Here is a 144,179-nt window from a genome sequence, read left to right as displayed (position 1 = left end):
TTCATAATCTTCTATTTGTTTCTTCATGGCATCTGTATCTTTCGTTCTCTCATCAATTTGTGCCATGCATATATTAATCTGACCAATTCCACTTTTATTTCAATGATCTCCTCTTTGAGCTCCTAGGAAAAAAATCATAGGTGATAGAACAAATTAGAAAAAAAACAAAATATACTAAAATATAAACCGCAAGTCCTAAACAAAAATGGAAAAAAAAAGAACATACATTATTAAATTATGAAAAAATAGTAGATAATATAAATATACCTTCAATATTGAAATAATTTCTTCATCAATTGAGCTACTTTTTGTCTTGTTACTCATCATTGAGGGGGGATTGTTTGCATCTATGTATATTCCTCTTTCAAGAATTACTGTGTCAGTAAACATACCATTAAGGTGTAATGACTCTTTTTCCGCACTAGATGGAGACAAACAAACATAATCAACCTATATACATAAAAATAAGAAAATCAATGAACAAAACAAAATTGTTAACAGTACAACAATTGAAATTAATTGAAGAACAATACTAAAAATATAAATATATATATGAATACGTACTTTTGATTTTTGGAAAACTTTAGACCAAATTGATCGGAGATTGTTCACTTTAGTTGACTTCCAATTTAAGATTCTAGGGATTTTTGAACTTACACGAGCGCCAAACAAAGATCCCAATGATGGAATAACCTCATAACCCCACACTTGGAAAGCCACAGGGAAGCCGCACAACTCATAATTGTTTTTTTGCAAATCCAAAACACTTGAAATACTCCTAATAGTTTCATTGAACGAACGACGACCCCATGGATAATTCTCAAAATTTTGTTCATCATCAACCAATTTCAAAAAAAAGTCATCAACAATCCTGTCACCTCTTTTACTTTCTAAAATATTTTGCACAATATGTACTTTAGCTATCTTAACGGCATCTTCGTCATCTATTTTTGAAGACATGAGAAGGTTTTTCAAGTCATTTCTTGAGATTGATGATTTCCCAGAGAAGTACTTTTCTATTAATCTATTGGGTTGAACACTATGATCAACATCAGTAGGAAGTTGGGAACAATTTAGACCGGTTATTAGAGCAAATTCTTCAATTCCAAACTTTGCTCTTTTCCCTCCAAAGTTCATTCGGATGCCTTGTCTACTAGAGCTACCCTCCTCGTGAAGAATTAGAGAATGAACAATCATGGAACAAAGTTTTAGGTTACTATTAATATCTAAGAGAAATCCCAAGCATGAATCCTTTAACTTTTCAAATTGAGCATCAGTTAGAGAATTCTCGATACAACGAAAATTGAGTTGATGATCTTGAAAATTAACTTTCATTTGATTCTTAGCAAAAATCAGCTTATTTGGATTTAAATTCTGCACATAAAAATAAAAAAAAATAGAAAACAAATAATTAAATCGAAAACATTATCTTCTTTTATTTTTTAAAGCAAAAAAAGAAACATATATAAACAATGTAAAATTACCTTGAAAACATTCAATTTTTTATGATAATAACCTGATTTCCTATTCTTCTTCGTGATACGAGCTTTCTTTGCCATATCTTACATAAAAAACAAGCAAAAGATATAAACAACATGTTATTAAAATAACACTTCCAGCTTTAAAATATATATATATAAAAAAAAAAAAAAGAACAAACAAAACACATAATATTGAAGACATTTTCATACATTTAATCATGGAATTTAATGTCCTATAAATATAATAATATTGAATCAAAATCGCATATTCTCAGGATTATACAAACTGCAATTTAGTTAAGACATTTTGTCAAACACTTACAAGGCATGAAAATCAATTCAACAAAAGAGAAATAAAATCCTTATTCTTAATACTATACAATTGAATTTCAGTTGAAGTATTTTTTCAAACAGATACAATGCATGATAATGAACTAAAATCAAAGCATTAAAATAATCATTATTGGATGCATGGATAAGTTAAGTGAAACAATGAATACATATATATATATATACAACAGAAAAAAAACAGAATATATTTTACAGTTACTTGCATCTATTAACATTGTTAAATTTTAATTTTCAGTTAAGATTCCAAAAAAAAAAAAACACAGAATAAATTTGCAAGAAAACATTGAAAATACCTTGTTAGAAGCTCAACTTCAGCTCAAAAATCCTCTAATAGCTTCGAATATGGACGATCAAAAAAAGAATGTTCAAACCAAAGCTATAAATGAAATGTTGAAAATGGAGAAGAAGATAATGAGTTTAGAGCTAAGAATGATTTGGGAAAACACTGAACTTGGGTTTGTGAAAACAATGAAAATATAATAATAATACAAATAAGTAAGGGGTTATAATACAACACACTTTGGGCATGGGAAGAATGTGCCGCGGGTTTTTGATCTAATCATCGCGCCGCGGCGCGCATAAAAAGGAAGGCTAGAGCCGCGGCGTGCCGATGGGTTAAAAATAAAGCAATTTTATGTAGCTGTGCGCCGCGGCTCGAAAATATATGGGCCGCGGCGCACAGTGAACACATATAACAAAATATATAATTTTTTTTTTTTTTTTGCCAATCACAACTTGGGGTCTAAATTTTTAACCAACAAAACAATATGTTTTAAATTTAAAGGGTGTTGGTTTAAATTTTAAACATAATGGTTAAAAAGACAATGTTTATGATATAAGCCTAAATGATTATAACTTAAACTTTGAGAATTAAATTTGGATGCCATTTAAGATTAGGGGTTTAAATTTTAAGGCAAGAAGTTCAAATTTCAAGCCTTTTGTTTAAATTCCAAACCTAGGGGTTTAAAGATACAAGGTTTACAATTTAAGCTTAAAAGGATAAAAAAAATTGTAAATTGTTGCCTAAATTTAAAACCATTAGGCTCATGTTTTAAGCCATCCAAGTCTTGTGGTTTAAATTTTCAGGCAAGTGGTTTAAATTTTAAGCCTTGTGGTAGACATTTAAATCTTAGTGGTTTAAATTTAAAATATTGTGGATTAAGTGGTATTAATTTATAATTAAGGCTTAATGGATAAAAATTTATCAAATTGTGGTTTAAATGCGATGCCATTTAGCTTTGGGGTTCAAAATTTGATGCCATTTGGTTTGGGGTTTAAATTTAAAAATTAGGGGTTTAAATTTAAAACATTTTGGTTACAGAGACTTGGATTGTAAATATAGCTTAATGGATAAAAATTTATAAATTATGGTTCAAAATTTGATTCCATTTAGCCTTGTAATTCAAAATTTGATGCATTTAGCCTTGTAGTTCAAAATTTTTAACCAATAGGTTTAAATCTAAAGTTAGGGGTTTAAATTTAAAGTTTAGGGGTTTAAATTTAAAAGGTTGTGGTTTAAAGAGATTTGGATTATAAATAGAGCTTACTGGATAAAAATTTATAAATTGTGATTTAAATGTGATGCCATTCAGCCTTGTGGTTCAAAATTTGATGCCAATTGGTTTATGGTTTAAATTTTTAGGCAAGTTGTTTAAATTTAAATCTTAGCGGTTTAAATTTAAAGCTCACTGGTTTAAACTTAAATCATTGTGGTTTAAAGAAACTTGAATTATTAAAAGAGGTTAATGAATGAAAATTATATACCATTTAGCCTTATGGTTCAAAATTTGATGCCATTTGGATTGTGGTTTTAAGGTTTAACTGCTTTTTTACCTTTTTGAATCTAAAATCGAAGCATGGTATTGTATGCTAGTAAATAACAAAATAGTTCAAATTCACTTCAAATTATTTTTCTTTCTTTCTTTCATTTTTTAGTAATTATCAAGCTTGAAGAAATTTTCTATTCTGAAATTGATTTGAAACCTTTATTCTGAATTGATATAAAGCTGAAGTGAAAGCAGATTATGGTACAACCACTTGAGCTTTTGGGATGCTAACAGCTAACTTGTATTAGGAAACTTGAAATCTGGGGTTGCAGGCATGGCATTTTTCAACATACTCCAGCATATCAGACCTAACTTGGAGCAGAATTTAGCTGTTTTGTCATGAGAGAACACCACACATATTGGACAAATGAGCTTCTCTGGCTATTCCAGTTCATATCATAATTATTAAATTCAGGTCATTACATTAGGTTCTGCCCTCCTAGGCATCTAAATTGAGAGGCCTAGGTTAGTTATAAAAAGTAAATAAAACAAATCATGTAAAAATGACCATAATTGCATTCATACAATTAACTAATGCTTGTCGTTTTCAAATGAAGTCGTTTTCAAAGGAATCTTCATGTGAAGAAGATGAGCTCATCATCTTCATGTGAAGAACTTCCTTTAGCCAAATGACTTCAGCAATAAGGGGAGATTCAACTCCTTTGAACACTTCTTTAGCACCCTCAATCAGCTCATCATCTTCATTCCTTGCTATCCAACCTATACCGAAACAGCCAACAAAATCAAACAAATCAGCATCAACAGTGATTTTGATTCTTCCTTGTCCTGCTTTAATTGATTGCACCAATTTATGAGATTCACTGAGACTACCAAACAGATCTATCTCAATCTTGTGTTGGGCAGTCTTCCAATAATCAAAATAAGCTCTAGCAGAAGCCAATATCTCCTCTGCTGTCATCCTTCTTTCCACGCACAGCACTTCATTTCTAGCTTTCCAAAATATCCAACAAACACATGCCAATCAAGCAAGAGTTATCCAACTTTTTATTGCTCTACACAGAAACTACCAAGCTAAGAACATCAGAACAAGTTGGCCCAAAAAACATCTGATAAAGCAACAGTAGATTGAAAAGATTAGCTTTCTAACATATAGTGCAGCCATTTAATGAAATACAAAACCAGATTGAATTCTTCTTTAGTCTAAATCTGCTGCATAGTCAGATTCAACAAAGCCAATCACACTTGATGCATCAGTTTGGGGACCAATATTGAACTTGTAGTAGAACAACTCTTTAAATATCTCATTAGCCACTTGACAGCTTTAAAAATGCTCAATTCCTAGATTACTCAAAAATCTTCTAAGAATACTAACCCCATGACATGATGCTTCCAACCATGCAGAAATGTATAAGGATATTTAAGAACAAGCATAAATGTATGGTTTTATTACAATTATATCTTTTTGGTCTGTAGAGAATTTCGTCACTGAGAATGTCAGGGTTTTTAATCTTTCATCTCTGTTTCATATATAAATGAAATCAGATAAAACCATACATTCAGAATAATTTGTTTTTGTTTTTTCTTAAATTAATCATTTCAACTCAAAAATTTTGCTGCTCCTACTACATATGCTGCAAGAGTTTCTGATCAACTTGCCTTTGTACAAATGTTTATACAAATTAGGTTATCTTGGGTATTGACAACTCCATCAAATATGGTAAATTATAACTTTAACTGTTTTGTTTTATAATTGTTAAAGCAGTGAACTACATCATATTGGGAGCTATATATTGGTATATACTTGATGTTGGTTTTGTCTTCATGATAATCCTATGATGCCTTTGGCCCAATCTGGTGAGGTTTGGATGCTGATAATCACTGCACTCTGGCCAAGAATGTGTCCCACAACTGCTGGGGTTGCTGTAGAGGATTTGTCTTGTTTACTGATACATTTGGTCTTTCAATCTTTGCTTGTGAAGGTTTTGGCAGTCAGATTCAACTCCCATGCTCGTAGATTTTTTAATGGCTTGTGGAATTGCTTTTTTATTCACTTAACAGATTGGGATTATTCAAGCCACAACAAACATGGTAAAGACATGCTCAAAACTCTTGACTTGAAAAAATTAACCATGGATTTGGTTTTGAATATAACTTGTTATTCATTACAGAGTGGATCATTAGTACCGATAAGTCTATACTCTTGGTATTGGGATTCATATTAAGTTTATGTAGGAATCTCAAAACTCTAATTAATCTTGAAACAAAAGGGTATAGTAGTACTACTAGATAAGAGAAAAAGAAAGTTGAAAATGAATTGGCCTAACAAGAGAAGTAAAATAATAACACAACATGTGAATAGGAAAAATCTCAGGGGTCTCTGGGAATTGATCTTTTTGGCAACTGATAAAAATAGAAAGAGAATTTTGGACCAACCGTTACTAGACAGTTAAAAAGGATATTTAAGAACAAGCATAAAATGTTCATATCATAAATATTAAAATTCAGGTCATTACATTAGCTTCTGCCCTCCTAGGCATCTAAAAGTAAGAGACCTACATTAGTTATAAAAAGTAAATAAAACAAATCAACGAGTTGACCAATAAACTAGTATGGGGGCTGCGGTGGATGTTGAGGATATGGAGGCTGGGAATCAAATGGTGGGAAAAGTGGTGGCTGCTGAAAGAAGATAGGATCTTGTAGATTTTGGTCCCAGCGCCCAAGCAAAGAGTTGACATGGGTAGTGTGATCCGCATCATATTGACTACGTTGGGCATAGTAATGCATCAAATGCGAATTTTGCCGATATATAAAATCATTTTGTTGAATGATATGAGAGTTTTGTTGAGCTAAGAACTGCATATATGGATCTGTAGGGGGAGTGATACGAACATGTGCATCCTCAGCCATAGGTTCAATCTCTTCTTCCTCATTCTCCTCTGGTATGGCACCTGCTAAATTAGCTCTTGCTAACCGTTTAACAGTTTGTTCACCATATGCATTCACCATAACAGCAGTAATAGTAGGAAGAGCCCTAACATGGAGGTCATCTATCCATGATGGAGTGTCAGCTTTTTGACACAACTTTGTAACAGTGGATGCATGTCCCAAACCTCCTGTTGTGCCTCCCCGTCCAAAACGTTTGAGGCTACTATTGATCACTTTGCCAATGTCAATTGTGTACCCCTCCATAATGGCATAAATAAGTAGTGCGCGCTCAACAGTAATAGAGGATACATGAGAAACTGGAAGAAGATTTGCACACACAAAATAAGTCCAAGCAGTGGCTTCTTTTGTCATATCTGCTTTCATCAAATGTCGAGGTTTCTCATTAGACATAACCCATTGAGAGCCTGGTTTACACAAGCGATTTATCACTGCACCAAAATCAATTTGTCCTTCTATAAATTTTACATACTCATCCTCCTCAGGATCTAAGGTAACCAACTTGAAAATACCATTTATAGTATTAATATCGAAAGGCACCCATTTTCCACGAACAAAACATTTATTTTTGCGGCACTCCGGAATATTAGCATAAAATTCTATTACCAATTGTTTTATTCCTCCATAAGGTACTTGAACTAAAGTCTTCCACCCCCTCTGCTCAATATTAACAAGAATACTATTGTAAATTGGATCATGCTTTAGCCTAGAATCGAATTCCATGCCTCGTTCACCCAATACTTTCTTTGCTCGCATACTATCAAATCTCTTCTCAGCTTCTTCACTAACAAACTTATCTGAGTTAAATTTTGGATTTTTATCCCTAGAAGTAGAAGCTTCAGTAGATACTGTTGACGCCGTTTTTCGTCAACAGATAAAAGAAGAGCACAAAAACAATGAATGACAATGACCAAACGAAATAAACAAATCAAACACACGATTTTTTACGTGGTTCAGCAGTTAAATCTGCCTAGTCCACGAGTCTCTGTTATTAATCTAAAGATTATCTCTGAAAAATTCTTTAGTATGAATTCTCCAGAGTTTTCTCTCAAGGATCAGAATTTCGGTCCTTTACAATGGTGCATGGCTTCTCTATTTATAGAGAAGGATGCAGAATACTATCCCACATATTTTGGGTAGTTACTCTTTTGTGAATAAAAATAAATGGCTTTAAATGCCTATAATCAGATAAAAAAGGAAACGTCCCTGAAGACCAGGAAACGCATAACTGATTAAATAATATCTCACGATTCTTGGGGATTTACATTAATAAATGAGGATTACATCTCATGTTTATAATACTTGTTGATATTCAAAGCGGCGATCGCGTATCTATAAGGCTCTTGCCTCCCAAGTTTCCCATCATTGCCCGAGCCAGTGACATCTCCCGAGCTAACGTGGCTTTCGAGATAGTACATCGAGCTCAAGACCCCTGCTCCGAAGTTGTTCCTGAAGATAAGGGTGCTCTCAGAGCTACCTTTCGAGATCGAGATCATTTCGAGGTCACGATACTCGAGGTCATGTATCGTACTTTGCAGGCTCGATTTACAACCCTAGAACATGCCCTAACCCTCACGAGACCATTTATTTCGAACTCAGCTTTCGAGGTCATATTTACTATAGCTCGAAATCTGGGTATAACATCTTGCCCCCTCAAAAGTATTTGTTCGAATCCTAAGAGAAGGAAACTTTTGAACTACTTCCTCTGGGAGACCGTACCGTCACACTCTTGAAAATGGACACGCGTCAGCCGGGTATTGCTCACTTTAGGCACTTGAGTACCTTGGAAACATGCCCACGATCGTCCGTCTGACAACTTTTCGGCGCCTTCTTGTCATTGATCCCCATCCGTTCGATCTAGTGAGGATTTCATTCGACGCTCCTGATTAATTTCATTTTTCCACCTATATATACAAGACCCCCCCCCCCCCCCCTCTTCATCTTCTTCTTCACGTTTGTTCATCGTAAGCAAGAAAAGAAAAACAACCAGAAAACCAGACTCTCCTAAGAAGTTTCTGTCCTGCGCATGTTTTCTCAACCCAAGAAACAAAGAAATCCTGGTCTGTTCGAGTCAGTGAGTTCTTTCTTGCAACCTCTTCTTCAGTCGACGATTTCTCTGCAATCACCATCACTGTGTAAGTATGACATTTCTGTTGTTTTTTTATACTGTTTTTGCTGTGTATACTAGTTTACGTTCTTAGCATAATAAGATAGGGGGTTTCGTTTCGATAGGCTTTCAAGTTTCCTAGACTTCCCCTGCTGGATTTCGCATCACTGGTTTATATCCAGTTTTAACGTTTGAGCAAAGTATCAATTTTCTGGGTTTTGAAAATTTTAGGCCATGTTTCTTGTCTAATAAGTTTTCGGGTAAAAACCCTTGTCCTTGACAAATGCACGAAAACCGAGAATGCCCTTCCTGGCTAACCGCCAACTTTCTTTCCCTTGAATTTCGGGATTTTCAAAAAATCTTCCACGCTCCTTTTCTCTCCCGTGGAACACACGCTCTGACTCTTTAGTAAGGGTCTCAATATTTAATTTCTTGTTCCTAAATCCCCGAGCTCATACCATCGAGCTCGTGATTCTTGCATGCATGGCCCTCACCATTTTTTCTTTCTCGTTAGATGTCACAGAATCTAGAAAGACGGTGGGGGTCATTGCGAGCCATCCCTTACGAGCCTAAATCTCCGAGCCCAGAATCACTGTTCGTCCGGAATCAGCGTCGGATACAAGAATACGAGCTTGCGCGCCAGCAAGAGGACACTCGAGCCCACTATCGCCGTCAGATAGACGAGGTCATTGAAAAGAAGAGAAGAGTTCTTCGGGAGGCCATCTATCCGGAGCCCAACCCAGGACCTAGGCCAATTCCCCTCGACCCTGCGTTAAAAGTCACGGTTGCATATCATCCAGGGGAACTCCAATTTTCTTTAATGGCGGAACCTTCGTCCTCGCAGCCTCGGAGAGAGATGTTCGAAGCCGAGCTCTACCAGAGCTCGGTTACCACCACCGACCAAATAACTGACATTTTGGCCCTCCATGGCCTTAGTTCGTTGGACACCCTGAAGTGTCGAGCTCCGGCTAGTCATGAACGGAGCTGTTTCGCCCCTGGGGGCCGCGACGTCAGTGTGAAATATTCGGCCTGGAGCCAGGAACATATAAGGGCAGGAGCTCTGCTGCCCTTGAAGTCCTTTTTCAGAGACTTCACTGATTTCGTTGGGTTGGCTCCATTCCAACTCAACACCAATTCATACAGGGTGCTGTCTGCCCTGAGGTCCTTGTTCCAAGAGCTGGGGTGGGAAGGACCTTCACCTCAAGAGATCTTATATCTCTTTTGTTTGAAAAGTAACCCCTCCCGAGCTCAGGGAGGAGATGGTTTTTATTATCTTTCGAGCTACCCCAAAGAGACGAAGATTTTTGAAGATCTTCCAAACCACCCTCCTGACTCCAAAAAGGCTTTTTTCTGGACAGACAGTTTGTCCCTGTCTCGACATCGATCGTTCAGGCGGATTCGTAAGTACTCTTGTTACTTTTTTTTTTTTTTTTGAGCTCGGAATTTTAGCCCTTAAGACCGTACTTAGCTGAAATGTGTTTCGCTTTTCAGCTAATTTTAAGCGTCCCTCCCCCACCAAGGCAATGGGGGAGCACAGAGAGGCCTTGCTCCGACTTCCTTATGGCAGGAGGTCTCTTTCGTATCTTCTTCAAGAGGGCAAGCTCCGAGCCTGTGGGTTGTTGGGAGAAGGCCAGTCAACCTCTGACTGGTCTAATAAAAAATATGAACGTTGGGAGGAGGTGCCCCTGCCTACAGGCGCCCTTCCTCCGAGGAGAGAGAGGAGGCCAACACTCCCAGTTCGTCTGAGGAGTCCGCGGTCTGGGAATGAGGCCAATGATGAAGCCTCAAGCTCAGACTCAGATGAAGGTAAAGTCCTCCCTAACTCGAGGATGTGGTCCCCCACACTACTAGAACACAGGCCCAATAGGTTAGTCTCGTGCCCACATGATAGATACCACTTCTACATATGGAGTTGGGTAGACGACTGTGTCCATAGGTTCGATAGTGGGCTCGGGAAATATGATGCCATGTACACCACGAACGAGGTGTGGAATGGGATAGCGGTGCAGTACGGGACCAATTACTATAGGGACCTCTCGAGGTTTTCCCCTACTTATAGGGAAGGCACTCCCCCTGCCTCCTCTGAAGATGGGGGAATTTCATGGTCCCCAAGCTCGAGCTCGGGGGAGAGTTCCAGTTAGGTTTCCTCCATATCACTCTATGTGTCTGATACCAAAATTACTTGCTGTAAATTTCTCTTTTACTGACTCAGTGTTGTGACTTGTGCAGGCGAGATGGACTCCGACCTCGACGCCCTTATCGACAATGCAGGCGCCAAGAGGAGCAAACGCCCCAGGGCAGGGTCGGTGAAGACTAGCCAGCCGGGGAAAGGCTCCAAGAGATCTAAGAAAACGCCTCCTCCTCCCCCGCCGGCTTCGAGCTCTGCTGCTACGTCGACTGGCCAGATCAGCGCCCCCACGACCTCACAGGCTGTCGTCTCTGTGGTGGCACCGGCCTCGCAGGCTGGTATCCCTGTCGTGGTCGAATCCCGACCTCCTGTGGCGGGTCAAAAGTCTTCTGCTCAGCTCGCCAAGAGACCTGCTTCTCGAGCTCAGAAGTTAACCATCTCCACCCATATGGACTCATATGTGGTGGATAACGCTGCCGGACCTCATGGATCTACGCTGATTTCGGATGTCATGTCCCGGATCGGCCAGAGCTACGGAAGTTTCGAGGCTCCTCAGTGGCAGTGCCTAACTGGCACCCGAGACCGCACTGTCCTGTACGAGAAGAGTATCAAGCACACTGCCGCGGTAAGTATCCTTCTATATTCCTTTTGCTTACATTCATACTGTCCTGAGGCTAATGGTGGTTTCTTCCTTTTTTCAGGCTCTTTCCTTCACTGCCCAGCTCAATTACGAGCTGAACAACGAGATCCACTCGAGCAAGACTCATGCTCAAGAGGAGAGGGACCTCCACCTTAGAGCGAACGACGATCTGAAGGCGGCGAATACTAAGCTCGAGGCAGTGGTTAAGGAGCGTGAGGAAATGGCCAAGGAGCTCGGAAAGCTGAAAACTGAACTCGAGGAGCAAAAGAAAGATAACATCCAGCTTCGGGAGTCCAACAAAAAGCTCGAAGAGGACAAGGCCGCCACCCTCGACTTCATAGAGGATGTCAAAGCTCGCCTTACTGCCGAGTACAAAGAAAAGAAGGAAAAGGCGGTCGACTCAGCCATGTACCGGATGTGGGCTTATAATGAAGAGCTGGACACCAGCTTCTTGGGTCCCCACGAGGCGCCGCTTCTTGAACGATGGAATGCCCGGCTCGAGAAGGAAGAGGCTGAACGGCTTGAGAAGGAGAAGGCTGAGCAGCTCGAGAAGGAAAAGGCTGCTCCGGGCACCGTTTCGGAGGAAGCTCAGGAGGATAGCCATGCTATTCGTCCTGAGGGGTCCGGTGCCACTGATGCTGAGAAGGCCAAGGAGACTCCTCTCTCTTGAATCTGACCTCGGGGAGATCAGTTATCGGGGCTGCGTCCCCTTATTTCTGTAACTATTTTAATATATGCCCACGGGGCTGATACAATTTCTTTTACCATTCTTTTATATGCTTTACATTGCTCGAAATATTTTGCATATTTTTAAATGGATGAACCGGTTATGTTTATTTATTCATACAAACATAGTTTGGACTTGGGCTCGAAATTCGATGCATTCATGCATAGTTTATTCGAATTATCCGCTTCCGACCTCGTTACTTATCAAGGTTGGATATTACTTTAACCACGAACTCGAAAGTACTTATATGGTATGTAATATGAATGATTTGGTTATCTTTTTAGTCACTTTTCCTCATCCTCAGTATTTTGCCTCCGAGGTTATGAGTTCGAAACTATTTTTCTTTAAGATATTCCAGCCTCGATCTCGACATATTTCGCAATAGGTTTAGGCTCCCATTTATCATCAATCGATAATTTGGCTGGTTTGTTCCAAACCTGTTGTGTTTGCACATCTGGTTAACTCCAAATGTTTTAGGTTCTTGATGGTCGGTTATATCCGATCTATCTAAGCTCGCGTATTTGGTTATATCCAAATACTTTGTTTTTGATAATTCGGTTATGTCCGAACTATCTAAGATCGCGTATTTGGTTACATCCAAATACTTTATGTTTTTGATAATTCGGTTATGTCCGAACTATCTAAATCGCGTACTTGGTTACATCCAAATACTTTATGTTTTTGATAATTCGGTTATGTCCGAACTATCTAAATCGCGTACTTGGTTACATCCAAATACTTTATATATATTTTTTATTTTTTAAGCTGGTGGTATGTATACCAATGATGCCCCCTTAATATCCTATGAGTGTGACCATAGGTTATTAAATTAAGGGAGATTGCAAAAATAAAAATACATTACATGTGAAACAAAGCAGACATTTTATTTGATGAAATTCAGAAACAAACAAACAAACAAACTAGTACAGATAGAAATTCATGGTTACAGGCAACACTTCCTACACTATTGATAATATGGTCTAAGGTGTTCGCCATTCCATGCTCGTGGTATCAGGCTCCCATCTAATCTCGCAAGTTTGTATACGCCAGGTCAGATGACTGATTCTATCTGGTATGGTCCTTCCCAGTTTGGCCCGAGCACTCCAGCTGCTGGATCTCGGGTTGCTAAGAATACGCGTCTCAAAATCAGGTCTCCCACTCCGAACTTTCGATCTCGAACCCTTTTATTGAAATATCTTGTGGTTCGTTGCTGGTAAGCAGCATTTCTCAGCTGAGCCTCTGCCTTTTTTTCTTCGATCAAGTCTAGGGTTTCTTCGAGCTGAGTGTGATTTGAATCCTGATCGTAAATTTGAGTTCGAATCGTTGGGATTTCGACCTCGATGGGCAACATTGCCTCGCATCCGTACGCTAGAGAGAATGGGGTATGTCCCGTTGATGTCCGAGCTGTAGTTCTATATCCCCAAAGGACTTGAGGTAATTCCTCGGGCCATCATCCCTTTGCCTCCTCCAACTTCTTCTTTAGAGAACTCTTGAGGGTTTTGTTAACGGCTTCGACCTGACCATTCGCTTGAGGGTGAGCCACTGATGAAAAACTATTTATTATACCGTTCTTGTCACAAAAGTTGGTGAATAAGTCGCAATCGAACTGGGTTCCGTTATCAGATACAATCTTTCTTGGTACTCCATATCGGCATATGATGTTCTTTACCACGAAATCAAGGATCTTTTTCGAAGTTATGGTCGCCAATGGTTCAGCCTCTGTCCATTTTGTGAAGTAATCAACGGCGACCACAGCATATTTTACTCCGCCTTTGCCAGTTGGGAGTGAGCCTATGAGGTCGATGCCCCATACCGCGAAAGGCCATGGGGATGTCAACATGGTCAGTTCGGAAGGTGGAGCTCGGGGTATTGTTGCGAATCTTTGGCATTTGTCGCACTTTTTCACGTAGTCGAAAGAGTCCGTTTTAATGGTTGGCCAGAAATATCCTTGGCGTACAATCTTCTTGGACAGGCTATGCCCCCCGGTATGATCTCCGCAGAACCCTTCATGCATTTCTTCAATGATCTTTTTAGCTTCGGGAGGCGTTACACATCTAAGCAGCGGCATGGAGTACCCTCTTCTGTATAACTTTCCATCCAGAATTGTGTAACGAGGAAGTTGATACATCAACCTTCGAGCTTGATTTCGATCTCTTGGAAGAATTCCATTTTCGAGATAATCAACTATTGGACTCATCCAGGTTGGTTCTGTTTCAATCATACACACATCTTCCTCATCTGGCTCAGTAATGCTTGGTGCTGATAGGTGTTCTACGGGTATAACATTCAGCTCTTCATTTTCGGCGGAAGTGGCGAGCCGAGCTAAGGCATCTGCATTTGAGTTTTGTTCTCGGGGAACCTGTTCGATTGCATAAAACTCGAAATACTCTAATGCGGATTTTGCCTTCGCCAGATAAGCTGCCATTCTTGTGCCACGAGCCTGGTATTCCCCCAAGATTTGATTAACCACGAGCTGGGAGTCTCTATAGCAATGTATAGCTTTGGCCTTGAGCTCTTTTGCTATTCGTAGTCCCGCAAGTAGAGCCTCGTATTCAACTTCATTATTAGATGCTTTGAAACCAAATCTTAAAGCAGAGTGAAATTTTCTCCCTGCAGGAGTGATCAGAATAACTCCTGCCCCCGCTCCATTTTCATTTGACGAGCCGTCGACGTAAAGTTTCCACAGCTCGTGGGCCGTGGTTATTACCTCGTCGTCGGCTATACCAGTGCACTCCACTATGAAGTCTGCCAAGGCTTGTGCCTTAATGGTCGTTCTTGGATGGTAAGTGATCTCGAACTGTCCGAGCTCAACAGCCCATTTAAGGAGCCGACCTGACACCTCTGGTTTAGACAGGACTTGCCTAAGTGGTTGATCTGTCAGTACATGGATGGGATGTGCTTGAAAGTAGGGGCGGAGCTTGCGAGATGAATGGATTAGGCTGAGGGCAAGCTTTTCCATCAATGGATATCTTGACTCTGCCCCCAGTAATCTTTTGCTAATGTAATAGACGGGTTTCTGCAATTTTTCTTCTTCTCGAACAAGAACCGCGCTTATCGCGTGTTCGGTAGTCGAGAGGTATAAGAACAATACTTCTCCCGTCTCAGGCTTCGATAGGATGGGCGGTTCAACTAAGTGCTTTTTGAGCTCCTGAAAGGCCAGCTCGCACTCCTCTGTCCATTCAAACTTCTTACTTCCTTTCAATAAGTTGAAGAATGGAAGGCCTCGATCCGTTGACTTCGAGATGAATTTGCTCAGGGCGGCCATCCTGCCTGTCAAGCTTTGGACATCATTATGCTTCCGAGGTGAAGGCATATCAATCAGGGCCTTTATTTTGTCGGGATTAGCCTCGATCCCTCGAGAGTTGACAATAAAGCCCAAAAAATTTCCCGAAGATACCCCAAAAGTGCACTTCTGAGGATTTAGCTTCATGTTGTATTTCCTGAGTACGCCAAAGCACTCTTCGAGATCATCAACATGGTTCTTGTTAAGTTGAGACTTTACAAGCATGTCATCAACATAAACTTCCATGTTGTTCCCTATTTTCTCTAAAAACATCATGTTTACGAGCCGCTGGTACGTGGCTCCAGCATTCTTGAGTCCGAATGGCATAACATTATAACAGTATAGCCCTTTATCTGTAATGAAGCTCGTATGTTCTTGGTCGGGGGCATGCATGGGAATCTGGTTATATCCAGAATAGGCATCCATGAACGACATCAGGCCATGCCCCGCCGTGGCATCCACGAGCTGGTCAATTCTTGGCAGCGGAAAACAGTCTTTTGGGCAGGACTTGTTGAGGTCTGAGTAATCAATGTAGGTTCTCCACGTCCCATTGGGCTTCGGGACCAACACTGGATTGGCTACCCAGTCAGGGTAAAAAGCGTCCCTAATGAAATTGTTTTCTTTCAGCCTGTCAACTTCCTCCTTTAGTGCTTTCTTTCTGTCTTCGTCCAGCTGTCTTCGCTTTTGTTGCTTCGGGGGAAAGCTTTTGTCTATATTCAATGCGTGGCTCGCTACATTCGGGCTTATCCCCACCATGTCTGAGTGTGACCATGCGAAGACATCCTGGTTTTTCTTCAGAAAGCAGATTAATTGCTATTTTGCCTCGTCTTGGAGGTGTTTTCCGACCTTCACCTTCTTTGAGGGATCAGCTGCCTCGAGCTGAACTTCTTCGAGTTCCTCCAAAGGTTGGAGGTCAACTTTTTCCTCGATCCTCGGATCGATCTCCTCGTCAATTTCTAAAACCGTGCCATCTTTATTTTGTATGATAACGAGTGCCTGAGCGCTCGTTTGTTTCTTTCCCCTCAAAGAAATGCTATAGCACTCCCTTCCTGCCAATTGATCTCCTTTTAAAGTCCCGACCCCGCTTGGGGTTGGGAACTTAAGGGCCAGGTGCCTCACAGATGACACTGCCCCCAGCCCGACCAGGGCGGGTCTCCCGAGCAGTACATTGTAGGCAGATGGTAACTCTACCACCACGAACTCCATCATCTTGGTCACTGAGACTGGATAGTCTCCCAAGGTCACGGGGAGTTCAATGGATCCCATACAAGCAGTCCCTTCTCCTGAAAAGCCATACAAAGTAGTTGCACCTGCCTTCAGGTCGCGAAGGGAGAGTCCCATTTTCTTGAGGGTCGCCTTATAAAGAATGTTGACTGAGCTCCCATTATCTATGAGAACTCGGCAGACTCTCTTGTTGGCAAGCTGAAGGGTAATAACCAATGGGTCATGATGAGGGAACTGAACATGAGATGCGTCCTCCTCAGTGGATGTTATCGGTTGCGTTTCAACCCTTTGGCTTTTTGGTGCCCTAGGTTCGGGTTCATAAGGAGACCCGTCCCCTGTCTTCAACTCGTTAATGTATCGCTTTTGAGCATTTCTGCCCCCTCCCGCAAGATGAGGCCCTCCCGAGATGGTTATTACATCCTCTCCATCAATCGGCGGGGGCCTGTCTTCTTCCCGAGATCGGAAGTTATTATTTTGTGTCGTCGAAGGCGTGGCTACTCTCTGACTCGCAGTAGTCTGTCCAGTACTCTGGTTTTTGACATACTGCCGGAAATAACCTCTCGAGATCAACCCCTCGATCTCGTCCTTCAGCTGTCGACATTCATCAGTGGTGTGTCCGGTGTCTCTATGGAACCGGCAATACTTACTGGAATCCCTTTTTGACTTTTGATTTCTCATTGGGTCCGGACGCCTGAAGGGGACCTGGTTTTCATTAGCCAGGTATATGTTTTCCCGAGACTCGTTGAGTTCGGTGTGTACTTTATATACGGAGAAATACCTTTCTCCTTTCTTTTTCTTTCCTCCATCAGCCTCGGGGTTATTTCCCTCGCTCTTTTTCCTCTTGGAGGGATTCTCCGAGGTAGGCTGTGGAGCTGCTTGGTCAGCCGAGGTTGAGGCGGAGTTAATGTTTATCGTTGTAGTTTCGGTCTGCGAGGTCGCCTTCAGCGTTGACCTCGCCTCCTCTACATTGACAAATCTCTGCGCCCGTCTGTTAAACTCGGTTATTGACCTCACCGGTTTCCCTTGCATGTCATCCCAAAGGGCACTTCCGGGTAAAACACCACTCGGATAACCATCAGGTGCCCATTGTCATCCACATCTCGAGCTCGGGCGACCTCTAGATTAAATCTTGTCAGATAGCTTTTCAGTGTTTCGCCCGGCTGTTGTCGGACGTTAGTCAAAATGGATGCCTCTGGTCTGACTCCCATCATAGCTCGGAACTGCTTCTTGAAGTCTCTAGACAACTGATCCCATGAAGTTATCGAGTGCCTCTTGTACTTTTCGAACCAACTCTTAGCAGGTCCGGCCAATGATGTTGGAAACAACATACACCTGAGCTCGTAACCCACGTTACTAGCTCTCATAATAGTGTTGAATGTACTCAGGTGACTGCATGGGTCGGTTTTTCCTTCAAACGCTGGGACGTGAGGAATTCGGAACCCTTGAGGAAACTGAGTGTTAGAAATATTGGGAGCAAACGGCTCGAGCTCCTCATCAGAGTCCTCGTATCGACCATTCCCTCGTTCATTCTTTAAAAGCCTAAAGGCTTTTTCAAGCTGATCAATCCTTTCTTGGACTGGGTCCTTAGGTGGTGTCTGGAATTGACAGTCATTGATCATGATCCCAGGCTCGCACCTCCGTGAGGGATCTCTACACCCATTTAGATGATTCCTTAGGTCCGGATTTGTCTGATCTCCCTTCCCCCTGCTCTGATTCAGATGATTCCGCAGGTCAGGACGGGTCTTGCGGCTTCCAGTATTTTTACGACCTCGGTCGCGTTTACTGACGGACCTGGTCTCTCCGGACTCGTCACTGGTGAAACTCATTGATCGGTCGTTTCGAGATGGGTTCTTCCCATGTCGCCTTGTCTCCGCAGTGCGAGACCGGGACGTCTGACATCTCTCAGATTGTGCGCCTCTCCGCTCCGGGAAAGTCTCCCTGTGTCCTTGTCTATCCCCCGTACGCCCTTGATCCTGATTCTGAACAGGTTGAGCGTTTCTGCGGGGAGGTGAAGGATATCTTATGGGAGATGAAGGGAACCGTATAGGCGATGGTGGCTGCCTCCCTTGCCTCGGCCTAGAGGGTCCAGAATTTGCCCGTGATGGGTCAGTCGCGTTCGGTGTGCTACCAGGAACCTGAGTCCGAGCCTCGGTAGGAGCTCGGTTATTCTCAGTTCCTGCAGGCGCTTCCGCAGGTGGATTAGGCGGGACCCGAGCTCGGGTACTCCTCTGGGGCCTAGGAGGAGCAGATGGCTCTGCTGGTGCCGGAGGTTGAGTCGGCCTCCTCATGGCAGCATCTTTTCGTGGTCGTCCACGGGGCCTCCGGGGAGGAACATGCACGTCCCTTGGAGGAGGGACTTGGTTTTCGCGCGAAGGCGGGGGCTGAGCCACCTGCGCCTCCGCGGCTATCCTAGTCAACTCCTCATTCCGTTTGTTGGCTTCTGCCAACAGCTGTTTCAACTGCCGGTTTTCCAGTTCTACAATAGGAACGTAACGTTCAGGATTGTAGTACATATCCTCATCCCTCGGTGGAGGCGGTGGTCCTCGGGAATCAGAAGACCCACTTCTCTCCTCAGACTCCGGGTTCTCCATTGGTTGTTTTCCAGGACGCCTTGGGTAGCTTTCGTCAGGGGTGTTCTGATTGTTTGTAGCCATGAATCTCTCAAGGATGAATGCTTGAGGCTCTCAACAAAAGCACCAAACTGTTGACGCCGTTTTTCGTCAACAGATAAAAGAAGAGCACAAAAACAATGAATGACAATGACCAAACGAAACAAACAAATCAAACACACGATTTTTTACGTGGTTCAGCAGTTAAATCTGCCTAGTCCACGAGTCTCTGTTATTAATCTAAAGATTATCTCTGAAAAATTCTTTAGTATGAATTCTCCAGAGTTTTCTCTCAAGGATCAGAATTTCGGTCCTTTACAATGGTGCATGGCTTCTCTATTTATAGAGAAGGATGCAGAATACTATCCCACATATTTTGGGTAGTTACTCTTTTGTGAATAAAAATAAATGGCTTTAAATGCCTATAATCAGATAAAAAAAGAAACGTCCCTGAAGACCAGGAAACGCATAACTGATTAAATAATATCCCACGATTCTTGGGGATTTACATTAATAAATGAGGATTACATCTCATGTTTATAATACTTGTTGATATTCAAAGCGGCGATCGCGTATCTATAAGGCTCTTGCCTCCCAAGTTTCCCATCATTGCCCGAGCCAGTGACATCTCCCGAGCTAACGTGGCTTTCGAGATAGTACATCGAGCTCAAGACCCCTGCTCCGAAGTTGTTCCTGAAGATAAGGGTGCTCTCAGAGCTACCTTTCGAGATCGAGATCATTTCGAGGTCACGATACTCGAGGTCATGTATCGTACTTTGCAGGCTCGATTTACAACCCTAGAACATGCCCTAACCCTCACGAGACCATTTATTTCGAACTCAGCTTTCGAGGTCATATTTACTATAGCTCGAAATCTGGGTATAACAGATACCTTTGATTTCTTTTTAGGAGCCATTTGCACAAGATAAGACACAAAAAATATTTCTTCAAAATTACCTAAAAAATACAATACCAAAAACAATGATGTCAAAACATTGTATAATCATCAAATAGGCATATATTTATATTTATAATAACTCATATATATATATAATATTGAATTGCCTAAAAAAAATTAGGGGTGATCAAAAAAGCAAGCAATAAGCTCACAACATAAAATTCTCCAAGACATAAAAAGCAAGCAATGGGCTTTAATGTGTAATTATAAGGTGGAGACAGATCGTATGCTCAGAACATATAATTCTCCAATACATATAATTCTACAAGCAATCAATGAGCTCACAACATATAATTCTCCTAAACATAATTATGTTTCATATAATTTTCAATTATCATCTTCTGCTTAGAAAATATCATAAAATGTAATTTGGAAGTAAAGAAAGTAGATTGCTAAAATGATTCTTGAAAATTTGACCATATATTACGAATTCTTATGTATCATGATTGATCTTTGAAATACTAATGTTTTTAATTTCTCTATTGCAACTTTATACAGGAAATGGGTTCTTAGCTTCTACACTAAAAGACTGTTTATTATTATTCATTATAATATATGAACATTTTTTTTGTTTTTTTATTAGTTTCAATGCTTCGAACCTTAGAAATCAAAGAAGCAATGTTTTCTTTGGTTTAAAGAATACACTCATGTAAAATATTTTTAATTTATAAGTGAAAGAGATTATATATTAACCTCAAATAATACTCACAGTCTCATATCATATATGTTGTTTTATACGATTCAATCAAACAATTTTTTTAATTTTTTTTTCTTTGGTTTAAATAATCTAGAAAACTCAAATGTCTTCTTCTCATTCAATACATGTTTGTCTCTTTTCGTTTCCTTATGCCACAACGTTGCATTTTAAACCTTTTCTATCTAGGCCAAAAATAATGAAATTATGACATAGAACATCATTGAGTCAATTTCACAAACACTTGGTGGGCACACTAATAAAACAACCTTCAATACTTGATTTCCAACAATGCAATGCCCAAAAACTTAAACATAAAATGCAGTAATCAACAAAAACTAAGAAACAAACAACAACTTAAACAAATATAAAAGTTCCTCTACTAACAACAAAACACCCCTAAAATAACTAACATCATTACATAGATTTTTTCTAAACAAAGAATCTTCTTCATACAAGATTTAATATAAGAATTATAATACATATACTTACTTGAAAATCTTCTTCCAAGATGGCACACAAAAGTTCTAAACCCGGAAAAGATGATTGAACCCTAAAATGGAATATGATGTTTTGAAATAATGAATAAATGAGATCTAGAAAAGTATATAAAAAGTAGAGGGCTCGGGGTCGCGCCGCGGCACTCTATTATTGAGCTGCGGCATGCAGACAAGGAAATTTATTGGAAATGTAGTGCCGCGTCTCCCAGCAAAGGTAGACTTTTATTGCAATTTGGCGCCGCGGCGCTCAGCGACAGCAAACTAATTGCAATTTTAGCGAGCCGCGACTATCTTTTCTTTATATAGAATAACTTAACAACGCTCACACAATATAAAATGATAAATTTGATGTCATTTAGTGTTGGGGTTCAATATTTGATTCGATTTGGATTGTAGTTTAAATTTTTAGAAAAGTTGTTCAAACTTAAAGCTTAGGGGTTTACATTAAAAATATTGTTGGATAAAGAGACTTGGATTATAAATATATCTTAATGGATAAAAATTTATAAATTTTGGTTTAAATTTGATGCCAATTAGCCTTGTGGATCAAAATTCGTGATGCCATTTAGCATTAGGGATCAAAATTTGATGCCATTTATATTGTGGTTTAAAATTTTAAGCAAGTGGTTTAAATTTAAAGCTTAGGGGTTTAACTTTAATGCTTAGGGGTTTAAATTTAAAATATTGTGGTTTAAAGAGACTTGGATTATAAATAGAGCTGAATGGATAAAAATTCATAAATTTTGGTTCAAAAGTTTATGTCATTTATGTATGTGGTTGAAAATTTGATGTCATTTAGCCTAGGGGTTCAAAATTTTATTCCATTTGGTTTGTGGCTTAAATTCTTAAGCAAGTGGCTTCAATTTAAAGATTAACGGTTTAAGTTTAATACTTAGTGGTTTAAAGAGACTTGGATTATAAATAGAACTTAATGGATTAAAATTTATAAATTTTGATTTAAATTTGATGCCAATTAGCCTTGTTGATCAAAATTCGTGATGCCATTTAGCATTAGGGATCAAAATTTGATGCCATTTATAATGTGGTTTAAAATTTTAAACAAGTGGTTTAAATTTAAAGCTTAGGGGTTTAAATTTAAAACTTAGAGGTTTAAATTGAAGCTTAGGGGTTGCGCCGCGGCGCCCAGACACTATGAAACATCCGAGCCGCGGCGCCCAGGGAAAAAAGACAGAGTGGATCTTGTTTTCTCTGCACGTCGCGGCACTATTTTATTAGGGCCGCGGCGCACAGAGCATGTAACTTCTATAAATATAATTTTTTTTTTCATTGCCAATTAGAACATGAGCTCTAAATTCTTGACAAATAATGAAACTTGGATTAAAATTTAAGCCTATTTACTTAAATTTAAAGGCTAAGGATTTAAACTTTGAGTGAAACTGTTAATCAGATTATTATTATTATGATTTAAGCCTAAAGGATTAAAACTTAAACCTTGGGGATTAAATTTTAATTGCTATTTAAGATTAATTGTTCATAGTTTAAGTCATTTAAGGCTTGCGGTTTAAATATTTAGGCATGTGGTTTAAATTTAAAGCTTAGGGGTTTCAATTTAAAGCTTAATGGTTTAAATTTAAGACATTGTGGTTTAAAATAGACTTGAATTATAATTAGAGCTTAATGGAATTTTTTTTTTTTTGTAAATTATGGTTCAAAATTTGAAGCCATTTAGCCTTGTGTCTCAACATTTTTAGGCAAAAAGTGGTTTAAACTTAAACCTTAGGGGTTTAAATGAAAAACATTGGGGTTAAAAGATACTTGGATTACAAAAGGAGCTTAATTGATAACAAATTATAAATCTTGGATTAAATTTGATGTCATTTAGCCTTGTGCTTCGAAATTTGATGCCATTTAGCCGTGTGGTTCAACATTTTTTTGTCAAGTGGTTTAAATTTCAAACATTATACTTTAATTATAATAGATAATTATATTTTTTCAGAAACAATTAATAAACAGCAATTATACTTTTCAATGAAAGATAAATAGGCAAAAATTTCCATTGAATTAGTATAAGAATTTTTTGTTTTGTTTATTTACATTTTGAAATTACAAAGCTCTAAGTTTTAGCAAAATGAAAAACTCTAAAATCTATAATCTTTGAAATTAAAACCAATGGTGCATTTCTATAATTAATGTATGCATACATCATTAGTGGGAGTTTCATATCCTTCATTCATGTGCTTGACGTTACCATGAATCCACAATTCTATTGCCATTTTCTTCCGCATAGAAATTGCATTATCTGGTCCAATTTCAAAAACTGATTTCCCTGCCATCAGTAATTCAATGAACTTTATGAGATAAATCCCACAATCAGTCCTGCAAACATAAAAAAGAAAATCATATCAGAAGATTTTTATAATAAATAAAAACCACAATTAATAAAAGTAATTTATAATTTAAAACTTACATATTAACTTGAAATGGACATTGTACCCATGAATACTCGAACTCCTCACAACCTGAAGTATATCATTTTCTTTTTTCATGGAAACGTAAGAAGTCGAAAATATACGGAAGAAGTTGGCAATATTTCTTTACATGATTTCTTACGCTTTCTTCACCATCTTGGTAGTAAGAATCATAAATACAGATTTTTCTTTTATCAATGTCAAGAACACCTAAGCACCAATGATTTAGGTGAGTTTCACCTAAAATAAAAAATGGCAGATAAACAAAATCGACTTCTAACCATGACTTCCCACACGGCATTGATTTGCCAAATATTCTATCTATTATAATCACTTCCTTATTCCAATTATAATTTTCTATTTCTTCTTCACTAACCGTTACTTGCCTAAGAAATGCATCAAAAATATAGCCCGATGTAGTACAGTTTTGAAATGAAGGCAAGCAAGTATGACAAATAGCCTTCCTTCTCAAATAATAAAGTGATATTGAAATATGCTGCAATAAGAAAAAACAAAGGACAAGAAAAATCATAAAAAGTATAAAAAAGAATACAAATTTTCATAGAGTATAAAACAGGATAAAAAAAAAATTAATCTTACACTATCATCAAGGAGGCCATTCTTGTCATATAGATCATAGAACCACTTCTTATAATTAATGTATTGATCGCCATATACAAACCCAGGCATTGTTGCATAAAATGGATGGAAGGGTTCTTTTTTAGTCCTAAAAAAACAAAACAAAAACCAATGGTATTAATATATAAAACAATATAATTAACGTAAATACTCAATAAGTAAACCAATTTACCTATACTTCTTAAGGCCAAGCTTGTACCATGACATGAATCTTTCTTCCAACTCCGTTGAAGGCATATCATCAAATTCGCTCTCGAAAGGAAATCGTCCAACAAAATGTTCTTTCTTTTTTCTTCGTTCATTGGACAATCCAAAAACAATTGCTGACAAATTATGAGTATATGGAGAAGAAACAAATTTACTTGGTTTCCTTTCCCTTTTCTTTCTTGAGTATTTTTTCTTAACCTCATGATTGTCATTTGATGATTGGGATAAAATATTAAAAGTTGGAGTGGTCTCAAAATCTTTGTCATGGCCAATATCAAATTTATTTGTTGAAAATTCTTCAAGATCATTTTGTATTGGTTCGACATTGGAAACCTAAAAATAAGAATTAGACAGACAACTTAAAAAAAATAAGCAAACATTTTGTAAAAAGATAAAACACAAAATAATAAAAGGTTTTTCAATTCAAAGATAGATTAAAAATCATACCGGGATAATTGCTAAAGGAGCAACACATTCTACAGTGTTGAAGTCATTCATACTTTGATGCAAATCATCTTCAAATAAGAATTTCTCCTCTTGAGAAGAAGACTTCTGATCTTTGTTCTTCACCTTCTCCTCTTCTCCTTCTCCTTGCCCTTCACCAGGAACTTCCTTCTTTGCATCATGTTTCTTCATAAAAACCTCCATAAAATCAAAGAAACGTTTCATTCCGTCCTCAATGTCATTCATCTTTGTTTTCATATCAGCAATATCTTTTTTCATTACAATATGATCTTCTTTGATTTCCTGAAAAAAAAAATTAGAAGGGCAAAAATATATAATGAACAAGACATAAAAAACTAAAATATATAAGGAATTGTAAAGAACATATTTTCAAAATTAAAACTATACAAAAAAACAAAAACAAAGACATAAGCTGGAAACAGTAAAAAACGAACCTTCAACAAACAAATATTTTCTTTTTTCATTTCCTGAAAAAAATTAGAAGGGCAAAAATATATAATGAACAACACAGGAAAAACTAAAATATATAAGGAATTGTAAACAACATATTTTGAAAATGCAAACTATACAAAAAAACAAAAACAAATACATAAGCTGGAAAACAGTAAAAAACAAACCTTCAACAAAGAAATATTTTCTTCTTTCATTTCCTGAAAAAAAATTAAAAGGGCAAAAATATATAATGAACAACACAAGAAAAACTAAAATATATAAGAAATTGTAAACAACATATTTTCAAAATGCAAACTAGACAAAAAACAAAAACAAGGACAAAAGTTGGAAACAATAAAAAACGAACCTTAAACATAGAAATATTATCTTCTTTCATTTCCTGAGAAGGGCAAAAATATATAATAAATAACACAGAAAAAACTAAAATATATAAGAAATTGCAAACAATATATTTTCAAAATGCAAACTAGACAAAAAAAAAATGAACCTTCAACAAAGAAATAATTTCTTCATTAGAACTACTTGAGCTATAACTTTTTGTCTTTTTGGTTTTTGAATTATGATAATCTTCTTCTCTCCCTCTTTTAGAAGTTGAAGAGACACAAAGCATAGCATGATGAAATGAATTTCTTTCATCATTAGAAAAGTTCAAAGGAGCATAAACCTATACATAAAACAAAATAAAAAAATTAATACAACAATTCTAAAAAAATAAGAGAGAAAGTTAAAAACAATAAGAAATAAAAACAAATTTTTTACCTTTGATTTTTTAAAAACTTTATTCCAAATTGTCTTTAAATGACAACTCTTCTTCCCTGTCTTCCAGTTCAAAATTCTGGGGAACTTTGAACCAACATGAATTGCAAACGATGAGGCCAACAAAGGAATAACCTCAAAACCCCAAACTTGGAAGGCTATAGGGAAGCCACATAGCTCATATCCTGTCTTTGATGAATCTAGGGCACTTGTGAGATATTTTATAGTTTCGTTAAAAGAACGGCGACCCCAAGGATATGCCTCAAACTTTTGAACATCATCTACTAAACTCAAGACAAAATTGTCTACTAACCTATCTCCTCTTTTACTACCTAATATATTTTCCACAATATATACTTTCACTAATTTCACAGCATCCTCAGCATCAATATCTATCTTTCTAGATTTAACAAAATCTTTCAACTCATTTCTAGATATTGATGATTTTCCACCAAAATATTTAACAAGTAATCGATTATTATCATTGCTAACCCCCATGTCAACATGAATTTCATTGCAATTTAAACTTGTTATAATTCCAAATTCTTCAATGCCAAATTTTGTTTTGTTACCTCCAAAATTTAGATGAAGCTCATTCCCATTAGAGCTGCCATCCTCATGTAGAAGAAGAGAATGCAATATCATATGCGATCGTTCAAGCAATGGATCCAAATCTAGAATGAACCCAAGGCAAGATTGTTTTAGCTGTTGTACTTCTTCATTACTGAGAAAACTTTGTATGCATCCAATATCACTCCAATAGCATTGAGCTCGAATATTGGAATGCACAAAAAGTAATTTATCTTCGTTTAAATACTGCACAAATAAATGAAAATGAAAAACATATGTTAATTATAGAAAGAAGTATTAATAGCAACAAATTTTTTTAAAAAAATAGATAAATTTACAGATGATAAAACTTTTAAATACGTAAAAAACCAAAAAAAATACTTACTTGAAACATTTCGTTTGATTTTGGATGAACAATTGATAATGATTTCTTATCTGTGTTAATTGAAGATTTGGTTGACATTTCTGAAATATGCATAAACAAAAAGAAACAATTAATAAAAAAATAACAATAATAATAAATATGTATCTAACATTTCTGAATAAATAATGCTCAATTAAAACAGATGCCGTGAAACATAAACAATAATAAAAAATTTGCTAGTAGAAAAATATCAAAATTAAAGCACATATAGAAGGACATACAATGATTTGAGCTACTCAATTTTTCTTTATTTTGCATAATAAAAGTACTTGAACAAATGAAAAGTAAGAAACAAGTATTCATAGACAAAATGTTCATATTTTTCAAGACCTCAACTTGACCATTCAATCTCGAAAGGTAATAAAAAAAAACAACATTTATGGTCAAAGACCTAGAATTAATTTTAGTGTGTATTCAAAAGCAAATAATAGAGTTCAAAAGAAAATGTGTATCCAATACAAATATTGGAATAACAAAACATCCAAAATGAAGTCTCTATCTTGTCGTGGAGATTAACCACCAAATCATGAACATGATCACTAACAACTGAAAAATCAATTTAAGTACAGTATTAATATTTGTTCTAATAACTTAATATATGTCTCTCCCTTTTCATTTTCTTCTTCTTATTCTGTTGATTTCATTCAAGTATGGCTCCATCTATTAGACAGTATTGAGGGAAGGGTTTTTAGGTGTTTTATTTTATTTTTCATGAGATTGGGAGAGTTTTTTTTTACACTGGAAAAGCAAGAAGCAGAAGGAGATAGAGTGTGTGGCTAGGTAGAGATTACATTCCATAGAGGCATTAACAGTCAAACATGGATGACAATAAATGTCCACTTCTCACATGTGCAAAACAAGTACTGAATAAAATGAGGAGTTGAAAGTGTCATCAGGCATTTTATTATGTTTGTTTCCCACCTAAAGTTGAAAATAGAAGTTGGAAAATGACTTGTGTAATCTCCACCTCCATATGTCCAATACCTACTAATCTAGTCTAAAAAGCCTCACCCCAAACCCCTCCATCACTACCAAAAAAAAAAATTACTAATCTACTAATGTTTGCAAATTTTTAAGGAACCAACAGACACATTGTTGATGGGACAAAACTCTGAGTCAAAATCTTCTACTAGAGAGTTGAAAGTAGCATCTGAGGTTGTTAAAGAAGTTAAAAGGCTCAAAAAGAAGCTCGGGCAGTATATGAAGAACTGTAGTTCATGTTCTCTGGTAAACTGCAGCTGCAAGAGTGATTGGGCAAGCAGTAGAAGCAGTGCAAGCAACAGAAAAGGATATGTGCACTCAACAGCTTATGGCAGGAACCATAATTATAAAACTGTCCTATGTGTATACCAGAGGAGAACAGAAAAAATTAGGAAATAATTAAAAACTAGCGACTTTAGTTTAATATGATATTTTTTGTATTTTAAACCTTGAATCTAGTTGGCTATATTCTTTATTTTGATTGGCTGAGCTATTTTATTCTTTATTCTGTCAATTATGAAGAAGAAAGGATGATCATTCCTTGCTTTTGACCTCACTTCTTCTTGTTTAGAACTTGTTTGTTGAACGCATCATCTCTTGAGACTTAAAGGATTAAAACTTAAACCTTGGGAATTAAATTTTAATGCCATTTAAGTTGAGTGGTTCATATTTTAAGCTATAGTTAAATATGTTATAATAGTCTTTTCGTAATGTTGTCTCTTGACACTTAAATTTGTCTTGAGATGACAGTTTTTGTTTAGTATTTGTTTATTAATTTATGATTTTGGTTTAGTAACTGTTGATTCCAAGATGTCTTTTGCATATATTAAAAGCTGTGATAGCTTAAATTTCAAACATGGTTCTGTTTAGTTTTTGATTTTGTTCTTTTACTGCAGAGCTTTTTATTAGTAATACTAGAATAGGTCAATGTAAAGACGAGAACTAGCTTGTGTTTTTCATACTTCAATTTCTTGACAAAGAAAAACTCAAAGAGACTGTACACAATTGCATAAACAAGAGAAAAATGCAATTCTTTGTTTTCTTTCTTTATTGCTTGAGATATTTGCATAAGCTTTTATTAACTAAGTTCTGCATTAACGTGCTAATGCTTTTAATTTTTGTTTTTGGTAGTTAATGATTTTCAAGGCCAAAAAACAAGAAAATAAGTACTTTGGACAATCAAAACGTATAAAGTATTCATAACTGATCAATATTGAATCTAAATATCTTTTCAATTAGCTAGGTTGAATCTCTACTAATTAAACATATTTTGTGTTTGTTAGCTTTATTAGTTAAATATGGATGAAAGAAAATTTTTATTGGTATACCTACATGCCAGACAAATGCACTTGAGAAGAGTCATCGTGTGCATTAGGATCTTAGTAAATGTGTATGTCACACTTTATAGGCACTATAAAAGATATGTGCTTAAGGAAAGTGGTTTAAATTTTAAGCCTTGTGGTTTAAATTTAAAGCTTAGTGGTTAAAATTTCAAAACTAGAGGTTTAAATATACTTGATCTATAATTTAAGCCTAAATGGATAAAAATTTATATATTGTAGTTTAAATTTTATGCCATTTAAGCCTTATGGTTCAAATTTATAAATTGTGGTTTAAATTTTAAGCCATTTGTTTTAAAATTATAAAGATTTTGTATTAGATACACACATTACAATATATAGATTAAAAGAGTATTTTTATGATGCAAGCCTAAAGGATTAAAACTTAAACCTTGGGGATTAAATTTTGATGCCATTTAAGTTTAGTTAAGTTGATCATATTTTAAGTCATTTAAGGCTTGTGGTTTAAATTTTAAGGCAATTGGTTTAAATTTTAAGCCTTATTGTTTAAATTTAAAGCTTAGTGGTTTAAATTTAAAATAATGCTTAAAATATAAACTACAAAACTTAAAGTCCAAATCATGTCCTTTTAAAAATGTAAACTGCAACGCTTAAAATCTAAACTACAACTCTTCAAAATGTAAACTACAAAACTTAAAATGAAAAACACTTGGCTAAAAATCTAAAACACAACCTATAAAGCATAAAGGTTTAAAAACTCTATCTCATATTAATCGCTTAACTTTTTAGCCACTCAACTTTGATTGCCCTTTTACAAGTCAATGAGCTTTTCAGAATTTCAATTTCTTTATTTTGAAACTCATTGCCCAATTTAGAAGTTCAATCTTTATTTTACAAGGCTAGCTAATGATGCCATTAGGGAGGCATTGTCTGTGTATGAATCACTAGGAGAATTAGACAAACAAGAGGCTGCATATGCTTATATTTCGCTAGCCTGATACCAGAGGGATTGTAGTTTGAAGTTTATAGAGACAGGTCACAAGAAAAGTAACTTTGGTAAATGTGAAGGCAATAGTATGCATCTATTGTTGGAAGGAACTAGCAAAAAGCAATGGACTTTTATGGTCCAAAATCTCATCCCACCATGTATCTGACCATATTGATGGACAGATCAGACCTTCTACAATGCCTTTCAAATTCTTTACTCAAATCTGGTATGATTTTCTACTTGACATTCAATTTGTTTCTCTTCATTTCGATTTGCAAATTTTTTTCTTTTAAAAATTGGTATTCATCCTTACGATTTTCTAGAGAATGCTCGCTTTTTTTCCCCCTCAAACTATTCTTTATTGAAATGATAACAAACATTTAAAATGTTTATACATTAAACTTTACTCAACTAGGCCTCACCTACATAAATCTATTTACAAAATCTAAACAGGTAATACTATCCTACTAGTTCTTCTACTACTACTACTATTCAAGTCAATGCAAGTGATAGACTAAAGATGAAAGGAGAATCTTCTTCACCATCTCAAAATAGAAAGAAGAAGAAAGCTATTGATGCTTCTTCTTCTTCTCAACCAATTCAAAATAAGGAGAAAGCTGCTGCTGTTGCTTCCTCTTCACGATCACAAAATAGGAAGAAAGCTAGCTTTGTTGCTTCTTCAACATCTCAGGATAAGAAGAAAACTAGTGCTGCTTCTGATGATGATGGTTTTACTGACACTATAATTTCTTGGTCTCTTAATGATGTTTTCAATCATAGCCTTTTCACCAACAAGGTTTGGTTTTGATTTTTTTTGTTTTTTTTTCCATTTAGTTCTCTTACCTTTCAATTAGTTATGATGAGAATTGAGATTTTGACAATTTGGTTGAGAGGGTTTTTGACTATTTGTCTTCACTGTTCATCTATACTGCTACAATCAGGTAGGTGAGTCTGCCTAAATCTTCAGAAAAGGAAGGAAAAATAAAAAAGCCTTTTAATTTTATTTGTGTGTATGTGTATACAGTGTAAACATCAAATTATGTTTATTATAAGATTTTTTAATGTTTTTCACTATAGTTCAGATTTATATAAATAAAGTTTTCCATTGCTGTTTGTTTTTGTTTTCCTTCTTACCGTTCCCTATATAATTTTAAGCTTGCTAGATCTCTTTCCCTACCTTTCGTTTAAGTTGTGTCAGATTGGGTTATTAATGGTGTCATTATCCTCAAAACTTCTTTTGTGTGCATGTGTGGATTTTAATAATATCATTTACAACATGTTTCTTGTGATATAATACTCATTTCAACTACTGAAAAATTAGCGTTAGCAATAGCTATAGACTTGCCAGAATCTGTTGAATTCATAAACTAAGTCTTCATTTTTTTTAGGTGGAAAAGCTTCCTGCATCATTTAAATCAGTTGAGCATTATTTGAGGTCTTATGTCAACCCTATATTGGAAGAAACTCGAGCAAAATTGCACTCAAGTATGGAAATGATACATCGAGCACCTTTTGCTGAAGTAAAGTCTTTCGAAGAAGCTAAACCAAATGGGAAAAATATATACCAACTTCAAGTTAATTCTTGGATAAACAAATTTAGTAATGGTGGCAAGGAATCTTACAAGAATTTTCCTAATGACATTTTTGTTCTAGCAAATGGTAAACCAGCAAATGTTAGTGATTTACAAAGAGAAGGCATGTCATGGACTTTTCTATCTCTGGTTGGTACCAATGGGGGTGTAAATACCACTCAGTTCAAAAGTCAAGGCATCAAAAGAGTTTAAGGATGAGGCTCTGAAGCAATCATCATTGCTCTATGTCATTTTCTTGGTGAATGTAATCTCTCACATAAGAATATGGGAAGCATTGCATATGACACCCAATCTTAAGATGATTCATAAAGTTTTATGCAATGGTTCTGGGGTAAGCTTTCAAGACTTTTGATGTATTCTTCATTTGTATTCCTTTATGCAATCTTAACATTCCTTTAGTACAGTTCGTTTAAGAAAAGGTGTAATTGGAGCTAAAAACACTCTAACTCACTCTTTCTAATGCTCAAACTTAGCTAATAATTCTATTTAGCTCAATAATATTCGGGTTATTAGTCACATTTCTCATTCTACCCTTAAAAACACTACTTAGGAGTTTAGGGTAAAAAAAAAAAAAAAACTCCTCACTTTAAATCAATTTCTAACGCCAGCTACATCGGATATGTCATTCTTTACAACTCACTCGAAAATGCATTCTTAATTCCTTTTATGGATATGTCATGAGTAAGAGAGTTTTAGCGATTTTCTTTGTTTCCCAACTACAAAATATATATACTTTTTGCTAGAGATTTTCTTGGTCTTATACAAGAGCAATATGGTACTATATGGAAATGGCTGGAGTGCTTACATAAACTGGGGAGAAAATTATTCAGAACGCTTACATATTGGTTGAAAAGATTGGAAAGCCACTTGAGTTAGATGGTACAGATGGTATCTGGTGTGCATTTCCTGGACTTTTCCAGAGAATTTTACTTTCAAAACTAAGTATGTATAACTCTTAGTATCATCTTAGTAGTACAAAGGCCATGAGTTTGAGCAATTTTTGGGGTGCATTACCTACATTGTATTTAAGTTGACGATGTAATGGTCTTGTTTATCTAAAGATGCTGACTACTCTATGGGAAACAAATGTTTCAGATTTGAAGAAGAAGCTGACCATTTTGATTTACTTTATTACTATAATTGGCAATAAATGTCAAAATGGAAGGAATGGTCCATGACAAAAGCAAATGTTGAAGTTTTCCCAAACTGCCTTTCTACTCTCTCCATTAGATAGTGCCGTAATTTCACATTATTACCACAATTGAGGATAAATGAAAGAATTTTAAAATCTGGTTAAAAATTAAAGATGTCCTCTAACAATGGGTACTCCGTCTAATTTTTACGATAGAAACATCAATTTATCTATTGATATTTTGCTTTTTCATCAAAGACGCAAATGAGTAGTACTACTCCTAGACATTCCCATACACATAAATGTATATACATAATACAAAACCAAGAGAAAATTTATTAAAAAAATGAACATCAATGAGTATTTTCATCAAAATAAACACAAGCAATGAAAACACTAAATAAGAAGGGAAATTTTTCATTTGATGTTTAATGAGGAATTTCGTCAAACAAATGGAGTGCCACATATTAAACAACTTATTTTACATACCTAACTACAAGATAAACTATATAAGAGCATGAAATATACATACAAAATTTAATAGAACATTCATCAAACAGATGGGGTGCAAAGAATTAAACAAAACTCATTTGCATACCTAAAGAAAATCAAGCTTCAACAATCAAATGCACAGGGTGAGCGCCTCAGAGAATGATGACTTCCAACTAAACAAACAATAAAAACACTATATAAGAACATAAATTATTCATACAAAAATTAATGAAACTTTCATCAAACCAATGGGGAGGAAAGAATCAAACAAACCTCAAGAGAAACAAGCTTCAATAATATTTTGAAGATGGTGATCGGAGGGGGGCTCGGCAGAGACTGAGAAATGTTGAAGATGGTGATCGGTGGGGGGCTCGGCAGAGACTGAGGAATGTTGAAGATGGTGATCGGAGGGGGGCTCAGCAGAGACTGAGGAATGTTGAAGATGGTGATCGGTGGGGGGGGGGGGGGGGGGGGGGGGCTCGGCAGAGAGAAAGCAATGGTGATCGGAGGGGAATGAACACTTTGAAAACATAATGAAGGAGAGGGAACGTGGGAAAAAATTGAGAGAACTTAACTTATAATATATAAGGGTATTATGGGAAACCTGATTAAAAAACTGGGTACAAATAAAAAAAAATTGAAACATGGGTAAAAATATATAACACGCTATAAAATTGGGCACACAATCTAATTTCCACTAATAAATACCCAGTAATACACGGGCTTACAAGTTTTATCTTATTAACTTAATCACATGCGTTTGTAATTAAATATCAATTTGATTATTTATTTTAATAATACAATAATCACCATGTGTTTTATAAAATCCACCAAAATCAATATTTATTTGATTTTGGTCAAATTATTTCCATAAGCTATTTTTATTATTCTTTAACAAAAAAGTAATAAAATTTTAGTTATTATTAAACTAATAATAGATTTGAAATCTCGTATGACACTTTTTTTATAATTTGATTTTAGTTTAAAAAGTAGGAAAATTAACAAATTAAATAAATTTTAATAAAACAAAAGTAAAATAGTATTTTTTTTAAAAAGCTTGATATTTTTTTATTAGTATTATTTTACTGTAAAATAACAATAAAAATATCTTATTAATGTTTATACATATGCGTTTTTTATATCAAAATCAGGTATGCTATCTGTTGACCACGATTTTGGCCAACGACGAGTAGACGTCGAAACTACAATAAACATTCAAGAGAAAAATACGACACTGATAATTTTATAGTGGTTCAGTTTCAATTTATTGGTAATAGCCTAATCCACTTGGAGTTGTGATATATATATTACACTTAAGATCAGATGAACTTGAGCCAACTGAGTTTCTTAAGTGTAAGTAGAAAAATACATAGTTTCTCTCTCTAAACTCTCTCAGATAATGCCCTAAGAATACCCCAAGTAACAGTCTCCAAGTCTCCAAACTAGAGAGTTTTTTCTCAGTCTAAAAAGATCAGATCCCCCAAAATGATGCCATGAGCCATTTATTTATAGGCTCATGGATCGTACATCAGATATCTCTCTTTGACCGGGTCCTTGGTTCTTCCAACGGACTTTAATTAATAAAATATAAATGAATTTAAATTACAATAATATAGCTATTATTCCGAGATATCTGAAAGATTCTCGCGGCAGTTGAGAATGATTCGGGTTGAAGCTGTTACTGAGGACATAGGCATGCACCTCTCGTCGACAAAGCACACCTCTAGCACACCTCTGGTCGGTATAGGCAAAGCACTCCTCTGGTCTAGCATGGCACATCTTTGGTTTAGCAAAACACTTTACTGGTCGGGAAAAACAAATGACTGGTCGGCCAAAATAGATGACTGGTCAGCCAAAACGACTAACTGGTTTGTCAAAATAGATGACTGATCGGTCAAAACGACTGAATAGTCAACCAAAACAGATGACTGGTCGATCAAACGACTGACTGGTTGGCCAAACTCCCAACTGGTCAGTCAAAAATCTTCACCGGTCGGACATAAATTCTATCAGATCGGTCAGATCACTTTATCACAACTTTGAAGAGTCAACATATTTATTGGCTATTAATGTGTCATTTTACTGACCATGCATTATCACTTGTCACTTCTGATTGCCACGTCATCGAACTAAAATTTTGGGATAACAACAACATTTTAGTATAATTTATAAAATAAAAGACCAATTTTGAAATTTTGAAGATAGAAAATTAAATCTCCCATTTATCTAAAATATAGAAAACCAATATGATTTTTTTTTTATTGTGATACTATAAAGCTCAATGTAGTACCGTGCAAGTAAGGGGATAATAATACAGAGTTGGTAACGTTTTATACTATCATATATATATATATATATATATATAAATATTTATACTTCCCCCAAAAAATCATGTTCATACAGCAAATTCGTACGAATATGATATTATAATTGACAGTTGACTTATTACACAGTTTGGCTTAATTTCTGTATTCCATTTCCCACACATTCTCCATGCTTTCTCATCCATTCTTATTCTCTATATAAAGGACATTTCTCAAACACTAATTCTATACATATCTCTCTAATTACTTCCTTCCAGCTATATATATAACTAGCTATTATCATCATTTATACCATTTTACTCATCTTTTAATAACTTCTAAGAGGTACGTACTCCATCACAATATATTTATTTCTTCTGTTTTTTCAAGTTGCATATATGATCTTCTCATTAAAATCTGTTTTAGTATAAGCTCAATTTAAATTACTTTAATAATATTCTGCATTACTCTAAATTAGTTACAGCAGCACAGATGCCGTAAACCAACTCTGCTTCTTCTCCCAATATATATATATATATATATATATATACATAATATAATAAATATATATATGATCAAGAAATTAAGTTCATGCCCTAAGTGCGGACAAAATTCAGCACAACCATCTTTGCATGTACATACGTATATATATATATTTATTATTTTGATGTGTATATTTAGGGTTGTTGAAGAGGACCATATTGATATAATAATAAAAATGTGGAGGCTGAAGATAGCAGAGGGGGGCAATGACCCTTACATATTCAGCACAAACAATTTTGTTGGAAGGCAGACATGGGAATTCGACCCAGACGCCGGCACGCCGGAAGAGCGAGCGGCCGTCGAAGAGGCCCGCCTTAACTTCTTCAACAACCGCCACAAGATCAAGCCTAGCAGTGATCTTCTATGGCGTATGCAGGTATGTATATAGCTGTATATGGCTATATTAATTAGTTATTAATTTTTTTTTTTGGTTGCTATATCTTATGATTCTTATTCATCACTCACTGTTAGAGATATAACTCCAACTTTGTTTCTTGTCCAGGGATCTTTTCTTCTTTCTTTTCTTTTTTTAAATATTGACAAATGTCATATTCTCATAATAAAATGATAGGGATTGAGTTGGACAATTTTTATGATGTGTTTTTGGCTAAATCAACCAATTTTGAACAAAAAATTGTAATAATTTTTTATTAATTTTTCTACATATAATTTATTATTGTTTGTAATTTGTTTTTTGGTTTATATCTTTTTAGATCTGGACCTTGTATTATGACAAATTATTTTTTAGACTTTGTATTTTGTAAAATAGTTTAAAAAAACACATAAATTTGATTTTGATTAAAAAAATTGAAAATAACAATGCAGCAGAATGATTATGTTTTTATTTTAAATTATTGATTTGGTAAATTATTTGTGATTTTAGTTATAATTTTTTTTTACCAAAATTAGATTTAGGGATCAGTTTCAACCATTTTACAAAATTCAGAAGATCCAAAAAATAATTTATCATAATAAGACAAAACACATATAAATATAATTTTTTTTTCCATATTATTGTATTTCATTATGTAAATTTTTTTGTTTATTACATCTTTAATTATGGTATTATAACTGATTTTTCAAAATGATATGGCAAGTAGTCCAATATGGGTCATGGATATCGGCATCGCTTCTATAGTTTCCTTCCCTTCGTTCTCTCTCTCTCTTTAGTTTTCACACTTCTCTTTAAATTATGTTGATTTATCAACACTAACTAATAAAAAAGCTTAGAAAGTGCGAGGCCAGCCCATCCACTTTATTTTAACAAGATTTAAAGTTAAAAAGTAGGTCTTCTTAGAATTGACTTAAAAAGTTATTTAGGACTTGTTTTTCTTTTGGAAAAATGATGTTTGGTTACCAAACTATAATAATAATAATAATAATAATAATAATAATAATAATAATAATAAGTTGTTCTCTTGCACTTTGAATCCTACATGTATTTTTATTTATATAAATATTTGTTAGGTCCTACGGATAGAGCACACTCATTCTAACCTTATCAATATACTAATTACCATAAAGTGACAAATACTATTTCATACTATAATTAGATCAATGTGTAGGGACGTTATACATTGTTTTTCTTATATTTACAGAAATATATTCCATATTTGTTTGACTATTGAGTAGTGCTACCTAGTGGCTAATTAGTCTGAAGCCATGTTACACAGTAGCATATTTAGTGACTTCGATATATATATATATATATTATAAGAAGCTATTAATATCTATGTGCATAGTTCCATTTAGATGGATCTCACCATTTTTTTACACTAATCAAATATGAATATAGGAGTATTTATAGTGATTGAATTTATCCTCATTTAGTAAAAAGATTACATATGTTCTTATACATGATCTTGTGTTGCCCTTTTAGTTCTTGAGAGAAAAAGAGTTCAAACAAACAATTCCTCCGGTCAAGATAGAGGATGGTGAGGTGATCTCTTATGAAAAGGCCACAACAGCATTGAAGAGGTCAGTCCAATTCCTCTCAGCTTTGCAGGCCAGTGATGGGCATTGGCCCGCTGAGAATGCAGGCCCATTATTCTTCCTTCCTCCTTTGGTAGGCCCATTTCCATATGGAACTTTCTATTTATTTATTTTTATTTTTAAGCAAAATTGACCAATCTTTGTCATTTTATGTATGTAGGTCATGTGCCTGTACATTACAGGTCACCTCAATACCATATTCCCTGCTGAATATCGCAAAGAAATTCTTCGCTACATGTACTATCATCAGGTGTTTTATATTTTTCAAATGCTATATACATTCATACATTAAATGGTAATATATTTATTCTTTGGATCATTCTTTGTACCATTAATTAATGCTGATATATATTACATATTTGATACTATTTAGAATAAAGATGGTGGATGGGGATTACACATAGAGGGTCATAGCACAATGTTTTGCACAGCTCTCAACTACATTTGTATGCGACTACTAGGAGAAGGACCTAATGGTGGTCAAGACAATGCTTGTGAAAAAGCAAGACAATGGATTCTTGACCATGGTGGTGTAACATACATACCCTCTTGGGGAAAGATATGGCTTTCGGTATGAATCTCCAATTATATATATATATATAGTACACAGTCTACATCATCACTACTTGTAATGCTAAAAATGCTAATATATATATTGGTGTTTAATAAATACATAATAACTTGCATAGTTGTGTTACATTTATTAGAAATTTCTTTGCATGCATTACGAATGTTATTTGATATTATATTTTTGGGTTAATGGAAGATACTTGGTTTATTCGATTGGGCCGGAAGCAATCCCATGCCCCCTGAGTTTTGGATTTTGCCTTCCTTTCTTCCTATGTATCCAGGTATTTTACATGTACTTTTGACCATCTTTCTCATCAATCTATATTATCTTGTTGCTTGAAGAATATAATATATGTACATAAAGAAATATATATATATATGTGCGATAGATCTAGTTTGTTATCTTAAATGTAGATCCATTTTTCCTAATCTGCAGCTAAAATGTGGTGCTACTGTCGATTGGTGTATATGCCCATGTCATATCTATATGGAAAAAGATTTGTTGGTCCAATCACACCTCTCATTCTACAATTAAGAGGGGAACTTCATACTCAAACTTACGATGAAATCAATTGGAAAAAAGTGCGACATTTTTGTGCTAAGGTGAATAAAATATTGTTTTTCCATATAGTAATGTTACATACATATGTGCATATATTTATAGTCGGAAACATAAATTAATACGTGTGCATGTTTTCTTGTAGGAGGATTTATATTATCCTCACCCTTGGGTACAAGATTTGCTCTGGGATAGTTTGTACGTATGTACTGAGCCTCTTCTTACTCGTTGGCCTTTGAACAAATTGATTAGAGAAAGAGCTCTAAAAGTAACAATGGAGCATATTCACTACGAGGATGAAAATAGTCGATATATTACAATTGGATGTGTAGAAAAGGTGATCCAAAATACAAATACTTACATCATCCTTTTATATACATGTTACATATTATATATATATATATAGATGCTCATATTGCTTATTATTACATGGATTAACAGGTGCTATGTATGCTTGCTTGTTGGGTTGAAGATCCAAATGGAGATTATTTTAAAAAACACCTTGCTAGAATCCCAGACTACTTGTGGGTTGCTGAAGATGGCATGAAGATGCAGGTAAATAAACTATATTCACACTGCTGCACTTTTGAATTTCCTTTCATGATAATTTTAAGAGTACGTACTGAAAGAGAAAATAACATGTTACATCAAAATGAGTATAATAAGTTAATATTCTTAAAATTATATGTGAATTAATCTTTGCAGAGCTTTGGTAGCCAAGAGTGGGATACTGGCTTTGCCATTCAAGCTTTGCTTGCTTGTAATCTCACTGATGAAATTGAAGCAACTCTAGCAAGAGGTCACAAGTTTATAAAGGAATCCCAAGTTAAAGACAATCCTTCTGGTGACTTTAAAAGCATGCATCGCCACATTTCTAAAGGATCATGGACATTTTCTGATCAAGATCATGGATGGCAAGTTTCTGATTGTACTGCTGAAGGCTTGAAGGTATAACTTTGGTCAAAGCTAGGCTTCAACTATTAATCACTTGTTCTTTTCATCTAATACCTTAGTTTACATTTCTAACTCAATCCCTTACAAATATATGTAGTGTTGCCTATTATTCTCAATGATGCCACCAGAAATCGTTGGTGAAAAGATGAAACCTGAAAGATTTTATGACGCTGTGAATGTGCTACTCTCTTTACAGGTAAAAATTAATTAATATGCTTTTTTTTTTTCTTTTAATGCAAAATATATTAGCATGTGTGTATCTTACAGAGGGTATAAACCAACAAGAAAAAAATAAAGCACTAATCAAACTTTGATAATTTATACATATATCTTATTCAATGAAAATTTTAATTTTCTTTACATTTGATAATTCAATATATATTATATATTAATACATAACAATTGATCACTTAATTTTGAATTATTGGCAGAGTAAGAATGGTGGTTTAGCAGCTTGGGAGCCAGCAGGAGCACAAGAGTGGTTAGAGGTAAGAAGTCTAATAAAAATCAACGAAAATTCTTAAAAAGAAACTTTTGGATTTATTTGATTGAATAATTTTAACATGTTTTTCCAATACAATGAATTAAATTCAGATACTTAATCCCACCGAGTTTTTTGCGGACATTGTGATCGAGCATGAATATGTAGAATGCACTTCATCAGCAATCCAAGCTTTGGTTTTGTTCAAGAAATTACATCCAGGACATAGGAAAAAGGAAATTGAAAATTTTATAATAAGAGCTAGTCATTTCCTTGAAGAGATACAGATGGATGATGGATCATGGTAATTATATAAAAAAAATTTGTTTTTGTTTTTGCTAAGATGTAATTATATAACATGTTACTTCTTTCTTTTGTGTGGAAACTAATAATGATAACATTTGATACATATACATATATATAGGTATGGGAATTGGGGAGTTTGCTTCACATATGGTACGTGGTTTGCTCTAGGAGGATTAGCAATTGTTGGAAAGACTTACAATAATAATGCAAGTATACGTAGAGGTGTCGAATTTCTACTTAGAACACAAAGAGAGGACGGTGGTTGGGGTGAGAGTTATCTTTCTTGTCCGAAAAAGGTAACATATATATATATAGCTAATTGTGAATTTTTTACTACTTTTTCTATCTTGATTACTTAGACATATATGATAAAGTAACAATATTCTTTACTTATGGTGATGTAGGAATATGTAGCTCTTGAAGGAAACCGATCAAATTTGGTACATACTGCATGGGCCATGATGGGTCTAATTCATGATGGCCAACAAGACCGAGATCCGACTCCTCTTCACAAAGCAGCAAAATTGATAATTAATTCTCAAATGGCAGATGGTGATTTTCCTCAACAAGAAATAACAGGAGTCTTCATGAAGAATTGTATGCTACACTATGCAGCATATAGAAACATTTATCCATTGTGGGCTCTAGCAGAATATCGTAGGCGAGTTTCGTTAGCATGATCTACGTACCTTGCAATACCTAAATTAGTCAACTAAAAAAAAATAATACATACATATATTGAGCAATGGACACAAGCCAAATTCATGTCAAAATAATTTTATGGGCATGATGTCTCGATATTATCACAATTATAGTAACTGTAATACATTATATATATAGAGAATATCAAAATTGTTGTTTAAAGAAAAATAATGCAACATGAGAATATTATTATTATTATTATGTGGAAGTTTGTATAATATTTTTTGTGACATAATTTTGATCACATATATGTCTTAAAATTTTTGTATGAAACCTACAAATTTACAGAAATATCATAATAACAAAATATAGATTCATACTTTTTGGATATAACAAATGTAATGATTTTTATTTTAATTCTATCAAAAGATAAAGTAGAATATACCATATAGTTCACAATAATTAGAATAAAAGAAATTAAATGAAAATTCACATTACTAAAACCCCGTCTGAAGAAATAAGGTTTCATGAGAAAGAAATAGAATATTAATAGCGTGATCATAACACAAAAAACAATAAAAGTTTTAAGTTATAATGTATATATATATATTTTGTTAATCCAAACTTTATTGATTTCACCTTTCTAATATGGTTGAGTTCCAGAAAAAAATGAATGCATTACATCTAATAATCTTGTTTGGTAAAATCTAGCTTTCACCTTTTATTTTTCAACTTTCTCTTCTTGTTAGGATCCTCCCATAAGTACCAACTTCAATTAGACTTGTTTTTTTTATTAAATGAAGCGACGTGGGACGGTCTTCACTCTTCACTATGGGCATTCATTAGTCTGATTTGTGGTAAAGAAATGCTATGAAAGAAGATTGATATTCTGTTAAAAAAAGTGAGGAAGAGAAAGATGAGGAAACTAAGACTTTTAGCATATTTTTAATGACTCAACTAATTTTAAATTTAATTTTTTGCCATGTGTCATGTTTTTAGATGTGAGACAGAATTGGGGCAACAGATTGTTATTTGGTCATTTTGTGGTGGTGGAGGGTTGGACGGTGCAGCAAGAGACTGATAGTGTTGCTGCACATTTTTCATTAAAAGCAGCTTTGAATAAGAATCACACTTTGAGTATTTGGTGTTGTTGAAGAACCAACATTAACATCATATGGTTGTTAGTTAGAAGTGGTGATGGTAGGAATATATATATACAGCTGTTCACATTTAATTTTTTTTTGCCAAATGGCATGCTTTCAGAAGTGAGACAGAATTGGGACAGCAAATTTTTATTAGATCATTTTGTGCTGGTGGAAGGTTGTACGGTGCAGCAAGAGACTGATAGTGTTGTGCACATTTTTCATTAAAAGCAGCTTTAAATAAGAATCCCAATTTGAGTATTTGTGTTTGTTAGAAATATTGTTAAGGGTAGTTAATAAGGGATTAGTTAAGCTGCTAATGACTGTTTAGTTAGGCTGTTATTAGTTCTTATAGCTGTCTGTAGCTCAGCATAATTAATTCCCTTCGGTTGTAACTGATATCTGTTACACTCAATCTATATATATCAGCTAAGTCAATCTCAACATCACGTTGAGATCATTTCACTCATTTCATCATTTGTCCACTCATCTCTCTCATTTCAGAATTGTCACATGGTATCAGAAGCTACACGGATCATGGCGTCCAACGGACCGACTCACTCAGTTGCTGACAATGTCCAACAAGCTCCAGCCGCAGTTGATCAACTTCCCCTCCCCAACAATACCTTGCTCCCACTCCATCTCCGCCTGGATCGCCAAAATTACTCCTACTGGCGTGCATTGGTCCTGGCTGCTCTGCGCGTGTACAATCTCGACGGATATGTCCTTGGCTCCCTCCTTCAGCCTCCCTCGACTATTGCAGGTACGAATCAGCCTAATCCTCTTCATGCACAATGGCTTCGTTTCGATCAATTCATAATGCACTGGATACTCAATTCTGTAACGGAAAATATGCTTGGTCATGTGATTCGATATCGTACGTCGGCTGAGATCTGGATGGTTCTTCAACAACTCTTTGCCACAAAGTCGAAAGCTAGAGTTCTTCAGATCAAAGGACTACTCCAATCAACCAAGAAAGGATGTATGACGATCGACGACTACATCTTGAAGATGAAGACCTACGCTGACACGCTAGCTGAAGCAGGTGACCTGATCTCTGACGACAGCTTGTGCCTGTACGTTCTTGGAGGCTTAGGATCGGAGTACGAAGCTTCGGTCGTGAATCTGACGAACAGATCTGAACCTCTGACGATCCAAGACGTCCAATTCAGCCTTCATACTCAAGAAATGCGAATCCAGCAGCTCACCTCCTCCAACATCGACAATGCTCAAGCTAACTTCGCTAGACTCTCAATTCGTGGTCAGAACAAGTCTCAGGGATGTCCCGGTCGTGGATCTTGGCGTGGACACAGACCTCCTTATGGTGGCCGTGGATCTGGTCGATCGAGTTGAGTGAGCTGTCAGTTGTGTGGTAGAACTGGTCATACTGTTCACCGTTGCTTTCACCGCTTTGATGTCCATTTTTCAGGTGCTAATCCTCACACATATACACCTTCCAACAATACGAACGATTCACCAAATGCATTCATATCCGAACCAACTTACACGGAGAACACACCGAATGACTGGATTCTTGACACGGGAGCCACCAACCACATGACACATGATGATCATTCTCTGACTCAGAAAGCCGACTACAAGGGGAAGGCAAAAGTAACAGTCGGTAATGGTGAGACTCTTCCAATTTCACATATTGGTTTTAATTCAATATCTACTATTAATGCCAATGAGTCTTTAATTCTGAAAGATATTTTACTAGTGCCTAATTTGACCAAGAACCTTATAAGCATATCACAGTTCACCAAGGATAACAATGTTATTCTTGAGTTTGATGCCTCTTCTTGTATTGTCAAGGACAAGAGTATGAGGCAAGCACTTCTTCAGGGCTCGCTTCGTGATGGCCTATATACTCTCCAGATCTCATCCTCCAAGTCATCTTTAGCAAATACTCAGTCCCAGTCCACTGCAATAAAGTCGCCTATCAAGCATGCATACAATATTACTACTACAAGCAATGTAGTATCAGATAAATCCAAAGCAGCTATGATATGGCACTCACGCTTAGGTCATCCCTCCAAACCTGTTCTTGATAGTGTATTGTCTTCAATGAATCCCTCTTTGAAATGTAAACAAGTTGATTTCTGTGATGCATGCCAATTAGGCAAACTACATCAATTCACTTTCAAGAGTACATCTAATAAAACAACTCTCCCTTTTCAATTAGTTCACTCTGATGTATGGGGCCCCTCTTTTTACACTTCAAATGATGGATATAAATACTATCTGAGCTTTATAGATGATTACTCAAAACATGTATGGCTGTATCCAATGAAAGCTAAATCTGATGTACCATCTCTATTCAAACATTTCATTGCATTTATAGAGCGTTCATTTCAAACAAAAATACAGAGTGTTCAAACAGACTTAGGGGGTGAGTATCGTTCATTATATCCACTTTTCCATGAACTTGGCATATCACGTAGACACTCATGTCCCTATACACATCAACAACAAGGCCGAATAGAGAGGAAACATCGGCATGTTGTTGATATGGGGCTCACTCTCTTAGCACATGCTAACATGCCACTCAAGTTCTGGTGGGAAGCTTTTTCCACAGCTGCACACTTAATCAATAGGCTACCAACACCGATTCTAGACTTCCTTTCACCATATGAAACTCTCTTCAAAACAAAACCAGATTATACTCTGTTCAAAGCATTTGGGTGTGCATGTTTTCCACTACTTCGTCCATACCAAAACCACAAAGTCTCATTTCGATCTTCTAAGTGTGTTTTTGTAGGGTATAGCTCACAACATCGAGGATACAAGTGTCTACATCCCTCAGGTAGGCTTTATATTGCTCGTAGTGTGACATTCAATGAAGTAGAGTTTCCCTACGATAGCCTCTTTGTCCAAGGTCCATCATCATCTTTGCCTACCCAAAATACGTCTAAGACTGGTTTTGCACTCCCATTAGTCTCACTTCATAAGCCACAACCACCATCACTAGTACCTCGGCCAGATTCACCTATACAGTCTAACTCACCAATGTCTACCTCTCAGTCTCCAAATAACACCACACTTCCTTCCTTGTCCCCTGTAACCTCTCAAATTTCCCCAATACAACAAACTCACTCTGTGTCTCCACAACATGATTCTCCAGTTGTCCCACCATTCATACCCATCTCAGATTCACATTTTAACTTGCCTATACCACCCAACCCCACAAATACACACTCCATGGTAACTCGATCAAAGACAGGCACACTTAAACCAAAGACTTACTTGGCAAATCTTACACCTGAATTGGAACCTCTAAATGTGAAAAGTGCTCTCACTAACCCATGCTGGAAACAAGCTATGTTATCTGAATTTCAGGCATTGCAGGCAAATCATACGTGGAGCTTGGTACCCTATACTCCAGACATGGCTGTGATCAACAACAAATGGATCTTCAGAATCAAATATAACAGTGATGGGACTATCAATCGGCACAAGGCTCGTTTAGTAACAAAGGGTTTCCAGCAAACACCGGGGATCGACTTCCTTGAGACATACAGCCCAGTTGTCAAACCATGCACTATACGGGTTATCTTCTCTCTTGTTGCAATCAACAAGTGGGAAATACAACAAATCGACATAAATAATGCGTTTCTGAACGGCAAACTTCATGAAACTGTTTACATGCATCAGCCCGAGGGATTCATCAACACTTCTTTTCCCAATCATGTCTGTAAACTCCACAAGGCGATTTATGGACTACGCCAAGCACCTCATGCGTGGTTTGAACAGCTGAAATCATCTCTTCTCAGTTGGGGACTCAAGGACTCTAAAGCAGACACTAGCCTCTTTTACTCCGTCAGTGGTACGAAGCAACTCTTTGTCTTGGTCTATGTCGACGATATTTTAATAACAGGCAATGACAATGCTCAGATTCACCGTCTTATTGTCGATCTTAACATTCGTTTTGCCTTAAAGAAGCTTGGCCCAGTGCAATACTTCCTCGGTTTCGAAGTCACTCGCACGTCTGATTACATTCTCCTGAGTCAAACAAAGTACACGAGAGACTTGCTGAGTAAAACCAAAATGCTGGACTCCCACCCTCAACCGACTCCTATGTGCCCCAGCTTTAAACTCACTCTTGATACAGGCGTCCCATTAGCTAATCCAACAATGTATCGATCAGTCATAGGTGCACTACAGTACTTGACCCTAACGAGGCCAGACATATCTTTCACCGTGAATAGACTTAGCCAGTACCTAAAAGCTCCAACTACGGCTCATTGGACAGCATGCAAGAGAATTCTTCGCTACTTGGCTGGCACATTATCTCAAGGTCTCCGCTTCACAAGCAGCTCCTCCCTTGATCTTCACGCATTCTCAGACGCTGACTGGGCTGGCAATCTAGATGATAGAAAGTCGACTTCAGGCTATGTAGTATACCTTGGTGGCAACTTGATAAGTTGGTGTTCAAAGAAGCAGTCTGTAATAGCAAGATCCAACACGGAGTCAGAGTATCGTGCGTTAGCTCTAGCAACGACTGAACTCGTATGGCTGCAGTCTCTCTTTGCCGAGTTGGGATTGTCTACGTCTGCATGCCCGATCATATGGTGCGATAACTTGGGAGCTGCCTCGTTAGCTTCAAATCCAGTGTACCACGCTCGTACAAAGCATATCGAAGTCGACTTACATTTTGTACGTGACCGAGTCTTAGATAAACTACTGGATGTTCGATATGTAGACTCAGCAAATCAAGTAGCTGATATATTAATTAAACCCTTACCAATAACTCATTTTTATAGTCTTTGTAACAAGTTAGGACTTCACAGTTCGTCCAACTTGAGGGGGGTGTTTGAAATATTGTTAAGGGTAGTTAATAAGGGATTAGTTAAGCTGCTAATGACTGTTTAGTTAGGCTGTTATTAGTTCTTACAGCTGTCTGTAGCTCAGCATAACTAATTCTCTTCGGTTGTAACTGATTTCTGTTACACTCTCTCTATATATATCAGCTAAGTCAATCTCAACATCACGTTGAGATCATTTCACTCATTTCATCATTTGTCCACTCATCTCTCTCATTTCAGAATTGTCACAGTGTTGTTGAACAACTTGACATTAACATCATATGGTTGTTAGTTAGATTTGATGATGATAGGAATATATATATATAGATGTTGACATTTATATATTGATTCGATAGATGCGTTAACTTTATAATCATACAATCACCCTATAATCATATATAACTATGCAGGATGTTAATCATTACTTATTTATATTTTTGATATTTTTAACATGTATAATGTAATTGCAAGGGATCTTCCATAAATTTTCATGAAATTTTAAATAGGATGTCAAAATTAAAATTCAAACAACGTGTTGCATGCACATATAAATATCAAAATAAGCATGCGTATAATAAGCTATTTAAATGATAATTTGTGGGAGGTCCTTGTAACTACATTATATACTATTATATATAAAAATAAAGTTGAAACTTAATAATGAACACAAAATTCTAAAAGTACCTATATAAATAGGGCAGTTCAATAATCCCTCTGAGTCATTCCTTCATCATTTTAGAACCATAGGATTACTCTAAAAGTGACAACAAGAAAATCCCATAGTTTTTATGTAAGGGTAGAAATTACATTTATGATGAAGGGTTACCAGCTAAAAATGTTGATACACACTCTTTGCAATAAAATACACACCTCTTTTGACGATAATATACACAACTGGAAACAATGACACGCCATTTAGTAATATTTATTTATTTATGAGGAAGTAGTTCGATACTGAAGAGATTTTGATAATGAAAAAGTAAGCAGTTGACTGCATTGCTTTGGTTGCACTTGACTCCAGAGAACCTAGTTGAGAGATGAGCTTATAAAGCTTCTTGAGCAGTGACCAACTTGTCAAAAACATCAAGAGCCCTTCCGATCTGGAGAAGAACAATTGTCAAGTGCCAACCAATGAGGCACTCAGGACCATAGACATTTATTTGACATTTGGTGGCGGCATGGATTGTGTTGTCAGTTCCGTATAAGCGACAAAAATGATGTTTCACGACACCGCCTGACATAGAAAAACGTGTTGTTACCATTTTAACAGTACCAGGGATACTTTTCCAATAAAGCAGTATGCTTAACATCCTTGTATTGTGCCTACCAACTATCTACTGTGGCCCACTAACTTATTTAATGTATAGAATTTTTTTTATTTATAGATAACTAATTCGATAATGGGAAAAGATTATTGTAATCAGCTCCCATTAATGAGTTTAATCCCCTTAGTTGCCTATAAATAGAGTTAGGGTATCACTTGTAAAAAGATCCCTAACATCTCAAAGTGAGATAAAACGCTACCTGAATTCCAAGAGAACTTGAGCTTTGCAAGTTCTTCATCCTCAATACAATTGGCTCGTGGACTAGGTCTAATTAATAATCTAGACCACGTAAAAACTATGTGTTTGATCTTCTTCTTCTTCTTTATGCTTTTATTTAATTTGGTAGTTGGGGAAAAAGTCAGACAACAATGAATAATACTAAAAAAAAAAGACGACCAACTATGTGGGAATAACATTACAAAGTTACAAATTAGTAATTATGAGTTACGAGTAAAACTATATGATCATAAGTGTTGACCATAGTGGTTTGACCCCATAAGATGGTAATGACCTATATCTATTTGACTCTTACGGAATGAATACTCAAACTTAAGATCATAAGAACTAGATTCAATTGAGTATCTCAAGTCTAAGAAATGATTGCAATTTGACAAAGTGTTTATATAAAAAAAGTGTTTATGAATCTACAATTGTGTAGTGAGTCCTTTATCTATAGGCTCAATGGCATTACAATGCTCATAATGAGCCCCTAAAATTATGTAAGCCTCTTTATCACGAAAAATACATATAAATTATTTAAAATACACTTAAAATCATTTAATTTAGAATAAGCTACTTGTGAGATGTATTTTGGATCTTGTACTCAACCAACAACATATAGATCGTGATATGTTTACTCATAACATTCGATTAGGTAGACATCGACTAGTGTCGTTGTCTGTTCACATCTTGACCTTCTCCTCCATCGTCGTTCTATTCGACCAGTATTAATGTTGCATGCACTTAACTTAGTACCCATGGCTTGCTGTAAACTTCCCCAAAATCTCGATGTAAACACCGATCCTCTATTCGACACTATTGTTTTGGGGATTCCATGCAACTGTACTATCTCTTGGATATATATGTCTGCGTACTGATCCGCTGTGTACGAAGTCTTAACAGGCAGGAAATGAGCGGACTTGGTTAGTCTATCTATTACTACCCAAGCCGAATCATGCTGCTTACTTGTTCGTGGAAAACCTGTCACGAAATCCATAGCGATATTGTCCCATTTCCATTCTGGTACGCTAAGCGGTTACAATAAGCCTGCAGGCCGCTGATGTTCTGCTTTCACTTGCTGGCATACTAGACACTTAAACACAAATTTCGCTATGTCCTTCTTCATCCCTGGCCACCAATACATTGCCTTGATGTCGTGTGTCATCTTGGTCGACCCTGGGTGAACTGAGTACGGGGTACTGTGTGCTTCTTCTAGAATCATCATCTTAATCCCTTGATTATCTGGCACGCATACTCGATCCTTATACTCAATAATCCTTGACTTGATATTGAGAAATATATGGCATTGCCTTCTCTGACTGCATCCATATGTGCTGCTAGTGTGTCGTCGTGCCCTTGCCCAATCTGTATATCTTCTAGCAGATTTGACTGGATAGACAAATTAGCCAGCTTATCGACAACTATTTCTATTCTAGCACTGATCAGCTCCTGCTGTAGCGACTTTCCCATTTCGGCTAGTGCTGCTAAACTTCCATTACTCTTCCTACTTAGCGCATTGGCAACTACGTTTGCCTTTCCCGGGTGGTATAAGATTTCACAGTCATAATCCTTCACTAGCTCTAACCACATACGCTGCCTCATGTTGATCTCCTTCTGAGTAAAGAAGTACTTTAAACTTTTGTGGTCCGTATAAATCTCGCACCATTCTCCGTAAAGATAATGGCGCAAGATTTTTAACGCAAAGACCACCGTTGCCAACTCCATATCGTGCATTGGATAGCGTTGCTCGTACTCCTTCAGCTGCCGTGAGGCGTAGGCGGCTATCACGTTTGTCATTCTGCATCAGTACGCAACCCAACCCTTGCTTCAACACATCGCAGTAGACTACTAACTTATCGTTGGGTGTCGGTACACAGAGTATTGGTGCTGATCACAACTTGTCCTTAAGCAACTGGAAGCTTTCTTCACATCTATCATTCCAGTTGAATCTTTGCTGTTTTCGAGTCAGGTTGGTGAGTGGAGTGACTATCTTAGAAAAGCCCTCTACGAACCTCCTATAATAACTAGCTAATCCCAGAAAGCTCATTACTTCGGATGCGTTCTTTGGTCTTGGCCAATCCTTCACGGCCTATACCTTTGATGGGTCTACTGCAACTCCGTCCTTGGATATAATGTGCCCGAGGAACGCCACTTGCGAGATGCATTTCTTGAACTTGGCATAGAGTTAATGCTCCTTTAGTTGTGACAAAATCAACCTCAAATGTTCCTTGTGCTTGACTTCGTCCTTGGAGTATACTAAGATGTCGTCAATGAACACTACGATGAATTTATCTGAGTAGTCCTTGAAGACCCTATTCATCAAGTCCATAAATGTGACTGGTGCGTTGGTAAGACCAAAAGACATAACTAAGAACTCGTAATACCCATAACGAGTTCTAAAAGCTGTCTTAGGAATATCTTCTCCCCGCACCTTGAGTTGATGGTACCCGGACCGTAAATCAATCTTTGAAAATACGGTCGCACCTCGAAGTTGATCAAACAAGTCCTCAACCCGGGGTAGCAGGTACTTATTCTTAATAGTTACCTTATTCAGCTCGCGGTAGTCTATGCGCATCCGCATACTTGCGTCCTTTTTCTTCACAAATAGAACTGGTGCTCCCCATGGCAAATGGCTTGGCCTAATAAAACCAAAGTCTAGAAGTTCTTGCAACTGAGTCTTTAACTCCTTGAGTTCCGTAGGTGCCATCCGGTATGGTGCCTTGGAGATAGGCTCGGGTCCGGTACTAATTCTATTGTGAAGTCGATTTCTCGAGTCAGCGACAATCCTGGTAAATCATCGGGAAATACTTCTGGGAATTCTCTTACAATGCAGACGTCTCCAACCTTAAGCGATATTTCCTTTACTACATCCGTGATGCTGGCTAAGAATGCTTGACACCCTTTTTCTATCAACCTTTGAGCTTTGAGAGATGATATTAGCGGTGTACGTAGTCCGGAAACTTGTCCCATGAAGCATAATTTCTGCCCATCAGGAGTCTCGAACATCACCTTCTTGCGTTTGCAGTCGATGGTTGTGCCATGCCGTGCTAGCCAGTCCATGCCTAGTATCACATCGATGTCCTTGATCTCCAGTTCTATCAGGTCTTCTTCTAGTTCTACGTCCTCAATCTTGATCGGTACGCTTCGTACTATCCGTGATGATCGGTTACAAACATAGTTCTAGATTTTTCACAAGGTTTGTCTAGCTTTTCTATCATTCCTAACGAGATATACGAATGAGTGGCTCCCGAATCAAATAATACAGAACATATATTATTGAGGATAGAAACCTGACCTGTGACCACCTTATTGCTAGCATCAGCCTCTCCTTGGGTTAGGGCAAAAACCCTGGTAGGAACCATCTTATCTTCCTTTTTCCCTTCTGACTTGAGCTGAGGACATTTTTCTTTCGGTGTCCCTCTTGACCACAGTTGTAACATCCTTTGGTGTTTGCCCGGAATTCCCCAGGATGTTTCCTTTGGCACTTAGCACATGGTGGGTATTCTACATAACCCGGCCTACTAGCTCCATTATTTGTCTGTGCCCTTTTATCGCTGTCGGATTGCTTATTGTCAGGATGCCTTCTTTTCTGACCGTTGTTGTTGTTGTTGCTGGACTGATTGTTGTTGTTGTGGTTGTTGTTCCGACTTGTCTGAGATTTACCATGCTATCTAGGCTCAGGCTTACTGGCTTCTTCTTTACTAACGTTAGCCTGCAACCTTTCTACTTCTATTGCCGTCTCTAGAATGTCGGCATATGTAGTATTTCGTGGGTTTGCTAACTTAACCCCTAGCTGAATCTTCGGTCGAAGTCCTCTAACGAACTTAGATACCCTCAGATAATCAATTAGAACCATTTCCGGTGCGAAATTAGCCAAACGGTCGATATAGAGATATAGAGAACCAATATGATTTTTTTTTTTATTGTGATACTATAAAGCTCAATGTAGTACCGTGCAAGAAAGGGCATAATAATACAGAGTTGGTAACGTTTTATACTATCACATATATATATATATATATATATATCTATAAATATTTATACTTCCCCCAAAAAATCATGTTTATACAGCAAATTCGTACGAATATGATATTATAATTGACAGTTGACTTATTACACAGTTTGGCTTAATTTCTGTATTCCATTTCCCACACATTCTCCATGCTCTCTCATCCATTCTTATTCTCTATATAAAGGACATTTCTCAAACACTAATTCTATACATATCTCTCTAATTACTTCCTTCCAGATATATATATAACTAGCTAGTATCATCATTTATACCATTTTACTCATTTTTTAATAACTTCTAAGTGGTACGTACTCCATCACAATATTTTTATTTCTTCTGTTTTTTCAAGTTGCATATATGATCTTCTCATTAAAATCTGTTTTAGTATAAGCTCAATTTAAATTACTTCAATAATATTCTACATTACTCTAAATTAGTTACAGCAGCACAGATGCCGTAAACCAACTCTGCTTCTTCTCCCAATATATATATATATATATATATACATAATATAATAAATATATATATGATCAAGAAATTAAGTTCATGCCCTAAGTGCGTACAAAATTCAGCAAAACCATCTTTGCATGTATATACGTATATATATTTATTATTTTGATGTGTATATTTAGGGTTGTTGAAGAGGACCAAATTGATATAATAATAAAAATGTGGAGGCTGAAGATAGCAGAGGGGGGAAATGACCCTTACATATTCAGCACAAACAACTTTGTTGGAAGGCAGACATGGGAATTCGATCCGGACGCCGGCACGCCGGAAGAGCGAGCGGCCGTCGAAGAGGCCCGCCTTAACTTCTTCAACAACCGCCACAAGATCAAGCCTAGCAGTGATCTTCTATGGCGTATGCAGGTACGTATATAGCTGTATATGGCTATATTAATTAGTTATTAATTTTTTTTTGGTTGCTATATCTTAATATCTTATGATTCTTATTCATCACTCACTGTTAGAGATATAATTCCAACTTTGTTTCTTGTCCAGGAATCTTTTCTTCTTTCTTTTCTTTTTAAATATTGACAAATGTCATATTCTCATAATAAAATGATGGGATTGATGAGTTGGACAATTTTTGTGATATGTTTTTGGCTAAATCAACCCATTTGGAACAAAAACTTGTAATAACTTTTTATTAATTTTGTTTATATATAATTTATTATTATTTGTTATTTTGTTTGGGTTTATACCTTCTTATTTTGTAAAATAGTTTAAATATACTCATAAATTCGATTTTGATAAAAAGAAATTGAATATAACAATGAAGTTGTAAGTAGAATGATTTTGCATTTATTTTAAGTTATTAGTTTGCTAAATTATTTGTGATTTTAATTGTGATTTTTTTACTAAAATTGGATTAAGAGATCTATTTTAACCATTTTACAAAATTCATCACAAGGTCCAAAAAATAATTTATCATAATACACATAATGAGACAAAACACATATAAATATAATTTTTTTAATCTTTCCATATTATTGTATTTCATCAAGTAAAAAGTTTTGTTTATTACTTCTTTAATTAGATGGTATTATAACTGATTTTTCCATCTTAAGCCATGTTACACATTAGCATATTTAGTGACTTCGATATATATATATATATATACATATATATATATATATTATAAGAAGCTATTAATATCTATGTGCATAGTTCCATTTAGATGGATTTCACCATTTTTTTTACACTTATCAAATATGAATATAGGAGTATTTATAGTGATTGAATTTATCCTCATTTAGTAAAAATACATATGTTCTTATATATGATCTTGTGTTGCCTTTTAGTTCTTGAGAGAAAAAGAGTTCAAACAAACAATTCCTCCGATCAAGATAGAGGATGGTGAGGTGATCTCTTATGAAAAGGCCACAACAGCATTGAAGAGGTCAGTCCAATTCCTCTCAGCTTTGCAGGCCAGTGATGGGCATTGGCCCGCTGAGAATGCAGGCCCATTATTCTTCCTTCCTCCTTTGGTAGGCCCATTTCCATATGGAACTTTCTATTTATTTATTTTTATTTTTTAGCAAAATTGGCCAATCTTTGTCATTTTATGTATGTAGGTCATGTGCCTGTACATTACAGGTCACCTCAATACCATATTCCCTGCTGAATATCGCAAAGAAATTCTTCGCTACATGTACTATCATCAGGTGTTTTATATTTTTCATATGTTATATACATTCATACTCATACATTAAATGGTAATATATTTATTCTTTGGATCATTCTTTGTACCATTAATTAATGCTCATATATATTACATATTTGATACTATTTAGAATAAAGATGGTGGATGGGGATTTCACATTGAGGGTCATAGCACAATGTTTTGCACAGCTCTCAACTACATTTGTATGCGACTACTAGGAGAAGGACCTAATGGTGGTCAAGACAATGCTTGTGAAAGAGCAAGACAATGGATTCTTGACCATGGTGGTGTAACATACATACCCTCTTGGGGAAAGATATGGCTTTCGGTATGAATCCCCAATTATATATAGTACACAGTCTACTTCATCATTACTTGTAATGCTAAAAATGCTAATATATATATATATATATATTGGTGTTTAGTAAATACATAATAACTTGAATAGTTGTGTTACATTTATTAGAAAATTCTTTGCATGCATTATGAATGTAATTTGATATTATATTTTTGGGTTAATGGAAGATACTTGGTTTATTCGATTGGGCCGGAAGCAATCCCATGCCCCCTGAGTTTTGGATTTTGCCTTCCTTTCTTCCTATGTATCCAGGTATTTTACATGTACTTTTGACCATCTTTCTCATCAATCTATATTATCTTGTTGCTTGAAGAATATAATATATGTACATAAAGAAATATATATATATATATGTGCGATAGATCTAGTTTGTTATCTTAAATGTAGATCCATTTTTCCTAATCTGCAGCTAAAATGTGGTGTTACTGTCGATTGGTGTATATGCCCATGTCATATCTATATGGAAAAAGATTTGTTGGTCCAATCACACCTCTCATTCTACAATTAAGAGAGGAACTTCATACTCAAACTTACGATGAAATCAATTGGAAAAAAGTGCGACATTTTTGTGCTAAGGTGAATAAAATATTGCTTTTCCATATAGTAATGTTACATACATATGTGCATATATTTATAGCGGCAACAAAAAGTAATACGTGTGCATGTTTTCTTGTAGGAGGATTTATATTATCCTCACCCTTGGGTACAAGATTTGCTCTGGGATAGTTTGTACGTATGTACTGAGCCTCTTCTTACTCGTTGGCCATTGAACAAATTGATTAGAGAAAGAGCTCTAAAAGTAACAATGGAGCATATTCACTATGAGGATGAAAATAGTCGATATATTACAATTGGATGTGTAGAAAAGGTGATCTAAAATACAAATACTTACATCATCCTTTTATATACATGTTACATATTATATATATATATATATATGCTCATATCGCTTATTATTACATGGATTAACAGGTGCTATGTATGCTTGCTTGTTGGGTTGAAGATCCAAATGGAGATTATTTTAAAAAACACCTTGCTAGAATCCCAGACTACTTGTGGGTTGCTGAAGATGGCATGAAGATGCAGGTAAATAAACTATATTCACACTACTGCACTTAAATTTATTCACACTACTGCACTTATGAATTTCCTTTCATGATAATTTTAAGAGTACGTACTGAAAGAGAAAATAACATGTTACATCAAAATGAGTATAATACTTAAAATTATATGTGAATTAATCTTTGCAGAGCTTTGGTAGCCAAGAGTGGGATACTGGTTTTGCCATTCAAGCTTTGCTTGCTTGTAATCTCACTGATGAAATTGAAGCAACTCTAGCAAGAGGTCACAAGTTTATAAAGGAATCCCAAGTTAAAGACAATCCTTCTGGTGACTTTAAAAGCATGCATCGCCACATTTCTAAAGGATCATGGACATTTTCTGATCAAGATCATGGATGGCAAGTTTCTGATTGTACTGCTGAAGGCTTGAAGGTATAACTTTGGTCAAAGCTAGGCTTCAACTATTAATCACTTGTTCTTTTCATCTAATACCTTAGTTTACATTTCTAACTCAATCCCTTACAAATATATGTAGTGTTGCCTATTATTCTCAATGATGCCACCAGAAATCGTTGGTGAAAAGATGAAACCTGAAAGATTTTATGACGCTGTGAATGTGCTACTCTCTTTGCAGGTAAAAATTAATTAATATGTTTTTTTTTTCTTTTTTCTTTTTTTTTATGCAAAATATATTAGCATGTGTGTATCTTTCAGAGGGTATAAACCAACAAGAAAAAAATAAAGCACTAATCAAACTTTGATAATTTATACATATATCTTATTCAATGAAAATTTTAATTTTCTTTACATTATTCAATATATATTATATATTAATACATAACAATTGATCACCTAATTTTGAACTATTGGCAGAGTAAGAATGGTGGTTTAGCAGCTTGGGAGCCAGCAGGAGCACAAGAGTGGTTAGAGGTAAGAAGTCTAATAAAAATCAACGTAAATTCTTATAAAGAAACTTTTGGATTTATTTGATTGAATAATTTTAACATGTTTTTCCAATACAATGAATTAAATTCAGATACTTAATCCCACCGAGTTTTTTGCGGACATTGTGATCGAGCATGAATATGTAGAATGCACTTCATCAGCAATCCAAGCTTTGGTTTTGTTTAAGAAATTACATCCAGGACATAGGAAAAAGGAAATTGAAAATTTTATAATAGGAGCTAGTCATTTCCTTGAAGAGATACAGATGGATGATGGTTCATGGTAATTATATAAATTTTTTTTGTTTTTGTTTTTGCTAAGATGTAATAATATAACATGCTACTTCTTTCTTTTGTGTGGAATAATGATAAAATTTGATACATATACATATATATAGGTATGGGAATTGGGGAGTTTGCTGCACATATGGCACGTGGTTTGCTCTAGGAGGATTAGCAATTGTTGGAAAGACTTACAATAATAATGCAAGTATACGTAGAGGTGTCGAATTTCTACTTAGAACACAAAGAGAGGACGGTGGTTGGGGTGAGAGTTATCTTTCTTGTCCGAAAAAGGTAACATATATATATATATATAGCTAATTGTGAAATTGTTACTACTTTTTCTTTCTTGATTACTTAGACATATATGATAAAGTAACAATATTCTTTACTTATGGTGATGTAGGAATATGTAGCTCTTGAAGGAAACCGATCAAATTTGGTACATACTGCATGGGCCATGATGGGTCTAATTCATGCTGGCCAACAAGACCGAGATCCGACTCCTCTTCACAAAGCAGCAAAATTGATAATTAATTCTCAAATGGCAGATGGTGATTTTCCTCAACAAGAAATAACAGGAGTCTTCATGAAGAATTGTATGCTACACTATGCAGCATATAGAAACATTTATCCATTGTGGGCTCTAGCAGAATATCGGAGGCGAGTTTCATTAGCATGATCTAAGTACCTTGCAATACCTAAATTAGTCATCTAAAAAAATAATACATACATACATAGATTGAGCAATGGACACAAGCCAAATTCATGTCAAAATAATTTTACGGGCATATGATGTTTCGATATTATCACAATTATAGTAACTGTAATACATTATATATAGAGAATATCAAAATTTTTGTTCAAAGAAAAAATAATGCAACATGAGAATATTATTATTATTATTATTATAATTATTATTATTATTATTATTGTACGCCCTAAATATTCGCGCATTATTGGCGAGCTGGAAAATGGCATAATTCGATCTGCCACGTGTAAATCGTCCACCCGGAACTGTTGTTACGGGCTTCCGTCTGTCCAGCCCGAGCTGTTTAGAGAGTTAGCAGTTTACTTGAAGGCAGCGGGTCAACAATATGGATACCAGGAGCTGGCGCTACGTCAAGCTCGTGATGTGGCAGAGATCTGACACCCGAATCCTTGTAAAGACAACAACGCAATATAAACGTGCATTTATCAGACATCACGTGTCTATTCCATTCCTGAATTCCCGAGCATGCCGTATAAACAGGCGTATTCAGACATCCCACGCCTGGTATGAGCCGTGCAACCCATAGCCCCTCCTTATCTATTGATTAGACCACACTTCACTGTAAGGTTTTAGGAGTTAATCATCAGTGTCACAGAGATAACGTGAAGGGTAATGAGATCACGGGATGACCCCTTTGCAATGCCCAGGTATCCTCTTCCTATACATACCAAGACCCTGGGCATTGCAAGGGGTTGGTAGATTCTTGTAAAGAAGTACTGATGGACCCAAAACGGGTATGTTTTAAAAATTTATACTCGCAAGCGCACGAATCGTATATGGAATATAGTGTTCTAGTAAGCACGAGATCGAACACAAAGGAGTTGTCTAAATAAAAAAGAAAACTATTTTAAATCAAAAGTAATAAATTCTAACCTAGCTCAAAAGATTGATGAGATTTTCGTATAATAAAAATAAAATAAAAGATAATAAGAAAGGTATTAAAGACAATATATTTAATTAAATTAATAATTGAAATCAAGATGGTAAAAGAAAGATTATTAAGATAATAGAATCCACAAAATATAAGTTCAATAATATTTATAAGTACATTGATTCCCAAGTCTTAGTGATAGTTAAAATAAATCAAACTATCATTTTCCAAATAGATTTATAATTTTAAGCACAAATTACTTCTAAAAAGATATGATTTTTCTTTACTTTTCAAATTATAATTTCAAAGCATTTAGTGTAAATCAATATAATGAAATAACAAATAAATCAATGAACATTATTTATAAGGCAAAACATAATATTTTTGTTCTAAGCATGGATGTGTACAATTTAATGACACACATCTTACACAAAGAATATTATGTTTTTACACTAATGAAGAACAAAGTGTAAATATGTGTTAACAATCCAAAATACATGATATTTAAGATGAAAGAAGATATTTGAAGAAGAAAATTCCATAAACTCTGTTTCACAAAATGGGAAATCAACATACAAAATAAACACCATCTAGTTACATATTGTTTCATCATCACCTTAATAATCTTAAAAAGATTAGAAACTCATAATTAGAATAGAAAATACAAACAAAAAAATTACAAACATAGATAGGAAAATTTGGAGGAAAACCCCCAAATTATTCCTCTAAAAATACATAGAAAATTAACCAAAAAGAAGAAGAAGAAGATGAAGAGAATAGAGATGTTTGAAAGTGTAGAAACTTTGTGTAGTGTAACCTCTTCCAAAATTGACACCAAACTCCCTTATTTATAGCAAAAAAAAAAGGATTAAAATAATCAATTTAAATTAATTAAATTAATTTAATTAATTATAATATAGCAAATATGGGTAAATTATAGGGTGTAATAATGATGATTTTTGGGTAAAATGTGTAGAAAGTGGGGTAAAAATGTGGCCTTTTTAGACAAAAGGGACAAAAAGTACATTGTGGGCTCAAAAGGGCTGTTGGTGGCTGGCTGGGCACGGTTCAGGCGGCTGGGAGGCAGGGCCGAATGAAGGAGGGGGCACGGGTATAGCTGGGGCAGCTGGAAGGTGGCACCTGGTGGGCTTCGTGGGCTGGGCTTCGGTGGCAGCTGTTGGAGGCATCATGTGATGTTGGGCCGAACTGGCTTGGGCCAGGAGTTGAAGGAAGGCTTGTTGTGTGGTGTGAGCAGGAGGCCAGGCGTGGGTGCTGCTGAAGCTTGGTGTGAAGGCTGGGAACAACTGTTGGAGGCATCATGTGATGCACGGTTGGGAGGAGAGGACAGACGCTGGAGTGGCAGCTGAGGAGAGATTGGGCCTTGTGCTGATGATGTTTCAAAAATGCCATTTTTCACTTCTTTTTCAGCTTTTTATCATTTTTTCCAAACACAAAAATACAATAAAATCCCTACAAAATAAACATAAAATAAATCATAATAAAATATTTTCAACTATAAAATAAATCAATTTAATTCTTTGAAAATGTTAATTATAACTTAATTTATATTTAACATTTAAATTCAATAATACAACATTTTTTTACCTCAAATTCAACTACAATAATTCAAATAATTAATTGCATTATTTTACAACAAAATAACTATAAAAACACACAAAAATATATAAAATCAAAATAAAACCAATAAATTCAAAATTACTTTAAAACTTAATAAATCAATTAAAATCTCAAGAATTAGGCAACAATTAGCACATAAAAAGTGGTAAAATAACTCTATTTTGTAGAGTTATCAAGTACTCTGTAAGATATAATCAAGAAATATCAATAATATCGACTGGTGGACTAGAGGGATTTTAACCTTCGAACCACCTAAAAAGAAAGGAGTGATCACCTTCCATGAGATTAATTTCGCAAGTCTATAATTTAGCTATTTTCATATTACGGTTCACCAATTAGCACTAATCCATCCTATTTATTCGTATAATTACCTGTTGGCGAAGAACTCGAGCTTTTCGCCCCCAGCATAGCAGCCACCATCAATAAAATAAACATCAAAGGTTCCCAAACCAAGATCTAGCCTCCGGGACATCAATCCCCACTAATCCAAGTAGTAGGAACCATCCCGAGGCCTAAAACCAAGTTCCCAAGGCCAAAACACTCAAACGGGCTCAACCCTGCTCAAGGGTTGCGACCCTGACACCTTGGGCCGCAGCCCCCAGCCACTCCAGGAGCAAGGGCCGTGGTGCCCAACATCTAGGGTCACAGCGCCCAGCAAAGGAAAAATCGCTCCACCTGCTTCTTCGAGCTAGGGCCGCGGCGCCCAAGAACAGGGTCGTGGCCCCCAACCCAGAGCCATCCCCAAACACATTCTCCTTCACCCCAAAGCCTCCAAAATCATACCTAAACACTTCCAAATCATCAAATCAAAGTTCCCAAGCTTCCCAATGGTCTGAAACTACCAAAACCCAAGGCTCAAACGAACCAAAAACTCAACGATTCACAAAAGTCAATTCTAAGCTTAGAAACTCTAAAAACTCAAAACTTAGATTACCTTTGATTGGGTTGTTTCTCGTCAAATCCTTCGGTCAAGAAGCTTCTAATCTTTCCTAGGATCGCTATGCCTCGATCCTCGCTTGATTCCGACTCCTAGAACTCGAGATTTCCTTGAAAATGCTTCAAACAGTAAAAATGAACTAACGGGAAAGAACGAGAGGTTTTCTAACGTATGTTCTATCTAACAAGCTTACTTCAAGCTTAAGTAACCTCGAATAAAACCTAATGCTCAGGGTCCCAAAAACACCCCCGGGGACATTATAGTCAAAACTTCCAGAATTCCATCCTGATCTCAATACTCCCAATTTATCATCAAATAACCTTCTCATTATCCAATATCCCAATAAAAGACCCCCGTTATGATAAAACCGCTAACTCATAATATAAGACCGTCTCATGCCGAATAGCTCGAATATATCTCCATAATAATGGGATCTCATTCACAAATCACAATATGCACCCAAATATACAAATATACCCTTAACGGGCCATATTATCAAAACATCATAATAATCAAATGTGGACCCACATGCATACATATAACATCATATTATAATATAATTCACATAAACATACATATTATCATTTAATGGCATAATTAAACAGTTATGGCCCTCCCAACCTACTAATCCAGCCATTAAACCGCATTAGGGATTTTGGGGCATTACAGAAAAACCTCAAGAAGCCAATGGGGAGGGGATCAACTTGAATGATGATATCGACCCCGGGATAGGTGAAGATAGATCCGAGCTCCAGGCCATCGAAGAGCTTGAGGAGGTGAACATCGACCCGAGAGATCCCGCTAAAGTGGTGAAGCTCGGGAAAAACCTGTGTAATAAGAGGAAGGCGAAGCTACTGAAATTTCTACAGGAGAATCCAGATGTGTTCGCCTGGTCTCACGAAGACATGATAGGAATCAACCCAAGCGTCATCATGCACACCCTCAACTTGGACAAGAACATGCTTGCAAAGTCCCAAAAACAAAGGCGCCTGGGCACGACCCGAGCTGAGTCCTTAGAGGAGGAAGTCGCTCGACTTTTAAAAGGCGGCTTTATTCGCGAGGAAAAGTACCCGATTTGGGTCGCCAATCCTGTTTTGGTCTTGAATCCCAACGGGAAGTGGCGGACCTGCATCGACTTTTCCGATCTGAATAAAGCCTGCCCCAAAGACTGCTTCCCCTTGCCAAGAATTGATCAATTGGTAGACGCCACGGCGGGGCACGAGCTCATGTCCTTTATGGATGCATTCTCGGGCTATAACCAGATCGCCATGAACCCGACGAACCAGGAACACACTAGCTTCATGACCCTAACTAACGTTTATTGTTACAATGTCATGCCCTTTGGGTTGAAAAATGCAGGAGCTACATACAAAAGGTTGGTCAACAGGATGTTTGCTAATTAGATCAGGAAAATCATGGAAGTGTATGTTGACGACATGTTGGTCAAGTCGAAAACTGCTGATAACCATATCCCCGATCTGAAAGAATGTTTTAAGATTTTAAGGCAGTACGACATGAGGCTGAATCCTCAAAAGTGTACCTTCGGGGTTGCGTCAGGAAAATTCCTGGGTTTCATAGTCAACACCAGAGGAATAGAGGTGAACCCCGATAAATTAGGTCGCTACTCGAGATGCCATCACCCCGGTCGTGAAAAGACGTCCAAAGTCTAACAGGAAGGGTGACAGCCCTTAATCGGTTCATTTCCAAATAAACCGATAAGTGTTTTCCATTCTATAACCTGCTCCAGGGAAATAAAGAATTTGAGTGGACCGAAGAGTGCGAACGTGCCTTCCTCGACCTGAAAGCACATTTAGCCGAGCCACCCGTGTTGTCTAAGCCAGCGGGGGGAGAGCCTCTTTTTCTTTACCTGGCTGTCACGAAAGATGCGACTAGCGCCGTACTAGTCTGGGAAGAAGACTGGTCTCAGAAGCCAGTCTATTACATTAGCAAGAGGCTTCTCGGAGCCGAATCTCGATACCCATTAATGGAAAAAATGGCTTTCTGCCTTATCACAGCCTCTAGAAAACTCAGGCTGTATTTCCAGTCTCATTCAATCCACGTCATAATCGAACAACCTTTAAGGCAGGTTTTGCAGAAACCTGAGGCATCGGGGCATCTTTTGAAGTGGGCTATCGAGCTCAGCCAGTTCGAGATACTGTACGTACCGCGAACTGCAATCAAAAGCCAAGCTCTGGCTGATTTTGTGGCAGAGTGCACGGGATTCCGAGAAGAGCCAGTGGAAGAACCGGTACGAGCCTCGTGGAAAGTCTTTGTGGACGGCTCGTCTAACAAGAATGGATCCGGAGCTGGAGTCATTTTGATATCCCCGGAGGGACATTGTTTCCACTCCGCGTTGCGATTTGGTTTCGAAGCATCCAACAACGAAGCCGAATATGAAGCTTTATTGGTTGGGCTAAGGGTGGCTCAGGAGCTGAAGGCCAGCTCCATCCAGTGTTATAGCGATTCCCAGCTCGTGGTAAACCAGGTATCAGGATAATACCAAGCGTGGGGAACCAAGATGGCGGCCTACCTGGCCAAGGTAAAGAAAAAGCTGTCCGCATTTGAGCACAGCCTAGTTGAACAGATACCTCGGGAGTAGAATGCCAATGCTGACGCCTTAGCAAAGCTTGCCACCTCCGGGGAGGCTGAAACTTTGGGCCTGGTACCGGTGGAGTTCTTGGAAAAGCCAAGCATAGAGGAAGCCGAGAAGGAGGTTGAAATGATCGACACCAGGCTGACCTGGATGACTCCCATAGTCGAGTACCTCATAACAGGAAAGTTACCTGAAGACTGAAACGGCGCGAGAAGGGTACTTTACAAGGCTCCGAGGTATACAATGGTAGACAGGACGTTGTACTGACGTGGTTTTTCTTTACCTCTTCTTCGGTGCGTTCTGCCAGGCGAGGCGAAAATTATTCTTCGGGAGATCCATGAGGGGTTTTGTGGGGATCACGCTGGGGGGCAAAACCTAGCCTTGAAGATATTAAGGCAAGGATATTACTGGCCCACTCTGTCGAAGGATTCGATTTCCTATGTCCAAAAGTGCGACAGGTGCTAGCGGTTCGTCGCGGTCGCCTGGGCCCCTCCAGTTGAGCTGAAGATGATCTCGTCCACGTGGCCGTTCGTGGCCTGGGGGATTGATTTAGTTGGTGCCCTGCCCACGGGAAAAGGAGGAGTTCGCTATGCGGTGGTGGCTATTGACTACTTCACAAAATGGGCAGAAGTGGAGCCCCTGGCTACGATTACATCAAAGAGGGTCCTCGACTTTGTGTTAAGAATATAATCTGCCGATTCGGGTTGCCAAAGAAGATCGTGTCGGATAACAGAACCCAGTTTGATAGCGACCTCTTCATCAAATTCTGCAAAAGGCACGACATAATTAAAATCTTTTCCTCCGTGGCCTACCCCCAGGCTAATGGACAGGTCGAGGTTGTGAACAAGACACTAAAAGCGAGCCTTAAGAAGAGGTTGGATGAAGCCAAGGGATTTTGGCCTGAACAGCTCCCCCAGGTGCTGTGGGCGTACCAGACCTCGCACTGAACTTTGACGGGTCACACTCATTTCTCCCTGGCTTTCGGGAGCGAGGTCGTCCTTCCCATCGAAACAAAGATAGCCTCACATAGAGTCTGGGCATTTGACCAAGACCAGAACGACAAATTTCTCAGCGCGTCCCTCGACCTAGTTGACGAAAAACGTGAAGATTCACAGCTGCAGCTTGCGCATTATCAACAAAAGATCACTCTTTATTTCAACTCAAAGGTCAAGAGATGCATCTTTAACTTAGGCGACCTGAAGCTCCGAAGAGTCTTCTTAGCCGATAAGGATCCCAAGGACGAAGTTTTGGGGCCGAACTGGGAATGACCCTATCAAATAATAGAGGTTGTGAAGGAAGGGACCTTTAAATTAGCTCGGCCTAATGGAGAAGCAATCCCGCAGACATGGAACGCTACACACCTAAAGAAATATCATCAATAGTTATACTTTTGTAAGGCTTAGTTATGAAAGCCGCCTTGTTTTATTAAAAAATGAGAAGTACTTTTGTATATCGTTGTATGTTTCTGTGTGCGGATAGTGTTAGAAGAGCGTTTTCCAAGTAACCAAGAAAGATCTTTTTCAGTTTACTTGGGGGGCATATGTCCTGGATACCAACCAGGTCCTAAAAACTTAGAAGTTAGTTAAATTGACTAACCAGAGTTTTTCCTAAAGAGCACGAGGTGTCGATAAAATTAACGCGAACTAAGTTTTTAAAATCAAATATGTCGTGGATACAACCAGGTCCTAAAAACTTGGAAGTTAGTTAAATTGACTAACCAGTGTTTTTCCTAAAGAGCACGAGGTGTCGATAAAACTAACGCGAACTAAGTTTTTAAAATCAAATATGTCCTGGATACAACCAGGTCCTAAAAGCTTGGAAGTTAGTTAAATTGACTAACCAGTGTTTTTCCTAAAGAGCACGAGGTGTCGATAAAATTAACGCGAACTAAGTTTTTAAAACCAAATATGTCCTGGATACAACCAGGTCCTAAAATTTAGAAGTTGATTCAAATTGGTTAATCGATGTTTTTCTTAAAAAGCACGAGGTATCAATAACAATTAACGCGAACTAAGTTTTTAAAGTTAACCGTCCTGGATGTAACCAGGTCCTAAAAACTTAGAAGTTTGTTAAAATTGACTAGCAGTGCTTTGTAGTTTCGAAGAAAAAGTCAATAGACAAACTAAGTTTTTACCAAACACGCAAAAAACTAATAACAACTATTAAAAATAAATTGAAATGAAAGTCAAGGAAACCAATTGTCTCGAGGAGGAAAAACCGCGTGGTAAAAGACTACAAATAAGTAAAGAATACAAAAGTCCTAGGCCCCCCCAGGCCACTCCGATGAAGTCATCCCTTCGGTCTCCTGCTCGCTAGCAGCGGAAGTTTCCCCAGTCTCAGAAGGCAGCTCCTGTTGAAGGTGGGCCTTGAACTTCTCGAGAAATGGCTCCCACACCTCAGGTGCCAGGAAGGAGAAGTCGCCATCCTGGTTGAACGCCCAGCAGTGATAGAGCATGGCCTCCATGGAGGAGCTAGAAGACGCCCTCTCTGCCACGGTGGCGGCCTCGGCCTCCAACTGCTTAGCCTTGGCCTCCTCGAGCTCGGCCTTCATAGCAGCCAAGGCGACCTGTGCAGCCTCAACCTCCAATTGCTTAGCCCTGGCCGCCTCCAGTTCGGCCTTCGCAGCGGCCAAGGCGACCTGTGCGGCCTTTTTGTTTTATTTGGCATCCATCTAGGCAGCCTTTGCATTTTGCTCTTGCTGTTGTGCAGACGCGAGAGCGACCTGAGCAGTCTGGAACTCGCCCCTGATCTCGTCAAACCTAGCACTGGACCGAGCTATGCTGCGGTGTAGAGCCAAAGCCGCTTGTAAAGACATAGAAAGTAAGGCATGTGCTGGAAACAAAGCAAAGAAGCAGATGCTGGGAAGAAAACAAAGAAAGTTAGCTAAATAAACTTACCGTGAGGGTCATCCCCAGCGAAGACTCCATAACATTCTCGGGGCTCCTCGTCTCGATCTCCCGCAAGTCCCTCAGGGTGGCATTGTAGTAATGGTCCACCGTATAGCTTGAGGTATCGTAGACCGTCCCTTGGAAGGCCTCGGCGATTTTCTCCAGGGCCTGAGTGTTCAACGGGATGCGCATGGTGGGAGTGGGAGCTGGCGGGTTTCCGGCTGGTACCTCCTGTTCCCGAGTAGGGATCGGAGGCCGCGGGGGAGGTGGGAGCATGTTCTCTGCGGTAGCAGGAACCTGGCCCTCCCCTTAGCGGGAGACTTGGAGATGGTCTCGGGAGGAGTCTTCTTGGTCAGCCGAGGTTTCTTGACCAATGGCCCGGACGATCCGGAGGGAGGATCCCCCCCCGGAAGATGGATCGCAGGACGTTGTCTTTAGGCTGGGCCATCTCTTCGCCTGAAACAAAAAGGAATGGAGCGTTAGTACACATGTAAGGTCACTTCATTACAAGAAAAGTCTAAAAGATGTATTGCAAAGGTCCTACCCTCCGAGCTAGAGGAGGAATCTAGTGCCTCGACCTCCGGCCTTGGAGCCTCTATGGGGGAATCTAAGTTTATGACTTCGTGAATGAGAGGGGGCTCTGGGTCCGGATCTGCCTCAGGACTGGACTCCTCTACATACTGCCTAAGCCCTGGAGCACTACACCCTCCAGAAGGGAGGGCCACAACCTAAGGTTGGTCCTGTACTCCTAAAAAAAGGCTGACCTAAAAGCCAGGGTGTTGTCTACTACTATAGTTCCCCTAGGGCGGCCCATGTCATGGCACAGCACTAGTTGATCTACACACTGGAGTAAGGTTATGTTAAGGTCTGGGTCATCTCGGTGACGGTGTACGAGCTGGCTTGGGTTATACCTAGCAAGCCTTAGGTCTGCAGCGGCCCTGTCTAAGTCCCTAAACAGGTACGGGTTACCTTGGCCGGAGGGGCCGGCTGCTGCCCCGGACTGAATCCGATCCGCGTCGAGGCCCTGGGCAGCCTCGAGAGCCCGCCTTCGTCGCACGAGCGGCACCTCGTCTTCCTCGTCCTGCTCGTCACTGTCCGCAGTATCCCCCTCGGGGACAGGCACCAGCTCGCAAGCTACTGGGATAGCTCGCGACCTCCTCAAGGCCAGAGTCTTGCCCGGAGAAATCAACTTACACGCCAACATCGTCTTATCCGATACGAGCTGGCGGTAGTCTTTTTCACTTGATGGGAGCCCCGCCAAGGTTTCGTATTGACACTCGAGGGTCACTGATTTGGCCGTCCTCGCAAAGATGGCTGCACTATGATGTTCAAGTCAGCACGTGTGAAAAGAAATAAAGCTATGTGCTTATTTTGCGAGCTGAGAATAGAGAGAACTTACGAGGACAGTTGAAGTAGTGGTATTCGCAATTGTGAAACCCCGTCTTCATGAAGAACTGGTCCTTGAAGTCGTTGGGGTGGCTGGACAGCTCGATGACTGCAGGAGAGTTGGGAAAACGGGTCAAGTAGTAGAACCCGTCGCCTCGCCCCCGTTGATCCGGGCTGGCTTTGAGGCAGAAGAAGAAAAGGATGTATGCTGGGGTCGGGACCTCCCACTCGTGCCTCAGGAAGAGGTACCTCAGCCCCATTAGCAGGCGGTAGGAGTTAGGGAGCAGTTGGAAGGGAGCCAGCGTCATGTAATTCAGAAAATCCGCAAAGTACTGGTCCAGAGGTAGGAAGGCCCTGGCCTTGAGGTGTTCGTCGCTCCAAGCCACGAACTCCTCGTCGAGGGGCGTGCAACTCCTCTCGCCCTCGAGGGGAGGACGGGCAACAAGAGCGCATGTCCCGGTTTTGATGTTATGGGACAGCAGGATCTTGTTGACCCTCCCTTGGGTCGTAATCTTCGAGGCTATCCTCTCTACCTCGAAGAAAGCATCAGGTCCCACCTCGACCTCTTTCTCCACTGTGGGACCGAAGTGGGGGATAGCAGAATCCACAACAATCCCTTTCCCCTTGCTGGGATGACGAGCCAGCCGTGCTCTTCTTGGGTACGTTCTTCCTGGGTCCCATCTGGTCGCCTAACGAATAAGAATGAAGAAAAGTTTAAATGGGCGACCTAAAAATAGAAAAGGGAATATAGCATGAGAAGTGGTTTTCGTACACGGGTTGAGGTAATCTCAGCCCGCGGTGTGTGAAGCCACGCATTGCCATGGTCACGCGCCCACATTTCCAACGGATCCCCGATTGCTCGGGATCTGTGTGTCAAGAGGGTTAGGATAATGCTTGCCTTGGAGGGAAAGTTTTAAAAAGCAAAACCGCCTAGGAGGCGTGACCTCTAAGCTACCCGGTTTTGCACCCTAGAAACCTCTCACCTTCCCCTTTCCAAACAAGCATTCCCTAAAGGCTACCCAGAAAAAATACCCAGAATTTATCTTGTCCTAAACATCACGTTCCTAGACATGTTCTCATGTAGTCAATATACCTAGGATCAAAACCTATGCATCAAAAGCCAGCCAGAAACAACCTACAGTGTGTGACTAAGAAGGAGGTTTACCCAAACAGAAAAACAAAAATATCAAAACATGCAATAGACAGAGGACTTATAGTGTATTTTCCGTGTGGAAGTCGCGAAGAGCATAGGAATCGGAGTCCTGGTGGAGTCTTTAAAGCTGGACTGGTGCAGAAACTCTTGTGGCAAGAGTGTAGGGATCCCTGGGATGATAATCAGAAGAAGAAAAACTTTTGAGACTAAAGAACAGAGAAAATGAGAAAAGATTTTCAAATAAAGGGTGGCTAATGCGGAAGATGGGCAACCTTATATATACGTAAGAGACAAAGGAACGATGACCATTTGATCAAATTAATGCGAGATACGAGGGTCATAACTCGAGAGGCGAAACGACGGCCGAAGGCAGGCTAGGCCATTTAATGCAATTCTCGAAAGCCGAATAGTCGACAACCACGACACTCACGTGTCCGATACCCACACAGTGGGCGGGACATGAAGAGTCGAAGGGGAACCTTAAAAGCCCCTGCTGTGAAGGTCACAGGTGACGCCATGGGTCATGAGCAGGGGATTGGGGGGCAAATGTACGCCCTAAATATCCGTGCATTATTGGCGAGCTAGAAAAGGGCCTAATTCGATTTGCCACGTGTAAATCGTCCACCCGGAGCTGTTGTTACGGGCTTCCGTCTGTCTAGCCCGAGCTGTTTAGAGAGTTAGCAGTTTACTCAAAGGCAGCGGGTCAGCAATATGGATACCAGGAGTTGGCCCTACGTCAAGCTCATGATGCGGCAGAGATCTGACACCCGAATCCTTGTAAAGACAACCATGCAATATAAATGTGCATGTATCAGACATCACGTGTCTATTCCATTTATGAATTCTCGGACACGCATTATAAACGGGTGTATTCAGTCATCCCACGCCTGATATAGGCCGTGCGGCCCATAGCCCCTCCTTACTTATTGATTAGACCACACTTCACTGTAAGGTTTTATGAGTTAATCATCAGTGTCACAGAGATGACGTGAGGGGTAAAGAGATCACGGGATGACCCCTTTGCAATGCCCAGGTATCCTCTTCCTATAAATACCAAGACCCTGGGCATTGCAAGGGGTTGGCAGATTCTTGTAAAGAAGTACTCTGTAAGATATAATCAAGAGATATCAATACTATCGACTGGAGGACTAGAGAGATTTTAACCTTCGAACCACCTAAAAAGAAATGAGTGATCACCTTCCATGAGATTAATTTCGCAAGTCTAGAATTTAGTTATTTTCATATTACGGTTCACCAATTAGCACTAATCCATCTTATTTATTCGTAAATTACCTGTTGCGAAAAACTGCGTCAACAATTATTATTATTATTATTATGTGGAAGTTTGTATAATATTTTTTTGTGACATTTTGATCACATATATGTCTTAATAATTTTGTATGAAACCTACAAATTTACAGAAATATCATAATAACAAAATATAGATTCATACTTTTTGGATATAACAAATGTAATGATTTTTATTTTAATTCTATCAAAAGATAAAGTAGAATATACCAAATAGTTCACTATAATTAGAATAAAAGAAATTAAATGAAAAGTCACATTACTAAAACCCCGTCTAAAGAAATAAGGTTTCATGAGAAAGAATATTAATAGCGTGATCATAACACAAAAAACAATAAAAGTTTTAAGTTATAATGTGTGTATATATATATATATATATATTTTGTTAATCCAAACTTTATTGATTTCACCTTTCTAATATGGTTGAGTTCCAGAAATAAATGAATGCATTATATCTAATAATCTTGTTTGGTAAAATCTAGCTTTCACCTTTTATTTTTCTTCAACTTGCTCTTCTTGTTAGGATCCTCCCATAAGTACCAACTTCAATTAGACTTGTTTTGTTTATTAAATGAAGCGACGTGGGACGGTCTTCACTCTTCACTATGGGCATTCATTAGTCTGATTTGTGGTAAAGATATATTCTGTTAAAAAAAAGTGAGGAAGAGAGAGATGAGGAAAATTAAGACTTTTAGCATATTTTTAATGACTCAACTATTTTAAATTTAATTTTTTTGCCATGTGTCATGTTTTTAGATGTGAGACAGAATTGGGACAACAGATTGTTATTTTATCATTTTGTGGTGGTGGAGGGTTGGACGGTGCAGCAAGAGACTGATACTGTTGCTGCACATTTTTCATTAAAAGCAGCTTTGAATAAGAATCACTACAATTTGAGTATTTGGTGTTGTTGAAGAACCTGACATTAACATCATATGGTTGTTAGTTAGAAGTGGTGATGATAGGAATATATATATATATATACAGCTGTTCACATTTAATTTTTTTTGCCAAATGTCATGCTTTCAGAAGTGAGACAGAATTGGGACAGCAAATTTTTATTAGATCATTTTGTGTTGGTGGAAGGTTGTACGGTGCAGCAAGAGACTGATAGTGTTGCGTGCATTTTTCATTAAAAGCAGCTTTAAATAAGAATCCCAATTTGAATATTTGTGTTGTTGAAGAACCGACATTAACATCATATGGTTGTTAGTAGATGTGATGATGATAGGAGTATATATATATATATTCACATTTATATATTGGATATGATTGACGCGTTAAATTTATAATCATAGAATCACCCTATAATCATATATATATATATATATAACTATGGAGGTTGGTACTACTATACTATGCTATGCTATAATAGTGATTGTTTTTAATAATTACTTATATGTATTTTTTATATTTTTGACATGGATAAGTTCCAACTTATTTTTTTTTACATAATAATGTAATTCCAAGAAATCTTCTATAAATTTTCATGAAATTATAGATAATTTAAAATGTCAAAATTAAGATTTAAACAACATGTTTCATGCACATATAAATATCAAAACAAGCACGCGTGCAATAAACTATTTAAATCATGATTTTAGCCTCTTAAATTATACGAAATTTACTAAAAATTTGTGAGAAATCTACTGTAACTACATTACATACTATCATATATAAAAATAGAGTAGAAACTTAATAATGAACACAAAATTTTAAAAGTACCTATATGTGTGATATATCTGATTTCCTCTTCAGCACTTCAGATAATTTTATCAATGCAACTTTTCAGTAGTGTGTACTTTTCCCTCATTATAGACCGACTATGTGAATTTGATAGTGTCATGGGTGCTTCTTGGTTTATTCTATAGTTTGATAGAGTGAGGGGTGATGAGTTGCTCTGTCCCTCAAGTGATCACCCTTGCTTGAGTAAATTTGCTTTTAGCATTCTTATTCAATAACAATTGAATTTGTGGTTGTGTTGTGATGATATATGATAGTCCTTTATTATGAATCTTTTTTTTCTAGCTAGTTTTTGGTGTGTTTTGCTACTGGGTTATGGTGTATTTAGTGATTGATTTTTGGCGTATTTATTCGCAACTGATTTGAATGGATTAATATGGTTAATTTTTGGTCTATTTTGCTACTGGTTTTGGTAAAGTTTGCTACTTGTTTTGGTATATTTTTTTGCTGGTATTAGTGAATTTTGTGGTTGTTCACGACATCTAAATGAGCAGGTAGTGTATCGAGTATTACTTTAATGGTTTATTGTATGCATGGATTTAGATTGATTGCTACTATATCTATGAAAAATTCATGTTGCCATCTTTCAAAATGTTCCCGTGTTATGGTTCTTGGTTTGTTGTGTTGCACAAAGAATGGTGTGTTCATTTTTTCTTAGCTCAAAAAGATTATGTTGTCTTTCTTTACTATTCAATTTATGAACCTGGTTTTATTTCTTAATGCATGGACATCATCTGCAATTTATTACGAAACTGGGGTTGTTTTACTTTATCATTAAATTTCTGATCAATTTAAGGAGGATTGCACATAAGTACCTGCAACTCAAAAAGATTATTGGCAAGTTATTTCTTTACTCAGTTATCCTTTCTGTTCCATCTTGTTAGCAGTTTGATTGTAAAAGAAATTTGAGAAATCAGTTGTCTACTCATAATTTAGCTTCATAGACTAAATGTTGTAACTATGTAACTATACTAAATGGTCACTTGAATCTTATGTATTTTGATACCATTTTATTGAAGTTTCTCTAATTTTCAATAAAAAAAATATAAAGATTGTTTTTTTAAAATTGTTTTATTGCTTTTCTACTGTTAAGGCATGCACTTGCATAGTCAAGACAATAATATATTTTGATCTTGTAACTTTAGCATTATATTATATTGATTTCTGTTGATTAGTCTAGATTATATCGTAATTATACAGGAAATTTTGGAGGAATGTAGTGGTTTAAAATAGGGAAAGAAATTCCAATTTTCTGTGTATGGTACATCAATTCAAAACATTATGTCGTCTCATGTGTTACAGGAGATAATACTTTTATTTGAATTGTCGTTTCCGAAAAAAAATCTGCTGTCCCTAATTCTCTGTCTCCTCCATGTCCCACCAATTATTTTAAAACACCACATTTATATATAGTTGGGAAAAGAGAAAGTTGTAAATAATTTAAATATATATTAAATAAATAAATGAAGTGTCTTTAAATAATTAGTGGGATACGGAGGAGACAGAAAATTTGGGAACAGGTGATTTTTTTTCGTCGTTTCCTGCTAGTACATGACACTACACTACATGACACAACAGTATTAAAATTGATGTATGAATATTCTTACCAGAGTTTTAAACTGCTGTCCCACATCAATTTTGTAGTAGTGAATATTTTAAAAACATTGAGTGTATTTACCGTTGAAAAAAAATTGAGTATAAAAGTGCAATATTTTAAAAATATTAGTTATTTTAGCAACAATTTCCTCTAATATTTATATATAAAATTAATGAAATAATTTTATAGGTATATGAGAGGAAGACTTCAAGACTATTGAGTATTCAGAAATAGAGGAAACTGGTGTCCGAGTGTGCCTTTTAGTATTAATTGTTATTTTCGTTTGTTACAATCGTACACTCTTCTCTCTTGTATTTCTTGAGTTTGTTATCATAACAAACTGTAGTTAGTCTAACTCTGGTTAGTAACTTGGTTAACTAACCTGGTAGCTCTACGTGTATAAAATACCTCTTCCAATACATGACATGCTCACTGATGAGAACAAATCATTATTCTTTCTCAAGTAAGATTGTATAAAATACATATAGATATATAATATGTGGAAGCTTAAGATAGCAGAGGGAGGAAATGATTCTTACATTTACAGCACAAACGAGTTCGTGGGAAGGCAAATATGGGAGTTCGACACAGAGGGTGGCACTGCAGAAGAGCGAGCGGAGGTTGAAGCCGCCCGCTCTAACTTCTACAACAACCGTTTTCAGCTCAAGGCTTGCAGCGACCTCCTTTGGCGGATGCAGGTTAATTATTATAAACTCTCTTCTTCTCATTAATTACTTTTACAATTATATATATACTAGTTAGAAGTAAACTAATACATATTTGATTAGTTTAAAACTTGTAAATATTGTCTATAATTTTAATAAAAATGATTCATTATTTTAAAAAATATATATTTATATAATAAAGTATATTATAGTTCTATAGTATATATATAAATATATATATCAATAATTTATACATATATGACATATAAACACAATATTCACATATATATATATTTACATGACTATATAATATATATATAATATACAATAATATTTTAAAAAAATTAATAATAGAAATAAAATAATAATAGAAAGTCATAGTGTAGACAGTAGTATACATGCATAAATTGTTTTTAGTTTCTAATACATCAATCTCACAATATCTTTTGGTGAATTTGATGAAGATAAATTATTTCAATCACTTGATAAAAACAAACTATCACTCAAATTTATAAGATAAAAAAATGATATGTATGTATTTATTATTTTTAAATAAATATGATTTAATTATTTAAATTATCATAAAATATCTTTAAAATATTATATTTTAATTAATTAATTAATTTATTTTTGTTTAAGTTTATGTTTATTTGTTTTTGAATTTGGTAGTGATAACAAAAGATTATATACTATAGGTTTAACATAATATTAAGTTTAAGTTTAATTAAATTTTATTTAAGTTATAAAATATATAATTTTAATATTTTTAAATAGTTATTATTGTAAAATATCTTATTTTAAATTGTTTAATTATTTATTTATTTAAGTTTTAGTCAAGTTTACAATCTACCCTTAAATATAAGAATATTATCTTAAATATAAGAATATTCTGTTAAAATTAATAGAAAACCGTTAAAGTAAAAAATTTATTATCTATAGAAGATATATATATATATATTTGTCAATCTCAATAATATTATATATTTAATTTTTACAGATTCGGTAATTAGATTCTATATAAATGGGTTCATATTTTTTAATTAAAAAATAAATCAAAACTATAATTTAGAAAAACAAAATCTAAAATTGTAAAATTAGTTATTTGTAACAATATTAAATTTTATTTATTTTGGCGGGACAATATTATGTTAGCTTGCTTCATCTTTGCAGTTTCTAAGAGAAAGAGGTTTCAAACAAACAATTCCTCCCGTTAAGATTGAGGATGATGAGACGATCACATATAAAAAGACTACACTTGCACTGAGAAGGGCTGCCCACTTCTTTTCGGCATTACAAGCCAGTGATGGCCATTGGCCTGCTGAAAATAGCGGCCCCTCGTTCTACTTATCTCCTTTTGTTAGTATTTTCATCTTTTTATGTTACATTTATATAGGATAAATATATTGTATAGTTAACTATGTATTTATTGTATGTAAATCTATGTTTATATGAAATATCATTAGTTATCGTTGATATATTATTTTGTGCATTTGATACAATGACTACAACGTGTAACTAACTCTACACACTATCTTCTGTTGACGCCGTTTTTCGCCAACAGATAAAAGAAGAGAGCACGTAAACAATTAAAGACAATGGCTAAAACAAACAAACGAGTCAGACACGCGGTTTTTACGTGGTTCAGCAGTTAAATCTGCCTAGTCCACGAGTCTCTGTTATTAATCTCAAGATTATCTCTGAACAATCATTTAGCATGAATTCTCCAGAGTTTTCTCTCAAGAATCAGAAAATCGGTCCTTTACAATGGTGCATGCCTTCTCTATTTATAGAGAAGGATGCAGAATACTATCCCACATATTTTGGGTAGTTACTCTTTTGTGAATAAAATAAATAAATGCCTATAATCAGATATAAAAGGAAACGTCCCTGAAGACCAGGAAACGCATAACTGACCAAATAATATCCCACGATTCTTGGGGATTTACATTAATAAATGAGGATCATATCCCATATCTACAACTCTTGTAGATATTCAAGGTAGTCATTGCGTATCTCCAAGGCTTCACGTCATTGTGCGAGCCGCTGACACTTCCCGAGCTGACATTTCTTTCGAGATGGCATATCGAGCTCGAGATCCCTGCTCCGAAGTTGCTTCTGAAGATGAGGGGCTCACAGAGCTATCCTTCGAGATCGAGATCATTTCGAGGTCACCATATTCGAGGTCTGTACCATACTTTGCAGGCTCCGATTTACAATCGTAGAGCATACCCTTAACCCTCACGAGACCATTTAATGCGAACTCAGCTTTCGAGGTCATATTTGCTACGGCTCGAAATCTGGGTATAACATTTTGCCCCCTCAAAAGTATTTGTTCGAATCCTAAGAGAAGGAAACTTTTGAACTACTCTTTTCGGGAACCATACCGTCACACTCTTAAAAACGGACACGTGCCAGATGGGTATTGCTCACTTTAGGTACTTGAGTACCTTGGGATCATGCCCACGATCGTTCGTCTGACAGCTTTTCGGCGCTATCTTATCATCAACTCCCCTCCATTCGATCTGTTGAGGATTTCAATCAACGTTCCTGATTAATTCAGTTTTCCCCCCTATTTATGCAAGACTCCCTCTTCGTCTTCTTCACATTTTCTCATCACAGACCAGAAAAAAGAAACACTCCCTAAACCTCTTACCACAGTTTATGCTCATTGCATGTTTTCCAGGCCGAAGAAACAAAAGAATCCTGGTTTGTACGAGTCAGTGAGTTCTTTCCTGCAACCTCTTCTCCACTCGACGATTTCGCTGCACTCCCCATTACTGTGTAAGTACGCCATTTTTGTAGTTCCTTTTATATTGTGCTTGCTGTGTATGTTAGTTTACGTTATTAGCATGATGCGATAGGAGGGCTTGAACCGATAGGTTTTTAGGCTTTCTGGATTTTCACTCTGGAAGTTCGTCTCTGGTTTATATTCAGATTCAATCGTTTGAATGTGGTTTCAACTTTCTGGGTTTTGAAGATTTTAGGCTATGTTTCTTGTACACCAAGTTTTCGGGTAAAAACCCTTATTCTTGACAATTACACGAAACCCGAAAAAGCCCTTTCCTGGCTAACCGCCACCTTTCTTTCCCTTGAACTTCGGGATTTTCAAAAAATCATCCACGTTCTTTTTCTTCCCTGTGGAACACGTGCTCTGACTCTTTAGTGAGGGTCTTAATATTTAGTTTCTTGCCCTTAGTTATCCGAGCTTATCTTATCGAGTTCGTGATCCTTGCATGCATGGCCCTCACCATTTTTTCTTTCTCGTTAGATGTCACAGAATCTGGAAAGACGGTGGGGGTCATTACGAGCAATCCCTTACGAGCCCAAATCTCCGAGCCCGGAATCGGTCTTTGTTCGGAACCAGCGTCGGATTAAAGAGTACGAGATCGCACGCGAGCAAGAAGACATCCGAGCCCACTATCGCCGCCAGATTGACGAGGTCATCGAAAAGAAGAGAAGGGTCCTTCGGGAAGCCATCTATCCGGAGCCGAACCCCGGACCTAGGCCAGTTCCCCTCGACCCCGCGTTAAAAGTCACGGTAGCATACCATCCGGGGGAACTTCAGATTTCCTTAATGGCAGAGCCTTCGTCTTCGCAGCCTAGGAGGGAGATGTTTGAAGCCGAGTTCTACCAGAGCTCGGTTACCACCTCTGACCAGATAACTGACATCCTGGCCCTTCATGGCCTTAGCTCGTTGGACACACTGAACTGCCGAGCTCCGACAAGACATGAACGGAGCTGCTTCGCTCCTGGGGGCCGTGATTCCAGTGTGAAGTACGCGGCCTGGAGCCAGGAACACCTAAAGGCAGGAGCTTTGCTGCCCCTGAAGTCCTTTTTCAGAGATTTCACCGATTTCGTTGGGTTGGCTCCATTCCAACTCAACACCAACTCATACAGGGTGCTGTCTGCCCTGAGGTCCTTATTCCACGAGCTGGGGTGGATAGGACCTTCACCCCAAGAGATTTTATACCTCTTTTGTTTGAAGAGTAATCCCTCCCGAGCTCGGGGAGGAGATGGTTTTTACTATCTTTCGAGCTATCCCAAAGAGACAAAAATCTTTGAAGACCTTCCGAACCATCCCCCTGACTTCAAAAGGGCTTTTTTCTGGACAGACGGTCTGTTCCCGTCTCGACATCGTTCGTTTAGGCGAATTCGTAAGTATTCTCGTTACTTTCTATTTTTGAGCTCGAATCTTTAGTCCTTGTATCCATGTTTAGTTGAAGTGTATCTCGCCTTTCAGCTAACTTTCAGCGTCCCACCCCCGACGAGACAATGAAGGAGCACAGAGGGAGCCTGCTCCGACTCCCTTATGGCAGGAGGTCTCTTTCATTTCTGTTACATGAGGACAAGCTTCGAGCTTGTGGCTTGTTGGGACAGGGCCAGTCAACCTCTGACTGGTCCAGTAAAAAATACGAACGCTGGGAGGAAGTGCCTCTGCCCACAGGCATCCTTCCTCCGAGGAGGGAAAGGAAAGCACCTCTCCCAATTCGCTCGAGAAGTCCGCGGTCAGGGAACGAGGCAAATGATGAAGCCTCGGGTTCGGACTCCGATGGAGGTAAAACCCTTCCTACTTCGCGAATGTGGTCTCCCACTTTATTAAAACACAGGCCCAATAGACTAGTCTCGTGCCCACAGGATAGATATCACTTCTACATATGGAGTTGGGTAGATGACTGTGTCCATAGGTTTGATAGTGGGCTCGGGAAATACGACACTATGTATACCACAGACGAGATGTGGAATGGGATAGCTGTGCAGTATGGGACCAATGACTATAGGGACCTTTCGAGGTTATCACCAACTTATAGGGAAGGCCCTCCCCCCGCCTCTTCTGAAGACGGGGGAATTTCATGGTCCCCAAGCTCGATCTCGGGGGAAAGTTCCAGTTAGGTTTTTTCTTTCACCACTCTATATAGTGTTGGAGTAACTTGTATTTCTTTCACTGACTCACTGTGATGACTTGTGCAGGCAACATGGACTCCGACCTCGACGCCCTCATCGACAATGCGGGTGCCAAGAGGAGCAAGCGCCCCAGGGCAAGGGGACTGACAACCAGTCAGCCTGGGAAAAGCTCCAAGAGATCTAGGAAAACGCCTCCTCCTCCCCCGCCGGCTTCGAGCTCTGCTGCTGCGTCGACTGGCCAGACTAACGTCCCCACGACGATACCACCCTCGCAGGCCGTCGTCCCTGTGGTGGCGCCGGCCTCGCAGACTGATATCGCTGCCGTGGTTGAATCCCAACCTCCTGTGGCGGGTCAAACGCCTTCTACCCAGCTCGTCAAAAGACCTTCTGCTTCCCGAGCCCAGAAGCTAACTATTTCCACCCATATGGATTCGTATGTGGTGGATAATGCTGCCGGTCCTCACGGGTCTACGCTGATCTCGGATGTAATGTCCCGGATTGGCCAGAGCTACGGCAATTTTGAGGCTCCTCAGTGGCAGTGTCTAACTGGCACTCGGGACCGCACTGTCCTGTACGAGAAGAGTATCGAGCACACTGCCGCGGTAAGTATCCTATATATTCCCTTTGCTTACATTCATGCTGTCTCGAGGCTAATGATGGTTTCTTCCTTTTTTCAGGCTCTTGCTTTCACTGCCCAGCTTAATTACGAGCTGAACAACGAGGTCCATTCGAGCAGGACCCTCGCCCAAGAGGAGAGGGACCTCCACCTTAAAGCGAATGACGACCTGAAGGCAGTGAATACTAAGCTTGAGGCAGTGGTTAAGGAGCGTGAGGAAATGGCCAAGGAGCTCGGAAAGCTGAAAAACGAACTCGAGGAGCAGAAGAAAGACAACATCCAGCTTCGGGAGACCAATAAGAAGCTCGAGGAAGACAAGGCCGTCACCCTCGACCTCATGGAGGATATCAAAACCCGCCTTACTGCTGAGTTCAAAGAAAAGAAGGAAACGGCGGTCGATTCAGCCATGTACCGGATGTGGGCCTATAACGAAGAACTGGACACCAGTTTTTTGGGTCCCCTCGAGGCGTCCTTCCTCGAACGATGGAATGCCCGGCTCGAGAAGGAAGAGGCTGACCAGCTCGAGAAGGATAAAGCTACTCCGAGTACCGTTTCGGAGGGAGCTCAGGAGGATAGTCATGCTATTCGTCCTGAGGGGTCCGGTGCCACTGATGCTGAGAAGGCCAAGGAGACTCCTCTTCTTTGAATCTGACCTCGAGGAGATCAGTTTTCGGGGCTGCGTCCCATTATTTCTGTAATTATTTCAACTTGTGCCCACGGGGCTGATACAATTCCATTTATTATTCTTTTATATACTTACATTTCTTGGTTCGAAATATTTTGCATATTTTTATAATTGATGGACCGGTTATGTTTATTTATGCATACAAACATAGTTTGGATTTAGGCTCGAAATTCGATGCATTCATGCATAGTTTATTCGATTTATCCGTTTCCAACCTCGTTATTTATCAAGGTCGGACATTACTGTAACCATGAACTGAAAAGTACTTATATGGCATGTAATATGAATGATTTGGTTAATCTTTTTAGTCACTTTTCCTCATCCTTAGTATCTTAGCTCCGAGGTTATGAGTTCGAAACTATTTTAAGATGTTCCAGCCTCGATCTCGACATATTTTGTGACGGGTTTAGGCTCCCATTCATCATTGATCGATAATTTGGCTGGTTTGTTCCAAACCTGTTATGCTTGCACATCTGGTTAATTCCAAACGTTTTTGGTTTTTGGTAGCTCGGTAATGTCCGAACTATCTAAGCCCGCGTACTTGGTTATTTCCAAATACTTAATGTTTTTTATAATTCGGTTAAGTCCGAACTATCTAAGCTCGCTCGGTTAAGTCCGAACTATCTAAACTCGCGTATTTGGTTATATCCAAATACTTTTTTGTTTTTGATAACTCGGTTAAGTCCGAACTATCTAAGCTCGCATATTTGGTTGTATCCAAATACTTTTTGTATTTTTTTTTTTTTTTTTTTTAAAGCTAGAGGTATGTATACCAATGTTGCCCCCTTAATATCCTATGAGTGTGACCATAGGTTATTAAATTAAGAGAGATTGCAAAAATAAAAATAAGTTACATGTGAAACAAAGTAGACCCTTTATTTGAAATTCAAAAACAAACTAAGTACAGAAAATCATGGTTACGGGCGACACTTCCTACACTATTGATAATATGGTCTAAGGTGTTCGCCATTCCATGCTCGTGGTATGAGGTTCCCATCTAATCTTGCAAGTTTGTATACGCCAGGGCGGATGACTGATTCTATCTGGTATGGTCCTTCCCAGTTTGGCCCGAGTACTCCTGCTGCTGGATCTCGGGTTGCTAAGAATACTCGTCTCAAAATCAGGTCTCCCACTCCGAACTTTCGGTCTCGAACCCTCTTATTGAAATATCTCGTGGTCCGTTGCCGGTAAGCAGCATTTCTCAGCTGAGCCTCCTCCCTTTTTTCTTCGATCAAGTCTAGGGTTTCTTCGAGCTGAGTATGATTGGAACTTTGGTCGTAAATCTGAGTTCGAATTGTCGGAATTTCGACCTCAATGGGCAACATTGCCTCGCAGCCGTATGCTAGAGAAAACGGGGTATGCCTAGTTGATGTCCGAGCTGTATTTCTATATCCCCAAAGGACTTGGGGTAATTCCTCAGGCCATCGTCCCTTTGCTTCTTCCAACTTTTTCTTCAAGGAACTCTTGAGAGTTTTATTAACGGCTTCGACCTGACCGTTCGCCTGAGGGTGAGCCACTGACGAAAAGCTCTTTATTATACCGTTCTTGTTACAAAAGTTGGAAAATAAGTCGCAATCAAACTGGGTTCCGTTGTCAGACACAATCTTTCTTGGCACTCCATATCGGCATACGATGTTCTTTACCACGAAATCCAGGATCTTCTTCGAAGTTATGGTCGCCAATGGTTCAGCCTCCGTCCATTTTGTGAAGTAATCAACCGCGACCACAGCATACTTTACTCCTCCTTTGCCAGTTGGGAGTGAGCCTATGAGGTCGATGCCCCATACCGCAAAAGGCCATGGGGACGTCAACATGGTTAGTTTGGAAGGTGGAGCTCGGGGTATCGTGGCGAATCTCTGGCACTTGTCGCATTTTTTCACGAACTCGAAAGAATCCATCTTAATGGTTGGCCAGAAATATCCTTGGCGTATAATTTTCTTGGATAGGCTGTGCCCCCCGGTATGATCTCCGCAAAACCCTTCATGAACTTCTCTAATAATCTTCTTTGCCTCGGGGGGAGTCACGCATCTGAGCAATGGCATGGAATACCCTCTTCTGTATAGCCTTCCATCCAGGATGGTGTAACGAGGAAGTTGATACATTAGTTTCCGAGCCTGACTTCGATCTTTGGGAAGAATTCCATTTTCGAGGTATTCAACGATCGGGCTCATCCAGGTCGGTTCTGTCTCGATCATGCACACATCTTCCTTGTCTGACTCAGTAATGCTGGGTGCTGACAGATGTTCTATGGGTACAACATTCAGCTCCTCATTTTCAGTGGAAGTGGCGAGCCGAGCTAAGGCATCTGCATTTGAGTTTTGTTCTCGGGGAACTTGTTCGATTGCATAAAACTCAAAAAACTCCAATGCGTACTTTGCCTTCTCCAGATAAGCTGCCATTTTTGTGCCACGACCCTGATACTCTCCCAAGATTTGATTAACCACGAGCTGAGAGTCGCTGTAGCAATGTATAGCTCTGGCCTTGAGTTCCTTTGCTATTCGTAGTCCCGCCAGTAAAGCCTCGTACTCAGCTTCATTATTAGATGCTTTAAAGCCGAACCTTAATGCAGAGTGAAATTTTCTCCCTGCAGGGGTGATCAGAATAACTCCTGCCCCCGCTCCATTTTCATTTGACGACCCGTCGACGTAAGGTTTCCACAGCTCGTGGGCCGTGGTTGTTACCTCGTCGTTGGCTGTACCGGTGCATTCCACTATAAAATCTGCCAACGCTTGTGCCTTAATGGTTGTTCTCGGATGGTAGGTGATCTCGAATTGTCCGAGCTCAACAGCCCACTTAAGGAGTCGACCAGATGCCTCTGGTTTGGACAAGACTTGCCTTAATGGTTGATCTGTCAGTACATGGATAGGATGTGCCTGAAAGTAAGGGCGGAGCTTTCGAGATTAGTGGATCAGACTGAGGGCGAGTTTCTCCATCAGTGGATACCTTGACTCTGCCCCCAGTAATCTTTTACTGATGTAGTAGACGGGTTTCTGTATTCTCTCTTCCTCTCGGACGAGCACCGCGCTTATCGCGTGTTCAGTTGTTGAGAGATATAAGAACAGTACTTCTCCCGTCTCAGGTTTCGATAGGATAGGTGGTTCGGCTAAGTGCCTTTTTAGCTCTTGAAAGGCTAGCGAGCACTCGTCTGTCCATTCGAACTTTTTACTTCCTTTCAATAAGTTGAAGAACGGGAGACCGCGGTCTGTTGACTTCGAAATGAACCTGCCCAGAGCTGCCATCCTGCCAGTCAAGATTTGAACATCTTTATGCTTCCGAGGTGAAGGCATATCGATCAGGGCCTTTATTTTATCGGGATTAGCCTCGATTCCACGAGAGTTGACAATGAAACCCAGAAATTTCCCCGAAGACACCCCAAAAGTGCACTTCTGAGGATTCAACTTCATGTTGTACTTTCTGAGCACGCCGAAGCACTCTTCGAGGTCATCAACATGGTTCTTGTTAAGTTGAGACTTTACGAGCATGTCGTCAACATAAACTTCCATGTTGTTCCCTATTTGCTCTGAGAACATCATGTTTACGAGCCGCTGGTACGTGGCTCCAGCATTCTTGAGTCCGAATGGCATGACATTGTAGCAGTAGAGCCATTTATCCGTAATGAAGCTTGTATGCTCTTGGTCGGGGGCATGCATGGGAATCTGGTTATATCCAGAATAGGCATCCATGAATGACATCAGACCATGCCCCGCCGTGGCATCCACGAGCTGATCAATTCTCGGTAGGGGAAAACAGTCTTTCGGGCAGGCCTTGTTGAGGTCTGAGTAGTCAATGCATGTCCTCCATGTCCCATTGGGTTTCGGGACCAACACTGGATTGGCCACCCAATCAGGGTAAAAAGCATCCCTTATAAAATTATTTGCTTTCAGCCTGTCCACCTCCTCCTTTAGTGCTTTCTTTCTGTCTTCATCCAGCTGCCTTCGCTTTTGCTGCTTCGGAGGAAAACTTTTGTCTATATTCAATGCGTGGCTCGCTACATTAGGGCTTATTCCCACCATGTCAGAGTGGGACCACGCGAAGACATCCTGGTTTTTCTTCAGAAAGCAAATTAATTGCTATTTTGATTCGTCTAGGAGGTGTTTCCCGACCTTCACCTTTTTCGAGGGACTAGATTCATCGAGCTGAACCTCTTCGAGCTCCTCCAAAGGTTGGAGGTCAATCTTCTCTTCAATCCTTGGATCGATCTCCTCGTCAATTTTCAGAACTGTCCCGTCTTTATACTGTATGACAACAAGTGCTTGCGCGCTTGTTTGTTTCTTTCCCCTTAAGGAAATGCTGTAGCACTCCCTTCCTGCCAGTTGATCTCCTTTCAATGTTCCGACCCCGCTTGGAGTCGGGAACTTAAGGGCTAGATGCCTTACAGATGAAATTGCCCCCAGCCCGACCAGGGCGGGTCTCCCGAGCAATACATTGTAGGCAGATGGTAACTCTACTACCACGAACTCCATCATCTTGGTCACCGAGACTGGATAGTCTCCCAAGGTCACAGGGAGTTCAATGGACCCCATACAGGCGGTTCCTTCTCCAGAAAAGCCGTACAAAGTGGTTGCACAAGCCCTCAGGTCGCGAAGGGAGAGTCCCATTTTTTCTAGGGTTGCTTTATAAAGAATGTTAACTGAGCTCTCATTATCTATGAGAACTCGGCGCACTCTTTTGTTGGCAAGCTGTAGGGTGATGACGAGTGGATCATGATGAGGGAACTGGACGTGAGAGGCATCCTCCTCGGTGAAGGTTATAGGCTGAGTCTCAACCCTTTGGCTTTTTGGTGCCCTTGGTTCGGGTTCATATGGAGACCCGTCCCCTGTCTTCAGCTCATTCACATATCGTTTTTGAGCATTTCTGCCCCCTCCTGCGAGATGAGGACCTCCCGAGATGGTTATTACGTCCTCTCCATCTATCGGCGGAGGCCTATCCTCATCCCGAGATCGGGAGTTATTATTCTGTGTTGCCGGGAGCGCGGCTACTCTCTGGCTGGCAGTAGCCTGTCCAGTATTCTGGTTTTTGACATACTGCCGGAAATAACCTCTCGAGATCAATCCTTCAATCTCGTCCTTGAGCTGTCGGCACTCATTAGTTGTGTGGCCGGTGTCCCTATGAAATCGACAATACTTGCTGGAGTCCCTCTTGGACTTTTGATTCCTCATAGGATCCGGTCGCCTGAAGGGGACCTGGTTTTCATTAGCCAGGTATATGTTTTCCCGGGACTCGTTGAGCTCGGTATGCACTTTATATACGGAGAAATATCTTTCTCCTTTTTTCTTCTTTCCTCCATCAGTCTCGGGATTATTTCCCTCGCTTTTTTTTCTTTTGGAAGGATTCTCCGAGGCAGGCTGTGTAACTAGAGGGTCAACCGAGGTTGAGGCGGAGTTAATGTTTATCATTGTAGTTTCGGTCTGCGAGGTCGCTTTGAGTGTTGACCTCGCTTCCTCTACATTAACAAATTTCTGCGCCCGTCTGTTAAACTCGGTTATCGACCTCACCGGTTTCCCTTGTATGTCATCCCAAAGTGCACTCCCGGGTAAAACACCAGCTCGGATGGCCATCAAGTGCCCGCTGTCGTCCACGTCACGAGCTCGGGCGACCTCTAGATTAAATCTTGTCAGGTAGCTCTTTAGTATTTCGCCTGGTTGTTGTCGGACGTTAGTCAAAGTGGATGCTTCGGGTCTGACTCCCACCATAGCCCGGAACTGCTTCTTGAAGTCTCTAGACAATTGATCCCACGAAGTTATAGAATGTCTCTTGTACTTCTCGAACCAACTCTTGGCAGGCCCGGCCAATGATGTTGGAAACAACATACATCTGAGCTCGTAACCCACGTTACTAGCTCTCATAATAGTGTTGAATGTACTCAGATGGCTGCATGGGTCGGTTTTTCCTTCAAACGCTGGGACGTGAGGAATCCGGAACCCTTGGGGGAACTGAGTGTTAGAAATATTGGGAGCAAACGGCTCGAGCTCCTCATCAGAGTCCTCATATCGACCGTTTCCTCGCTCATTCTTCAAAAGCCTAAAGGCTTTTTCGAGCTGATCGATCCTTTCTTGTACTGGGTCCTTAGGCGGTGTTTGGAATTGATAGTCATTAATCGCGATCCCAGGCTCGCGTCTCCGTGAGGGATCTCTACGCCCATTCAGATGATTCCTAAGATCCGGGTTTGTCTGATCTCCCTTTCCCCTGCTCTGATTCAGGTGATTGCGCAGGTCGGGATGGCTCTTGTGATTCCCAGTATTTTTACGACCCCGGTCGTGTTTACTGACAGACCTTGTTTCTCCGGACTCATCGCTAGTGAAACTCATCGATCGGTCATTTCGTGGTGGATCCTTTCTACGTCGCCTCGTCACTGCAGTGCGAGATCGGGACGTCTGACTTCTCTCGGATGGCGCGCCTTTCCGCCCCTGGAACGTCTCCCCGTTTCCTTGTCTCTCCCCTGTACGCCCTTGATCCTGATCTCGACCAGGTTGAGCGTTCCTGTGGGGAGGTGAAGGATATCTTATGGGAGACGGAGGAAACCGTATAGGTGACGGTGGTTGCCGTCCTTGCCTCGGCCTGGAAGGTCCAGAATTTGCCCGAGATGGGCCGGTTGCGTTTGGTGCGCTACCAGGAACCTGAGTCCGAGCCTCGACAGGAGCTTGGTTGTTCTCGGTTCTTGCAGGCACTTCCACAGGTGGATTAGGCGGGACCCGAGCTCGGGTACTCCTTTGAGGCCTAGAAGGAGCAGATGGCTCTGTTGGTGCTGGAGGCTGAGCTGGCCTCCTTGTGTTAGCATTTTTTCGTGGACGTCCACGGGGCTTCCGGGGAGGAACGTGCACGTCCCTTGGAGGAGGGGCTCGGTCTTCGCGCGGAGGTGGGGGCTGAGCCACCTGCGCCTCCGCGGCTATCCTAGTCAACTCCTCGTTACGTTTGTTGGCATCTGCCAGCAGTTGTTTCAGCTGCCGATTCTCCAATTCTACAATAGGGACATAACGCTCAGGGTTATAGTACATGTCCTCATCCCTTGGTTGTGGAGGTGGTCCCCGGGAATCAGAGGACCCACTCCTTTCATCAGCGTCCGGGTTCTCCATTGGCTGTTTTCCAGGACGCCTTGGGTAATTTTCTTCAGGAGTGTTCTGATTGTTTGTAGCCATGAATCTCTCAGGGATGGATGCTTGAGTTCGACTCTCAATGAAAGCACCAAACTGTTGACGCCGTTTTTCGCCAACAGATAAAAGAAGAGAGCACGTAAACAATTAAAGACAATGGCTAAAACAAACAAACGAGTCAGACACGCGGTTTTTACGTGGTTCAGCAGTTAAATCTGCCTAGTCCACGAGTCTCTGTTATTAATCTCAAGATTATCTCTGAACAATCCTTTAGCATGAATTCTCCAGAGTTTTCTCTCAAGAATCAGAAAATCGGTCCTTTACAATGGTGCATGCCTTCTCTATTTATAGAGAAGGATGCAGAATACTATCCCACATATTTTGGGTAGTTACTCTTTTGTGAATAAAATAAATAAATGCCTATAATCAGATATAAAAGGAAACGTCCCTGAAGACCAGGAAACGCATAACTGACCAAATAATATCCCACGATTCTTGGGGATTTACATTAATAAATGAGGATCATATCCCATATCTACAACTCTTGTAGATATTCAAGGTAGTCATTGCGTATCTCCAAGGCTTCACGTCATTGTGCGAGCCGCTGACACTTCCCGAGCTGACATTTCTTTCGAGATGGCATATCGAGCTCAAGATCCCTGCTCCGAAGTTGCTTCTGAAGATGAGGGGCTCACAGAGCTATCCTTCGAGATCGAGATCATTTCGAGGTCACCATATTCGAGGTCTGTACCATACTTTGCAGGCTCCGATTTACAATCGTAGAGCATACCCTTAACCCTCACGAGACCATTTAATGCGAACTCAGCTTTCGAGGTCATATTTGCTACGGCTCGAAATCTGGGTATAACATCTTCACCCACCATATGCATATTATTTCATTTAATGATGACAAAGTTAACATAATATATGTATTTTTTTTTTTATTTGATTGTAGGTCATGTGCTTTTACATTACTGGTCACCTTAATACCATATTCACAAGTGAATATCGGAAAGAAATTTTTCGTTATTTATATTATCATCAGGTACGAATGCTTCAACTAATTTGGTGAGGGTGAAATTATGTTAAACTTTTTTAGCATTTAGTAAGTCTCTTGGAAGATACTAGTTCAATATATTGCAAAACAATAATAATGTACCGACATTTGTTTTTATTTAATATTTTTTTAGAATGAGGATGGTGGATGGGGATTGCATATTGAGGGTCAAAGTACAATGCTTGGGACAACATTTAATTATATATGTTTGCGTTTACTTGGGGAAGCACCTAATGATTGTCAAGATAATGCTTGTGCAAGAGCAAGACAATGGATTCTTGATCATGATGGTGTAACAAACATACCTTTTTGGGGAAAGACTTGGCTTTCGGTATGCACTGGCCAAAAGTTTATTTTTTATAAGAAAAATATCATTTTGATTCTCTCATTATCAATCAAATTAATGCTACACTTAGCTAACCATTTAGAAAATTTTAATAATAAATTTACAAAATTATGTATTAAACTTTACTAGGGTGATTTGGCAAAATAACATATTTTTAAAGTTATATCAATACACTCAATTTTATTGATATAACTTTTTTACTTTCGTGTATAATTATAAATAGGGTGATTTGGCAAAATAACATATTTTTAAAGTTATTTTGTACTCTAGTCTAGTTTTAATAATTCTTTACAAAATAACATCTCATAATTTAGACAGGTGGTCGAAAAATTCAAACAACCGGTCGAAAATTTTAGACAGCTGGTCGAAAAATTTAGACAATTGGTCGAATTTTAGACAAATGTCATTTTGTAAAAAATTATCAAAAGTAGGCCAGAGTGCAAAATCACTTAAAAAATATGTCATTTTCACTAATTTCTTTTATAAATATTATCAATATATATAAGGACATTTTTAATGGTTACTACTCATGAATGATTACTTTAATATTAACGATTGGATTAAGATCAATTATTCATATTTATAATTGTTAATTAATATTTCTAAAAATAAATTTTGACTTTTTCAAACTTTTGGATGGACTACCTGAAGACATGACAGTCATATATTTATAATTAAAGAATAAAAAAATCTTATTTAATATTCATTATCCATTCATTCTTGATTAATTCATTTTATTTATTACATGAGGAAAAAAATTATTTTGGAATTAATGGAAATAATTAATGTGATAATTATCTTTCTAACTAATGTTTATTGCCTAATTAATCTAAAAAAATTGAAATTATTGATTTTGTATATTTTATTTATTTATTTTCATCATCATTATATATATACTAGATACAAGCAACATACAATGCATGCTTGCTTAGTTTTATTTATAAAATCTATTAATTATATTTATTAAATTTGTATCACTATCATATAAATTTCAAATAAATAAATAATATTATATATAAAAGAAAAACATAGATATAATAAATAAAAAATTAAACCAAAACATTGTTTATGATTTATATATATATAATATAATAACATTTTTTAAACATAAATGATAATTTTTTTAATAAAATTAAGATTATGTATTGTATATTATTATAATGATATTTTATAATATTTAAATTAATATTAATATAATTATTAAATATTTAGTCATGTATTAAATAATATTATAATTATATCAGTTTATAATATTTCAATTCATATTAATATAATCAGTAAAAAAATTAGGACTATATATTATTATCATAATGATATTTTATAATATTTAATTTTATATTATTATAATTATTAAATATTTAGTCTTGTATTATATATTATTATAATAATGATAGTTTATAACATTTTAATTTGAACTTATATTAATACAATTATTATATATGTAGTCTTATATTACATATTAATATAATGATGATATTTTATAATATTTGAATTTATATTAATATAATTAATAAAGATCTATTTGTAGTTATTTTTAAAAGTATATTTTGTTAAATATTTAGAATATCCCGTTAAAGTTAACAAAACAAGCTGTTAAAGTCAAGAATTTCTGTTATCCACACGCTTTTTATAAAAAATGATATATATATATATTTATACTAGATACAAGCAACGTACAATATGCACGTTTTCTTAGTTTTATTTAGAGAATTTATTAATTTTTTTATTAAATTTATATTAATGTCATATAAATTTAAAATAAATATATTATTTTAATTAAATAATTTACTTGTTTTTGTTTAAGTTTATGTTTGTTATAGTTTTTTAATTTGAGATTCACAATAAGAGATTATATATTATATGTTTAATATAATATTAAATATTATACGTGGATTTTAAATTTAAGTTTTTTACTAGTTTTTTTTAAAAAATAATTTGTTGCTAATTGACAGTAGATTATATCATTATAAAATATCTAAAAAAATATCCTATTTTAATTTTTTTTAATTATTTATTATTTTTAAATAATTATCATTGTAAAATCTCTCAAAAATATCATATTTTAATTTGTTTAATTAGTTATTATTTTAAAATAATTATCATTGTAAAATATCTAAAAAAATATTCTTTTTTAACTTTTTATTTTATTTTATTTAAGTTTAAGTATTTACAAATTATCGTTAAATATAAGAATATTTCGTTAAAGTTAACATTAAAAAATTTAAAAAACTTTTAAAATAAAAAATTTCCGTTATTTATACATTTATTATATAGAAAATATATGAAAGACTTATTAATGGTTATTGGTTACCATAAATCACTAAATAAATTTTTGATGATGAAAATAAATAAATAAAATATCTAAATATATATATATTTATATGAATGAAGGTAAAATTATCACATTTACAAAAATGTTTGACCGAGATTGAGAATTTTGTAAAATAGAAAATTATTATTAATTTTGTTAAAAATAGAAGAATAAGTATAAAATCAAAGGATAAAATAGTATGTTCCATATTAATAATAAAGTAGACTAGTTATTTTTTAATAACTAATTCTTTTTACTTTATTTTATTATTGTAGATACTAGGAGTCTTTGATTGGACCGGTTGCAACCCAATGCCTCCAGAATTTTGGATTCTTCCTTCGTTTTTTCCAATACATCCAAGTTTGTAGTTTCAAATAACTTCTATTAAATCCTTCTTTATTTTTTATGATCAAATCTTAATTGGTACCTTTTGTTTTTTTTTTTTTAAATGATTGTAGCTAAAATATGGTGCTATGGTCGATCGGTTTATATGCCTATGTCATATTTATATGGAAAGAGGTTTGTCGGTCCCATCACACCTCTTATTCTTCAATTAAGGAAGGAACTTTATACTCAACCTTATAATGAAGTAAAATGGAAGAATGTTCGTCATCAATGTGCTAAGGTAAGCGTATACCAGAGCTAATATATTGTGACACATATGTACATATATATATATATATATAATTGGTAAAAGTGTATACCTAATACTTCATTAATGTATAACATTTGTAGGAGGATCTTTATTATCCCCATCCTTGGATACAAGATTTTTTATGGGATAGTCTATACATAAGCATGGAGCCTCTTCTAACTCGTTGGCCTTTAAATCAATTTATAAGAGAAAAAGCTCTACAAAAAACAATGAAGCATATTCATTATGAAGATGAGAATAGTCGATATATTACTATTGGTTGTGTAGAAAAGGTGATTACAATATTAATCGTACACTAAGATTATTTATTATAACACTATCCAAATCATTATATTTTATAGATACTTGTTCTCACTTTTTATTTGATATAGGTGTTATGTATGCTTGCATGTTGGATTGAAGATCCTAATAGTGACTATTTCAAAAAACATCTTGCAAGGATCCCAGACTACATATGGATTGCTGAAGATGGATTGAAGATACAAGTTAGTACTCACTACTTAGTAGACATATCTTATTTTACACACACACAAAAAATAAAAGTATATAGAGATAATTATGTTAAGTGATGTTAACAAATAGATTTTACAATAATGGAAAGAGGCACATGTGGTGTGTTCAACACCACACTAATACATATGTGAGTTTCATGTGATAATTTAATGTTGTAGGCCTGTATTTGTATTTGTATTTGTATTAGTGTGCAGTGTTGTGATGTGCCACAGTATTACTTTATATTTTATCATTAAGAGAAAATTGGTTTGATAACAAATAAAAAAAAATCTAAATATTTACGCTTTTGTTGCAGAGTTTTGGTAGTCAATTATGGGATGCTAGTTTTGCTGTTCAAGCTTTGATTGCTTGTGACCTTGTTGATGAAGTTGGACCAACTTTGGCAAGAGGTCACGACTTCATAAAGAAATCGCAGGTTAGTTCTAATTAAAACTTCAGTTTACATCTCATAAATTCTTTAAAAAATAATATTAATAACGATAAATGGAGAGTAAGCAACACCTTAAAATATCAAATTCCCTCACTCCATGTATTAGAAAAAGGAAATAAAAATCATGCAACCAATTAAGGGCAAAACACATGTACTTATACCGTAGTCACAATTTTAATAAAGATGAAATTACATTTTGTACGAGAATTTTAATAAAGTTTGAAAAAATATAACTTTTTTTTTTTAAAGAATTTTCACTTTTATGGGTTTAGTTTCTTATATTTTTGTACAAAAGTTGGTTTATATCATAGTTTTATTCTTAATCAAGTTTTATTAATTTAGAAGTATTTTTGTAATTTGATTATTATTATTTTTTTAGCTTTTTTTTATTTTTTTATATTAACTTTATATAACTATTTTTATATTAAATTTGTTTTGGTTGTTTTGCAATTTTTTTTAATATGAATTGTGTTTATTAATTTTTTTATATTTATTATAAACATTTTTTTCCTTTCTTTTAGATTGTACGTTTTTTTTTTCAAAGTCTGGGTAAGGAAACTAATTACTTGATTGATCTTTCACAGTAATGTAAAAGAAAAAAAATCCTAGAGCTAGGTTAAATAACATGTATCAGGAGGAGTAACCAGTTACCCTAAGATGAGTAACATTCTACAGTAAGAGAGGTAACCAGTTACCATAAGAGGGCGACATGATACTCATTAAATATGAAAAGAATCATCAAATTTGAAGGAAAAAGAGAAAGAATATTTCATTAAAAAAGCAAGAAGAAGTAACTATAATTTTAGTAGCACAGGTAACCAGTTACCGTAAATGAACCAAAAATATACACATATAAAAACGTGAAGGTAACAAGTTACCCTCAGATATATACACACAAAGAATGTGATGGTAACAAGTTACCACATACCTGAAGATAGGAAAAAAAAAACAGACCTACCCATTTCTCTCTCTCCCATCTTTTTCTCTTCCCTCACCAAGAACCCTAGTCGCCAACTGCCTCTCATTGTCGACCTTCCACTCCGACCACCTTCCTGCATCACCTCGAAAAAAAATATTCAGATAAAAAAATGGTAGAGGGGTGGCGATGGATCTCGGGATCGGCGAGACTTTCGGATATGCCCAACGACAGAGATGGAGGTGAGCGGTGGTTCGCGTTTGGGTGTGGATTGTCATGAGGATGGACTCAGAGTCTCGGAGCTGGGTCACTCAAATTTTGGGCTCACTTGCCTGAGCTTGAAATTGCGCACCTAGGTGCGGTTGTGGGATTCAGGTCGCCTAGGATTTGGGGGCTCGCAAATGGAATCACGCAGAGATGTGCAAATTGGGGGTTGGGTTAATGGGAGCTTACGACTAATACTGGCTCGCGACTGGGGAGCTAGTTGCGTGCCTGGGTCGTGAAGAGCTAGGCATTCGGGTACTGAGTCGATGGCGCGACTGGGTGTTCTGAGCTGGGTTTTGCAGAGGTGTGCGCCTAAGGTGAATCACATGTGGTGAGGGTGGGTGGCCGAAGATGGTGGTGGTGATGGTGAGGTAGGCGAGTGGGAGACAAGGGAGGTGGCGAGAGCAAAGGGAAAGAGAAGAGAAATGGGAGAGAAAGAAAAGGGTTTGTGTGGTTGGGTTTGGAGAGAGAAAGGGTTTGTGTGCTAGGGTTTGAGAGAGAGAATAATGTAATGCTAATTTACAATAGTACCATGTTTGGCAGATGTGTTTTGGTTTTAAATTTAGTTTTCATATTTAGTTAGTTAGTAAATGTATTTCCCATATTTTGTTTTTTTTTCTTTAATAAATTTTTACAAATTAGGAAAATTATAATCCACATATTTTTGCACAGTAATGGAATTAAAGCCATTTTTATAAAAAAAAAATTCCCTTTAATAAATGAGATAGGTTTGGAACGTAAATCATATAGTTGTTTGTGTAATATACTAATATTGCCACTACAACAAAATACTCATTTTTTGTCAGTCAAACGTGTCAGTCAACAGTGACTGACGCGGTTGACTCAGTTTGAACATTTGTGTCAGTTGGCAACTAACACAAAATAAAGGGCATTTGCGTTAGTGAGTAAACTGACGTTATTAATGAAGCGTGTTTCTGGTAGTTTTCAACTAACGCAAACGAGCTCATTTGTGTCAGTTTTGCACTGTCACAATTGAGCTCATTTGTGGTAGTTGAAAACTGTCACTTATGTTATTTTTTTCTTATATTCAAAATAATTATGGGCCCCACACATTTTCCCACTCACTCTCTCTCTCTCTCTCTCTCTCTCTCTCTCTCTCTCTCTCTCCCTCTCTCTCTCTTTTCAATCAGTCACACTCTCTCTCTATCTCTTTGAACCCTAGCCACCCCTATCTTTAACATCTCACCCTCGCTTTCTATCTCTCACATTTTCCCTCAATCTCACACACTCTCACTCTCTCTCTCTCTCTCTCTCTCTCTCTCTCTCTCTCTCTCTCTCTCTCTCTCTCTCTCTCTCTCTCTCTCTCTCTCTCTCTCTCTCTCTGTGTGTGTGTGTGTGTGTGCTTAGGAAGGTAGTCGGTGGTGGGATCTAGGGTTGCTGGCCTTGCGTGGATCATAGGGGTCCAGTGGTCGTAGGTGGCTAGGCTTGCGGAGTTCGCAAGGGTCGCTGGTGGCTAGGCTTGTAGGGGTCGTTGGGCACTGGGTTCGTGATGTGCTAGGCGATGGGGTCAGGGCTCGGGTTTTGAGGTGGGGGTGGCAGCGGGGGTCAGGGTTGTGAGGTTGGGGTCATAGGGTTGGGTGCGCATGGGTGTTGGGCATGTTGGGTGTTGGGCGCGCAAGGGCTGGGGTCGCCACAACTTTGTTTGTTGGTGGATTTTCAATTTTTTATTTTTTTTAATATATCATTTACCTAAGTAAAATTATTGTTCCCAACAAGATTGTTTATAAAATATCAATATGTCTAGCTTTTAGTCTATATGATTACTAAAGATCAATATTGAGAAATAAAATAAAAACAAGAAATTAAGAAAATAAAGAATCAAAAACTTAAATTCACTAAATTAAAAAATTTAGTGTTTCTGACTTCATCAAATAATCTTATTTATTATCTCTAATCTAATTCCCTAATTTCCTATATTGATGACAAGTTTTCTAATGTGTTTAGCAAGATTCAAAAGCTTCATCTATCATGAAAATTTCTTACACCTTTGTGACAATTCTATCATATTATATGACATTAAGATTATTGAAACTTATAGGGCTACATATATATAAGAGGTATTCTCATCCAATAATGACCCTACTATATATAATTATTTAAGTAAGACAATTTTCCTATAGGGATTTCAGTTTAAGCCCTACCGGTGAGGCTATTCAGTGTTCTCGACTCGTGAACAGTTTAGCACGATTTTTTTATGTTAGTGTATATTGTAGTTGTGTTAGAGCATCCTGCAAATTTTTAGAAAATTCTGAATAGTTTACAGTACCGAAAACCAGGTTCACACATATTACTTTCCACGCACATAAAAAAATTAGTCATGCGTGCAACAACATGTTTGAACCTAGATTTCGGTACTGTAAACCATTCAGAATTTTCTAAAAATCGCGTCGATGCTCTAAATAGCTACAGTATACACTGTCATAAAAAAAAATCGCGCCGAAAACTATTCAAATATCGAGAACACTGAAAGCCCTACCGGTAGGGCTTAAAGTGAAGCCCCTAAATGAGAAATTCCCTATTTAAACATAGCATATTCAGTTCTCACTTTTCATATTGTATTAATGGTGATCAAGCATTCATTAACATAAATACAAATTAGAGAAATCAATATGGTTAATGAAGAAAAAAAACAAAAAATTTCATAGAAGATAATAAAGATTAATGTTTAACAACATTATAACCCTAAAAAATTGTTTAGTTCATAATAATAACAAAACACAATTACGAAATCAATAGAAGAACACATAATGAAAAAGAACACAAGAAGAAGGAAAACTCCAAGAACCATCTATGTCTCTCCACTCTGTCTAGCCTCCACCACTATATCTAGGCTCTAAAAGTACTCTAAAATGATCATTAATGCGTGTATTACAATGCTTTATGATTAAGGTTCGAACAATACCCAAAAAATACCCTTAAAACGCTCTCAAAATTGTCTGCTCGGATTGCAGCGCAGCCACATTAGGTTCTAGCGATCGAGCTAGATGCCGTTCAGTCCCTGATTTATTTGAGGTCGATAGTGCCACAACCTAATGCGACTAGGCTAGATGTTAAGTTCTTCATACATGTTAGTTGGTTTGAAGCCATTTCTTCCCATTTTTCTCCCTATCTTATACTTGATCAATAAGACCAAACTAAACATAAAAATGAACAAAAAAAATTGGAAACACTAAAAAACACACATTAGATTACATCTTAAAAATATAATAAAATCTACCGAATAAATTCCCTCAAACTTAACTTTTCTTTGCCTTTAGGAAAGAAGCTTTAACACTCTAAAACAAAGATAAACATGAATCAAATCAACAATTATAGATCAAGCCTCAAAACAATCAATGTCATACAAATATAATTCCAAAACATATTCAGTCATCATAAATTAGAATTTCAATTTAAATACTCCTCATCTCACTTTTGAGTTCACTGCGTGTTTGTGTTCATAATCATTCTCAACAAATCATCAATACTCAAATAATTACTCATCAAATTTGCAATAACTAGTTAAATTATGTTATATCCCATAGGTTTGTTTTCCTCCCTACTAGTAATTGCTATTTTTGCATCACTCATAAAATACCCATATGAGACTTTTATTATGTTATGTCCCATAGGTTTGTTTTCATTAAACTTGCAGTTACTAGTTTCATTATGTTACGTTCTATAGGCATATTTTCCTTACACTAGAACCGAAGTAGTAGGTCAGTTACCAATTTTAAATTGGTTTTACATAAAAAAAAAAACTGGAGTAAAATATTAACTACTTTATTTTTGCCCCATTTAAAAGTCTTTTAAGCTATAAAAACTGAAGTATAAACATTTTCTTAGTAGTATTTTCTTCACTTTTTTTTTGTTTATGTTTTTTTCAAACGTTGTTAACAATGCCAGATTGATCATTCGTTACCTCATTTATTAAACATGGCATATTTTTATGCAAAGCGATCTATAATATATCTTTTCAAACAGCGTGCATGCATCTTGTGCATAGTATGGGAGGTTCAAGCCCCTCTCAATTTTATTTTGATTCTATAATTCTTTTTTTCAAATAAAAGTCTCAAAAACTATGAATTTTTTATTTAAACTCCTAAAAGCATAATTATTGAAACAATCTCGCTACAATAAATTCTAGTTTCACTCCACAAAGATTGCATATTTTTACTCTATTAATTATTTAATTTTTTATACACAAAACTTGCAAAGGTGAAAGATAATCCTTCAGGTGACTTCAAAAGCATGTTTCGTCACATTTCTAAAGGATCATGGACATTTCTATATTTGTTTATATGATATATACATAAACTAACAATTTTAGATATACAATTTATATATATACACATATATTCATATATATATATAGAGAGAGTGAGAGAGAGATTGAATACCTTGAAACTTGAATTATTGATTATTGCTCACTTGACTAATTGAGAGCCAAATCATGAAGCTAAATAAATTCTTAAGCAAATTAATATTATGTTTATATGTATTGATATTTTTAATTGTTTAGATATTTTGGTTTTGAATTTGAAATTTTTTACGTTTTAACAGCTCTTTAAATAAAATTTTAATCAAATTAATATCATGTGTATATATATTGATGTGTATATTTATTGATATTTTTAATTGTTAATATATTTTGGTTTGGAATTTGAAATTTTACCTTTTTGTTTTTTATTTTTTTAAAAAGTTAGATATTTAAGTATTAATTTATAGCTCTTTATGTTTTTTTTTTATCTATAGATATATGCTATTTTTAAACTACATTTTTTAAAACACATATATCTAAAATAAAACAATATTTACGTAAAATACATTACTTCATTAATTTATAAAATATATTTTTTTGAATGTATTAATTTATATATAGGCGTAGTTAGTAGTTACGTTTTTTTTATTACTATATTTTTTAAATGTGTAAAGGAGAAAATAAATAGAATGCTTTGGAGCAATTTTAGTTTTTTAAACGATTAAAATATATAGAGTAAATAATAATATCTTGTAAAATTTTAGACTCCCACATTATCTCATTGAAGTTCTCCCTTATATAATATACAAGTAATGTTAGATATACACTCTAATTGCACACACTTTTTACACACTATGATGTAAATTCAATTTTAGCCATAGATATTCTTAAGTGGGGACGCATCACTTTTGATTATGTGGTTGAGATTAAATACATATCATTGTGTGTAAAAATTGTGTGCAATTTAAGTGTGTTCCAATAATTACTCATAATATATAGATATAGATTAGCATAATAGAGTGTCTATGTTTTTTCCAAACTAACTATATATCACCACACGATATGATTTTTTATATACCGCTTCAAATTTTTTATTTTATTAGTATATTATGTAGTTTTTTTATTATTTTATTTTTTGTTAGTTTATTAGGTATTTAATTAAAAAAATATCTTATTTAAATATTTAAAAAAATAAAGTTTAAATAATTAATAATAAAAATGAATAAAAAATTACATTACAGGAGAAAATAGAAAAAAATAGTTATTAATAATAAAAATGAATAAAAAAAATTAGATTAAAGGAGAAAATATAAAAAAATAGTTTGGAGTAATTTTAGAGTGCCCCATCATCTCCTCCTTGAAGCTCTCCTTTATATATATATTAAAAAAATATCTTATTTAAATATTTTAAAAAATAAAGTTTAAATAATTAATAATAAAAATGAATAAAAAATTACATTACAGGAGAAAATAGAAAAAAATAGTTATTAATAATAAAAATGAATAAAAAAAATTAGATTAAAGGAGAAAATATAAAAAATAGTTTGGAGTAATTTTAGAGTGCCCCATCATCTCCTCCTTGAAGCTCTCCTTTATATATATATTAAAAAAATATCTTATTTAAATATTTTAAAAAATAAAGTTTAAATAATTAATAATAAAAATGGATAAAAAAATTAGATTAAAGGAGAAAATAGAAAAAATAGTTTTGAGTAATTTTAGAGTACCACATTATCTCTTTGAAGCTATATTAAAAAAATATCTTATTTACATATTTAAAAAAATAAAGTTTAAATAATTAATAATTAAAATGAATAAAAAAATTAGATTAGAGGAGAAAATAGAAAAAATAGTTTGGAGTAATTTTAAAGTGTCACGTCATCTCCTTGAAGCTCTCCTTTATATATATATAGATGTGTAAATAATGGAAATTTTTTGTTTTAATAGTTTTTTTTTTTTTAACTTTAACGGAATATTTTTATATATAACAGAATATTCATATATTTAACGGTAGATTGTAAACATGATTTAAACTTAAATAAAATTAAATGAATAAATAAACAAATTAAAATATGATATTTTTGAGATATTTTACAATGACACTTATTTAAAAATAATAAAATCATATGTTTTATAATATAAATAAAATTTAATTAAACTTAAACTTAAACTTCACGTTTTATAATAATATCATATTAAATATATAACACAATATAATATATTATCAACTAGAAACAAACTTGCATGTATAATATTAATATGATTGTAGCTTTTTTTCTTTATCAAATTCACCAAAGGACATTGCGAGTTACATTAGAAACTAAAAATAGTTGATGCATGTATATTACTCTACACTATGACTTTTTCTATTATTATTATTTTATTCTATTATTAATTTCTTTTTAAATATTATTGTAATTTATATATATGTCATGCAGTGTAAATAGATATCTATGACAATGTTGTGTTTAGATATCATATAAGTAGAGATTGTTGATATAAATATTTATATATACTATAAAACTCTAATTCATTATATTATATATTGAAAAAAAAATGAATTGGTTTTTATTAAAATTATAGACAATGTTTTGCCCTAATTTTTTAATACATTTATGTTAAACATATTTTATTTATTTTTATGATATTGTTTATTTATTTAAAATTTATATGATAATTAAAAAATAATAAAAATAAATACATGTTTGAATAAGCATGTTCATAACTTTAAAACTAAGCAAACGTGCATTGCCCGTTACTTTTACCTAGTATATATATAAATATGAGATCATTTATATTTTTTATTTTAATAATTCAATTAATTTTTTATTTACATCGAATCTATATTGCTATTTATAGTTTTAATTTAGAGATCTTTAATATACTTATAATATAAAATAATTATAAAAATTACCTACAAAATTTTATTTACAATTTTGTTATAAAAAAAAATATTAGATTCTATAAGTAATATAACTAAATTTGAAATTTTTTTCGAAATCTCAATTTTCCCATTTTTCTGAGTTTAAAAAAGTAACATTTTTGTTACTTAAAATGTTAATAAGTTATCAATTAGTTACTTTTTTCACCGTTATACCGGTTTTTTCAACTTTTTATTTTAATTTTTTTTTCATGGTACATACCCCTCTCTCTCTCCACTATTTTTTTTATTAATTTCTTACATTCTCTCTTATCTTTAATTTCAAAAATCTTTTCCGGTCACACTGCTAGTCGGTTGGGCTCAAAAGTAGTACAATCGCAACCTACTCTTCAATGTGATCATTTTGATATGTGAGAAGCATATGTTTTTTGGTCGTCGCCAGAGAAGATGACCAGAATAAAAAGCAACATTTTTTTTTTATATTGTGTTAACCAAAAAGTAACTAAATTTTAAACTTGATAAAAATTTAATATACTGAAATTTGTATTCTTATTTTACCTTTAAAAGATACTATATTGCATTCTAAACAACTTAAATTTATTTAAAAATATTCCAAGTAACTTTGTTAAAATAGATTCTTTAAAATATTGTTTGGTAACTTTTAAATAGAATATAAAAAAATTATTGTATAGTATACTAAAAGTAACTTTTAATAATAAGTTATACAGTAATTTGTTATATTTTATTGTAACTCATTAGTTTATAAAAAATGACTAATAGACAACGTAAAAGTATCTTAAGTAATAATACACCATAATATAACCTCAAAATGACTAATCGATATCTTAAAATAAAAAACTTTCAAAAAATAAGTAACGAATGTAACCAAAATGTATATAAAATAATATGCTATAAAAATAAAAAAAAATTCATGGAAAAAGTAACCAATTGGTAACTTATAACATTTTAAGTAACCAAAATGTTACTTTTTTAAATCCAGAAAAACAGGAAAACCGAGATTTCGGGAAAGTTTCAAATTCAAGTATATTACTTTTAGAAAGCAGTATTTTTTGATGACGTGATAATGTATTTTTGTAAATAAAATTTTGTATGTGATTTCTGTAATTAAATTATAAAAAATAGTAAAGAATGTAAATTTTCTTTAATTTATTTATTTTTTATTAGAAAACATATATATTGTTTTAATTTTAATTTATATCAAATTAATTTAGGTGTTTAATCCCATGGAATTTCTAGAAGAAATAGTTATTAAGGACGAGTATGTTGAATGCACTTCAGCTGCAATCCAAGCTTTAGTACTATTCAAGAAGTTATATCCAGGGCATAGAGAACATGAAATTAAGATGTTCATAACAAAAGCTGCTCGATATCTTGAAAACATACAAACACGTGATGGTTCATGGTACGAATCATTTACCATTATAAATTGTGTTATTCTTCTAAATTTGGTAAACAAATTATGTAGAAATTATTACTATATATATTGACTTCATATATATATATAGGTACGGTAACTGGGGAGTTTGTTTCATATATGCTACATGGTTTGCCCTTGGAGGACTAACAGCCGCTGGTAAAACTTACACCAACAGTCCAACCATACGCAACGGAGTAAAGTTTCTACTCAAAACACAAAAAGTTAATGGTGGTTGGGGAGAGAGTTACCTTTCATGTCCAAAAAAGGTACCATTTTATATCTAAAATTAAAGCAAATAGTTTCATGTCCAAAATAGGAACCATTTTACATCTAAAATTAACAAAATAGTAACAAGTGGCACGTCTAAAAAGAAAGCAAATAGCAATACATGTGGTATTAAAAGCACAATATACTATTAGGGAGCACCCCTAATAGTAATTGTTGACGCCGTTTTTCGTCAACTTAATTATGTAGAGCAATTAAACAATTAAATTGAAAGAAAAGAAAAGTTATAGCTTTTTACGTGGTTTAGCAATTAAAATCTGCCTACGTTCACGAGTCACTTTTATTAACTTGTCTGCGTTAAAGGTTCACGAATGAGCAATTTTACAGAGCGTTTTTCAGTACAAAGTTGTGCCTGAGTACAAATGACCAAATCCAGACTATTTATAGATCTGGTTACAAGAATATCTTCCCACAAGTTTAGAGAAGTTACAACATATATTCAAATCTAAATTCAAATGAATATTTGAATAATAATAATAATAATACAACTTGAATGCATATATTATTTAAATAAAGATCTCATAAAAAATAGGGATTCAATACACGATTTACCCTAATCCTAAAGAAATAGGGATTTCCTAACAACTTTTTTGTGTGTATGTTTAACGCATCTTCGAGCTTGAACACTGTTTCAGCGCACTTTCGAGATCACGTAATTCATGAGTTCCAATTCATGCTCATGTGTTGATGGCGTGGCATTGGAACTTTGTGTTTATTTGTGCAAGTATAATGTCAATACTTGTTAATTTCGAGCTTACAACTTACGAACCTACATTTTGAGACTATTTATTTATTCTCAAAATGAGGGTGTAACATTCTTGGTCCCTCAAAAGTATTGATTTCCATCCTAGTAGAAGGAAACTTTTGAACTTCACTTTCGGGAAATGTGCTTACCTACCACACTTGAATGTGGACACGTGTCAATAAGAGATTTGACATATAGAATACTCGAGTACCTTTTCTTTGCAAACGTCTTTTCCTATTCCACTTTTTTGTCGCCAATCTTCGAGATTAAATATAGTCCATTAGTTCTCATTTAATCCCCTTTTGTCGATTGACATTTATTCTAACTTCGCCCCCATTTTAACCTTTTATAAATCCTCTCTTCCTCCTCAATCACCACTTTCATTTTATTTTTCTTAAAAACCTCCATGCTCTCTGAGAAGAAAATACAAGAAATCTCAAGAATTTCTCAATTTCCCACCCGATCCCCTTTTGAAAACGAGTTTCTAAGGATCTCTCTGCACTGATACTACCAGTCGACTCTTCGATTCTATCATCAACTTCCAACGTGTAATTTTTCTGATATTTTCTTATTGTGGTTTACAGAAAAACCCTTCTTTCTTTTTCCTACTAGTTCTTGATTAGGTTTTTGGAAATTTATAGAATAAAAAGGCATTTTGATCCAATATGCTAATATAAAAAAATGTAAAAAGGATATTTTTAGGAAAATTTGTAGGATAAGTGGTATTTTTTTCCTTTTGGGATTTGAAAAGGTTACACAAGGGTATCGTATAGAGCAAGGAATAGGGGTTCATAAATAGGGTTTATATGCAAACTTTTCCTTGAAAATTGAGGTTTTTCATAATCAACTTCCCACTTCGCGCGTGTGGTCACTCTCGATTCCCCGAACTTGTATTAGCTCAGTTAGGTCATCCTAGTTGCCTTGCTTACTTCGAGTATTTAGTCTCGAATTTTCAAGCTTTTCTAATTTTTATTTACCTTCTTTAATCCCGTTGTCTCGAGCTTTCGAGCTCAAGTCCTCAAAAAATTTCTTATCTCCATTCTTTCCAAGTAATGGGTCCTCACCTTTTTCTTTCTTGTTAGATGTCGCAATCTTCAGAGAATCGTCGGGGGCCCGAGCTTGAAATCCTTTACCACCCACCTTCTCCTTGAGTTGAATCTCCATTCACTCAAAATTAGTGGTTGATTCAAGAGCACGAGGAGTGTCTTAAACGTGAAGACATCCCAGCACACTTTCGACGTCAAATCACCGAGGTCGAAGAAAGAAAGCGAAGGAGACTGCAGTTTGCCATATATCAAGATCTCGATCCTGAAATCCATCCATTTACCTTAGATCTACAATATAAAGTTACAATAGCTTCTCCCCTAGGTTAGCTCTTCTTTGAGTTCATGGAAAGCACATCGAGCCAAAAGCCCTCATTTGCCCCTCCTCTATTTACCATCCCTACTCTCCAGGGTGGGTTTTTCGAGGCCAAACTATACAAGAGTACCATCCGCACCACAGGGCATATATCAAACATTCTATCTTCATGGTCTTAAGTTTTCCGGAAAGTTCATCTATCCAGCTCCTAAAGTTGATGAGAGAAGCTGTTATCCTCCATGTGAGGACAACTCGAAGAGAAAGGTTAAGTTCGCGGCATGGAGTTGTGAACACATGCGAGTTGGGGCTCTCCTACCTCTTAATGATTACTTTAGAAAGTTCATCGGATATGTCGGTATAGCCCCTTTCTTGTTCCAAACCAACTCATACAGATTTTTAGCGGCACTGAATTCGCTATATCATGAGATAAAACGAGAAGGTCCATCTCCCTACGAGATATTGTACCTTTTATGCCTAAAAAAGCAATCCCACCAAAGCAAAGGGCGGAGATGGCTTCTATTACCCCTCGAGTTGGCCTTGAGAGAAATAACTATTCGAGGACATCCCCAAATTCCTTTGGACGATGGCCTCGAATCGTCCAAATTTCTCTCATTCCACCGCCCTCATAAGTTATCTGTCCTTCGAAATAGTTTTTCTTTCGGTCTTTTTCAAACGCAAATGTCCATACCTTTCTGTTCGTTTCAGCCAACTATGATAACTCAAATTTGACTATAACGCCTGGTTAGCCAAGACTGTTACACTATGTGTTTAAAATGGTGCTTATCTCACTAAGCGAGTCATTTGGACTTTAATGTGCAATTAAAAACTAAACCAAGGTTAGGTATTAAAAAATTTTGGTCAACGAAGTAAACATTTTTCATTAAAAGTGTTTGGTTTACACACAGCATCCCAAGAAATTATTTACAGACTGATAAAAGACAAATAAAATAGAAACTAGTCGTCCTAAGCGACAAAACGAGGTTCAACCCTAGTTCATCCCAAGCAATCCCGGTCGTGGCAGTCGAGAAGGTTGAACATGTACACACTGCCCCTGAAGTTCTCCAACTCATGGTTGGTCCAGCTTACTCTTGCCCTTACCTAAACCATAGAGCATCCGTGAACCGAGGCCTAGCAAGAAAATCACACAGAGTATAACAATAATACAAAATATTCAAAGCATGAATCACGTGTTTCACAAACAATAGATGCAGTCATTCCAATCATATAACTCGTAAACACATTCTACAGTTTGCCAAAGAATACTCATCTTAGTTATGTAATCAATTTAGCGACCAGTAAAAAATAGCCCGGTCGATCGGCTCAACTGAGCAAGGTGCGTACACAGGCACTCAGCTCACGGTTCATGTCGGGCAAGTAGGGGACGCAACCCCAAATGAACTTTCCTTTCACGATCAGCGTTCTACACGCTTTGCCGATTGGCCTTGCCCTCAATGCGATGCCCAAGCATCAGTCATATCATACATTCAAAGGAAATTCAAGGCTAATAAGCATACCAATTCAAAGCTAATAAGCATACTAATTCAAAGCTAATAAGCATATCAATTCAAAGCTAATAGGCATACCAACCAATAACTCTATGTGTATATACTAGTTTTCTTACCTTGAGTCCCGAGAAGATAGCGTATGGCGACCCCAAGCACGAACCTTACTCCCGAGCCTAACGGTATAAACTAGTCACAACATAATAACGGGTAATCATCAAGAACTAAACTAATTAAAAGCTTCAAGATGAATTTTTAGCCTCTGGGACCTCGAATTCTACTAAACCAGGTAGTAGAATCCTTTCCGAACCTTTAGGTTTGAGTTCCCATGCTTAAAAACCTTATCTGGCCAAAATACCCAATTTGAGTCACGTCGCCCCTCACAAGCGTCATGACTCTCTACAAGTCAGAGAGCCAACACCTTTGTTTCCCTAGACGGCGACCCCGTGAACCAGATTCTTTCAACATTTTCAAACCTTTTCCTCCGAACAAAAATCTCCAAAAATAGTCCCAAGGTTGAACCTAAGTCCCAATTGAGTCTAGGACTCTCAATAACACAACATAAGCATCACAAATGCCCCAAATACTAAACCAAATCCTTACCAAAACTCAAAATCAAAAACTAAAGTTTAAACCTCAACAAAAGCTTAAACCATAACAGAATTCCCTCAAAGATCAGAGCACAAATCATACCTTAATTGAGATTATGATCTTAAGCTGCATCTTAATCCCAATCCTAGCTCCAACTCCTTAGATTCCCAGGCCAATTCTCCTAAAAAATTCAAGAGCTCCCCAACACCTCAAGAGATAGAGAGAAACGAGAGAAAGAGGGAATGTGAGGTGAGTGTTTTTGTTTCCCTTGGTATTTTGTTTCTTCTGAGAGTTATAGTAAGCTTAAGTCCTTCCTTGGCATGAAAAGACCAAAGTACCCCTCCTTTGGTCAATCCTTACTCATTTAATGTCGTCAAGGGAAAAATCAACATTTGCTACATTTCGCACTAAACCTCAAATATTACTATAAATTCCCAATTAACCCCGACATACCCAAACAATCACCAAATAAATTCCCAATCATCGGTAAACCCCGGTAATGTACTAAATTACTACAATACCTCTAGGCTCACCCCGAGCTGGGCATTAATCCAGTGTGACTTTTCTGCCAAATTGCTCACCAGGATCGCCTCGGGCCACACATCTCAAATATATCCGCATAATAATGTGGTCTCACTCATAAAGCATGTATAATACATATATACCCTCAACAAGTCAAAAATTACAAAAATGCCCTTTTAACATAATCGTGCCTATAAGCATATTTAACACACTTAAACACGAATAAGCAGCCATAACATAATATGATTTAGATAATTCACCTAATCGCCCATGTATAATCACAATTAACAAATAAAAATCCAATTATGCCCTCCTGGCACAGTAATCAAGGCACTACGCCTTATTAGCGAATTCGGGATGTTACAACTATCCCCTCCTTATAGAAATTTCCTCCTCAAAATTTATTCAAACATTTCAGAATACTGGTCCTGCATATCTGACTCTAACTTCGAAGTCAAGTGCTTTACCTTTCTATTTATTTGCAACACTCTCACAAAAGTGATAGTCTCATTCCTTAAGACTTTATCATTTCTATCCAAAATTCTTATTGGCTTATCTTTACGTAATAAGCCTCACTGTAACTCCAGGGTTTCTTTGCCCAAACAGGGGTAGTACTCGATACCTCTTTCTTAGCATCAGTACTTGTAACACCTTATGAAACTCCCTCCATGTCGGGGTAAGAAAATTCTGTAGGCCTTTGGCCTAATCCTTGTTAGGATCTCAAAAGTCTAACAAACCTAGAGTCCAATCTTCTCTTTCTTTCCAAATTATCTTATCTTTTAATCAACAATACTCGGAGAGGCACAAGGTCTCCTATCCTGGAACTCCATGTTCTCATATTTAGATTTGTGAACTTTCATATCTTTTCAATAAAGAAAATACTCCTGCTCTAACAATCCTTAATACCTTTATTGGTCATCTGGACTGATTCAGAACCAGAATACTTCATGTCTCTCATTTTGTTCCTCAAAATGGGTAATTCTCATTTCCTATCTCACAATATCTTATCCGGAGTCACTCCAACTGTCGATCGATACTCATCATCAGGACAATCCAATCAAGGGACCTTACTTACCTCAATGTCCCTAAAACCTACATACTCGAAGTATAATTCTTAAAGTCTGAGTTGTTACCTCAGGTTGTCAATTTGTCTGAAGGTAGCTAGTAATTCAAAATCCCACTATTATACTCTTCGCCCTCTATGACCCTTTCCAGAACTTGGGAAATAAACAAAGGGTTTCAATCCGACACTATCGGCTATGGTGCCCCACGGAGACGTACGATCGCCTTTCGCATATACTTATTCTTATGATAACTCACTCACACAAACAAAAGTGTGTTAACTTAATATGTCAAGTCACAATTTCTCATACCAAATCATCTTACCCGTAATCTAAGGTGATCCATCCATAAGGTCTATAATTATATCCACCAATACTAACTCTGTAATTTGTTGTGAATCATACAACAGGCATGAATCTTTCCAACTCAAGGCATCAGACTCCACATTAGTTTTTCCTGAGTAATAAAGGATTTTAGTGTTAGTCCTTCACCAGTTCCCACCAATGCCTTTATCTCACCACTTTAACCTTTATGCTAGTGTATGCACTTCTTTCCATAAGTGTCGTCGCTTCACCCTAACAGCGACTATTTGGCAATATTGTCAACTCAAAGTCATGTGTAAAATATCTATGTTCTTATTCCTTTAACCACTGTGGAGCATGAAAAATCACCTTTCCAGTCTAGACACGGGCACACCCTAGCCCCTAATGCGTCGCACTATGAACTCCTCGTTTTTAAGCAACAAGGACAGTATCCACCATATCGTCCTTGTATATCATCCCACCACATGCTTATACTAATACCATGACGTGATAATCAACCCTTATTTCAACTTTTGAAAATCCAGTACGCAACTATCCATTCAGAAAAATTTTAGGTCCTTACGTTACTTCAATCAAGGGTATGGCAGTCCTCGAAGATTCTTCAAGTAAAGGTCGATGTGTTTCGTCAGTCCCACAGTGCTTCTAACCTCTAAAATGTTCCTTTGGCCAATTCCTTACTGATTTTTATCTTACCTAAATCATGCATGCTCCCATCACTTCCCATAATGTGACCTTGAACATCACCTGGAGAAATCAGAACTCATCCCTTCCGAAACCTTACCTGTAATCCCCACTTCCTCAGCATCTGTAATATCAACAAAAATGTTACTCGTGTTCTGTTTCTAACTGGAAGTACTCCAAAACATTCCCGATCGATCCATATACGACTTGTCCAAATCATCCATATACTCTCTATTTTTTGGATTTATATGGGTCATTGGAGCATTGGTCAGCTCAGAAGCCTTTACTGAAAATCCATCACATCATACCTGGTGCGAGAGGTCATTCTTGATATGTCTCTTTCCTTGATCCTCAGCTGATAATAACAAGATCGAGGGCCAATTCGTAAGAGCAATGTCTTACCTTGCAACCGAACAAATTAATCATCTACCCTTGGCAATGGATGTCAATTCTTGACCATTACTTTATTCGGCTATCCAAATACGGTACACGCTGTCACATACTTGTCATTCTTTTTAACAAATGGTGTTGATGTATCCCATGGTGAGAAGTTACGTCTAATCAATCCCCAAGTCGATTAACTCCTTTGACTGAACCTTTAATTCTTTCCACTCAGTTGGTGCCATTTTGTATGATGCCTCAAATACCAGTTCTATCCCTGCATTAGTCCCGTAGCACACTCAATCCCTAGACGCGACAACAATCCCAGCAAATCCTCGGGACACCCATCTGAAACCTCCCTGGCCAATCTAGTTTCCCTCTGGTCTAACTGATATAACCCTGGTGGTACCCACCACAATAGCTAGGAATCTTGTGAACGCAAACGAGTCCTTTCCTTTTAAATTCAAAAGTCACCATCTTTTCTTACAGTCAATTGTTGTCCCTTACTTGGAAAACTGGGCTATACTCAGATTCATACCAAAGTTTCCTACAACTAGTTCAATCAATTTTCTGCTAACTTTCTACTAGTAATACTTCGACCCATCTTTTGGGAATTACCAATTTCCCACGACAGGCACTAAAATCTCAAGCCCTGTAGCGTATTAATCACATAATATGTACAACGTATCTATGCATCTACTAAGAGATACGTAGTACTAGAATTAATCAACACAGTATAAAAAGATCGAGAACTAGAAAGCCAACTTGTCGCCACTGAGGGACCAGCCTCAGGTTCTAATTGCATCGAGATGGACATTCAAGCTGAAGTCAAGCTATCTACACTCATTGGTTCTTCCTTCTTCAATCTCGGGCAATCCTTCTTGAAGTTCCCAACTATTCCACATAGAAAACATGCCTTCGCTTGACATTCTCCTAGATGGCGTCTCCTGCACCTGGTGCATATTGGATAACTTTCCCAAGCCTCGTTGCCGCCCTGGTGACCACCCTAAGTACCAGGACCCCACCTGTCATGACCAGGAGTAGTAGAACTATCCGGGGTCTTTCTTTTCTTGTCACTAGGGCCTCTGCCCTTACCAGATCATGCAAATGAGGGTACCGTTGTCTGAGCTTCATGCCTTACGGCGTTCTCACTCTCTATCTCATCCCTTACGTCCTCAATAGCAAGGGCCCTCCCTATTGCCTGAGTGTAGGTAGAAATCTCATGTACTGGGGAGATCCTGATGCCCTGGGATACCCTAGAGTTCAATCCTTGAATGAATTGCTCCTTTCGGGCCACATTGATTTGTACCAAATCAAAAGTGAATTTGGCCAACCCATCAAATTCATTAACGTACTCGGTCACTGTCATACTACTCTGAACCAAATTCATAAACTCATTGGTCTTCATAATTCGAAATGTGTCACAGTAATACCTCTAATTGAACAATTGTTTGAATTCTTCCCAACCCATAATGACAACATTTCGGGTCTAAGTTACCACTTCCCACCACATTTGGACATCTTCCTGTAACATGTACGTGGCACAAACCACTCTATCATTGTAACCCCAAATGAACTTGGCTTTCACAACCAACGTTTTGTACGCTTTTCCGATTGGCCTCACGCTCAGTGTGATGGCCAAGCATCAATCATATCATACATTTATAGGTAATTCAAGGATAATAAGCATACTGATTCAATGTTAATAAACATACCAATTCAAAGTTAATAAGCATACCAACTCAAAGATAATAGGCATACCAACCAATAGTTCTATGTGCATATACCAATTTTCTTACCTTGAGTTCCGAGCAGTAGCGTATGGCGACCCCGAGCACGATCCCTACTCCCGAGCCTAACGGTATAATCTTGTCACAACATAATAACTGGTAATCATCAAGAACTAAACTAATTAAAAGCTTCAAGATTAATTCATAGCCTTTGGGACCTCGAATTCTACTAAACCGGGTAGTAGAATCCTTCCCGAGCTTTTAGGTTTGAGTTCCCGTGCTTAAAAACCTTATTTGGCCAAAATCCCCAATTCGAGTTGCGACGCCCTTCACAAGCGTCGCAGCTCTCTACAAATTAGAGAGCTAACACCCTTGTTTCCCTAGACATGCACCGTAGTGCAGCCGCCCCCTCCCCCCCCCCCCCCCCCCCAAAAGCGCCGCGGTGCTAAGGCGATTCAGTGAGCCGCTCTAGCCCTTGAGTTCATGTGGGCTGCGGTGCGACCCAGCGAACCCAGATTTTTCCAACATTTTCCAGTCATTTCCTCCAAAAACAATCCCAAGGTTGAACCTAAGTCCCAATTGAGTCTAGGACTCTCAATAACCCAACATAAGCATCATAAACGCCCCAAACACTAAACCAAATCCTTATCAAAACTCAAAATCAAAAACTGAAGTTTAAACCTCAATAAAAACATAAACCATAACAAAATTCCCTCAAAGATCAGAGCACAAATCTTACCTTAACTGAGATTATGACCTCAAGCTACCTCTTAATCCCAATCCTAGCTCCAGCTCCTTAGATTCCCATGCCAATTTTTCTCAAAAATTCAAGAGCTCCCCAACACCTCAAGACAGAGAGAGGGAATGTGAGCTGAGTGTTTTTGTTTCCTTTGGCCTTTTGTTTCTTCTGAGAGTTCTAGTAAGCTTAAGTCCTTCCTTGGCATGAAAAGACCAAAGTACCCCACCTTTGTTCAAGCCTTACTCCTTTAATGCCCTAAAGGAAATACCGATTTTGACTAGGTGGAGCCTGGACTTGATTCTGGTTTAGGATATATAGTCCGATGTAGCCTATCGTGATCAAACCCTTAGTCTCATATTTTAACTGTCTATATTCCTTAGTTGTATGATCCACATCCCTATGGAATTTACCTAACTTGTTTGAATCCCTCTTGGTTTTCTGATGTCGCATTTCATCAAGTCTCCTAAAGGGGACCTAATTCTCATCTGCGACAAATATACTCTCTTGAGTATCTGTGAGCTCAGTATATACTGTATAAATGGAGAAGTGTTTATCTCCTTTCCTTTTCTTTCCCCTATCAGCCTTGAGGTTGTTCCCTTCATTCTTCTTTCTCTTAGAAGAATTGTCTTCTGTGGGTTGTGTCGCGGAGGGCATAACCGAGTTAGTGGCTGAGTTAACACTTTTCATTGTAGTTATTGAGGGCAGAAGTGCCAGTTTAAGTTCCAACCTTGCCTCCTCTACATTGACAAACCTTTGGGCCCGAGTGGTGAACTCGGCTATTGTCCTCACTGGCTTCCTTTGCATGTTGTCCCAAAGAGGACTTTCTGGCAGTACTCCAGCTCGTACTACCATATGATGGCTACTATCATCAACATTACGAGCTCGAGACACCTCTATATTGAACCTTGTTAGGTAGCTCTTTAGTGATTCACCTGGTTGTTGTCTAACATTTGTTAGGGTGGAAGCCTCGGGCTTAATACTCTTCGCAGCTTGGAACTACCTTTTGAACTCCATGAAAATTGATCCTAACATGAGATTGAGTGTCTTCGAAACTTTTCAAACCAATTCTTTGATGGTCCAGTGAGTGTGGTGGGGAAGAGCATACAACTGAGCTCATATCCAACATTGCTGGCTCGCATCACAATATTGAACGTGCTCAGGTGGCCACCTGGTTCGGTAGTCCCATCGTAGGTTGCCATGTGGGGTATCTTGAAACAATTGGGGAATGGTGTGCTTGAGATATGGGGAGCAAAAGGCTCGAGCTCCTCATCTAAATCATAGGCCTTTTCTTTATTTTTCTCTTCTTAAAGGATCCTGAACGCTTCCTCAAGTTGGTTGATTCTCTTCTGAACCAAATCCATCAGAGGGGGAGCTTGCGCTACTGGGAACTGGTTGTTGTTCTTAAGAACTCCAGCTTCTTGTTGTAGTATAAGGTTGTATTGATTTCCATATACTGGTTGTTGAGGCTCCCTTTTGGCATTTAAGTGTGCCCTTAAGTCCGGGTTCGACTAATTAAACTGCCCCCAGTTCTGGTTCAGGTGGTCTCGAAGATCAGGATAACTATTCAGATAGTTCTCATAATACCTAGGTTCGATGTTATAAACACTCAATGACTTGCTGTAATCTTGACTTCAATCACAAAAGATGACACTTCTTTCTGGCTGTTGTGAGATGGGTTACTCACATGCGCCCTAATTCCGGTTGCCTGTGACCTCGATACATCACTCCCCTACGCTTAGGTCGAGCACGATGGCTCATGTCCTAGCTTCTACTTCTTACACTTTGAGAAGGCCTCCGAGGTACTCTTTCCCCCAATTGATTTTTGCTGGGAGCTTGCTGAGGTACACCCAGAGCTGGAGAGGGATGCTTGATCAGTGATAGAGGATGCCTGATTGGAGATGGTGGTGACCTCTCATTGTTTGGCCTTGAAGGTTCAGAGTTATTATTATTCCTCCCTGGTCCTGGGTTATCATTCCAAGCTTCCTGGGGAGCTCGGCTATTCGTAGAGTCTACGGGAATGTTCCTAGCTGGGTTGTTCCTGACAGGGTTTCGTGATGACATCCTGGGCAGGTTTTCTCCAGTATTCACCCTAGGCTTTGGTTGAGCTTGTTGGGCCCTTTGCTTGGCCATCCTGGCAGTCGTACTTCCCCAAGGTCTCCCCCTGGTCCTTTGTGGGGGTGCCTAGGTCTCGACGGCTTGTCTTTCCATCTCATCATTTAGCCGCATTACCTCGACTAACTGTTAATACAGCCTCCGATTTTCGAGCTCAACTGCTGGCACATATATTTCCATATCATAATAATCCTGCTCATTTGGTTTAGAACTTTGACCAAGCTGTCCTCTGGGAGACAATGAGGCACTCCCCTCATCGGGACTCCGATCCACGACTGGTTGTTTTCTAGGCATTCGAGGATGCTTCTCAGTACGTGGAGTATTTTCCTCAGGGATTTGGGGAAGTGGTCGCCCACTGGTTCCAAGAATATTTAGGGTAGCCATTGTTTATAAGAGGGTAGTTTTTCACTAAATGGTAAGAAGAATTTCTTAATGCTCTGAATGAAAGGACCAAACTGTTGACGCGGTTTTCGTCAACTTAATTATGTAAAGCAATTAAACAATTAAACAAGAAGAAAAGAAAAGAAAGATTTTTACGTGGTTCAATAGTTAAAATCTGCCTACGTCAAAGAGTCACTTTTATTAACTTGTATGCGTTAAAGCATTAGGAAAGAGCGATTTCACAGAGCATTTTTCAATACAAAGTTGTGCCTGAGTAAAAATGACCAGATCCAGGCTATTTATAGACCTACTTACAAGAATATATTCCCACAAGTTTAGGGAAGTTACAACATATATTCAAATATAAATTCAAATGAATATTTGAATAATAATAATAATACAACTTAAATGCATTATTTAAATATATATCCCATAAAAAATAGGGATTGAATACACGGTTTAACCTAATCCCAAAGAAATAAGGATTTCCTAAATACTTTTCTGTGTGTATGTTTAACGGGTCTTCGAGCTTAAACATTGCTTCAATGCGCTTTCAAGATCACGTAATCGTTCCAGTTGTTGCCACCTCATTGCTCGACTAGTTTTTCGAACTCATCCTTTTGGTAGGAGACTTCTGCCTTCAAGCCTGCAACTCATGCTCGTGTGCTGATGACGTGGCACTGGAACTTTGTGTTTATTTGTGCAAGTATAATGCTAATACTTGTTAACTTTGAGCTTACAACTTAGGAACCTACATTTCGAGGCTATTTATTTAATCTCAAAATTTGGATATAACAGTAATGTAAGAAAGTAATAAGAGTAATGATAGTGTAAGAACGTTCTAATCTATTGCTTTATGAAAATGTCGCTCAACTAATATTTATTAGAAAAATACCATTTTAGAGAAAAGGTTTAGCGTGACCTTGATAAAATATGCATTTTGGGCCCAATTGTTTAAAATAAAAATGTAGTGTCTTTATGCAGTCTTTGAAAATAAAAATAAAAATTATAAGTCCCTCACTAACGTTAATAAACATAAACTGTAACATATAATTTCATAATCTTTATTGGCGCACATCTTGATCGTTAAACGATCATAGGACACCCTGTGTTATACATGCCGAGACATTGAAACTTCCCACATCACTGTGTGTGCCAAGGAGAAACTCTATTGCCTACCTTAAATGGGGAAAGTAAGGGGTGAGCTAAAATCCCAGTAAGGAAGTACAAACAAATGCAACAATTTCAAGAAATAATAAAAAACAAATACATACGTTTCATAAAACTCATAACATATCATATCATAACCATATCATATTCATTTGATCATAATCATATCGTATCATACTCTTAATCATATTGTATCATATTCATATTCATATTCATAATCATAATCATACTTCATACTGCATGTGAGCATGTCACTCCTATTCTCCATGTCACATCGTGAGGTAACCAACAAAAGTATAAGCCGGTAAGACCTCCTTTATGAGGTAAACAAGAGCTCTGGTCATCGAATAACTTCGGCGCGTCCACCCTATGAGTTACGTCATATCCTTAGTAACTCCTGTGCTATGTCGCGCTCTGCATGCTAACAACCACTACTTTTTCATACATAACACAAGCAGACATACAACAATCCATAAACTAACATAATAATTTATACTTTTCATAAAACTTTAGCTTACCATACTTATACTTTCCCTTACACTATAACTTCACAACATAATAGTTCATACCTTTCATAACATAATTCATAAAAAATTATAACTAACTTCCTTACCTCAAGTCCAAGCAAAAATAAGGTTCGAGGTACTTCACAACGAGCCTAGAATCACAACCAAACGTTTGTCTTAAAATCATGTAAGATTACACATGCCCGACATACACACCCCACGTGTGCATAGGTCATGCACACGTGACACAAGTTGCACCAAACTCTATTTATACAACAACATCATAGAAAATCATAAAAGAATAATGACAATTCTACTAGAAAAATCTTACTAATTTCAAATCAGGAACCATGGATTTTATTAAATAGCATATATGTGAGCGTAAAAGTAAACTTGCATGTAACATGCATACGTAGGATGGTTCTTAAATCTCGCTTGAAGTTGGTAATATCTATTCCTTAATTTTCTTGTCAATTTCACAAAAATTCAGCAAGTATAAAATAAATTACCAACTTGGTTAATGCTACTTTATTATTTTAAATCATACAATTGTCATTCATAAATTTTATTACAAAATTTTAATTTACTAAAATAACCTTTTAGCTTTAATTGTACAAAATAATAATCTCATTTATTATTTAATAACAATGAAATGTGACAACATTTATAATTAATTTGGCGAAATTAATTACTTGCGAAACAATTAATTTGGCAAAATTAATTAATTTCATAAAAGTACCTTTTTAAATTTGGCATAATTAATTAAATAATACAAATAAAATGTGACATATTTTAATCTTTTTAAAAATATATATATAATTTCTAGACCAAAAATTCAAAATAATGATAATTAGCTAAAAATTTGGTAAAATGACTAATAATACTCACATTTTCAATAAATCAAATTCTAGACTTCTTTTCAAAAAGAATTTTTTGAACTTTTAAACACTAAAAATATGCATATATCTTATTAAAGAAAAATACATTATTTATGCATGATATTCACCTCTTACTTGTCTTAGTTTTAAAACATGAAATTTTAAGACATAATTTGTTCTCCTTTTAAATTATTTATAAATTACCATAAAATATAAACTAAAAATCAGCAAGCAGAATTTATTTTAAATATACTCGTAGTCATTCCTTAACCATTTTAACAAATTAACCTAACATGCTTCTATACCTTTATGCATTTCAATATGACAATTAGCATACAAATCAAATCATTAACAAAATCAAGTTACTCCAATCACACTATATCCACATAGCTGAAACCCACATAACCCAATACCTAAGAACATTACAAATAGGTATATCATAAAAAATGGTTTCTAAAATCAACAACAAAGAGCAACAAATTTTCATACTAAATTTTTAAGCACACCCAGAACGAAACCCTATATCCATGTTTCTATCTTCCAAGTTTACATTTAAGTGCCAAAATGTCAAGATTCATTGAATCAACAATATCTCATCATTAATTAATCTTTTAAACAATTATAAATCAAAACCTTTAACAACAACTTTTTTTATGAACCCTAACATGCTCCTATTCCAAGGCATAGACAATTGATAGAACAAATCAATTAATATAAATATCATACACAACTTGTAACCCTAAATAAACACCCTAGGTCGAACCCCCCTTTAACATGTTTCTAACATCAACTTTCCAACTTTTCATAACAATACACCTCCATGTCTTTAAAACAACAATGATCCACAATAACTTCCAAATAGGATCATAGTCCCCCCCAAGGATTTTGAAACCCTAGAAGATACAACATCAAACCAATATGATCATATTTCTAATATCAAAACAAAATCAACAACAAAAGATTAAACACAACATTTCTTGCCAAACACCAACCCATATTTCAAACTACAACAAAATCAAGAAATCAAAACAAACATAGATTGAGGGAGGGATCCATCACCTTCCTTATTTATGTTCACAACACAAAAGCAAGAACACTCTTTTTTTCTTTGGGAATCTATGATTTTCGAAACCACCATAAAAGGAAAAGAAAAGAAACTTAGTGATGATGAGAAGACTAATCTTAGGGAAACAAACCAAAACCAAACAAAGCCATACCTATAGAGATTTGAGCCCCTCCTCTTGTCTTCTCCTTCTCCCCCACGATTTCTCTCCCTCTCTTTCTTTCTTTCTTTCTTTATTTCTTTATTTCTCTCTCTAGCTCATGAGTTCCCTTTCTCTCTCTATGTGCAGTTAGCCACAATGCTCAATGGTAGAGAGAATTTCCTCTATTTCTTTTTATCTCCACCAAGCCTAACCCTAAGAGGAGATCTCCTCATTCAAAACCCTATCCTCCCCCTTGATTCTTTTCCCCCAAATTCAAATGATGGAGTACAAAAGGGGAAACTAATTCCATTGCCTTGACTGACTACCCCATCACCCCCTCTCTCTCTTTATGTCTCAACCACAAAGCCATTCACACTCATTCTCATTCTTCCAACTTTCGAAATTAGCACAAGACAACCAATACCTCAAATGCTCTTACCTTATTTTTATTTATTGATTTAAATTTTTTAAATAAATTGAAAAACGGAATGTCCTCTCTTCTCTTCTCTTCCATGCCAATCTCTCTCCCTTTCTCTTGTTTGCAATTTCCAAATGTTTCCAAAATTGGTGCAAGACCTTACCACTTAAATCTCTCATTTTGTCTAATTAAATGAAAATAAAATAAAGGAAAATAAAGAAAAGAAATTTTATAATGCTTGAGAAAACTATTGCACGCTCACCATGCAACCATGCACACGCACACATACAAGTGCTAGGGTGAATTTCTACTAACCATCTACATTGGTGCACACAACCAAGACTCAAGAAGTCATATTTAAAATAAATTAAATAAATAAATTAACAAAATACAAATAATTTATTTTCTACCAAATAATTCAAATACAATTAACACTAACAATTTATAATAAAGCCCACAAATTAATAAAATAATATAAAATTTTGATGCGCTACAGATAGATTAAATAATGAAATATAAAAGTGGGAGACATAAATAATAATCTAAGGAAGTAATAAGAGAAAAAGTAAAATGAGAGATTGATAAGAAAAAGAAAAAAAAAATAGAGTGGGAGATTTTGAGAGGAAAAACAAATGATGAGAGATAGAGATGTTTAATGGTATATTTAAAAGAAACTATTTAAATCATTGTTTAGTGTTTTAAAATTTTGATTGTATATTAAATAAAAAAGAAATATGTAAAATAATTTTACCAAATATATTTTAAAAAATATTCTTTATATTCTATGTAGTATTTTAAAGTTTAAACATATTGTATATAAGTTTTATACCGTAATATAGACATCTTCTATATAGAAATTAGGTATTTAATGATTTTTTGTTGTTGTTAACTTTACCAAAATATCTCAAATATTTAATGGAATATAATTTTAAAACTAATTAAAAATAAATATTTATTAATTATATTAAAATAATTTTTGAAATTCCGTTTTTAGTAATTACCAAATTAATTAAACCATGAATTAATTAAAATGCGGAATGGTAATTAATTGTTTACACAAATAGCAGTTCTATCGGAACAGAATCTGAACTTGTCACAACAGAACTGAACACAATAAATACACAATGCAAAAAATAAAGAACACAACGAATTTTTACAAGGTTCAGAAACCCTTTCGGATAACCTACTCCTTGTGGCCACGTCTAGAGAATAAACCAATTAGTAAAGAAACAATGTGTACAAAAGCATTGACTTAAACAATGTAAGACTCCCTCTTAAACTATTGCCGCAATCTTGTTGTACTCTTCTCTACGAATCTGATTTGATGAAACGCTGATTCTCTTGAACTCCCTTCAAAGAATAGCGAGTGCACACTTCCTCCCGAAGTGAGACTTAGATAGAATCCTCTCCCGAAGATCCTTATGAATACGTTCACAATAGACACTATCTGTTTACAATGGACTAGATAGATATCCACAAGTACACTCAGCACTCTCACAAAGATTAAGGTGAACAAACTTAATCTCTACAAATAAAGACACTCTTCAAAATAACATAACGTTTACAAATATTCAAAATGGAAGAGGTGAAAATTCAAAGGCCTTGGCAAGGTATTTATAGGTAGGGAAATCGTCCAAGGCCATCATTTTCTGGTATCTTTGAAATCAATTTGCGAATTCCTTTGATTAAGGAAATCAGCCAGCCATATGCATTCTGTGTCGACGGAAAAGGAAACTGATGAGTCAGCAACGTAGTCAGTCTCATCTGGCAGAATGAACATGGTCATTTCTTTTGACCATGTTCATTTTCGACACCAACTTAATTCTAGAATAGACATAATCCCACATAATCCCTGAAAATAATCTCAAGATATTTGCACAATATATTTTTACCAAAAATTAATTATTTGAGATAAATAAGGTAACAAATATATTCACACTTAAAGATATTTTCACATTACAAAATCAGCTGAAAATATTGCTAATAAAACCGAAAATCAATATGGAGATATGCTACTAATTTTTCTTTAAACAATTAAAATATTTTGTCTAAATTAAAGTTTATCCAAAAAAGAATTTTACAATCTCCCCCTTTGGCAACTTGATAGACAAGAATATTTTGAGTGTTTATTTTGAAAGATCCTGCAAAGACAAAACAGGTTAGAGCAAATAGCAAAATAGCAATAGATTTCTCCCCCTGCGAAAATTATCACAAATGTAACAAGGATCAAAAAATTATAGCATGACTCCCCCTACGAAAAACATCTCAAATGTAACAAGAATCAACAGCTTAAAACAGTATAAACTGATCAAAATGAACCATCAAAATGAACCATTTACTCCCCCTTGTTGTCTAGCAATAAGCCAAAGGAGTAACACCAACACAAAAAAAAAAACAATCCAAAGAGTCAAACTACTACTCCCCCTCTTTGTCTATCAGAAAAAAAACCAAAAGGCAATGACAACACAATTTTTCAAGCCTTCTTTGTGGTGACCGAGACGGTTTTTACCAATGGGAAATGCATGTACTCCACTGCCTTGAGTTTTCACCATAGATGCAACAAGCAAAAATAAAGAGATTTTTTTATTTTTTTTTTGAAAGAATGAGAAAATGAGTCTATCTTTGACCGATTATAAAGAGAAGAAAATGACACTCAGGGATTTGATTTTATTCCTTTTCAAGACCAAATTAATGAATTGATATCCCAAAAAAAAAAACTTTGCACAGTTAAGGAAAATAAACCAAGAATAGAAACTTTTGATGTCAAATAATATAATAAGTGACAAAACAAAAAACAACATATAACCAGTTTCCCTTTCTTGATAGCCACGGTCAAGTCCCTTTTTTTTTATATAATATAATATATAAACAAAAGTACCAAAAATATTCTATTTTGATTGTGCCCAATGTCTTCGTGCCTTGTCCTTGGAGAAAGTAACAAACATTAATTCTTAACATATTTTTACTATAAGGTTAGAAAATATATTTAATATAAATCTTACTTTTATTATATTTTTTTTAAAATCACAAAATATGTACTCCTGACACAAAAAATATTTTATCCAAATTAATAAGTGTGTATGAGTCTTACAAATTTTTCCAACAGTATATCTTAAGCATTTGTGTGTGATTGTGAAAGCAGAGATCATTGCCCTGTATGGCAATTTTAGCCTTTTTTAGGGTCATTGTCCTATGTGACAATTTTTAGCATTTTTCTCAAAGAGTACCAAAATTAGACGCTTTCACACTATACTGAAGGCTGCATTTATCAGTGGTAGAGTATCTTCTACATAATTTTTAGTTACATAGTTCCAACTTACTCAAAGATAGCATTTTACACAATAGTGTAGGTAGCTCTATTCTAAGATGGAGCCTGAAAATACTTTTAAGGATCAAATGCTCATACACAACAAACACAGATTGATTTGGAAGAATATTAATTGGAAGGACTATTTATTTTTTATTTTTTATTTAAAAAAAATGTGCATGATATATATTAACTATAAATTCTAACTAGTAAAAATACATTTTGTCATAATGTTTGAGACTTTCTATTTGGACAAGAACAAGAAGACATCAAGCAACTCTTTCTAGCACATGGATATGGCACAACACAAACAATATTTAATTAGTATAAGCCCCCAAGGATTTCCTGAGGGAATAAAACCTGACCGTATCAAGGGCTTTTGTGAAAATATGTGCAATTTGTTTGTCACACTCAATATATTCTAAGACCAAAGTTTTATTTTCAACAAGATCCTCAGTGTGTCGAGACACATCATCAACACAAAAACATTTTTCATGAGAAATTTTCAAATGTTTTCCCAATCGACCCGGTTCACATTTACCAAAAGAATATTTACTTAAAATCGGTAAATCATGAACATGACTCATACTTCCAATTTTTCTCAGATTTTCACAATCCACATGATCATGTTTTTCATGACACAAATTAGTATCACTCCTTGTAATTGTGTGACAATTGTGTGATTGAGATAATGTGTAACAATTATCGACAGATTTATAACCCTTCAAAACACAATTTCCATCTTGGTCAAGCACAAAACAATTATCAAGAGAAAAATTTACAAACAAGTCTTGGTCACAAATTTGACTTATACTAATTAGATTAATATTAAGTCCATCAACCAAAAGAACATTTTGCAACTTTGGTAGTCCTTCAGAATTTAGAGTGCCACTACCAAGTACTTTACAAGACTTACCATCTCCAAATGTGACTTCCCCATTTTTCAAAGTCTTGAAGTCAGTGAGTATGCTTTTGTTACCTGTCATATGCCTAGAACAACTACTATCAAAAAACCAAGAATTAGAAGCACATGTTGCAAGACAAGTAAAGGCAGCAAGACATTTGAATTTATTTTTCTTCACCCAAACTTTCTTAGGTGGAGTCCTTTTCTTCAATGGCATTTGTCTCAAATTACCATGATGATTAAAGTAATTTTTGTGAAGAAAATTCATCAAGGTAAAACATTTAGGTCGATATGACCTTTCACTCCACAGAAATTGCAAATTGGAATAAAATGACCAGATTTTTTATTCTCAAAATTTCTGGTATGTTTCTCATGTGATGTGACAGATTGAAAAGATGATGCCACATGAGTTTGAGTTGTTCCTGCAGAAGGGTCAGTTGTCGAAACAAAAGGAAGATTTCCATAAAAATAAATTGTTTTTCCTTTAGGTTTAGATCCATTTGATCCTAACCTAGAAAAATCACAAGTTTTTTGACCTGCAAACAGAACATCATCCAAAACCATAGATCTATGATTAAGCAATTTGACACCTTTCACAATTTTATCAACTTCATTAGACAAACGATTGATTTCAGAATCTTTAGCAACAATCTCAATTTCATATTTTTTAACAAAAGAGTCAAGTTCTTCATTTATCTTCTTGAAAACTTTGTTATTGTTTGCCATCAAACGATTATCTGAACATACTTTCAACCATTGATCATACATGTTTTTGTATGATTCTTTCAAAGAATCCTCATCCAAATCGGATTCATCTGAATCACCATGTGAACCCTCATCCGTTGAAATAGTATTATTTAAACAAACAAGGTTCTCATTCACCTGCACAGAAAGAGGTAAGCAAGAAAAAACAGAAGTTAAGGCAAGATTAGAATTTTCTTCCTCATCACTACTTTCAGAGTCATGGTCACTCCAAGTGACTGCCATGACCTTCTTATTTTTCTTTAAGGTATTGGCACATTCAGCTTGAATATGTCCAAAACATTCACACTCCCTGCATTGAATACCTTTTTTATTAGTAGATTCAAAAGGTTTTGAAAAATTATTACCTTTGGAGGATTTAGACATGTTTTTCTTGTTACTAATCTTTTTCATAAACTTCTTAAATTTTGTCGATAACAAGATCATTTCATCATCATCTTCCTCATCTAAGCTTTCCATTTTCTCTTTGGAAGATTTCAAGGCAATCGATTTCTCCTTCACAGCAAGTGGTTTCTCTTGGCGGATCTTTTGATTAAGTTCAAAAGTTCGAAAAGATCCCATCAATTCCTCAACTTTCAAGGTGTCAAGGTTCTTTACCTCCTCAATGGCTGTGATCTTGGATTGAAACCTGTCAGGAAGAGATCTAACAATTTTCCTTACCAAAACAGAGTCAGACAACTTTTCTCCTAAAGCAAAATATTCATTAGCAATGTCAGACAATTCTTCATAAAACTCAGTGAGGGTTTCTTTTTCAAACATGCGAAGGTTTTCAAATCTTGTGGTCAACATTACAAGCCTTGATTGCTTAACATCAGTGGTTCCTTCAAATTGAGTTTGAAGGATTTCCCAAGCATCTTTGGCAAACTCACAAGATGAAATCAATTTTATATAACTCTCACCAACACCATTAAAAATTGCATGTAAAGCTTTATTATTATAAATTGACAATTTATCTTCTTCATTAGACCATTCAAGTTCAAATTTCACCTGTGTCATATCGGATTTCAAATCTTTCTCGACAGGTGGTGTCCAACCGGTCAATACTGATCTCCAAGCCCTTTCATCAAGGGATTTGATAAAAGCTTTCATCCTTACTTTCCAGTATGGATAATTTGTATCATTTAGCAATGGAGGGCGAGTTATAGATCCACCTTCTGCAAAGATAGACATTTCACAAAGCACAAAACAAATGGAAAAATACAAGATCGCACTAAGAGTTTAGTGACCCGCTCTGATACCAATTGAAATTCCGTTTTTAGTAATTACCAAATTAATTAAACCATGAATTAATTAAAATGCTAAAATGGTAATTAATTGTTTACACAGATAGTAGTTCTGTCGGAACATAATCCAAACTTGTCACGACAGAACTGAACACAATAAATAGACAATGCAAAAATTAAAGAACACAGCGAATTTTTACAAGGTTCAGAAACCTTTTCGGATAACCTACTCCTTGGGGCCATGCCCAGAGAATAAACCAATTAGTAAAGAAACAATGTGTACAAAAGCATTGACTTAAACAATGTAAGACTCCCTCTTAAACTATTGCCGCAATCTTGTTGTACTCTTCTCTACGAATCTGATTTGATGAAATGTTGATTCTCTTGAACTCCCTTCAAAGAATAGCGAGTGCACACTTCCTCCCGAAGTGAGACTTAGATAGAATCCTCTCCCGAAGATCCTTATGAACACGTTCACAATAGACACTATCTGTTTACAATGGACTAGATAGATATCCACAAGTGCACTCAGCACTCTCACAAAGATTAAGGTGAACAAACTTAATCTCTACAAATAAAGACACTCTTCAAAATAACATAACGTTTACAAATATTCAAAATGGAAGAGGTGAAAATTCAAAGGCCTTGGCAAGGTATTTATAGGTAGGGAAATCGTCCAAGGCCATCATTTTCTGGTATCTTTGAAATCAATTTGTGAATTCCTTTGATTAAGGAAATCAGCCAGCTAGATGCATTCTGTGTCGACAGAAAAGGAAACTGATGAGTCATCAACGTAGTCAGTCTCATCGGGCAGAACGAACATGGTCATTTCTTTTGACCATGTTCATTTTCGACACCAACTTAATTCCATAATAGACATAATCTCACATAATCCCTGAAAATAATCTCAAGATATTTGCACAATATATTTTTACCAAAAATTGATTATTTGAGATAAATAAGGCAACAAATATATTCACACTTAAAGATATTTTCACATTACAAAATCAGCTGAAAATATTGCTAATAAAACCGAAAATCAATATGGAGATATGCTACTAATTTTTCTTTAAACAATTAAAATATTTTGTCTAAATTAAAGTTTAGCAAAAAAAGGATTTTACAATTTTAAATATTATAAAACATCACTATATATTTATTAATTATATTAATATAAAATCAAATGTTATAAAATATGATTATTATAATAATATTTAAGTATTATAATAGTATAAAATTTTGGCAGAATAAATATTAGTAATCATATATTATATAAATTCAAATATTATAAAATATCATTATCATAATAATATTTAATACAAAACTAGATAGTTAATAATTATATTAATCTAAATTCAAATGTTATAAAATATTATTATTATAATAATATATAATACATTATAAATGCATTATATATAAGTGTCGTGTATGTACAAATAATATGACTATGTAACTAAGTAAGAAATTAGAATAACATTTATCTTCTATCAAGAATAACAAGCTTATTATCCAATCATTGATGTGTGATTTGAACAATATCATGAATATTTTATATATTAAATAAGATAGGTTGTGATCAAAAAAATTATCATATTTATTTAAAAAAAACCATAAATACAATGTTTTAGTTTAATTTTTCTTTTAATATTTTTATGCCATTCTTTTATATAAAATATCATTTATTTATTTAAAATTTATATGACAATCATTAAAAAATAGAAGTATTTGGACATAACCAAATACGCGAGCTAAAATAATTTGGGCATTAAAGATAAAGTGTTTGGATATAACCAAATGTGTGAGCCAAGGTAATTTGGATATAACCAAATGTGCGATCTAGATATGACTAGAATAAAAATATGTGTATGGATTACGAACCAAAAACACGACCTAAATAAGTTTGGAACAAACTAGCTAAAACTAATCGACAGAAAGTTGGAATGTAAATAAACCTACTTCAAGTTAAGTCGAGATCGAAGCTGGAATATTTTACAAAAAGATAGTTTCGACCTCATAACTTTGGGGAGCTACCCGAAGACGAGGAAAAGTAACTAGAAAAGCAGGATATAACTAAACTACCTACCTTACACGCCATATAAGTACTTTCGAGTGCATGGTAAAAGTAAGTTCCGACCTTGACAAATAACGAGATCGGACACGGATACATCGAGTAAACTGTGCATAAATGCACTAAAGCTCGAGCATAAATCCACTGCGTGTTTGTACGAATAAACATACATAAGGACACTTTTAATATAAAATGCTAGAAATATTTCGACTTGAGAAATGTAAAGCGAAAATATTAAAGTAAAGTCAAATACAGTATTATAAATATCATAAGAAAATAGCTCTTTTACGAGCTATAAAATGTCTTAGCCCCAAGGGCATAGAAAATAAAAGATAAAAACTATTACACAGGTTTCAAAGGGACGCAGCCCCGGATCGAGATTTAGGAGGAAGGAGCGCCCTCCTTAGCCTTCTCAGCCTCCTCCTTAGCCTTCTCTGCCTCCTGTCGAGCAGCCTCCTCCGCATCAAGCTGAGCTTGCCATTTGGCCACGAGCTCTTCCTCAAAAGAGCCTAGGAAGCTGGTATTGAGATCGGAGTTACTGGCCCAGATCCTATATACATGGCTAGGTCAACCACCCGATCCTTCTTCTCCTTGAACTCCTTGAGAAGACGAGCCTTTTCGTCCCCCATTATCTCGAAGGTGGCCTTCTTCTCCTCCTCAAGCTTGGCATTGATCTTCTCAAGATCCTGGAGCCTGGCATTCAGCTTCTCGAGCTCAGGTATCCTGCCTTTCATCTGCTCAGCTTCAGCCTCCATCTCTGCTTTTGCGGCCTTGAACTCATCAGCGAGCTTAATTTGAAGATCTTTCGACTCTTGGGCATAGGACATGCTCGAGTGAACCTCGTTGTTCAGCTAGTAATTAAGCTGAGCAAAGGCAATAAGAGACTGAAACACAAACAAATCAAGTTAGAACATACACTAAGCACAATTACAACAAATAATAAGGTGAGTAAAGAATCGCAAATTTTGACCCCCACTGCACTTCCGAGTTCTGCGACATCTAGCAAGAGAACAAAAGGGTGAGGGCCAGACGAACAAGAGATTAAGAATGAAAATCAAGATGGCCTAAGCTCGAATGAGCGAAGCTATGGAACGAGGACGATCAAAAGAACGAGATCAGGCTCGGAGTATGTATTCCACGTAAAGAGGGAAAGGTGGATTTATTTTTGAGAATCCTAGATTTTAAGGGAAATAGTTGGCGGTTACTCAAACAATTATATTTTTGGGAAACATGCAATTTGAAAACCCTAATTCTATAGCCAGATTCTTGGTCTACACAATATGATACTTGAAATTAAGATAACCCAGTAAAAGATCCGAATTTGCATCGTTCATGCAAATTTCGGGTTTGGAAAATCCATAACAACAGAAGAGCCTAAAAACTACACGGTATTGATTAAAGCATTCTAGTGTGAAACTAGTAAATGTGCCTAAGTACAACAACGTAAGACATGCATGGAAAGAATAAAGTATAAATACGGATATAAGGGATCAAGAGCAGATACTTACACAATGTAGATGGTGGATACAGAGAAATAGAAGACCGAGGGAGAGGTTGCAAGAACGATTTCACAGAGTCAAAAAGAACAGCAGTATTTTGCTTCCTCGGCTTGGAGAACATGCAAGGACCGAAGTTTTTGAGTTCTGGTTTTCTTTTCTCTGAAAAATCGAAACGTAAAGTTGAAATGACGAAGACGACGACATATTTATAGGTCCCCAAAGGATACCAAACGACGAAACGATCTGGACCCTTGACCAATTTTGATATCTGATCAAATGGCCAAGGGACAAATGGAAGAATGGCGCCATAATGTTGGCAGGCGGATTGACGTGCGTGTGATGTAAAAGGCACTCAAGTACTCTGACCATCCAATACCTGGCTGACGTGTGTCTACACTCGAGTACGATAGATGGTAAATTTTCCAAGAAGGGCAGTTCAAAAGTTTCATTCTCATGAGATTCGAACTGATACTTTTGAGGGGGCAAAATGTTACACCCATATTTTGAGATTAGAAATTATGTCCCCAAAAACTGGGCTCATCAGGTGTGAGCTCGAAATAAACAACGATCTCGAGGACGTCTAGCCTCGAGAATTCTCTGAGCTCATAATGGCTTGACATTTGAGTATATTTTTCATCAATTTCCTTCAAGCGAGATAGCTCGAGCTCGGGAAGTGCAAGCTCGGATGTGATAGCCTCTTCAGCATCTATTTGCCCCGACCATAGCATAGGTTAGGTGGCAAGCTCGTGATTGACTCATGGTCTCGACAGAATCAATGCCAATTGTTGATCTCGAAAAATTTGATGAATCATCTAGGATAACCCATTACGTGTGAACATGTTGGTTGTTGTAAAATCTCAATATTTAAGGGATATCATTTAATCTGTTATTTGTTCCCGATCTTCGCGGGACGTTTCCATGTATATGGGCGATAATGTATTTAATATCATTATTTCAATCGATTTACAAAATATCTTCTCGAAATATGTGGGAATGAATTCTGCAACATTCTCTATAAATAGAGAAGGAATCACCACTTGTAAATGACCGATTTCTTATTTCTTGAGAGGAATTTTTGGACAAATCTTCTCTGAAAAGTTTCCAGAAAACTCTCAAGTCTTAATAACATAGACTCGTGGACTAGGCAGAATTAACTGCTGAACCACGTAAAAATCCTATTGTTTTTCTTCATTATTCATTTGGTTCATTGTTTTATTGTTTAATTGCTCTACAATTTAAGTTGACGAAAAACGACGTCAACAGAAAATAATTATCGCCTCAATTTTTGTATAATTAGAGAATCTTCCCCCTACCAAAATAATAATTTTGTTTTATTACTTTTTCATTACTTAAAATTGCTAATTACAAATTTACAATTTATAAATATAATTATAATTTTTGTAAATTAATTTTTTTTTATTTGATATTTAATAACTTATTTAGTCTATATATATTATTTGAGTCATAAGGATTTGTAAACTTATTAACTTGTGGTATACATACAAAAGTGGGAGTAACATGTACACAAACCCAAATGTTTTGATTGTATTCATTTTTATCTTCTAAAAAGTTACAAAGTTCATTAATTTCGAGAATAGGAATATGTAGCACTTCCAGAAAACAAGTCAAATTTAGTACAAACGTCATGGGCTATGATGGGCTTGATTTATGCTGGACAAGTAGAAAGAGATCCAACTCCCATTCATCGTGCTGCAAAACTAATTATCAATTCTCAAATGGAAAATGGTGATTTTCCACAAGAGGTACTCCTTTTCTTTGGTTAATTGTTTCTACTTTTATTTTGATGTTAAATGATTTTGTTGAGAAACAATATTCTAAAATTTTGTTTGAGTTTCTTCTTTTTCTAATTATTTATTTAAGTTCTCCATACAATGTTACATATAAAATTAAACTCTCCTTTATTTCAAAATTCTCATACATTTTTTATTTGGAATATTTAAATAATATATATATATATATTGGATTTTGCTTTATTTCCCCTTTTAAAAAGTCAAGTTTCAAACCTTCAACATTTATATATAATAAATCACTTTTTACCTTGTTTATAAGAATTAATTAATTGATATTATATTGTGATCCAGGAAATAACTGGAGTTTTCAAGATGAACTGTTTGCTATATTATGCATTATATAGAAACACTTTTCCCTTATGGGCACTTGGAGAATACCGTCGTCGAGTTCCACTGCAATGCAAAGATTAAGAAAAGCGAATAATGATATGTTCACCAAAATATTACACCAATTGACGTGGTACTGTTTTTTAAAACAGTGGGTCCTGCCTAAACTAAATTTAATTGGTTAAATGAAATTAATATATTAGTTGGTGTGATGTACCTTGAAACCGATATAAAGAGTTATGTAAAGCTCCTTTAGTATTTATGTTTAGTGATCATTTATGCTTTTCAACTCTTTCAGACATTCAAAGCATAAACTTCACAATTTCTATTAAGAACTCTTTCATCAACTCCCTAATAATAATATTCATGTGTCTTTTTTAAGGTTTATGTATCATTTGAGTTATAAGTAGTAGTTTAGTACTAGTTTAGTTATAAGTATTAGTTCGACTTTAAGTTTGTGCCTTCAAAGATACAGCTCCAATCTTTGGACATAATCAATCGTTTAAAACTAATGGTAACACCTTCAACAACAAGAATTTCACAGATAAGTTTTAGTTTTATCATAAAATTATAGTTGGTTTGAGGTTTTCTCCTATATAAAGAATTGGGTTGATACTTTTTTGAACTCTTTGTTTTGTCTCATTACTTATTTGGATCATCTGTTTTGGCAAATTACTTTTTAAACCCTGTGTTTTGCAAAATAATGGTTCAAATAGACCCAAAAACCTGATTTTTTATCAAAGTTTTTTTAACTAAAATTACAAATAATTCATTAAACTAACAGCTCAGAATAAAAGTGCAATAATTTTGTCTAACAACTGTGTTGTAATATTCAATTTTTTTGTTTAATAAAATTGGGTTTAGGGTTCTATTTGAACCATTTTAGAAAACACAAAGTTCAAAAAATAATTTTTTCAAACACAAAATTTAAACAAGTAATGAGACAAAATACAATGTCCAAAAAAGTATAAACCCTCCAAAATTTCTCGAAATAATTATCATTATTTAGCGTCCTAATCAACTTCTATTTATTTATTTTTTTTAGTTGGTTCTTTTTTGGCTCAAGCAATGTGTTTTGCTTGGATGAATAAATTGTGTGGTTTTAAGTTTGGTTTGTCTAAATTTCCAAGGGTAACTTTGTCTTAGACTTAGTATACTCTTTGGTTGGACAATTAACTTGTTGATAGGAAGTCGCTGGTTTTATTCATGTGATTCAGTTCACTATGTCAAAAAGAAAAAAAAACTCCCTAATAAATTTACTAAAGTTTTCTTGGCAAGACAGAGATGTATCGTACGTGTACGTAAATTTGAGGTCTAAAGAAAATGATATGGATAAGTAATAAACATGTGCAAGACCATAGTGAGTAGCCCAATAAAAGCTTGAAATGTATACATCATCATATATTAATTAGGTTATTTTGGATTTTTGTCCTCCGAACTATCATCTATACATTATCGTATCCTCTGATTTTTTCGGGCAGTTAAAATTTCCCTCTAAAATATTCATTGTGTTGTAAAGTACAACTTTCATCCAATTCCGTCTCATGTGGCTAATGAATGTTGATGTGGCTTTTTGTTGTGATATAAAATTTTATGACTAATGTGCAAGTATACACCATCACAAACATAAGTAATAAAGTGATAAGTATTCAAGTTCGTCTCCACATAGATTGCAAATTAAAATTAAATGCAAGAATTAATTACCAAACAATTTCAACCGTGGTAAAAATTAAAGTGTGTTGATTCTTTTAAACTAAAACTAATTTTAGCAAATTTAAAATGCTTAAAGTACACTAAGATGACAATCTAACGACAAGAGAAATTCGATTTAGGAAAATGGGCTTGAACTATTAAATTTCCCAATGTCAAGTAACATGTACAGTTTGCTGGATCAATATTTTAGCAAAAGTTCCAGAGCTAACAAGAATTCAAAATATGTACATAGAATTTTTCCAAATCCTATTGTGTTAATTCATTCACCTAATCAAACATATCCCTATGCCAAATTAGGTTTAAGAACACAAACTCAAGCTTCAATTCATAATAGTTACACAAGGAAAACAACACATTCCTATGCTATAGTAATAATCAGGTTATTATTTTCTTATAAGCTTCTTAATATTTTATACTATTGTTTATAACTTGAGTTGATGAATCAGAAAGATTGCTTTAGAAAAGTATATATTATAAGCTATGATTTTATGATTTGGGAAACAATTGTAGTTTAGATAATTATAATTAATGGGGTTATTATTTATTTAATGGAACTTAGAAACATATGATTAAATTAGTGTATAATTTTTCTTTAAGAAAATAAGAGTTAATAAAAGATGCACGCATTATATTTGTGGTAAATATTGTAGGCATGTGGCATCAATTTAAGTCTTATTTATTTGAATTATAAGGCATAGTTGAAATCCCTATAGTGTAGCTAGTCGGAATTTTTAGGATATTACAAAATTGATTTATTAGGTGGCATAAGAAGTTTGCATTGAGGAACCAAAAATTTACTTGGTTGAAGACCAAGATGAGGGTGGCATGTGAAGCATGAACCAAGGAGAAGATTGACTAGTTTGAATTGCTATAAGTGGCATGAAGGCTTGTTTGAATTCAAATGAGTTATGTGTCAAAAGAAGCTTTCAAAATGGAGCTAGAAAACCACAAATGTGGAGTCAAAACTATACTAGAGATCACTACAAGAAAAAATGCTTTTAATAACACCGAAAATATGTTATCAAAACATACCATAACACTTTTTGATGTGTTAAGACCGACTATGTTATCGTAAGTCAGGGTATTTTACATAACACTTTATCACTATTATACAGATGTGTTATTATACTATCAACGATAACACACTTTCTGTGTTATTTTAATATATAGATAAGTGTTTAATTATGTTATTTATAGTCGATTATATAACACATTTCAATACTTATAAATTTGTGTTATACTACACTTTAGTATAACACATTTTTTGTGTTATACTACATTTTAGTATAACACATTATTTGTGTTATATAATGAAGTTTGTTGTTGACGGTGAGAACTCGTCAACTAAGTTAAGTAAGAAAAATTGCAAAGTTAAGATTATCAAAAGAAAAGTTTTAGAAATCTAAGTGTAAACTCGGAGAACAATTTCCAAAGAGCAATGATGAGCTCAATTTGCATTCAATATGGTGGCCTTGTTACAGTAAAATTTCTAACCCCCTTCCAAATGGAAATGGAGTTCCTTTTATAGTGGGCTCTAATGGCCCCTGATACATTGTGGTCCATGGGACCAATCTGTGCACAAGTACACTATCAGGAAGGTGGTATCAGGTGTAGTGGTGTCGGCTCCGGTACACGGTCAGAGGTCATGGGAGCACCTCAGCTTTTGTACCCGGTCATGACTCCACCACTCGCCTTGTACGGGTGTCAGAGACGTGGTGGAGGTGTAGCCACTCTTCGTACTATTCCCAACCGCCACTACTTGTCGGGTACGGGTGTCAGGCCTGTCCCCTGATCCTAGTAGGCATGCACGTACCCCTTTAGAGGTACCTCGTCCGTACTCCTTCTGAATTTACATGAATTACTATGAGGCTCCCCCACCTCGTTCTTACGGGTGCGTCAAAGAGGTCCTTTATCCTACCTCAGGCTAGACCCGCAGTAGAAGTGGTGCCCTGTCGCCAGCACCTATCTCAATGGGATAGATTAGGCTCCTGCATCGAGACCCACTATGTAGGCAACCCCTAGTGGCACGGATATGACGTTCCGAGGTGGGGGCGTCTCTCGCGAGGCCCCTGGGGCGACAAGTGCGTGGGTGAGACGCCGGTCTCGCGGGACCCCTGCGCGGCTGGCGCGCGCGGAGGAGGAGGCAGGGCCTTGCATGGGCGAGCGCGGAGGAGGAGGTTGGGCCTCGCGTGGGCACGCGCGGAGGAGGAGGCTGGGCCTCGCGTGGGCATGCGCGGAGGAGGAGGCTGGGCCTCGCGTGGGCGCGCGCGAAGGAGGAGGCAGGGCCTCGCATGGGTGCGCGCGGAGGAGGAGGCTGGGCCTCGCGTGGGCGCTTGCGGAGGAGGAGGCTAGACCTCGCGTAGGCACGCGCGGAGGAGGAGGAAGGGCCTCGCGTGGGCACACACTGAGGAGGAGGCTGGGCCTCGCGTGGGCGCGCGCGGAGGAGGAGGAAGGGCCTCGCGTGGGCGCACACGGAGGAGGCGCGCAGAGGTGAGGCGAGGCCTCGCGGGCGTGGCCTCACGAGATGGCTCCGCTAGAGGGCCTCGCGAAGGGCAGTGCGCCAAGACGAAGCGAAGTGGTTATTTGGAGCCAAGTCGATTTGAGCACCAATTTTGGAGGTTCAAATGGACTTCAGACAGGCTCGCTTTGGACCTTCCAAGAACCTGAGGTGTAAGAGGGGAGTTCTTTACCGGCGTGGAATATTGAGCATCCACACTTGCCCCCCAGTCTAGGAGAGGACATTTAGGTGCTCTTGTAGACTATTCTCCTTGATTCTTATAAATAGGCCCTCACGCAAGGCTTATTATTTACACCTTACTTCCTTAGCTTAGTGGTTCCTAGACCCTTACTCCTTTCAAGAGGTAAGGGGTTCAATCCCCCACAACTCCACTTTTGCCATAGTTTCCTTCATTTTATTTTTTCATTTCTTTTTTTTTTTTTTTGGTATGTCTATTTGGAGGCTAACACATCCTTTTTGTCTATTTTTGCAAACGTGTATTTTCGACCATTTGGTGCTTTTGGCCCTCGAACTCCTTTTTTGGCCTCGACAGCCTCTAATTTCTACATCTTGAGGTATATTCTCTTTTTCCCTGGTTTTCATTGGGTCCAAATTAGTGTTACTCGGGATGGGGTACCATGGCCTGAGCTCGCAGTGAGTTTGCCCAGTTGCATGCCCTTCTTTTTTATACTCTGTAGTGGGTCATTTAGGGCGTTTGCATCTAGAGGTATTAAACCTATTCCTTTGTGTTTTGTAGCCATCCTCTCGTTTATACGTAAACCCCTTTTTGCTTTTGGGACGAGGTCTCATGGCCAGTGACGGCCCGTCTGACATACCTCCGGGGGTTGAATTTATTGACCTGTCCTCAGACTCAGAGTCCCTTGAGGAAAACCCCTACCATAACTATGACTCCTTAAGGCAGGCCCGTATCCGCCATCTTGAGTACATGGTTGAACTTAGGCGTAAAATTTGGGTGGTGGAGAGCGAAATTGACTCGGTGTCAGGAGGAGACGGAGCACCCTTCCCCCCAGACCTTAGTGACCATGTAGCGAGCCTTAGGGTGACCCTTTTAGAGTTGCAGAGGGAGTTGGAGTTTATGGAGGGACACCTTCCGCCTGAGCCTTCCAGCCCATCCTCGCCTGATGACTGTCATGGGGCTGCCTCCGCTTCTCCTCAGCCCCTAGTCTCGATTTTTCCTAGCTCAGCACTTCCGCAGTCGCTCCCTCGATGGAAGACTCTTGCTAGGAAGAAAAAATGGAGGGTCAAGTGTTTTGTCTCTTCCTCACATTTTTCTTTCGATTTTGCAGATATGCCGAGGGCACGACGACAGGTGTCTATCCAGGAACAGGACGACGCTCCTTTACTGGCGTCCGAGCTGGTGTCGCACGTGTCCGAGAATAAATTGAAAGAAATTGTGAAGCACTATCGTGTTCCCCCAGAATACGCCTTATACGCTCCTCTGGAGACATGTCGGGCTGATCGCCCTAGGGCCGGCCTTGTGGCTTTGAGCGAGCACATTTTGAAGGCGGGTGGCACCATCCCCTTGCACCCGTTTTTCGTAGCGGTCCTTAACTATTTCGACCTGGCCCCCCTTCAGCTGTCACCCAACAGTTGGTTGACCTTGAGTTGCCTTTTTGTGGTGTTCAAGGAACTGGCTAAACGTGCCCCACAGCGCAAGAGGTGCACTTCCTGTACAACCTCATGCCCTCTCCCAAGTCCAAGGGCTTCTACTATTTGCAAAAGGCCAATAACGAGCTCCCCTTGATAGAGGGCTCAGTGTCCAACACGGGGTCTTGGAAACAAGAATTTTTCTTCGTAGAGGGCCCTCTCTCTGTCCGTGAACACTTCCGCGCCACCCCCAGTAAGTGCCCTGGTCCTCCTTTTCTTTTTGTTAGAACTTATTGTTTTGTACTTATGTTTGCATTGATAATTGCAGGGATCATGCAGAGCAATTTGCTATTCTCACGGTCGTTAGGTCGAAGGCGGATGCCGTGAAGGACCTCATTAATGCTGACCCCGCCATGAAGAAGGCGGCATTCTTATTCACCATGGAAAATCTCAACCTCCACCAGTTGTCCCCGGTTTCGGACCCCAAGTTCCTGTGGTCGATTTTTGGGTCAAAGAAGACAATGGCTGCGCCGGCTGAGCCTTTCCCAGACGAAGGTGAGGCTGAGGAGGAGTCGGGGGAAGCCCCCCTTGAACGCGGGGGACCTCACCAGCGATCCTTGTCCCCTGGGGGATGCCCCCCTTATGACTCCTATGACTAGGACATGGCCTTCCAATCTCGAGACCAGCATGTCGCACCGGGGTGTTATGTTTGCCCTGACCCTGAGGGTTACGATGCCTTCCCTCAGGCTCCTCTCGACCCCAAACCATCGGGGACTTACTACGCCGACCTTCTGGAGCCTCCCTCTGATCTACCAGAGCCTCAGTTTTCCACTTTCACCGCGCCCCCTCCCGCTTCGGCGAGCGGGTCGTCTGTCCTCATCCAGCCAGGCGTCCCTGGTGCGGATGGAGAGCCCTGGGTGACTCATATGGCAACGTCTTACGGGCATCGATACATCCAACTTGCCTCGAGCCTCCACGTATCTGACTGGAATGGCCTTGGGAATGTGGCTCAGTCGAACCTTGGGGAAAACCTAAGGCGCGCCATGACTTGGGTGAGTTCCCGCACCTCGCGTTGGCCCTATTATGTATAGGTGTTTATGTATATATTTTTTGTTTTTGTCACTTATTTTTGTTGTTAACTTTCTTGTGTAGGCCTATACTATGGCTCTGCGGTTTGCCGACTCGGCTGGAAATCTTTCCGCGTCATGCACCGAGAGGGATCGTCTTGCAGCACGAGCTCAGGAGCTTGAGAGAGAGCTTAATGAAACCAAGGCTATGTTGTCAAGGGTTCGGACCAAACTTGCTAACTCGCTACTAAAGAGGAAGAAAGTGGTTGCCAAGGCCAAGGAGCTACAGGGCCAAGTTACCAGCTTGGAGAGCGAACTCCAGGGGGCCAAGACCATCGCGGCCACGTCGCAGCACATAGTTACTCAGTTGGAGGCCGAAGTCGAGGTTACCAGGGCTGAACTCCAGGCTGCTAGGGCCAATGTCACCCCGTTGCAGGAGATAAATGCTTCCTTGGAGGCGGAGAAGACTGCCATTGAGCATAGGTCCATAGACCGTGCCCTTTACAACGTGTGGAGGCAGGATCCCAATTTTGGTTTCTCCTCTTTTGGTGAGCACGCCGTCGCTCGAGCGGCCATGTGGAGTGCCCGCAGTAGGAGGCCCTGAAGTATTTATTTCATAACTTTTGTCAGCTAGCCCACCATGGGTGTACACTCCTTTTTTTTTTTGTATTTTGAGCCTTTGTAATATGATTGTCATTACTACTTTTCTTTTGTAACTCTTGTACTGTCTTCAAAACTTTCTTTTTCAATGTATGTATATATGTGTTGCTATTTATCTCTTATTCTACTGCATTTGAGGTCCTTTTGAGCCTGTATGATGGGGTTTGGTTGGTTCCCCTATTTTATTTATCAGGCTGGAGGTCCTTTGGAACCCATGTGAAAGGGTTCACTGGGACCTCTTTTGGTGCCTCTTGATTACTTTTATAAGGATATTTTGACCCCTTGGGTTATAGCTATCCTTTTATATATTCTTGCGCGCGCTTATTATTTTTTTGCGAGAAGCGTCCTTCTCGTCGTTATTCATAGTACTATTTTTGCAAGGGTCTCTTTTGGGACCCTTTTTGGCTAGACGGCTTGGTGGCCGCTCTAGACTTATTATTGTCGTTACCATATATTTTTTGTAAGTCCCTATGGCCTCCTTGACGTTCACAAGGGTAGCTAATCCTTGTGATCCCAGGAGATGCCTTATAAGGACTTCGCTTAAGGCCCTGATATAGGGGGTCCCTCTAGGATCCCCCATTAAAGGGTCATTTTTAAGGTCACAGTCCCTTTTGGGTCCTCCTGATGGAGGGCCCTTTTTAGGATCTTTCTGGTGCATAGGGTCCTCCTGATAGGGGGTCGTTTTTAGGATCCTCTTGGTAGAGGGTCCCTTTTAGGAGCCTCCTTTTTAGGAGGGCAAGGGGTCCTTTTTAGGATCCTCCGTTAGAGGGTCCTTTTTAGGAGCCCTTTTTAGGTTCCCCTTGCTAGCTGCATGTTTTTGCCTCCTGTCATGCCCCCCAAGTGTTTGGTGAAATTTATTTCGGCGAGCACTTTGGCTGATGCCCGCGTAGCGAAGGAAAGTAACACATGAAGTTGCAAACAGTTTCATTCATAGAATTCTGGCTACAGCGATACATATAAGATTCTCATAGAAAATAAAAAAAACTCACACCTACTCAGGAGGTTATCTAAGTAACCTCTTTGATTCTTCTCTACCATGCTAAGATAACATCCAACACTTTTGAGAACCTATCCCTTTAGCACTGGGCATGGGCGCCTTACTGGTAAAACTTCCTAAGGTGCTCCGCATTCCATGCTCGAGGTATGATGGTGTCGTCCATGCGCGCCAGCTTATAAGTGTTTGGGGGTATGCACTGAGCAACCTGGTAGGGCCCCTCCCAGTTCGCCCCAAGCACTTCTGCCCCTGGGTCTCGCGTGTTGGGGAGTACCTTCCTTAGCACCAGGTCGCCAACTCTGAAAGTTCTCTCTTGCACCCTCGAGTTATAGTACCTTGATGCGCGCTGTTGGTATACCACCACCCTCATTTGTGCTTTTTCCCTTCTCTATTCTAGCATGTCCAAGATCTCAGCCAGAGTTACGTGGTTGGCCTCGTCTCCATACGCCAGTACCCTGAAGGAACTCACCTGCATCTCCACTGGGAGGATAGCCTCGCACCCATATGCTAAGGAGAATGGGGACTCTCCCGTGGTCGTGCGAGGGGTGGTTCTGTATGCCCATAGCACATTCGGCAGCTCTTCCACCCAGGCTCCTTTCATCTTTTCTAACTTGGTTTTCAAGTTCTTTTTAAGAACCCTGTTAATGGCCTCCACTTGCCCATTGGCCTGTGGGTGTACTACTGCTGAAAAAATTCTCTTTATCCCCATTTCCCTACAATATTCCTCAAAGCCCCCCCCCCCCCCTCAAACTGGGTACCGTTGTCCGAAATGATTTTGTAGGGCACTCCGTATCTGCAGAAAATGAATTTGTTGACGAATGAGGTGATGTGCTTGGTAGTTATCTTCACGAGTGGCTCCGCTTCAACCCACTTGGTGAAATAGTCCACAGCTACCACTGCGTACTTCGCCCCTCCCCTACTCGCAGGAAGGGCGCCGATCAAGTCTATCCCCCAGATAGCGAAGGGCCAAGGGCTGGTCAGGCTAATTAACTCATTTGGGGGCCTCCGAGTGTAGTTAGCGTGTTTCTGGCATTTTTCGCATTTCTTGGCAAAGTCGCTTGCATCTTTTTCCATTGAAGGCCAGTAGTATCCTTGTCTCATGGCCTTCCTAGCCGTTGACGGTCCGCTCTCATGGTTACCACACTCTCCTTCATGTATCTCATGTAGTACCTTTAACGCCTCCTCCTTCTCTACACATCGCAGAAGTGGCATTGAGAACCCTCTCTTGTATAGAACCCCATCTATCAAGGTGTATCTAGCTGCGTTATACACCAACCTCCGGGCCTCTTTCTTGTCCACAGGCAAGGTCCCTTCCTCTAGGTATCTTTTAATCGGCTCCGCCCACGACTCCTTTGGGATACTAATCATATGTACGTCCGCGCTTACGATGCTAGGTTTGGGTAAGTACTCCAAGGGTATCGATTCCAGGATACCCCCATCCTTGGTGGAAGCTAGCTTCGCGAGTGCATCAGCATGGGAATTCCTTTCTCTGGGGATCTGCTCTATGCTATAAGCTGCTAACCGTCCCAGATAGCCTTTCACCCTCTCCAAGTAGGCTGCCATCTTGGGTCCTCTCGCTTGATATTCCCCCTTCACTTGGTACACCACCAACTGAGAGTCACTAAAAATACGAAGGCGCGTTACTTTTAGCTCCTAGGCTAAACGCAAGCCAGCCAGGAGCGCCTCGTACTTCGCCTCGTTATTAGAGGCCTCGAACCCGAACCGGATAGCACAATACATCTTGTGTCCCTCGGATCCTGTCATCATGATACCTGCTCCAGATCCTCCTTCATTGGACGCCCCGTCCACATGCAGACTCCATTCCTCGAGGTCGCCTCGTTCTTCCTCTATGTCAGGCTGCTCCCCTTCTTCATTTCTTCCTCCATTCGGCTGACGGATGAATTCCACTATAAAGTCTGCCAGCACCTGTCCATTGATGGAAGCTCTTGGGGTATACACGATGTCGAATTGACTCAACTCGATCGACCATTTCATCAGCCTCCCCGAGGTCTCAAGTTTATGCAGAACCTACCTTAAAGGACTATCCGTGAGAACTTCAATTGCGTGCGCATGGAAGTAGGGCCTCAACTTCCTCAAGGCCACAACCAATGCGTAGGCCAACTTTTCAATCTCTGGGTACTGGTTCTCCGCATCCACCAAACGCTTTCAGCCTCCCCAAATGCTCCTTCAGCTTGATAAATGCCTCTTCACATTCCTCATCCCAAGCGAACTTTTTGCTTCCTTTGAGGATGTTAAAGAAGGGGAGGCACTTATCGGTTGACCTCGAAATAAATCTATTAAGGGTCGCCACCCTTCCCGTTAAGCATTGCACTTCCTTCTTGTTCTTAGGCGGGCTCATCTCTATCAGGGCCTTTATCTTGTCGGGATTGGCCTTGATGCCTCTGGAATTGACCATGAAGCCCAAGAATTTTCCTGAGGATACACCGAAGGTGCACTTGACGGGATTCAACTTCATTTGGTACTTCCTAAGTGTGTCAAACATCTCACCAAGGTCCTTGTTGAGCTCTGTTGCATTCTTGGTCTTTACTAACATATCATCAACATACACATCCATGTTCCTTCCTATCTGGTTAGCGAACATCTTATTGACCAACCTTTGATAGGTGGCACCCGCATTCTTCAACCCGAAGGGCATCACCTTGTAACAGTAGAGCCCTTTATCCGTGATAAATGATGTATGCTCTT

At 37.0% G+C, this 144,179-nt stretch overlaps 4 protein-coding genes across 4 annotated transcripts; all 4 read left to right on the top strand.

The window, feature by feature from the left end:
- Positions 1 to 36,330: 36,330 nt before the first annotated feature.
- On the top strand, positions 36,331 to 42,472 carry LOC133822591 (beta-amyrin synthase-like). Its single transcript, XM_062254969.1, has 15 exons — positions 36,331 to 36,509; positions 36,846 to 37,083; positions 38,587 to 38,772; positions 38,860 to 38,949; positions 39,073 to 39,270; positions 39,466 to 39,550; positions 39,706 to 39,872; positions 39,974 to 40,165; positions 40,270 to 40,383; positions 40,534 to 40,776; positions 40,880 to 40,978; positions 41,214 to 41,270; positions 41,377 to 41,567; positions 41,688 to 41,865; positions 41,974 to 42,472. Exons 2-15 carry the CDS (start codon positions 36,883 to 36,885, stop codon positions 42,247 to 42,249), a joined length of 2,277 nt encoding a protein of 758 aa, XP_062110953.1. The 5' UTR covers positions 36,331 to 36,509; positions 36,846 to 36,882; the 3' UTR covers positions 42,250 to 42,472.
- An 11,417-nt stretch (positions 42,473 to 53,889) lies between these two features.
- Positions 53,890 to 59,427, top strand: LOC133822590 (beta-amyrin synthase). The gene is made up of 15 exons (XM_062254968.1): positions 53,890 to 54,018; positions 54,347 to 54,584; positions 55,520 to 55,705; positions 55,793 to 55,882; positions 56,012 to 56,209; positions 56,407 to 56,491; positions 56,649 to 56,815; positions 56,916 to 57,107; positions 57,212 to 57,325; positions 57,490 to 57,732; positions 57,836 to 57,934; positions 58,174 to 58,230; positions 58,337 to 58,527; positions 58,643 to 58,820; positions 58,933 to 59,427. The coding sequence occupies exons 2-15, from the start codon at positions 54,384 to 54,386 to the stop codon at positions 59,206 to 59,208; spliced, it is 2,277 nt and encodes a 758-aa protein (XP_062110952.1). The 5' UTR covers positions 53,890 to 54,018; positions 54,347 to 54,383; the 3' UTR covers positions 59,209 to 59,427.
- A 16,244-nt stretch (positions 59,428 to 75,671) lies between these two features.
- Positions 75,672 to 133,315, top strand: LOC133824021 (beta-amyrin synthase-like). Its single transcript, XM_062256879.1, has 15 exons — positions 75,672 to 76,110; positions 77,248 to 77,433; positions 90,327 to 90,416; positions 90,562 to 90,759; positions 93,361 to 93,445; positions 93,544 to 93,710; positions 93,821 to 94,012; positions 94,112 to 94,225; positions 94,549 to 94,668; positions 100,082 to 100,158; positions 104,014 to 104,047; positions 104,238 to 104,428; positions 104,532 to 104,709; positions 132,395 to 132,559; positions 132,899 to 133,315. Exons 1-15 carry the CDS (start codon positions 75,910 to 75,912, stop codon positions 133,016 to 133,018), a joined length of 2,118 nt encoding a protein of 705 aa, XP_062112863.1. The 5' UTR covers positions 75,672 to 75,909; the 3' UTR covers positions 133,019 to 133,315.
- Positions 80,340 to 82,578, top strand: LOC133822589 (uncharacterized). The gene is made up of 3 exons (XM_062254967.1): positions 80,340 to 80,962; positions 81,046 to 81,581; positions 81,657 to 82,578. Exons 1-3 carry the CDS (start codon positions 80,350 to 80,352, stop codon positions 82,239 to 82,241), a joined length of 1,734 nt encoding a protein of 577 aa, XP_062110951.1. The 5' UTR covers positions 80,340 to 80,349; the 3' UTR covers positions 82,242 to 82,578.
- Positions 133,316 to 144,179: the final 10,864 nt, after the last annotated feature.

Source organism: Humulus lupulus, chromosome 3, assembly GCF_963169125.1.
Source record: "Humulus lupulus chromosome 3, drHumLupu1.1, whole genome shotgun sequence".
In the NCBI taxonomy this organism is placed as follows: Eukaryota; Viridiplantae; Streptophyta; class Magnoliopsida; order Rosales; family Cannabaceae; genus Humulus; species Humulus lupulus.
This window is presented reverse-complemented; position numbering and strand designations above follow the sequence as displayed.

Excerpts from the sequence above, each read along its gene's own strand:
- LOC133822589 (XM_062254967.1), top strand. The coding sequence starts at position 80,350 with ATGAAGGAGCACAGAGGGAGCCTGCTCCGACTCCCTTATGGCAGGAGG. Across the intron at positions 80,963-81,045 it reads GATCTCGGGGGAAAGTTCCA|GCAACATGGACTCCGACCTC; the intron begins GTTAGGTTTTTT and ends TGACTTGTGCAG. Across the intron at positions 81,582-81,656 it reads GTATCGAGCACACTGCCGCG|GCTCTTGCTTTCACTGCCCA; the intron begins GTAAGTATCCTA and ends TCCTTTTTTCAG.
- LOC133822591 (XM_062254969.1), top strand. The coding sequence starts at position 36,883 with ATGTGGAGGCTGAAGATAGCAGAGGGGGGCAATGACCCTTACATATTC. Across the intron at positions 39,873-39,973 it reads TGCGACATTTTTGTGCTAAG|GAGGATTTATATTATCCTCA; the intron begins GTGAATAAAATA and ends GTTTTCTTGTAG. Across the intron at positions 40,166-40,269 it reads CAATTGGATGTGTAGAAAAG|GTGCTATGTATGCTTGCTTG; the intron begins GTGATCCAAAAT and ends ATGGATTAACAG.
- LOC133822590 (XM_062254968.1), top strand. The coding sequence starts at position 54,384 with ATGTGGAGGCTGAAGATAGCAGAGGGGGGAAATGACCCTTACATATTC. Across the intron at positions 55,706-55,792 it reads TATTCTTCCTTCCTCCTTTG|GTCATGTGCCTGTACATTAC; the intron begins GTAGGCCCATTT and ends TTATGTATGTAG. Across the intron at positions 55,883-56,011 it reads GCTACATGTACTATCATCAG|AATAAAGATGGTGGATGGGG; the intron begins GTGTTTTATATT and ends GATACTATTTAG.
- LOC133824021 (XM_062256879.1), top strand. The coding sequence starts at position 75,910 with ATGTGGAAGCTTAAGATAGCAGAGGGAGGAAATGATTCTTACATTTAC. Across the intron at positions 77,434-90,326 it reads CGTTCTACTTATCTCCTTTT|GTCATGTGCTTTTACATTAC; the intron begins GTTAGTATTTTC and ends ATTTGATTGTAG. Across the intron at positions 90,417-90,561 it reads GTTATTTATATTATCATCAG|AATGAGGATGGTGGATGGGG; the intron begins GTACGAATGCTT and ends ATATTTTTTTAG.